The sequence below is a fragment of the Salvelinus fontinalis genome, chromosome 8, assembly GCF_029448725.1.
Source record: "Salvelinus fontinalis isolate EN_2023a chromosome 8, ASM2944872v1, whole genome shotgun sequence".
In the NCBI taxonomy this organism is placed as follows: Eukaryota; Metazoa; Chordata; class Actinopteri; order Salmoniformes; family Salmonidae; genus Salvelinus; species Salvelinus fontinalis.
The window spans coordinates 24,713,153-24,832,373 of NC_074672.1; the positions used below are offsets into that span (position 1 = coordinate 24,713,153).

General features: G+C 43.6%; 10 protein-coding genes across 32 annotated transcripts in view; 4 read left to right on the plus strand and 6 right to left on the minus strand.

The window, feature by feature from the left end:
• Positions 1-13, plus strand: part of LOC129860935 (probable G-protein coupled receptor 173) — a 22,466-nt gene extending 22,453 nt beyond the window's left edge. The window contains exon 2 of the mRNA XM_055931867.1: positions 1-13. This exon is cut by the window's left edge and continues 4,969 nt beyond it. The gene's annotated coding sequence lies outside the window, so the exon portion shown is untranslated.
• A 3,707-nt stretch (positions 14-3,720) lies between these two features.
• LOC129860934 (histone-lysine N-methyltransferase SUV39H1-like) lies at positions 3,721-8,739 on the minus strand. The gene is made up of 6 exons (XM_055931865.1): positions 8,664-8,739; positions 7,887-8,032; positions 6,762-7,424; positions 6,397-6,543; positions 5,930-6,059; positions 3,721-4,893 (listed from the first exon to the last, which is right to left on the minus strand). The coding sequence occupies exons 1-6, from the start codon at positions 8,680-8,682 to the stop codon at positions 4,760-4,762; spliced, it is 1,239 nt and encodes a 412-aa protein (XP_055787840.1). The 5' UTR covers positions 8,683-8,739; the 3' UTR covers positions 3,721-4,759.
• A 1,243-nt stretch (positions 8,740-9,982) lies between these two features.
• LOC129860319 (organic solute transporter subunit alpha-like) lies at positions 9,983-12,881 on the minus strand. Its single transcript, XM_055930642.1, has 7 exons — positions 12,563-12,881; positions 11,999-12,150; positions 11,823-11,896; positions 11,537-11,692; positions 11,194-11,305; positions 10,860-11,112; positions 9,983-10,704 (listed from the first exon to the last, which is right to left on the minus strand). Exons 1-7 carry the CDS (start codon positions 12,627-12,629, stop codon positions 10,280-10,282), a joined length of 1,239 nt encoding a protein of 412 aa, XP_055786617.1. The 5' UTR covers positions 12,630-12,881; the 3' UTR covers positions 9,983-10,279.
• A 2,120-nt stretch (positions 12,882-15,001) lies between these two features.
• LOC129860937 (protein-serine O-palmitoleoyltransferase porcupine-like) lies at positions 15,002-28,582 on the minus strand. 5 transcript variants are annotated; one of them, XM_055931879.1, is made up of 15 exons: positions 28,496-28,582; positions 22,746-23,343; positions 21,394-21,468; positions 19,320-19,481; positions 18,878-19,073; positions 18,735-18,778; positions 18,391-18,572; positions 17,983-18,113; positions 17,545-17,672; positions 17,230-17,328; positions 17,009-17,085; positions 16,729-16,792; positions 16,534-16,619; positions 16,219-16,329; positions 15,002-16,083 (listed from the first exon to the last, which is right to left on the minus strand). In XM_055931879.1, exons 4-15 carry the CDS (start codon positions 19,450-19,452, stop codon positions 15,982-15,984), a joined length of 1,353 nt encoding a protein of 450 aa, XP_055787854.1. In that variant the 5' UTR covers positions 19,453-19,481; positions 21,394-21,468; positions 22,746-23,343; positions 28,496-28,582; the 3' UTR covers positions 15,002-15,981. The 5 variants fall into 5 exon arrangements, with proteins under 5 accessions (XP_055787854.1, XP_055787853.1, XP_055787855.1 ...); XM_055931878.1 differs by having other exon boundaries at positions 21,394-21,471; XM_055931880.1 differs by lacking the exons at positions 22,746-23,343; positions 28,496-28,582 and adding an exon at positions 21,548-21,642 and having other exon boundaries at positions 18,878-19,070; positions 21,394-21,471.
• On the plus strand, positions 26,413-44,678 carry LOC129860936 (myelin transcription factor 1-like). Of its 7 annotated transcripts, none has more exons than XM_055931870.1 (23): positions 26,413-26,491; positions 32,418-32,512; positions 32,732-32,786; positions 32,946-32,976; positions 33,233-33,298; positions 33,818-34,056; positions 34,233-35,270; positions 35,382-35,501; positions 35,628-35,718; positions 35,824-35,949; positions 36,398-36,612; positions 38,836-39,044; positions 39,311-39,529; positions 40,415-40,569; positions 40,780-40,842; positions 41,150-41,218; positions 41,654-41,716; positions 41,830-41,913; positions 42,080-42,304; positions 42,603-42,694; positions 42,951-43,054; positions 43,215-43,358; positions 43,502-44,678. In XM_055931870.1, exons 1-23 carry the CDS (start codon positions 26,461-26,463, stop codon positions 43,640-43,642), a joined length of 3,675 nt encoding a protein of 1,224 aa, XP_055787845.1. In that variant the 5' UTR covers positions 26,413-26,460; the 3' UTR covers positions 43,643-44,678. The 7 variants fall into 7 exon arrangements, with proteins under 7 accessions (XP_055787845.1, XP_055787843.1, XP_055787847.1 ...); XM_055931868.1 differs by having other exon boundaries at positions 26,414-26,491; positions 43,499-44,678; XM_055931872.1 differs by having other exon boundaries at positions 26,414-26,491; positions 39,422-39,529; positions 43,499-44,678.
• Positions 44,679-57,214: 12,536 nt separating this feature from the next.
• On the plus strand, positions 57,215-66,216 carry LOC129860939 (protein-L-isoaspartate O-methyltransferase domain-containing protein 2-like). 7 transcript variants are annotated; one of them, XM_055931889.1, is made up of 7 exons: positions 57,231-57,305; positions 57,423-57,491; positions 58,239-58,554; positions 58,869-58,971; positions 59,373-59,544; positions 63,753-63,876; positions 64,438-66,216. In XM_055931889.1, the coding sequence occupies exons 3-7, from the start codon at positions 58,248-58,250 to the stop codon at positions 64,884-64,886; spliced, it is 1,155 nt and encodes a 384-aa protein (XP_055787864.1). In that variant the 5' UTR covers positions 57,231-57,305; positions 57,423-57,491; positions 58,239-58,247; the 3' UTR covers positions 64,887-66,216. The 7 variants fall into 7 exon arrangements, with proteins under 7 accessions (XP_055787860.1, XP_055787861.1, XP_055787862.1 ...); XM_055931890.1 differs by having other exon boundaries at positions 58,248-58,554; XM_055931885.1 differs by having other exon boundaries at positions 57,215-57,491.
• An 85-nt stretch (positions 66,217-66,301) lies between these two features.
• LOC129860938 (polycomb group protein ASXL1-like) lies at positions 66,302-83,450 on the minus strand. 3 transcript variants are annotated; one of them, XM_055931881.1, is made up of 12 exons: positions 82,782-83,450; positions 79,482-79,564; positions 76,606-76,723; positions 76,300-76,459; positions 75,496-75,626; positions 75,204-75,288; positions 74,164-74,286; positions 73,280-73,446; positions 71,391-71,487; positions 70,911-71,016; positions 69,782-70,751; positions 66,302-69,472 (listed from the first exon to the last, which is right to left on the minus strand). In XM_055931881.1, exons 1-12 carry the CDS (start codon positions 82,836-82,838, stop codon positions 66,770-66,772), a joined length of 4,800 nt encoding a protein of 1,599 aa, XP_055787856.1. In that variant the 5' UTR covers positions 82,839-83,450; the 3' UTR covers positions 66,302-66,769. The 3 variants fall into 3 exon arrangements, with proteins under 3 accessions (XP_055787856.1, XP_055787857.1, XP_055787858.1); XM_055931882.1 differs by having other exon boundaries at positions 76,870-79,564; positions 82,782-82,797; XM_055931883.1 differs by lacking the exon at positions 74,164-74,286 and having other exon boundaries at positions 82,782-83,449.
• Positions 83,451-87,917: 4,467 nt separating this feature from the next.
• On the plus strand, positions 87,918-92,855 carry LOC129860942 (zinc finger protein PLAGL2-like). The gene is made up of 2 exons (XM_055931893.1): positions 87,918-88,067; positions 89,045-92,855. Exon 2 carries the CDS (start codon positions 89,574-89,576, stop codon positions 90,852-90,854), a length of 1,281 nt encoding a protein of 426 aa, XP_055787868.1. The 5' UTR covers positions 87,918-88,067; positions 89,045-89,573; the 3' UTR covers positions 90,855-92,855.
• Positions 92,856-92,882: 27 nt separating this feature from the next.
• mylk2 (myosin light chain kinase 2) lies at positions 92,883-101,425 on the minus strand. The gene is made up of 17 exons (XM_055931892.1): positions 101,314-101,425; positions 100,853-101,163; positions 100,423-100,535; positions 100,184-100,262; positions 99,918-100,099; positions 99,664-99,742; positions 97,506-97,824; positions 97,134-97,321; positions 96,887-96,992; positions 96,670-96,763; positions 96,494-96,603; positions 95,986-96,127; positions 95,715-95,785; positions 95,473-95,601; positions 95,067-95,219; positions 94,836-94,968; positions 92,883-94,618 (listed from the first exon to the last, which is right to left on the minus strand). Exons 2-17 carry the CDS (start codon positions 101,109-101,111, stop codon positions 94,511-94,513), a joined length of 2,265 nt encoding a protein of 754 aa, XP_055787867.1. The 5' UTR covers positions 101,112-101,163; positions 101,314-101,425; the 3' UTR covers positions 92,883-94,510.
• A 6,944-nt stretch (positions 101,426-108,369) lies between these two features.
• LOC129860943 (targeting protein for Xklp2-B-like) lies at positions 108,370-118,022 on the minus strand. 5 transcript variants are annotated; one of them, XM_055931895.1, is made up of 17 exons: positions 117,924-118,022; positions 117,464-117,599; positions 116,620-116,757; positions 116,386-116,518; positions 115,952-116,035; positions 115,784-115,825; positions 113,798-113,908; positions 113,393-113,502; positions 113,170-113,315; positions 112,846-113,017; positions 112,552-112,690; positions 112,001-112,220; positions 111,485-111,751; positions 111,010-111,156; positions 110,695-110,806; positions 110,038-110,204; positions 108,370-109,423 (listed from the first exon to the last, which is right to left on the minus strand). In XM_055931895.1, the coding sequence occupies exons 2-17, from the start codon at positions 117,576-117,578 to the stop codon at positions 109,313-109,315; spliced, it is 2,214 nt and encodes a 737-aa protein (XP_055787870.1). In that variant the 5' UTR covers positions 117,579-117,599; positions 117,924-118,022; the 3' UTR covers positions 108,370-109,312. The 5 variants fall into 5 exon arrangements, with proteins under 5 accessions (XP_055787870.1, XP_055787869.1, XP_055787873.1 ...); XM_055931894.1 differs by having other exon boundaries at positions 110,038-110,225; XM_055931898.1 differs by lacking the exon at positions 116,620-116,757 and having other exon boundaries at positions 110,038-110,225.
• Between the last annotated feature and the right edge of the window lie 1,199 nt (positions 118,023-119,221).

Here is a 119,221-nt window from a genome sequence, read left to right on the forward strand (position 1 = left end):
TCCTTTGAAACTATTGACAGATTGCAAGATGTAAAAGTAAGGAGCAAGTACAACATTTTATTCTATGCCGTGAAGTCAAACACAAGACAATTTTAATATTGATTCAGATCATAAAACATTCTCAGCTAGAGTATGTTGCTCCTCACCTGGGATATTCATTTTAACATTTATTTTGTGTATTGCACTCATGTTTTTTAGCCCACGCAACAGAAAGAGGACATAACCCCGCCACAAAAGTATGAGTTCACAGGGTTACAAGAGACCATTGTAAAGGTAGTAAAGATACGGTTTTCCTTTTCCATGCCTTGTTATCCATATATAAGGTCACCAAGTTGTCAAGAGTTTACAAAACCCCAGATTATCATACATTTTGTCATTTAATCTGCCTTTTAGATGATCGGCACTTGTGGGTAGAAAGAAGCTCAAGATCAGTTCGCAGATCCGTAATATTATGATAAACTATGTTTCAACTTTTGATGTCATCTTTCCTTTATACCAACTTTTGGCATCAAACTTGGGAAGCTTCCCCTCAAATGAACTTACAACTGATGCTACCCCACATGCTTGAAATTAAATAGACATACCTGTACATAGTGGCACAGCGGTCTAAGGCACTGCATCTCAGCGCAAGAGGAGTCACTGCAGTCCCTGGTTTAAATCCAGGCTGCATCACATCTGGCTGCATCACATCAGGCTCTGATTGGGAGTCCCATAGGGCGGCACACAATTGGCCCAGCTTCGTCCAGGTTTGGCCGGGGGTAGGCCATCAATGTAAATAAGAATTTGTTCTTAAGTGACTTCCCTAGTTAAATAAAGGTTAAAATAATTTATATATTTTCTTCAATATGACCAAAGTATTAAACAAATCTAGATATTTCTAATGGTTCTTTAGAGAATTCATATTTGTCATATATCCTCATACAGGTTGCTCAACATCGTTGATGAGCAACCTGAAAACAACTCTCTAGTCAGTCCATTCATATAATCTAATCCCTGTTCTCACACATGCCTGTTCCAGACAGGGGCAATCTGGGTGCTTTGGTTTATTCTCCATTTCCATCTCTGATCCTCCATAAATCCAGCCAATTCAATAAGGGTCCCAGGAATTGCCCTCTCACCCAGCAGACACCTAACCTAACGCAGTCCCCCATGGGTGTCCTGCTGCCCCAGGCTCTGGTGATGCTGCAGACATCTGAATTCCTAAGTAAAGCTAATGCTAACCAGAGCCAACTGCCTGACCAGAAGATTCTGAAGACTGAGATATGATAGTCCATGATAGCTAACACGGAGCAGCCTCCTGACCCTTGACGTGTCAATAGAAATGGTGTGTATTGGTGCCATTGCATTGACGTTGAGAGGGGAAGGGAAAAGGCCCTGTGCTGTGCTCACTAATGCCAGTTACTGCCTATACAGCCTTGACTAAAAAGAGCTCCAATACATATCCTTGAGCCAAGAGCGGAGGGAGCTGCGGCCTGGTGATTTCATCTGATAGAGTGGGAGGTGAGAACAGGCAGTGGAGGGACAGAGAGGGAGGAGTGTGTTGTGTGTGAGACATAGAGGGACAAGCACTACTCTTTACTAAAAGACTGGGATGGAAGATACAGGTATTGCTGTCTAAATGTTGATAGAACAAAATAACTGTCCACCCAGAGACATGTCATATTTTTGCCATTTGAGCTAGTGCTAATACTTAATGTCAGGACAACTACACTGCTCAAAAGAATAAAGGGAACACTTAAACAACACAATCTAACTCCAAGTCAATCACACTTCTGTGAAATCAAACTGTCCACTTAGGAAGCAACACTGATTGACAATACATTTCACATGCTGTTGTGCAAATGGAATAGACAAAAGGTGGAAATTATAGGCAATTAGCAAGACACCCCCAAAAAAGGAATGATTCTGCAGGTGGTGACCACAGACCACTTCTCAGTTCCTATGCTTCCTGGCTGATGTTTTGGTCACTTTTGAATGCTGGCAGTGCTCTCACTCTAGTGGTAGCATGAGACGGAGTCTACAACCCACACAAGTGGCTCAGGTAGTGCAGTTCATCCAGGATGGCACATCAATGCGAACTGTGGCAAAAAGGTTTGCTGTGTCTGTCAGCGTAGTGTCCAGAGCATGGAGGCGCTACCAGGAGACAGGCCAGTACATCAGGAGACGTGGAGGAGGCCGTAGGAGGGCAACAACCCAGCAGCAGGACCGCTACCTCCGCCTTTGTGCAAGGAGGTGCACTGCGAGCGCCACGCAAAACGACCTCCAGCAGGCCACAAATGTGTCAAGAACTGTAACGCTGCTATGGTTCACACTCTACAGTTTCTCGTGTGTACCCCTATCCACATCGACGGGACAGTAGTGGAGAAGGTGGAAAGTTTTAAGTTCCTCGGTGTACACATCACGGACAAACTGAATTGGTCCACCCACACAGACAGCGTTGTGAAGAAGGCGCAGCAGCGCCTCTTCAACCTCAGGAGGCTGAAGAAATTCGGCTTGTCACCAAAAGCACTCACAAACTTCTACAGATGCACAATCGAGAGCATCCTGTCGGGCTGTATCACCGCCTGGTACGGCAACTGCTCCGCCCACAACCGTAAGGCTCTCCAAAGGGTAGTGAGGTCTGCACAACGCATCACCGGGGGCAAACTACCTTCCCTCCAGGACACCTACACCACCCGATGTCACAGGAAGGCCATAAAGATCATCAAGGACAACAACCACCCGAGCCACTGCCTGTTCACTCCAGAAGGCGAGGTCAATACAGGTGCATCAAAGCAGGGACCGAGACTGAAAAACAGCTTCTATCTCAAGGCCATCAGACTGTTAAACAGTCACCACTAACATTTAGTGGCCGCTGCCAACATACTGACTCAACTCCAGCCACTTTAATAATGGGAATTGATGGAAATTATGTAAAAATGTACCACTAGCCACTTTAAACAATGCCACTTAATATGTTTACATACCCTACATTACTCATCTCATATGTATATACTGTACTCTATATCATCTACTGCATCTTGCCATCTTTATGTAATACATGTATCACTAGCCACTTTAAACTATGCCACTTTATGTTTACATACCCTACATTACTCATTTCATATGAATATACTGTACTAAATACCATCTACTGCATCTTGCCTATGCCGTTCTGTACCATCACTCATTCATATATCTTTATGTACATATTCTTTATCCCTTTACACTTGTGTGTATAAGGTAGTAGTTGTGGAATTGTTAGGTTAGATTACTTGTTGGTTATTACTGCATTGTCGGAACTAGAAGCACAAGCATTTTGCTACACTCGCATTAACATCTGCTAACCATGTGTATGTGACAAATAAAATTTGAATGGTCCACCACCCAAAGGACATCCAGCCAACTTGACAACTGTGGGAAGCATTGTAGTGAACATGGGCCAGCATCCCTGTGGAACGCTTTCGACACCTTGTAGAGTCAATACCTTGACGAATTGAGGCTGTTCTGAGGACAAGAGGGGGACTCAATATTAGGAATGTTTCTTAAATGTTTTGTACACTCACTGTAGCAGCACCATATTATTGGGGGATTTGATGTGAAGTCATAGGAATGCAGCTGCACCATCTAGTGGTGTTGAGGTTGTACTCAAATGAATTGTAAACTTTACATTTTGATTCAGCTACATTTACATTACACTTTTAGTGCTGCACCACTCTAAATATTGTCCAGAAGAATAAATCAGATTAAAACTTTTATTTACAATGTTTTTGCTGGCTGTAAACCTTAAAAAAGATTTGCATTGATAAAAATGAACGTGAATAAAAGACAGTTAAATATAAATGACTAAGGAAAATATAAAATAAAAAGGAACAGCTTTGTTTGGCCATCACATTACTACATGAACAATAATATTGACTTCCACATAAAGGACATTTCTCATCTGATTCACAAATAGGTTAAACCATGGAGAGCTTTTTCATGGTGTGGATTGTGAAATTATACTGCAGCTCACAAACAACCAATTGTAGGACAACAAAACGGGAGTGTCAGAGGGGATTCATTCACATTTAAGAAAAAGTAGGCCAATTCAAAAACAAAAAAAGCACTGGGACAGTTTGGAGGTACACAAAATTCCTAAACATTATTTCAGGACAACATACAGCACTATCTACAACTGGGGAAGAATTGCAACTTAATAATTTTCTCAACAGTCATTGAAAGCATATCAGTATAAAAGTACACCTTTTAATGTTTCTTTCCACCAACGAGGCTTGAAGCTCAATAAACTTGAGACAGGAAAAACTGCTAGTGAAAATGACTGGGCACCATAGAATTTGCAATGACTATGTTCCACTGAATTTATAGGTCGAGATTTTAAATCCTCAAACACTGACAAAATGTACAGACTGACAAGTGCACTACCGATATGTAAGCGCTGAAGAAATTCTAAAATCCAGGTGTGTAAAATGTATGTTTAAGCTGGTTCATTTAGGTCATATTGGCCATTGTTTTACTAAAATGGTTTACCAACATACTAGATACATTTGGGGACATTTAAAATGAAGTTATGAAATAAAAAAAAATTACAAAAATTTATCATATCTCTTTTGATATCACCCAATGCACCAATGTGGCTTAAAAGTTAATGAAAGTAAAAAATAAAATAAAAAAGATTTTAAAAAATTGACAAATACAAATAAAGCCGTACAATTAACATAATTCCCCGAAATATTACACAGTGTCTGTTCAAGCTTTGATGTTCCGTTTACAATCCATATCAGAAGAGATACTTCCGACATGTGTCAGATCCACACCGGCACTCCACCCGAATCCGCTTTTTGGGAGAGCTTGGGAGTCCCGCTAAACTAAAATTTGAGTCCATCCTCGTGCTCTCTGCATCGACTGGATCAACTGCAATGACAATGTCAAGAGTCAAATTCAGCCAAGACAGCATATCTGAGATATATGCGTTATGGTTAGTTCACCTGCACCACATAATTGTCAAACTGCTTAACAAGCCAAATATGAAAATCAAAGCATCAAACACACTCAAGAGTGAAACGCTAAATAAAGTTTAATGTTGAAGTGTCCAGTGTTCATTGAAATTGTATAATTCAATGTAATTCATGTGTTACTGTAGTACAAAAAAAAGTTGGGTTTTCCCAATTGCACTCGCCTACCTAGCCCTGAAAGGACCGAGTTTAGGTAATATGACACATTTGGTGCCCACTCCCACCTTTATAGTTAGTGAAAGTAGATAGCAAGTTACCTGCAATGCCCACTAGCAGTGATAGGTGATGACAAAATGACAGAGCCTATTCATTTTCAATGAGAAAGGTGAAATGTGCAAAGCGAAGAGAGCGATGCAAAAAAAATTGAGAAAGCTGAACTCTATGCAAATCTCCAGCAATATTGCGGCACAATTACCAATAGAGGCTCATGATAGCTTCCAGCCGATGCTGTATTGGAAGTTGATAAATCCACTACCTATCGTGCTGTGGGCTTGCTGCTCGAAAGAATCACCCACATGGTGATCAACTGTTGGAAAATCAAGTGACTTGTTGCTTTCAGTTGATATTAGTAGCAGTAGCTGTATTATCTACCTTTAATGTGTAAACTGTCATGTTGGGGTCATGCTAGTAGAGCTGGGACGAAACCAGAATCGCGATACTTATTAGTACCGTGGCAAGTAAACAAAACACGAAGCAGATTTACCTTCTTTAGGAAAACAGCCTTAATGTTGGAAACAAACATCATTATGTTGTCATCCAGAGTCACATGTATTTATTTTCTAAGTTATAACACACTATATATTTAACATATAGCAGGTTTTTAAAGGACCAAAGCGATTGGTCTGCTTTGTGTTTTCATTTTTGAAATGTAAAGAATATCTTGATACTAGTATCGCCACAGCCCTACATGTCAGGCAGTGAAACTTCACACTTACTTTGCATCTTGTAGTCAAAAGTGAGCTCTTCTCCTGCCCTGATGGGGCGTGTTGAAAATAAAGCTATCCTCGGGAGCCTCTCATCCAGGTTGTCTATAAACACATTGTATACTTGCAAGTTGGGGTTGCACTGCAAAACAGAGAAGAGACAACTTAAAGGTCAATACTTTAAGGTCAAATCACATTACAGCAGTTAATGCTTTATTTCAGAATAGCCTACTGCTTATAATATAGATAAATTTGCTGCACTTCATGCTCTATTTGAGGAAGCATATTAGAGTGCAATACTATAACATCCATGAGTTGAACCACTTCCATTCTGCTGTGTCTATGATGCGACTGCTTTCACTTGCACCTAGAATACCAAAATATATTACTACCAAAAAGGTATGACATGGTGCTTTGGCTACTCTGCAGGTATGCCTCAGGTTTTGAAAGGTAAACATATATGATAATGTGCCACTCACACTGTGGTTGACAAAGTGGGAGATGTTGCCATGGTGAGCAGCGTCCACTGTATAAACATCCTCCACGTAGTCCAGGTCAAACAGGTAGGTGGCGCCCTGCCGGTCGTACAGGTGTCCTCTCTTCTCCGCCTCGTCCGATGTGATGATCTTGACAAACATACACACACACACCACTTCAGAAACTGTTCACAAACACCCGTAATAGTAAAACATAGCACGAGCACAACGTTTGTCTAATGTTCTTTGTCCATTACTCCAATCCAATTTATACATTTTCATGACAGAATAGCTCATTCTGGTAAATGCAGTTGACATAGGCCAATACATTTTACCTAAAGTATTGGCTAATACTTTATACTACTTACCTCTCCAACGTACTCCATGACAAAGGTGTTCTTTTTGATGTGCTGTAGTGCGCGCACGCCCCAGCCTCGGCCGTTCCCAGTCTTGAAGATGCACAGGTCGAATGGAATGCCCTTCTGGACCACTCGGTTGGGGCAGTCAGGCCCGCAGCTGCAGCGGGTGTTACACTCGTAGATGGGCTCCCCGGCCCGCACTCGCACCTGGCCCTTGTCAGTGTAGGCCAGGCGGTGGAGGGAGGCCCCGGGGCAGCAGCCTCCGACCGGATCACTGAAGCAGTCCTTACACTCACAGCCAACAGCCATCTCATTGAGCACGATGCCCTCGCCCACCTTATAGGTGTTGATGTAGGTGAAGTCCCTGGGTGGGCCGTCCAGGTCCACCTCGTTCAGGACAAAGATGCGGCCTGGGTGGTTGCGCGTCTTGTTCAGGTCGGCCTCCCAGTGCTGGAGCCTCTGGCGGAGTTTGGCTTTCTGCACCAGGATCCAGGCTACGTCCTTGTCCAGCCGCTTGGGACAGGTGGTCCGTCTCTTTTGCCGCCTCAGCTCACGCTCCATGTCCTCATGGAACTGAATCATCAGCTTCTTGCACTTGAGATTTTTGCGGGGCTCCCAAGTGTTGGCCGACTCAGGGAAACCCTTCCATTTGACCAGGTACAACTCCTGCTCCTGATAGATGACAAAAGGACACATGACTTGGATTGCGTATTAAGCCACAAAATAATTATATTGAACGTGGTACATTTTACAGTGAGGTCCAAAGGTATTGGGACAGTGACACATTTTTGTTGTTGTTTTGGCTCTGTACTCCAGCACTTTGGATTTTAAATGGTACAATGACTATGAGGTTAAAATGCAGACTGTCAGCTTTAATATAAATTAATGGTAAATAATGTAGTCATTTTGGAGCCACTTTTAACAAACTGCAAGTGCACAACATAAATGTGTCGAGTTACAAGCTTGATGTAGTCATTGCGTGCTGTAACTGTTGACTGCTGTCTCTTTATCTCAGTATCCATATGAAACCAAAAGTTAAAGGAACCACACCAACTGACAGTTGCAATGCTCGAGATAACTCTACGGAGGACTTGTCCCAGCCTTCATAGACCCATTGTGAATTAATTCACTCACCTTAGACTTCTTGTAGTCACAGAGGTACTCAACCTCATAGTCATCGATGTTATGCTTGTTCACCTGTAGTTCTTTACAGTGGAGCCTTTCCCGGCGGCAGACAGCCTGCAGATCGTCCAAAGACAGCTTGCAGGATACGTTGCAACCTGCAATGTTGTAATTGTAGCCACCATGTTTAGCTAGCTAAGTTACGTTAGCTAGTAGCTGCCAACTACGTTAGGTTTAGAAGGCAACAATTAAATATATTCAGCTTTATCATATTGTTATTTGTTCTAATTTGGAATTGTGCAGGATAACGGGTTATGTGAAACGCTTGCAAGACAGCTTGCAGACACTGCCAGACATTTCTAGCTAACTAGCTACTCAACGAGGTCTGTGTTTTGGCGGGTTATGAAGTTCTCCGTTGTTTGCAAGAAACTATGGCTGTCTGAAAACCGGGCCGATTTTCCTCGAATTTACGCTTTATCGTGCCATGCAGCTTGCGATCATTTCTTTGGCTAGTTTAGTTACTAGTTATTCGATATCCGTATGCATTCGTTTAGCTTTTAATTAAAACGTTATCCGCTACAATTTATTTTTTAAAAGACCACACAATCGAAGTGCGCAGATAGAGCTGTCTACTCAATGTCATTGTTATTGCTTTATCAATGCTAAATATTCCATGACAAGCGTGTATTAAAGGTCACATAATTAAGTGTTACATTTGATCAGTTCAAACAGCCACAATAACCTCAAAACACAACAAATATACATGTATTAACTTCCCAACATCCTTACCGTTCAAATCTTCCGCCATGTTTTCCGCACCGCCAAAATGGAACAATCCTTCGATTGGGGGAAAGACTTTCGAGGAAGCAGCTGTTTCATGCTGTTGATTGGATGGAGCATATTCTAGTGGTATTTCTATTGGAGCAGAAGAAAAACTGTTGCTGCAAGCGAAGCTTTGTAAGGATGTGATTATTTTGCAAGGTCAGCAAGGTATGGAAAGAGAATAATATGCATTTTCTCACTCTAATGTTCAGATAATATTTTGGGGGAAAAAATGTATATTCTTATTTATTATTTAAACCATTGGAAAAATGTGTATCACTAAGAGGTCACAGTAGACACATTGTTTCAAAACGTGGCTCTTACTACATGCCTGGGGGAGTTACAGTAGCCAGCGTAAACTACTTCATATTTGTTTGACATTATATTTGACAATATGAGACCGACCTACAGTACACTACATGGTACATACCAAAAATACTACATACCAAAAGCATGTGGACACCTGCACGTCGAACATCTCATTCCAAAATCATGGGCATTAATATGGAGTTGGTCCCCCCCTTTGCTGCTATAACAGCCTCCACTCTTCTGGGAAGGCTTTCCATTAAGAAGCTGGAACATTGCTGCGGGGACTTGCTTCCATTCAGCCACAAGAGCATTAGTGAGCTCGGGCACTGATGTTGGGCGATTAGACCTGGCTCGCAGTTGGCGTTCCAATTCATCCCAAAGGTGTTCGATGCTGTTGAGGTCAGGGCTCTGTGCAGGCCAGTGAAGTTCTTCCAAACCAATCTCGACAAACAATTTATGCATGGAACTCACTTTGTGCATGGGGGCATTGTCATGCTGAAACAGGAAAGGGCCTTCCCCAAACTGTTGCCACAAAGTTGGAAGCACAACATCAGCTAGAATGTCCAGTTCTGTGAGCTTGTGTGGCCTACCACTGCCATTCTACTGCCAATGTTTGTCTATGTTAATTGCATGGCTGTGTGCTCGATTTTATACACCAGCCGAAGCCACTAATTTGAAGGTGTGTCCACATACTTTTGTATATATAGTGTATCTTTGGTATCAAGGCACTTCAGAGGGAAGGCTAGGCCAGAGGCCTACTATGTATGTGGTGTGAGAAGCTCATAGGGAGCCAATATCATCTACCCCATGGGGCAGTTATGAGAACAGATTATATTAGTGCTTACTTTGAATTGAACATTACATTAACCCATGAAGGTAATCAAATTCATATCAAACTCCAAAGATTTTTTGTACGTTTTGAGAGACGGCATTAGAGACACAGAGACCGATTAATAAATATGCAATATTTGTGCAACTGGCGTTTTAAAAATGAGTTTATTGGCTTTTTGAGAACATTGCAAAACAAAATGTAGAGTATAAAAAGTAGGGAGAAAATCTGTGTGGGAAAAAAATGACAGCCTATCACACCAGTAGCTACCATCTTCATTCAGCTAAGGAATAGATAGAGCCAGAGTCTCAGTCAATATACGCAAAAAGGAACAAACTGGTTAAGGTAGTACCTCAAGCGGTGAGGTATGTTTCTTCCATTTTCTGGAGGTGACCCCTATGTTGTCTTCCCACCAGGAGATTCCAGGACAGTACATTCCATATTGTCATACAACAGTAACATTTCTAGACTCTACAACATTGATGTCAGCAGTGACAGTCAGTTTGGGCAACTCCAAAGTGCCACTTTCATCAGTTATGTTTTCTGGCCTCACTGTCTTTTGACGTCTCGGTTGAAATGGGAAAGGGAAACAATCCAAAGGGGCGTGTTCGACTTTACAGAGGCTGTCCTCACTGCTGTCACTACTACAGTCGGGATTGGAGACTCCGGCGCCGCCCCAGCAAGGCCAGGGGTTCTCCCTGAGTGGCACCACGTCTTCAGTCTGAACCGCCTTCTCCATCAATATGCCTCTGGGGGGCCTCTCCTCCAGCCCAAAGTCCTCCTCTAGACTAGGCTCCACTTTACGGAAAGTGTGGCGGGCAAAGAGGCATATGCAGAACATCTCCACAATCACAGAGTAGTGGTAAATTACTGAGAGAGGAAGATAATAAAACAGAAAAGGTTACCACCAATGTCACATTGATAATTTTAATAATAAACATGTATCTCCACTGTTACAATATTGACATGGAGATGATGTTGAGAGGGAGATGTATGGGGGAGGACTTCCATCACAGTGCACTTACGCTGGGAACGCATGAGGACAGAGAAGGGAGCGGTGCAGGGCACCACCTCCAGGGCCCCCATGGTCTCCAGGATTCCACTCTGAAGGCCACACAGCACCAACACTACAATGATACAGACAAATTTGGCCCTCAGCCCATAGCCAGGCAAGGCCTTTTTGGTGGCCTTGTAAAACAGCAGGTGGCCATAGAAGGACAAGAAGGTAGACACGCCTATGATGACATTCGTGTACATATTGGGATTGGCATAATCCACCTGTGAAAAATTGCATGGATATGGTTAAAAAAAAAATGGTTACAATGCAATTATGTCTTGCGATATATGCATTCCACTCACATCTCCATAGTCATACTGCTCATCTGTCCAGAGGACCAGAGTGACAAAGAACAGGATGGTTCTGACCACAGACAGTTGCAGCACAGCAGCCATCATCCATCCCAGGCTGGTCCTATGGAGGGAGAGGTAGTGGGCAGGGTGATTACGGCAATATATGTGCATTTATCATTATCGCAACATGGGAGATTATGGTGATATATTGTGCATTTATCAATATTGCGATATGGGGCCATTACAGCAATATTGTTTATCTATCATTATTGCGATGTGGCCATATCTTATGAATCTATCATTATCACGATATGGATGCGCACACTGAGGAGGACACCCAGTTATAAAGTACCTGTTGATGGCTATCATAGGGAGGCAGCAGCAGCAGCAGCATGGGAACGGATCCGGAGACACCTGCTCTCCAGCTAAGATCTCCAGCATGCGGGCCTTACCCCCAAAGAAGTCTGTGATGAGCCCCATAAACTTTAGCAAAGTAATGGAGTGGTACCTTCAGAGCAAGAATGACATAAGGAGAGATAGTTTTACTGATGGAAGTTTTAGCCCAGAATGATGTGAACAATTTAAATTAGTACACAAAACAAAGTGATGGTCAGAAAGAGGTTGTACTCAATACTTACAGAGAAGCTATGAAGCTACATAGTGAGGAGGAGCGAGGAACGTACAGCGCAATGATTGAGGTTAAGCCAAAGACCTGACCGAAAGAGAATGAGTGTAGTTAGGCAACAATGACAAAATGTACAAATACCTATCCCAAACAATTGAAATGTGTGGCAAAAATGAGAGGTCCCTTTACCGGGTACATGCCCAGTATCCACAGGTAGAGGCGCCGGCGTCTGGAGTAGGGGACGTGACGCAGGAAGAAGCCCACCTCTTCTAGGAACAGGGCCAGCATGATCACAGCGAACCCAGCAGGAATGAGAAACAGCCATAGCTCATCCTTGATCACTGGGTACAAACGCACAACACAATGACTTGTGGTGGGACAAATCATATACAACACATACAGTTCCCAGAAAACAAAAATAGAGCTAACATTATCATAAACACTGGTGACACACTGGTGTGAGGTAAGTCTCAGGCGGAAATGCCCCAACACATTAGCAGGGTTGGTGTAGCAAAGAATGGCTCAGTTAGCATCACTCAGAATCTAAGACAGCAAACACCAATATTGCACATAGACAAAGCATTGAAAAAGCATTGTGCTGTTTTTGGCATAGAAAGAACATCTTGGTGTCTTCAAGCACGGACGTTTATCACACAAAACTTGATATGTATCAGATCCAATGACTGCAAATTCTCTGGCCACTCAAAAACATAGCCCATACAGTTCATGTGAATGCATAAATGCTGGTCTTACCACTGAAGAACTCCCAGGACAGCGGGATCTCTGCTCCTAACCAGCTGCAGTTAACTCCTCTCCTCATCCTCTCAGAGAGCACAGTTCCCACTAACAAACACCACAAACCCTAAACATATTATGAATAGGACAGAATTTAGAGTAGGTCTCAAATTTAGGGAGGGACAATTACTTTTGAACTAACTGACCTCGTATAGAAAGACTGATGTAATAAAGGACAATACTTTGTTTTTCTATTCTCAGAGGACGGACACTTGGCGAGTGTCTTGTCAGTTCCGTGTTGAGATGGCGTCCTGTCGTCTGAACGATGCTTTCCTGATAGCAGTGATTAATGATTGACTAAACACAGGTAAGCCGACAGATGGGGAGCCAAGTCCACTCTAGAATGTGTCAACTTGTGTTGTCTCTGAACCGATTATGAGGGGGCTCTAAACAAGCTGGGTTGTGAAACTAACGTAATAAATTGTTTTAAAGTTGTCATACCATGTATCATTTAGCTATTTGATTTAGAATTTTAGGACCCCTCTAGGTATCAAAACAATTGTTTTAAATTATTTGATATAATATTGAATTTGGGCTTTACTACTATAGCCCATAGAAATTAATTTAATAACACATTCATAAATGGAAAAGTCATTATTTTTTTATCAAAAAACATTAAGGAATAAGTGTCTCCAGGAGATACAGTATAAGAACGCTCAGGAAATATTTTACTTTTTTGGACACATATTTAACCCCTTTTTTTGTTGGTACAAAACTAGCTCCATACTTCCATAATTGAAAATAATTGGTCCGGGGTTACCTTCAGTCGAGTCCTGTCGTTGGGGTTGTAGAGCAAAACAGAAGTACCATCGTGTTCGTAAGTCTCCCCTTTCCAATATGGGGTCATATCAGTAGAGGCTGCTGAGGGAAGAACGGCTCATTATAACCGTCGGAACGTAGCAAATGGAATGGCATCAAACACCTGGAAACCATTTGTTTGATGCATTTGATACCATTTCACTGATTCCGCTCCAGCCATGACCACAAGCCCGCTCTCCTCAATGAAGGTTCCACCAACCTCCTGTGGGTTATATTAGTTTGTAGCCCAAACGGTTCGGATGCTACAGACAGACGTTGGCACATCGGCAGTACTGATTTTAGACCAGTCCCATGGGGCTTGTGGGGGTCGTAGAGAAAAACGGAGTACACCATCGTGTTTGTGAGTCTCATCTTTCCATATAGTGGTCATATTAGTTAGTCGGCCAAACCGTTCGGACGCTACGTTTTCGTGAGAAGACCAATTTTCAATGTCTACTGGTCTGACAAACAGTGCTGTAGCTCTGCCACTTTCCACCGCAGATGCGGAAGGCCAACATCGGCGGATGCAGTGGTTTGAGATGCAGCCCATGCAAAAAAAGCCCATACAGATATCTCTACCTTAAAACTGACAGATTTATGGGAATTGTTGTATTATGTCAATTAGATTGACGCATAGACTCTTAAGGATTAAGACAATAAGTTATATAAAATTGTCTTTGTACACAACACTTGTAATAAGCATGATACTCTTCTTAGTGGTTAAGATTAACTCCACTGAACAAAAATATAAACGCAACATCTAAAATGTTGGTCCCATGTTTCATGAGCTGAAATAAAATATCCCAGAAATGTTCCATATGCACAAAAAGCTTATTTCTCTCAAATGTTGTACACAAATGTATTTACATCCCTGTTAGTGAGCATTTCTCCTTTGGCAAGATAATCCATCTAGTTGACAGGTGTGGCATATCAAGAAGCCGATTAAACAGCATGATCATTACACAGGTGCACCTTGTGCTGGGGACAATAAAAGGCCACTAAAATGTGTCACACAACACAATGCCATAGATGTTTCAAGTTGAGTGCAATTGGCAATCTTGACTGCAGGAATGTCCACCAGAGCTGTTGCCAGATAAATGTTAATTTCTCTACCATAAATCGCCTCCAACAACATTCCAAAGGCCACAATCAACAGCCTGATCAACTCTATGCACAGGAGATGTGTCGCACTGCATAAGGAAAATGGTGGTGACACCAGATACTAACTGGTTTTCTGATCCATGCCCCTACTTTTTATTTTAAGGTATCTGCGACCAACAGATGCATATCTGTATTCCCAGTCATGTCAAATCCATAGATTAGGGCTTTGTGAATTTATTTCAATTAACTGATTTCCACATATGAATTGTTACTCAGTAAACAAATGGAAATTGTTGCATGTTGCATTTATATTTTTGTTCAGTATACTTGATGTACTAACCATTGTTTTGATCTGGCATTTTAAATGATATAATTTGCTGCAAAATACAGTACAATCCTTCACCTTGTTGAATAAATAATGTAACTACAAGGGTGTGTTTTACCTCCCATTACCAAATAAACCGTTCATTGATTAGATTTTAAGTAGGGCCACGGAACTAGAAATAAAATGTCTTTAATAGAAAAACAGATACACAAGTAGAAATAAAGTACCTCCATCGAGAACATCATGTATTATAAACTGGGTGTATTATAAACTGGGTGGTTCAAGCCCTGAATGCTGATTGGCTGACAGCCGCTATCAGACCGTATACCACGGGTATGACAAAACATTTATTTTTACTGCTCTAATTACATTGGTAACCAGTTTATAATAGCAATAAGACACCTCAGGGTTTGTGGTATATGGCCAATATACCACGGCCAAGGGCTGAATCCAGGCACTCCACGTTGCGTCGTGCATAAGAACAGCCGTTAGCCGTGGTATACTGGCCATAAAACACACACACCCCGTGCCTAATTATATAACATCAATGGTCCAACATAATACATTCACTTAAGGCACACTGCACCTTAGCCCCAGGTTAACAAATGCTTGTATGAACACAGGAAAAGCTAGACCAGTCTTAGCCTGGGGCTAAGAACAATGCAGTGTGAGAAGGCTAATAGTGCTACTGATATACACAGAAGCCTAAATATTCATAATGATTGTGTGTGATCAAACTCCAAAAGACCTGAAGATGAACAGTAGTCTATACAGAAGCCACTGACAAATCTTCAGCCTACCTCTGGTTCTCAATCTCCACAGTGTGATGCATCATAGCAATGAACTTGTGTGTGACTGGTTTGTTAGTGTTCACCACAACAAACAAATACAGAAAGACCCTGGTAAACAATGCAGCATTCTTCCAGTCATGACGGTGTGGGACAATTGTCCTGGCTCTACACTTTGCTACTCCGTGTCCACTAAGTCTTTACCCACACCAGACCTTGCTAGGTAAGATGGCCCACCTGTGAACTAAGGGTTCTTTTTGGACCAGGCTTTTGTCTTCTGTTCTTTTTGGACCAGGCTTTTGTCTTCTGTTCTTTTTGGACCAGGCTTTTGTCTTCTGTTCAGTACAGACTTTCGCCCAATGAGATTACTGAATGAGGCGGTAGAAGAGCCAGCTGCCGAACACCAGCCAGTGGCTGGCCCAGTTCAACTCTGACCACTTCTGAATGGTGTGGTTGGCCACATAACCCTGAGAAGGAGGACAATGGTGACTAAATGTGTATAAGTAATACGTTCATGCAGTTCATATAGACCACTGTTTAATTCTTATGTTCTCCATTAACTTGGCCCCAGCCAGGAGTAGCAGGTCATTGGTCGGCCTTACCTCCTCTGCAGCTAAGTTGTCTACTTCAGCGTCAAACAGGGAGCCCAGGTATGTCAGGTGGAAGATGGCCATGGCACTGAAGGCCAGGTTGATGCCATACACCCACAGCTCCTACGAGAGAGGCACAGATCATTCACTACACTGGGGATGTGTTCTGAATCCCAAACCTCCCCGCAATGTGCACTAGCTAGCTCACTCACCCCACATGGACCCATTCAATGTGCAATTAACAATAGGTTCTCTTATGGAAAGCACCTTCAAAATATGATATACAAACTTGAGTGGAAAACATTCCTGGATGCAACAAGCATGTACCTTCTTCTGCTGATGATGGCAATTGTTGGGACACTGTTTGGACAGGATACAGGCACTAAAGATGGCTGCCAGCCTCTTCCTCAGAACTGACAGAGGATGACAAGACAATAAGGTGATGTACAACCTTTGAAACAAAACTCACATAAAACAAGCGAGCATGTGAATGTGAAAAGCAGATAGGCGCGGTAACTTCACCATGTTCCACGTAGGTGATGAAGCCCAGAGACAGCAGCACGGCCCCAAGATGGAAGCTGAGGCCCTGGAGAAAACAAAATGGCAGATTGGTTTTACAACATCGGAAGCTGATCAACCAACTATTCACTTTGGCCTCAGCCAGAGGGATAAGGCAGTGACATTTTCAAAATCAGATCAAATCTTACTAAAGCAAAAAAACAGTATCAAAGTGCAATGGTGAGTGACCTTTTCTGAATCATCACGTAAGATGACATCACTGAGTTGTTTGACTCATACTCACATGTAGCAGGGCACTGGCTGTGTAAGTCACAATGATGGAAGAAAATGTGCCAAGTTTCAAAGCACTTTTGAAAACATCTATAACAAAATGGGGGAAAGACACAGTAATCAGTTGACATTTTAATATGTAAAAAAGTAAATATGGTTGGTTAAACAGGGCCCATAGTTCTAACATTTATGTCTAATCTGTTTTTAGTAAATTGAAGGTGTAATGATTCTTACATATGTTGAGCCAGCGAGACATGGGGATGTTCCAGGAGGTCACCACCAGCACCATGGACCTGGGCAACTCCACATTCAGAGGCTTAACCACTTTCAGATCCCTAAAAACACATTTTGTGCATTCATGGATATGCACATGCATGCACGCACACATTATTTTCACATATCTTATCTAGACAGATATTACAATAGGTACATAGCATAGTAACATAGTGTCTATCACAATACTGCAATTATAAACTTAACCTACAGGCAAATTGATAATATATGAAATGTGTAACACTAATTGAACCATAGATCGTATGAATTGAACTCCCCATTTGATATTGTCTTTGTCTTCAGTGAAACCTGCTCCTGCCAGCACAGTAGTACTTTCGCTGAGGTGGCCCACAAAGTAGTTACTGAAGTGGAAGGATACAGCATTCTCATACGCATGGAGCCACCTGTACACAGGGAAAATAGACAAGATAGCTCTAAGATACTGTTTATAGCCTTTCTTCATTCAGCAATAATGCCAGGAATAGTATTATGCACTGACACCATCTTGAAGTGTTATCTATTGCTACTACCAGTGCTTGTCTGAAGAACTTTGTTTGATGTTCTTCATCACAATAACCCTTACCTTGCTTATGTGCCTCTTGGAAGCAGAGAAACAGAAATAAATGGAAATCACTAACATAAAGTTGGTGTACATTCACATATCAAAATAGCATTGGAATGACCAAGGAATTGCTCAGTGAAACATGCACTCACGTGCGCAGTCCTCTGCTCCCGTGGATTGGAATGAAGTAAGGAAAGAGGTATGGGGCGATGCAGTTGGATATCACCAAGCATACCTGGCATTTCACCCAGCTGACTGAAAACTTCTGGAGCCAGGACCAACTCTGGGGGACAGAGAAGCCAAGTTAAAAAAGGACAGATTTTAGCAGCCATTTTTACTTAAAGCAGCTACAGTATGTGGATCTAACTGCGGTGAAAAGAGGTGTAAACTTTGCCCCAGCGCAAACACTTAGTAAATCTGGACCAATATGTTATAGGCCTATATGTCAAATGTAAATTCAGATACTATCCAGGAATCAATTCAGCTTTCTTTTAACAAGTTGACTGAGAATACATAATTTATTTGCAAAACAGTAGCACATCTCTTCAGCTGTGGCTTACTAGTTTACGGCTCTCAATTGCCTCTTTGTAGCTTGAGTAGCTAATCCAGGGTCCAAAGATGACAGTGCCCACAAAGAGAATGTAGCCTGTGAACTCCAGAGGGTTGGGCACAGCGAGCACAGTGCCTCTGTCCAGGTCAAAGGCCAGAGAAATGGCCTTCATGGCCACCACCATCTGAGAACCTGAGGAAGTGGGGATGATAGGCAAAGCATGCACAGTTGTTCCTTCACTAAGGTCTCGAATACAATGTAACAGGAAGATGTCCGTGTCTGAATCTATAAAATCATGCATAGGTCTCATACTGCCTTGCCATCCAATCATTCACATCTGTGCAGGACATTTACCTCTCATTTTATGCCAGGTCACTGTGTCAATCATATGCAGCTCTCTGGAGAGAAAAAAACCAGAGGAGAAAACAGTTAAGTGGAGCAACATTGCCTATGATGCAGCATTAGCAATAGATGGAGTTATCCTTTTCATTCATTACCCCATGAGTAGATAGATGAGGATAGTGGCAGAGAGGAAGATTCCTCGGCTACTGGAGTGGCGGTTGAGGAACAGGACAGTGTAGCAGAGCATACTGAGCATTAACACCCACACCATGGACTGCTCAAAGAACAGGTAGAGGGCATATAGACCCGCTGACACTGAGCCCAAGTGTTTCACAGAGGACGAGAGACCTACTGGAGGACAGGAAACACTAAGTACCAGGCTGGCACCACCAAAGGCCTTTGTACAAATTGGGGTGCTTTTCTAGACATCTGTAAGATAATACTGAATGCTTTATCTGTCATCAGTACATGTGTCCCACACACTGTGGATGGTGTCATGGCAAAGTATACATTACATGATTCAGTCTTTGTCTATAAAGTTAGGCACATCCTCTGTTTAATGCTCATTAAATAATGTTATTGGTCAAGTGAACTCACCCAGCCTACAAAGGAGTCGACAGAGCAGGCAGAGGAGCAGTAGCTGCCAGACCTGTTCCACTCCCTGCTGTGCCGTAGGGAGCACACAGCTCTCCCCTAGCTCCTGGAAGAACTCTATCCTGCTGAACTCCATGGTGTAGCATCAACTCTGCCTGGCTCTCACTAGAGTGGAGAAACATTAAAATAATGCAGCTGTATGTGAGTGATCAATGTTAAAAAGGCATAATGTATAAAATGTCCTACTGTTCAATTGTCAGTGTAATTTAAATTAATGCCTTGGCTTTCTTAAGTATAACTTATTATATATTATGAGCTTGGTACAATGGCCCACAATAGGTTGTAATCAGGGTTGTGCGGTCTGCCCAACGCATTCCCGGGGGCTAACTACCCGCCCTCCAGGACGCCTACAGCACCCGATATCACAGGAAGGCCAAAAAGATAATCAAGGACATCAACCATCTGAGCCACTGCCTGTTCACCCCGCTATCATCTAGAAGGCAAGGTCAGTACAGGTGCATCAAAGCAGAGACCGAGAGACTGAAAAACAGCTTCTATATCAAGGCCATCAGACTGTTAAACAGCCATCACTAGCACATTAGAGGCTGCTGCCTATAGGCATAGACTAGAAATCCCTGGCCACTATAAGGAATGGAATACTAGTCACTTTAATAATGTTTACATATATGGCATTACCCAACTCATATGTATATACTGTATTCTATTCTATTCTACAGTATCTTAGCAGGTAGCCTAGTGGTTAGAGCATTGGGCCAGTAACCGAAAGGTTGCTGGATTGAATCCCCGAGCTGACAAGGTAAATCTGTTGTTCTGCCCCTGAACAAGGCAGTTAACCCACTGTTCCCCAGTAGGCCTTCATTGTAAATAAGAATTTGTTCTTAAGACTTGCCTAGTTAAATAAAGGTTAAATTAAAAACAAATAAATAATGTTTACATATCTGGCATTACTCATCTCATATGTATATACTGTTTTCTATACTTCTACGGTATATTAGTCACTTAATAATGTTTACATATCTTGCATTACTCATCTCAAATGTATATACTGTATTCTATACTATTCTACACGATCTTAGTCCGTTCCGCTCTGACATCGCTCGTCCATATATGTATATAGTCTTAATTCATTCCTACTTAGATTTGTGTGTATTGGGTATATGTTGTGTAATTTGTTAGATATTACTTGTTAGATATGACTGCACTGTCGGAGCTAAAAGCACAAGCATTTCGCTACACCAGCAATACGATCTGCTAATCACGTGTATGTGACCAATAACATTTGATTTCATTTGTATTACCGGTATTTTGTGTTGTCAATAATCCGTGTTGGGGAGTAGTGAACTACATGTAGTTCAACAAGTAATTTAATAAATATTCAGTAGCTTGGTGGTAGTTTAACAAATTCAAACCTTTGTGGTGTTTGCAGTAGTTTATTTTGCCATGTAGTGGCTATACTCTACTTGTTTTGCAAAAAGAAAAGATGGGTGAAGTAGGCAATAATGTTATTTCTTTTTCAGCATCAGACCTGCCTAATTCTGATTTTGTGTTTAAAAGGCTAACTTCTTCCAGTGTGAATTCATTGGTAGCAAGCTTGGTAAACTATATTTTCAGAATAGTTTCCCCAACACTGTAAATAGCGTAAAATGTTTGAGTAAATGTCCGAACTCCATTACAAAAGTAGCTGGTTCAAACTGTTGAAATACATTTTTAAAAATCCTCTAAAACATTGTAATTTTTAACGAGGTTTTGTCATGTTATGGCAGTGGCTACTAGTTTAAGGCGGGGTTGGTAAAAATAGTAAACTTGCCTGTTGCTCGAGACAATGGTACACGGCAGAGTCAGCAAGAGTGCAACACATTGAACGGATAGCTAGCTAGCTTGCAGAGTATTTGTGCCAACTCTCGATATCTGGACGAAAGTTTAAGAAACGCCAACCTTCGCTAGCTAACTTTAAACTTGAATGAGTTGTTCGCTAACATGCAGCCAACATTGCTGGCTAACTAATAAAGCAGACGAAGTGAAACGCTAGCTAACTCGCTAGCCAGCCAGAGCTCACCTGAAATAGTTTTCACTTGTCTGATTCGTGTCCTACTCGTCCTGTACTATGCCAATGTCCGCGTCCACTCGTCTCCTACTGAAAATGAAGTTATTTTAGAATCAATATATTCAAAAAAATGTTTTGGAATAGAAAATCTCGTGCAACGCATTACCCTGAAACACATTCGTATTTCGACTCTTCATAATCACTGGCTACACTGTCCACCAGGGGACACCATTCTCTGAGCTCTCTCTGTGTGTTTGCATACTGAATACAAGCGGAATCCACATGCTATATTCCAAATGATCAAGCTGTTTTTGTATACACCTTATGTACGTGTTGAGAGGGTTAAGATGCAAGTCACACTTTGAACAGGGATTGGACTGCAATTTTTGTGATTTTGCTCACTGAGAAAACGCATGGCCCCTGCTGTAACAGTGCAAATGTGAAAAACACAGTTGCTCTAATAACATAATTACACTGGCTTGAATAATATCCAAACATGCATCAGCACCCAAACCTTTGAATCTAATTTTGAGCAAAACAGCGCAATATCCTACATGACAAGGCTGCTCAACCCGTGAGATATGAACTGCCACTTTTGTCAGACTTATGTTACCTTTACCTGTATGTCCCATACCCACAGCACTGACAGTCATTCCAGAAACTATATATTTTAAATGTGGCGATTTTATTGTGTGATGCAATGGATAATTATTGTGTATTAATGAAAATGTTACATTTGTTTCAAGTAATTCAGCCTTAGCTGCTATTGATAGCTGCTATTGATACCATGGCATGTTGCCTTATTGAAATAAAACCACTCTCAACTCACACTTTTCTGTTCATGACAGATAATGAGATGTCTTTGCATGAAATAGCCTATTCTATTCAATTGTACACCATCAACCTAAGAAACAATGAAAACCAATATTGTTAGTATGTTAACAAAAGATGACTGTAAATTCACCATTTCAATACCAGTGTTCATAACTGTAAGCTTCAGACTTCTATTTTTTATCATAGAGAAATGAGATTGAAACTGATCTGGAAGAGGGAAGAAAGATGAGAGGAAAGAATAAATGTTTTCCCTTCGTCTCCCCTTTCCTTCTGAGGGTCCTGGGCAGTATACCCCCCTGTCCTTCTGTCTAAATGCCCTGGACCGAGTCTCTTCTCTCTACTTCCTCTTTCCCTCTCTCTTCTAGGAGCATATGTTAAGACTGGGCAGTTCTCTACTAATAAGATGCTCCTATTGTGTCAGGTTTCTTTTTTCAGTGCAATAGTAGTGGTTGTTATAATTTTGTTGGTGGGAATGGTGCAAGGCTTGCTGTGCTGGCAGAAGGTTATTATAGGACTCTTAATGAGTTTACCTCCAGGTGGTCGGCTCTGTAGACCCACTGCTTTGCACATGTTTGTTTGTTCTGCGTCGAGAACAGTCAGGCCCTGAAGAGGTCCACATTTCACCTTCTATCCCCTCTTTCCTGGTGAGAGAAGTTTGTCAGTGAGCGGTAACAGAGAGCATTGACATGAAACCTTGTCATGAATACTTTAAATTCAAACAGATGCACATGTATACATTCAATATATACTAAGATAATAATATGTTTTTAAGCCTGTTGTTCATGCAGTATATAATAAATGATAAGCAGGCCATATGTGATTATTAGGTTTGTTTAATTGAGTTGCAGTGTTGGCAGTGTCTATGTTGGCAGTGTCTTCCTCATCTCTAGGGAGAGAGGCACGTGTGGCACATTCAACTCCAGTAAATAATCAAACAGCCCTTTCATTCTCTTCAAGAGGTCAGTCCTTTTGCAACACCTGCTCCCACTGGAGGAGAAAGAGAAGCCTCTCCGGGGTGGCGACCTCTGTTACCATGCACCTCCGAGAGGTCAGGGGTCAAAGAGTGACCGGTGTGGCTGCCCATCGTGACACTTCTTCTCTGGGAGAGGTGTCCTGTTTCCCTGTGACCTTCAGGGAATAGAGTGAAAAGTTGGTCATCATCAGAAGAAATTTTAATACATTATTGTATAACAAATAAGTAAATCATTCATTAAAAAATGTCCTCAATTTGTGCAGATCTAGACATCAAAATGTTTCCAACCATTATAATACTACCTGAAAACATTGTCTGCAATATTGTTTTCTTTATTGCATTGTCTATTTTAGATGTGTGTGTGAAACAGATGCAGGAACATGCATGGGGAAACAGCTTAATAACAAAGGCACAGAAATGCCCGGTTTTGAAGTACTGTTTAAAAGATGTTCACAATGTGGTAATGTAAGCAGATTGACTTAATTAAGTATTTTTTTCATTTGTAACAATTTCATAATCAATATTTTACAAATGGCAATTGCAAGGGGCTTTGCCTCTCTGGATGACAGCCATAGAAAGCAGGCCGGCAGCTGCTTATAATGTCACACAATTTATATCTTAGTGCATAAGTATGGGGGAGTCCTACATCCCCGCACCCTCCATACATTATCTATATACCATGAAGGTTATTTGCATACAGATGCCAACTCAGCCTGGCTAGTTGGATGAGAAGGGGGGGGGGGGGGGTTCACTCAGTCCTTTGGCTCTGCGCCATGGCGACAGGAATGTGGAATTAAAATTACCATGGATACTTCGGAGTGCGGGCCGGTCCTAATTAATCTTTGAAGATGTCTAATCTAACAATCATATTGGCTGGGCTTCAGCAGTCTGCAGGTAGATTTTATATTTTTCTGGCTTTCTTTTTGAATGAGGGGCAATGGGGGCTGCTGTATTGCCAGAGGCAAGGTGACAAAACAAAAATAGTCTGGAGACCAGAAAGTGAGTGTGCTTAATTATGTGTGTGGGGGGGGGGGGGGGGGTGTGCTGGGTGGGAGGGAGGGTGTATAAGGGCAGGTGGCATGAACATCTAGAGTAGAAGGCAAATTGTCTTATTGGGAGGGGGGTGGTGGGGGGTCTATTGAGAAGTTGAGGGATGAATGAAAAAAGAGGACTATTGGCACGTTGTCATATTCACTCCACCAAAACAAGTGAACCTATACTTTTCGACATCTGCTGAGCTTATTTGGCAAGGCATGGCAGAATACTTGGTATTTTAAGTGTGATGCATTTTTACAAATAGAACATTTTTATTCAATGATTATCTGAAGTTCAGTTTGTGTTTACCACACCATACCTTTTTAAGCTACTCCTCTTTGTAACTTCAGTCTTACAACTTTGAGTCACTTCATAGATCCCTATGCACAAACAATTCCAGAACAATTTACTTGAAAATACTGAAATGTGTCTTTTTTTGTATTTGAGCTTCAAATAATTATTGAAATGATCCAGGGATATTGATGCAGTCGTTTTTTTCACACTAACTTTAGACAGACTAGAGTGATATTACACTGAAGAGTGACAGCTGTGGCAAAGAGCCTTTTTTTCACTATTCACACACAAACACACACACACGCAGACACACACACACACACACACACAGAGTCCTCATTAAGCAGCCAATGGCCTGGAAATCATCCCGCTGGCTCCGCCCCAAAGTGTGAGCAGCCTTTGTTATTGTAATCAGGCTCTTAGTGTGCAGGGGGCAGGGGGTGCGTGTGTATGCGTGTGTGCAGTGCAGCAGGACTTGGCCATCCGTCAGTATGCCTCCTCACAGCTCCCATCCATAGGCCCATACGGCATCAGATTTTAAAAAACAACTACCGATGCAAACACTACAAAATACAGTTTATTTTGATGAAAACCATTGATGAAAACCATGTGAAAAACACCAAATCGAAAAAAGTTAATTTCAAGGTAATCATAATCAGGTCTCAGCCATACGTCTCAACTCTCAAAAGTTTGAGCCTGCAGAATACCTTTACTACAACCAGAAGTGCTGTCAGAAAGGAGGTGAGGGGGGGCTGCAGCCGGGGGGGGGGGGGGGGCTGCAGCCTGTGGTCATCAATATCTGCAGGCCATCTGTTATAGGGGTCTATGGAGGCGCACAGTCTCCACTCACAGGACGAGAAGGACATATGGTAAACCATATAGTTACAGAGCACCATTCACAAGGAGAGGAGAAGGGCCAGACTAACAGAGACACAGGGACAGACAGACAGACATACAGACAGACAGACAGACAGACAGACAGACAGACAGACAGACAGACAGACAGACAGACAGACAGACGTGGAGAGTGGAGAGAGATGAAAACAATGAGAGAATGGGAAGCAAGTAAGAGAGAGAGATGACATTTGTAGATGACAGTCAGGCTCCAGTGTGTCAAATGGTAGGCATGTGTCTGAGAAACATCCTTCATTGATTTGTAAGTAACTGATTGATAGACCTGTCAAACCTTGACTTGAACTCAGTGATCTGGGTTTGGCATCCCTATCTGACAGAACACAACCTTACTGTAGCATGTTGCTGTACTATAGCACAACAAATGTGGTGTAATAGCCTGAAAGAAGAACGTAATTACACTAAAATTAAGGGTTTAGGCTATCTGAGTTTTCATTAGCCTATGAGTAGGCATACTAGGCCTATAACTTGTTTCCACACTATTGCCATGTTATAACCACTTTATTGCATGCTATTGTATGAAGTGCTACCAACATAATTGTATTGACTAAATTAATCTGATTGTGCATTTGTACACACTACTTCAGTGTTATATAATTCGTTTCATTACATATTATGGGAAATTGGTAGGGTATGCCTTCCTCTCACCTGCTGATAAGATTCTGAGGGAGGCATTCTAAGAAATGAAAGCTTCCTTTCAGAGACACTTTGAAAGCTCAAGCATCTTTGAGGAGTTGCAATGAGAGAGCCGGGAAGAAGTTGAATTTCACTTGTGACTTACTAGGGATACCGCGACCCTTTTGTGTTCCTTTTCAATGGGCATTGTTTTGGAACGCTAAGAGTGTGCGGCGCTCTCATTTGCTGTTTTTGGAAACAATAAAAGGACCGGTGGCCTCTGATTGGTTCAAATCGACAGCTGCCCAATAATACCCCCCTTCCCGACTCGTAAGTTTCTCTACCCAACTTTGCTTAGTGTGAAGTAAAGTTGCTGTGTTTGGAAGCGGTGTGCAAGGGGAAAAGTCACAGCAAAAATGAAGATGAAGCTGTGTAAAACTTTTTTAGGTGAGTCACCTATTTATCATCTGTTTCTCGCTCTCTCTTCAGCAAGCAATGTGTTGATGGCTAACTGAACTATGGTTAGGAGCAGATGTGACGGTCTACGCATCTGTCACTTTTAGACTGTTAGGATAGGCCTTACCTGCTCTTCTGTTGTAGCCTAAACTTGCATCTTCTCTATTCAAAGTAATTTAAAGCGACAGTAGCCTATTCATCGTAAAAAAAGTATCAGTATTTGCATTGGCTTTTGTGATGAGAAAGAAGCATCTTCCACCCACCACAAAACACTCACAGGTGGCGTCAACATGATTTAAACATACTCGAATTATGCTAATGTAACTTCTTCGTATTTCATTAGCAAAAACTCATCAACTATATTTACACAATGTCTAAATATAACCCAAAATGTACGGAAGCTATAAGCTTGTCGACAACGTATTAAAAAGGTTGATTTGTAGTCTGTGCCCAGTTGTTGAATTTTCTGGGCCTTTTAACCGTTCAGCTGTTTATGAAAAGTTTTTCAGTATATGCCCGAATTTATATTAACAGAAAAACAATGTTGAATCCTAACCACACAAGGCCCTTTGTGCTGACCAAATATTTCCTGAACTCACACTCTGTTCAGACACTTTGTTAGACAAAGGAAAGTTTTGTCCCCTCAGGGATAAGTGGCTCTTAACTCTGTATAGGAGACGTCAGGCTGCAGGCGTATTAAACATTTTTGTGCGGGGTGGGGGAGTCTGTCAGATTGGTCCATCTGTTTTTCGGGAGTCGAGAGAGCAGCCCACCCTCGTCGGTCACCCACCATGTAATATTTATACAGCCTGTCCCGGTCATAGCAGATCCGACGCTGATTGTATTCCAGAGCAGGGCTGTCCATCTGCACTGGGGCTTTAAAACGTGACTGAGATGGGGAAGAAAAAGGCCCCAGCTGGTAACCGAAGAGGAGTTGAGACTTGGAATATGCAAAACTCTTTTGAAGTTGCTCCAGCTTTAACAGTGCCAAAATGTTGATAATTTTTTCACCATATTTACAACCGGACGTTTGAGGGGTATAGACTAGGCCTACTAGGGTACTTTATATGCCCAATAAGTAAAAGCATTTATTTACACGCATTCAAAAGTGTATACTACTATAAAACTACTAATAGCATATTCGTTTTGTTTAATTATTGATTGGTTTTCCAAATGTGTATAGGTATAGGCTTCATGATGTGTGATTAGATCTAGATTATGGTCATAACCTATATATTCGTGGTTATATTAGCATTTATTAGCCTACTCTATTTAAACAATACATTGTTCTAAAGTAGCTTTTTTTTCTGTAACATTATATCATTTTCCTCAAAACAAAATCAATAGAGAGCAAATATAGGCAAAGATACTTATTGTGCTCCCGAGTGGCGCAGCGGTCTAAGGCACTGTATCTCAGAGTTAGAGGGGTCACTACAGACCCTAGTTCGATTCCAGGCTGTATCACAACCGGCAATGATTGGGAGTCCCATAGGGCGGCGGACAATTGGCCTAGCGTCTTTCGGAGTAGGGAAAGGTTAAATAAACACTGTAGGGTTACTACTACTTTGTCCAGAGGCGCTCAGGCTGTAGGCCTAATCATATTTTGCGGAGTATTGCCTATGTATTGTTGCACAATAAAATGAGTTCCCTCTGAGAGGGGTACGCTTTTTTTTGCCTTGACACCAGTGTTTCAGTTTTTGTGCTACGAAGATATGGTCTGTAACAGACACCATGCAATTGATCGTTTTTTTCTTCTTCAATAAAATATCGGTATTTAAGTTAACTTTGAAGGAATTTAAATCGGTGTGAATTGGAAAGTGGTTTATATTTAGCTCTGAGAGTAGTTACCACATCTATAAGGACCAACGTTACAGTATGTTTATGGGCCGCCGTTTTAGCAGAGCGCTCTAGCTACTGTCCATGGTGCTGAAACTAAGGCACGCACCACCCGGGCTACTGAAATCTTCAAAATATTTTTACGGTGCTTAGATTTACCTTGATACTGATGCTGATGGAGGGTGTAGACTACAACAAATTATGATTGATGCTGCAGCATGATAACTGATCTAAAAAAATTACCGGAGTACTCGAAGCCACCTCTTAGCCTATGTTGTGGGCTTTGCTATGGTGATGTCAGCGCATGGGGGGAGGGGTGAACAATGACCCATGAGCGAAAGGTAAGGCAATATTACGTAGGCCTGTTCTCGCTGACAAAGGCAAATGAAGCCATGTTTTTTGCTTATGAATTTTGGAGTAGGCTATTCTACATTTAAAGTTGGATTAATGCCGCTTTTGTAAACTGAAGACTGGTGGAAGAGCACTGAGCTCCGGATTATGTTTGATGTCTCTAACGGTCAATGAAAGAGTTGCGGGGATATTGTGGAGGTAGTATTCAACGCTGAGAAGAAGTTGTTGAAATAGGAATCAGGAGGCCCGCCTTACCTACTTGAAAACAACGAAGCAACCAGAGCCATTCAATAATGGTATTTATAATCATATTATGGTTTCAAATTCTGTAGTATAGTTAAATGCGTGTGTTCCTCAAATGTATTTCAAATCAGATTGTAAATATATTTATGATCTTTTCGCGAACATGCATTGCTGTTGGTTTCTATCGCCTAATGGATGTCCCGGTCTTAGTTCTTAAAGATGCAGTCTCTTTAGGATGCTAATTCATATAGAACATAATTGTATCTTATTTCACACAACCTTCAGTACTATAGACGTATGGCACGAACAAACAGAACACACAGTTCTGTTTTGGTAATCCAAAAGTAATCCAAACGGCCAAAGAATGTACTCTTTTGATAGTCCCCTTTAAAAAAACGTTGATCGTTTTGATATGAGTTTCAGATAAGCTATATTGTTCACAGTTTGTAAAAACATTCATGTGTGATTTGTTTCGGACTTCGTGTTGCTTATGGTTTCTGAAACTTTGAGAAAAGAGGCATATAGACCTAATGTTGATAAGTTTGAAAGCTGTAGGCCTATTGTGTGGCATTGTACATAGCCATGTAGTTGTATTTTATGGTGTATCCTTTCTTTCCATTACGAAGAGCCTATAGAAAAGTAGGCTACCGGGGTGATAATATAAAATAATATTTGAACCACTAGGCATATTTGTTTCGGTTTAGGGTTCTATTGTGAAAGTAATTTTGTGTTTTTGCAATCCGGAGAGGCATAGGCCTTTATACGCGCAATGTAGCTTACTTTTCTTGTTCTTATCTCGTGTATGTTTTTTGTCTTTATATTTCAGTTGTATGTGGATGTTCAATCGATGATCAAGGCCTAAACCGGCATGTTATTTGGTTACAAAGTGGCTTTGCAATGGGCCTACTGCTGCGTTGCTATATATTTGCCTGTGCTTTCCTACTCGGCTCGCTGGAGGTCGTGTTTGTAGTCGATGACTGTCAAATGTGTCAGTAGGAAACTGGCGGAGGTGGAGCTACATATCCGAGAGCCGATGATCATGTGCCCCTCAAATGTCACCATCTCCCGGGGCTATGTGCGCTAAGAGTGCTATTACAACGACCTTATTATTATAATAGCTCTAGAAAAACACACCCAAACTTGATATTTGAAGGCTCTCTCTCTCTCACTTAAGCAAGACGGATTAACTCGAAGGCGTTGTGTCATAGCGGAGTGTGTGAGGTCGTGTTAGCAGCACCATGGACAGCACCGTGGTGTTTTTGTCAAAGACCGATAAACAAAGCCACGAAGCCATTTTCTTTCTCTTTAAACACATATTCATAAATAATTAAAATGTATTCAAATGTGTCCTACTCTAGGCCTTTAGGTCTAATTCCATTATGTGCAAGAGAGAAGAAAAATAGGCTAACATGGTCGAGGAGGAGGCTTTGGGTAGGCTAGTTGCATTTCCGTTGTAAATGCAGTTTAATATTTTAGTATATACTGATTAACTGTCTGGTTCATTAAAGGCTATTCCTCAAATAATATAATCACCACCGGTTATAACGTCCAACTATATAGGCCAAGTAGGCCAAATCATAGGTATGCCTAAAATGCTATATGATACATTTTTTTTTTGCACATTGCTGGATGTTTAACGCAACATGATCTTGGAACAGTGTAATGTCATTGATGTAACAGCGCTAGTGATAGCACATGGGCAGGCCTTCTGTACTTGTCGGACTTCTGTATTGTTCTCTTATATTTATCTGGGAGAATCCCAACCACACAGCCCTATTGTGTATTGGAATCTTGTTGTGTTTGCAATAACAGTCATGGTTATTTATCACCCTCTTATCAACCATCGACCGTTTTTACCTGTAGCTCTGTCCAGATTGAACATGTGATGATTTTCTAGGGGTGCTCTTCAAGGATTGTTTTGTGTTTAATCTTTTTAGAACATTTTTTACACAAATAAGAATAACAACAAATAAGAAGAACACCAACAATTAACATTACATTATGTCATGGAATGAAATGGCCATACATGGAAAAAATAAAGCATGTCACACAGTCCTATATTTTGTATCCCTAATAGGTTAGGAAGTCACCAGTATAGGCCTGTCTAAGTATGTACACAATATATACAAAAGTATGTGGACACCCCTTCAAATTAGTGGATTCTTCTATTTCAGCCACACCGGTTGCTGACAGGTGTATAAAATCGAGCACACAGCCATGCAATCTCCACAGACAAACACTGGCAGTAGAATGGCCTTACTGAAGAGCTCAGTGACTTTCAATGTGGCACCGTCATAGGATGCCACCTTTCCAACAAGTCAGTTCATCAAATATCTGCCCTGCTAGAGCTGCCCCGGTCAACTGTAAGTGCTGTTTTTGTGAAGTGGAAACAGCTAGGAGCAAGAACGGCTCAGCCACGAAGTGGTAGGCCACACAAGCTCACTGAATGGGACCACCGAGTGCTGAAGTGCGTAGCGCGTAAAATCCTCTGTCCTCTGTTACAACACTCTCTACCGAGTTCCAAACTTCCTCTGGAAGCAACGTCAGCACAATAATTGTTTGTCAGGAGCTTCATGAAATGGGTTTCCATGGCCGAGCGGCCGCACACAAGCCTAAGATCACTATGCGCATTGCTAATCATCGGTTGGAGTGTGGTAAAGCTCGCCGCCATTGGACTCTGGAGCAGTGGAAACGCATTCTCTGGAGTGATAAATCAGGCTTCACCATCTGGCTGTCCAGTGGACGAATCTGGGTTTGATGGAGAGAACGCTACCTGCCCGAATGCATAGTGCCAACTGTAAAGTTTGGTGGAAGAGGAATAATGGCCTTTAGCTGTTTTTCATGGTTCGGGCTAGGCCACTTAGTTCCAAGAAAGATAAATCTTAACGCTACAGCATACAATGACATTCTAGACAATTCTATGCTTCCAACTTTGTGACAACAGTTTGGGGAAGGCCCTTTCCTGTTTCAGCATGACAATGTCCCCATGCACAAAGCGAGGTCCATAAGGAAATGGTTTGTCGAGATCGGTGTGGAAGAACTTGACTGACCTCAGCCCCATTGAACACCTTTGGGATGAATTGGAACACCGACTGCAAGCCAGGCCTAATCGCCCAACATCAGTGCCCGACCGCACTAATGCTTTTGTGGCTGAATGGAAACAAGTCCCCACAGCAATGTTCCAATATCTAGTCGAAATCCTTCCCAGAAGAGTGGAGGCTGTTGTTGCAGCAAAGGGGGGACCAACTCCATATTAATTCCCATGATTTTGGAATGAGATGTTCGATGAGCAATTGTCCACATACTTTTGGTCATGTAGTGTATGTCAGAGGTGGGCAAACTTTTGCGGGCCTCTGTGCGGCCCTCCATTGAATTTCGAAATCCCGATGTGGCTCTCGAGCCAAAAGGTTTGCCCAACCCTGATGTATGCTGTATGCTGTTGTTGTATAACCCTGACTGTGTGTCCTATGTCTCTCCTCTCCAATAGAAAATGAGTTCAGAGGGCAGCTGCTGAACCAGAGGTGGACGCGAGGAGACAGAATAAGCAGATTCTGTGAGACCAAGAGGAGCCTTCGAATCAAAGTGAGAAGCTGTGTGTGTGTGTGTGTGTGTGTGTGTGTGTGTGTGTGTGTGTGTGTGTGTGTGTGTGTGTGTGTGTGTGTGTGTGTGTGTGTGTGTGTGTGTGTGTGTGTGTGTGTGTGTGTGTGTGTGTGTGTGTGTGTGTGTGTGTGTGTGTGTGTGTGAAAAAGAGAAAGAGAGACAGATAGTAAGTGCAGTGTCATGACACTCTGTGTGTTTCAGATGAGTCAGGACACAGCAGAAACGAGAACCCGGACCCGCTCAAAAGGCATCAGAGGTGAGCTGGGGCCAAACACACATGCACGTACAGTAGGCACGCACGCAGCAAACGCATGCAGCCACACATTCACACACTATTTGAAAAGGCTTCATTTGTCGTGTATTTAGGATAAGTGTGTGTCTTATGATGTTCCCTCTCTGTCTTTTTATTCCCCAGTACCCGTTGAACTTGTGGGAGCAGAGTTAAGGTGAGAGAATACGTGTTTTTCTGCTACTGTATTGAATCCAGCCACACAGTTGTCCTATTACTGTATACATGTAGTCCACTCCTGATAAATGCAATATGGCTTTAGACTGGTCGGGTGCACTAAAACCAGAGCATGCAGATATTCAGAGCAAATAAACTAGGTTGGTGATGAACTGAAAAGCACATACAAAGTTTGAACGTAATTCATTGTGCAAAATTAATAAAACAAATGTTTGTTTTCTGTTTGTATCACTAAGTAGCTGCCCCACCCCCGGGTGCGATGGTTCAGGCCATGTCATTGGGAGATATTCACGACACAGAAGGTATGATATACTAACTAGACTAACCACCACCAACTCTTAGCGCTCAAGTTCATCTGCTAACACTGTTTTTTAAATACAAATACTATTAAATTGAGAAAAAGCTCCATTAAAAATACCACATACGTGGTATTAAGGATAATTCGTTTTCCATTTCTCCAGTGATTTTTTAACTTTACCTGTTGAAAAACAATATCCCATGTATAAATACAGTAAAGTACATACACTAAAGGATAAAAAAGATATGTTTTGAGCAAAATAGTGTTTTTTAGACAACTGCAAACTTCAAGGAGTATGGCATTGGTCTGATGGTGACTGTGCGATGTCATCGGCCACCCTCCTTGCTCAAGGAACAGTAGAGAACAAAAGAGGAAAGGCTCCTCCCCCACTTGTGCCATGTCATGAGGATACCTGGACCACCTATTAAGATGTACCTTTTGTTAAGTAAATCAGGTGTTAAATGAGAATGAAAGGAGACTGGAGTAAGAGTTTAACACCCATCTCCTCACCTTGCACCCATAGCATTCTTGGATGCCCAATAGTGAAGAAGAGGAAACTTGTGGAGGCGGAGGAAGAAGAGAATCAACCCGCCCCCAAGAAAAAGACCCTGCCCCTGAAGTTGGCCATGGACGAGGGCTTCAACACAGCAGACAGTGACGCCGCAAGTGAGGCAGAGCATAAGGAGGGAGAGGAGTCAGAGGAGGAGGAGCAGAAAGAGAAGGAAAATAGCAAAACACCAAACCCAGCCATGTCCATGAAAGGTGAGTCAAGAGAAGACCAGAATCCAAGGAATATATCACATTTATCATGGATTGCTATTGGCTATTGCAGTGGTACAGATTGATGATGATACTAAAGTAATAAGTATTGATGGAAAGACAAATACAGGGAGCGTTCATTATTTAGCAATAACCTATCAACTCTGCACTGTACACAGCCGATTGCTCACAGGTGGTACCCGAAGACACCGAAAAAGAGACATCTAATGAGTCCGACACCATAGCTGTACCTGAAGCAGGGACTTCGCAGAAGGACACAGTCACCACAACCCAACAGCAAGCTTCCACAGAGGCAGAAGCAGAGGCAGAGGCAGACAGACACAAAGAGGAGGTGCAAGTAGTGGCAGAGATACAGGCCGCTGAGGAGGAGGAGGAGGAGGAAGATGAGGATACAGTTGATGTACACAGAACAATAGAGCAGCCCAAAGGCGACAATGAAACAGGGAGAGCAGAGAGTGAGGAGAAGCAAAAGGAGGAGGTAGGAGAGGAGGAGGGAGGAGGGGAGGAAGAGAAAGAGGAGGAGAGGCAATTTGTGAGTCAGGAGATCTCAGATCACCAGTATTCCAGTGGCGACTATAGCAGGCATCCGGCAAAAGAGGAGGGAGATGAGGAAGAAGAGAAGAAGGGAGAGGAAAAGGAGGAGGAGGAGGAAGAGGAGGAGGTGGAAGAGGAGGTAGAGGAAGAAAAGGAGGAAGAGGAGGATGAGGTGGTCTACATGGAGCCTGCCATCCCTCTTGCCCCTAGTACTCCTGCTCAGGAATGTGAGGATACAGAAGTGGCAGCGGGGGAGGTAAAGATTGGTTCCCCGTTGACTGAAGAGGAGGAAGAGGAGGAGGAAGAAGAGGAGGAAACAGAAGCAGGGGAGGTGGAAGAAGAGGACCACGACTCTCACAAAGCCCCACCTACCACAGTGGCCATTGAGATACGATCTGAGGAAGAGGAAGAGGAGGAGGAAGAGGAGGAGGAAGATGACTGTCTCTCACAGGGTTCGGGTGTGACAGATGACTCAGAGACCTGGGATATGACCCGGGGGAACTTGGGACTGCTGGAGCAAGCCATCGCCCTGAAGGCCGAGCAGGTGAGAGGGCCGCACGTCGACCAACAGTCTCCAGAGCACCAGCACTACCACAGCCCCGACGACAGGGCCAGCAAAGCCATGGACCAAGCCATGCGACACAGAGGACACCACAGCAAAGGTAGGAAAGTTTATGCCTTATCAGGATATCTTTTAACCCGTCATAGAATCAGAATCATGTTCCAATTGTTAGGGATTTTGCTCACTCAACATCTCTCCCCTTCCCATCCAGAAAAGAAGGAGGTGAAATGCCCTACCCCTGGGTGTGATGGGACGGGCCATGTGACTGGGCTGTACCCCCACCACCGCAGCCTCTCTGGGTGCCCTCACAAAGACAGGATCCCACCTGAGAGTGAGTACTAGCAGAGCACTAACACGCTAATACCAAAGTTCTAACAGCGAAACATTACACATACTCGTTTGAACAATTTGCATATCTGACACACATTCTTATATCTCTCTGTCTATCTCTCCCTAGTACTGGCCATGCACGAGAACGTGCTGAAGTGTCCAACTCCAGGATGCATAGGCCAGGGTCACGTAAACAGCAATCGCAACACACACCGCAGGTATTATACCGTCCAACGATTACAACCTGACATTGACCTTCTATTTCTGGTGGGATTCTATGAGAAAATGTATACATTTTCACTATCTCTCTTTGTCCCTCTCAGTCTGTCCGGTTGTCCCATAGCAGCTGCAGAGAAACTCTCCAAGGGGGGCCATGTCACCCCCAGTCACCCTCAGCCTTCAGTCAGCGAGCCCGCAACTGGGAGCCCACATTCAGACAGAGTTCTCAGGTGAGCCCTCTCTGGTCCTCCCTTTCTCCATATCTCCACTTACTACAATAGCTGTCCATCTGATGCATTTTACTAATCTTTTACCCCTTCTCTTGTACAAAATGTTCTGACTGTTTCACCACCTCTGTCTCTTACCTTTCACCTCTCTCTCTCTCTCTCTCTCTCTCTCTCTCTCTCTCTCTCTCTCTCTCTCTCTCTCTCTCCTCTCTCTCTCTCTCTCTCTCTCTCTCTCTCTCTCTCTCTCTCTCTCTCTCTCTCTCTCTCTCTCTCTCTCTCTCTCTCTCTCTCTCTCTCTCTCTCTCTCTCTCTCTCTCTCTCTCTCTCTCTCTCTCTCTCTCTCTCTCTCTCTCTCTCTCTCTCTCTCTCTCTCTCTCTCTCTCTCTCTCTCTCTCTCTCTCTCTCTCTCTCTCTCTCTCTCTCTCTCTCTCTCTCTCTCTCTCTCCTACAGACCTATGTGTTTTGTGAAGCAGCTGGAGATCCCTCAGTACGGCTACAGACCCAACATGGTGCCTGCCACACCCCGCGCCAACCTGGCCAAAGAGCTGGAGAAATACTCCAAGGTCTCCTTCGACTATGCAAGCTTCGACGTCCAGGTGTTTGGGAAGCCTTTGCTGGTTCCAAAGATACCCGCCACCAGCCAAACCTCACCCAAAGCCTTCAAATGTAAGATGATCTTGGCATTTGTTGAATTTCTGTTGGAAACCAAAATGACATTTTTTTTTTTACCATGTAAGCATTCTATGGACAAGGTATCACAGCAATTCATGCTCTGGTTTGTTTCCCTGGCACTGTTTCCACATGCTAACTTTTTAGCATTTGTGGCACAAAACTTATTCAAGTCATGAGACCGATATTATCATTTTTCGCGCATCATGTCCAAATCATCCAAAAGCACTTGCATTTTTTAAATTTAATTTAAAAAAAATGTCAAGTCTTTATACAGCATGTGCAAATGAGGTAGGATAAGGGAGGTAAGGTAATAAATAGGCCATGGTGGCGAAGTGATTACAATATAGCAATTAAACACTGGAATGGTAGAATGTGCAGAAGATGAATGTGCAAGTAGAGATACTGGGGTGCAAAAGAGCAAGATAAATAAATAAATACAATCTGGGGATGAGGTAGTTGGATGGGCTATTTACAGATGGGCTATGTACAGGTGCAGTGATCTGTGAGCTGCTCTGACAGCTGGTTCTTAAAGCTAGTGAGGGAGATAAGAGTCTCCAGCTTCAGTGATTTTTTCAGTTTGTTCCAGTCATTGGCAGCAGAGAACTGGAAGGTGAGGCAGCCAAATGAAGAATTAGCTTTTGGGGTGACCAGTGAGATATACCTGCTGGAGCGCGTGCTACGGGTAGGTGCTGCTATGGTGACCAGTGAGCTGAGATAAGGCGGGGCTTTACCTAGCAGAGACTTGTAGATGACTTGGAGCCAGTGGGTTTGGCGGCGAGTATGAAGCAAGGGCCAGCCAACGAGAGCGTACAGGTTGCAGTGGTGGGTAGTATATGGGACTTTGGTGACAAAACGGATGGCACTGTGATAGACTGCATCCAATTTGTTGAGTAGAGTGTTGGAGGCTATTTTGTAAATGACATCGCCAAAGTCGAGAATCGGTAGGATGGTCATTTTTACGAGGGTATGTTTGGCAGAATGAGTGAAAGATGATTTGTTGCGAAATAGGAAGCCGATCCTAGATTTCATTTTGGATTGGAGATGTTTAATGTGAGTCTGGAAGGAGAGTTTACAGTCTAACCAGACACCTAGGTATTTGTAGTTGTCCACATATTCTAAATCAGAACCATCCAGAGTAGTGATGCTGGATGGGCGGGCAGGTGCAAGCAGTGATCGGTTGAAGAGCATGATTTAGTTTTACTTGCATTTAAGAGCAGTTGGAGGCCACGGAAGGAGAGTTGTGTGGCTTTGAAGCTCGTCTGGAGGTTGTTAACACAGTGTCCAAAGAAGGGCCAGAGGTATACAGAATGGTGTCGTCTGCGTAGAGGTGGATCAGAGAATCACCAGCAGCAAGAGCGACATCATTGATGTATACAGAGAAGAGAGTCGGACCAAGAATTGAACCCTGTGGCACACCCATAGAGACTGCAAAGGTCCGGACAACAGGCCCTCCGATTTGACACACTAAACTCTATCAGAGAAGTAGTTGGTGAACCAGGCGAGGCAATCATTTGAGAAACCAAGGCTGTTGAGTCTGCCAATAAGAATGTGGTGATTGACAGAGTCGAAAGCCTTGGCCAGGTCGATGAATACAGCTGCACAGTATTGTCTCTTATCGATGGCGGTTATGATATCGTTTTGGACCTTGAGCGTGGCTGAGGTGCACCCATGACCAGCTCGGAAACCAGATTGCATAGCGGAGAAGGTACGGTGGGATTCAAAATGGTCGGTAATCTGTTTGTTAACTTGGCTTTCGAAGACCTTAGAAAGGCAGGGTAGGATAGATATAGGTCTGTAATTGTTTGGGTCTAGAGTGTCTCCCCCAATTGATTTTGAAGCTCAACAAAGTCACTTATAGATGATTTGAACATGATGCATGAAAAATGCAAATATAAGTCCCATGACTTCCTTAAACGTTAGCATGTGAAAACAGTGCCAGGGAAACAAAACTAAGGCATGTAATTGCTGTCATACCTTGCCCATAGACTGCTTACAGGGTAAGGAAACGTATGTCATTTTGTAATTTGGGTGAACTGTCCCTTTAACTAACAAAACATAACTTTTTCATTTCACGTTAGTATTCATGAGAGAAATTAGTTGATAGTCTAGGATCATGACCCTGCTGCTTATAGGAGAACTGTAATGGCGGCTTGGGGCGTGTTATACTGTGAAGGTAAATTCTCATTGGCACACACCCACCCTCTCTCTCCTCTACAGCTAAACCATTCCCTAAGGCCACGTCCCCGGGCCATAGCTTCTCGGGAGGATATGCAAAGAGCAGCTCCTCCTCGTCCTCCAGTGGCTACGATTATACCCATGATGCCGAGGCTGCTCACATGGCTGCCACTGCCATTCTGAACCTGTCCACACGCTGCTGGGAGAGTCCAGAGAACCTTAGCACCAAACAGCAGGACCCAGCTGGCAAGGTAGGCCTCTCTGCTATCCAGCTCAGCCCAGCCTAGCCTGTTGGTGGTTGACTTTATAAAGAATATATTTTTCCCTCTTGAAATTATTTATTAGACACACTGCATTACTACGCACGCACGCACGCACGCACGCACGCACGCACGCACGCACGCACACACACACACACACACACACACACACACACACACACACACACACACACACACACACACACACACACACACACACACACACACACGTGTTAACATAGTCCTTGTACCTTCAGGACATAGATATTGAAGTGGATGAGAATGGGACACTGGACCTGAGCATGAAGAAGCCCATCAAGATGGAAGGGATGCAATCACCCGACCCCTGTTCTTCCTCCTCCTCGCAGCACCCGGGAGACGTTCCCTCGTCCCAGGGCCACCTACAGGAGGAGCTGGAGGGGCCTCTGGACTTCACTAAGCCAAACTGTCCCAAAGAGAAGGAGGAGCAGGAGGAGGTAACTGCTTTATGCCAAGTCTGCGACTAACACCAAACCATTGGAATTATGATCATCTTTATTTTTTATTTTACCTTTATTTATACAGGTTTTTTCTCATTGAGATAACATCTCTTTTCCAAGAGAGACCTGGTCCAATAGCAGCAGAGGGAACAACGATTCAGACAAAACAACTTACATACACCAAAACAACAGTAAACAAAACTATAAACATAAACATATAAAACAAAAACATTGTACATTAAAAACACAAACGTCTTGACTAAAAACAGCTGGCCTAAAAACAATTACACTCTTCTATGATATATACATCGATCAAGTGTTTAAACTACACCAATGATACTAGACCATCACATTTTTAAATGTTCAGGAGAGAATTCCAGGACCACGGAGCTAAGTAACAAAAACTATTTCTACCATGACCTGTTCTAATTTTTGGTACTGTTAGAAGCGAATCAGAATGGGACCGTAATCAATATTTATTTACTGACCTGACTAAAAAAGAACAGAGATAAAATGGCATTTTACTCAATATGGCCTTATAAATCAGTGTATACCAGTGTTTAAGCCTACGCAAGGTCAATGACGACCAGCCAATAGCGCTGTAGAGATCACAATGATGTGTTAGACGTTTCTGATTTGAAATGAACCTGAGGGCTGCACTGAATCAAGGTAATGTAATAGTCTTGAGAAAGGTGAGTGTGTGCTCTAGCCTCAGCTTCCAGTGATACACAACAATTGGAAATATGGCAAGGTGAGACTTGTGTGATTATGTTCTGATTATATGATTTTTTATACTGGAGCTGTCATCTTTTGAATAAAGGGTGGATTAAATGATGAACTATAATCTCCATCCTTACCTGTGTTTGTTTGACCTTCTGCCAGATGGACTATGTGGCCCACTCCTACACCTCCTCTGACGCAGAAGATGATGACATCACCCAGGAGAGCATGGAGGACAGGAAGTACCCAGGCGAGGTCACCACGTCCAGCTTCAAGGTCCAGTTCTCGCCCAAAGACTGCAAAAAAGAGGTTCTACTGTAAGAATACTCTAAAATAACTTCAATCCAGCATTCATAACAACACTATAAGTAAAAAATAACCTACATTTTAATTATCTATGTCTCTCTACCTAGTACTCTAATATCAAGGCTGACACATCACCATTATAAAGAATTCAGTTCAAAGTAGTACTGCCATCCATCCTCATGTTTTTGAATGAATTTCTAATCATTCCCAATTATCTCCAGGTGTCCCACCCCAGGTTGTGATGGCAGTGGGCACATCACTGGAAACTACGCTTCACATCGGAGGTATGACACAGCCCTACTCCCTTGCATTACAACCAATGCAGTCGCTAGCGCTGTTTCACATTGTACGTCTTACAGCTGCATTGATAGTGTTTTTCAGGCACTGACACTGAATGTCAACTAATCTACACATCTGTATAAAAAATCCTGAACTTTCAATAATTACTATACTCTATTGCTCTTATCATGTGCTACTATGAGTCCTGTAAACAGTATTCATTGTTATGATTGTGATCTTTCCTTTATTCTGCCCTTATTAAATGACTACACAATATACTCTGTCTATATATATATATTCCATATCTTCTAGTTTGTCAGGCTGTCCTCTTGCTGATAAGTCTCTTCGGACCCTCATGGCTGCCCACTCTGCTGAACTGAAGTATGTCTGTGCTTGTATTACCCCTTCCTTTCTTCTTTCTAACCCAGGCATGTGTGCAGGCATTGGTTCCAGTTCAGCTCCAACACACCTAAAAACCTAATTGTTGTCTGACTTCAAGGATTTTAATTAGGTGTGTTAGTGCTGGGCTGGAATAAAAACCTTCACACACTGCGGCCCTCCTTGACCAGAGTTTTCTATCCCTGTTCTAACCCTACTTTATACTGACATGACTGAACCCTTTGTATTGTCACTACAATGCGTGGGGATGTGTTTTCCCTCTGCTGCGATCTCCTGTGTCAAGCAAATTCTATCCCATAGAGAAAGTGTTAGCTACTTTTATGACAAAGCGCTTTCATATCATCTCTACATTTGCAACAAATATGAATATCTCATGCAGTGCTATGCTGACTTGACTTTTCTCTGGTTGACTCCCAGGTGTCCGACCCCTGAATGCGATGGATCAGGTCACATCACTGGAAACTACGCCTCCCATAGAAGGTATGCACAGATCATTTATTGCTTTTGTTTAAAAAAAATGTACTCCTAGAAAATCCAACTGGAGGATAATATAAAAAGGACTTTATTCAAATTTCTCTCTACGTCTCTGTCAGTTTGTCTGGATGCCCCCGTGCTAAGAAAGGTGCCGTCAAAACAACACCCACCAAGGATGACAAGGAAGACTCTGAGCTTTTAAGGTTGGTCCACGACAAACCATTCCTTTTCTTTACCATCCACACAACAGACCGCCCTTTTTTCGGCCCTCTAGTTTTCAAACTATTGCTGATTTCTTTCCTCTGTCTCTCTCTTTCTATCCTTTCCCCTCTCATTCCCTGTCATCCCTGACTTTCCCCCCTCCATTAGTAGATGCCCGGTGCCCGGCTGTGACAGCCTGGGCCACATCAGTGGGAAGTATGCCACCCACCGTAGTGCATACGGGTGCCCGCTGGCAGCGAGGCGTCAGAAGGAGGGGCTCCTCAACGGTTCTCCTTTCTCCTGGAAGGCCTTTAAGATGGAGGGCCCCACCTGTCCCACCCCCGGCTGTGATGGATCAGGACACGCCAACGGCAGCTTCCTCACACACCGCAGGTATTACACTCAATCAAATTCAATTGTTTTTTGGCGGGGTTCGTGCAAACACTTTACAAAAAGCTGGGCCTAATCCGGAAACAGTATTAACCTATTATAGGTTATTAATGAGTTTGTTTATTTTATGATTTCATTTGATAGATTTTTACATCTAGTCAGGTTTTTAAAGCACAGGAAAACATATTGTATAAAGACAAAAAAGTGATTGGCATATTAAAATGAACTAAACTAACTGGCCCTGTTCTAGCAGTAATCCATCCCTAGCCTCATCTCTCTGTTCCTCTTCTGTTGTTCCAAGTCTCTCTGGTTGTCCCAGAGCCTCCGCTAATAAGAAGAGAACTAGGTTCCCTGGAGACGAGTACATTACAGCAAAGTTCAAGGCCAGCGATGGTAAGTCTGGGGATATACAGTAACTTAAATGTTTAATCTGACAGTTTCTGCATAACAGGGAAAATCGTAATTTCCACTTAACTCTTAACTTAAATGTTCACTTAGTCATGCATTGATTTCAGTGGAAGTTAGGATTTGTCCCAACATTATGAGTGTGTCAAGTCAACAATACATCAGTAAAACTGGATGATCTTCAATTATGTTTGACTGTTTCTAGTTGTTTTATTGGTTGTTACTGGTTGCTTAATTTCCATAGTTCTGGATAATGATGAAGATATCAAGCAGCTGAACAAAGAGATCGGGGAACTGAGTGAGTCCAACTCAGAGATGGAGGATGATATGATGAACCTGCACACACAGGTGAGTCTGACACTTGTTAACAATACCCACTAAATACTGTCCCGACCGTACATTCCTAGTTCAATTCAAAATCAAAAACAGATTGTAAAAAGAGTGTTTCTGACTGGTTTGTGGCTGACTGAAGAACTGTGGTTGATTGATTGGTGGTTCTCTGCTCCAGATCTCATCCATGGAGAAGAACCTGAAGAGTATGGAGGAGGAAAACAAGCAGATCGAGGAGAGGAACGATGCCCTGTACATGGAGCTGTCTGGCCTGAGCCAAGCTCTGATCCGCAGCCTGTCCAACATCCGGCTGCCACACATGGTGAGTTACACATAGGGATGGATCACTCAGAGCATGTATGCACTCACGCACACCCACATACTCTCCACAAATGCAACGGCACTCGCTTACAAATTAACGCATACAACTTGTCTTTAAAGCGTTACTTGTGTTTACTTCAGCAGGAACCTATGTCGCACCAGAACTTCGATAATTACGTGGACACCTTGACCCATATGTTCTCCAATAAAGATTGCTACCAAAACCCGGAGAACCGCGCTCTGTTGGAGTCCATCAACCAAGCAGTAAAAGGCATCGAAGTGTAGTCTCTAAAAGTGTGGTGAGACATAATGGAACATACAGAAGAGAGGCAGAAGAGGAGAGAGAAGGCAAGGTGACATGGTGTCTGGGTATACAAAACCCAACAACCATAAATAATTATCCCTTGCTTTTGGAATATATACTTGGTTTTTCTCTTATTTGTTTTGGAGAAAATATGTTGTCCATTTCATGCTGCTCCCCTCCCTGTTTGCATGAAGGTTAACAGGATCAATGGACACACAAGTGTTTTTGTGCGCATTGGAGTAAACTGTGTTGGTGTGGGTGTTTGGGAACCTTTTGAGGGGTATAATAAAAAAAGACATCCACTTTAATTGTACAGAACAGACTAAGAATGCAGTATACTGGCTCCAATACCCCATCATAACATACGCTCCAAAATAGTGTACTTGTGTTCCAACCCTATTGAGTAATGTTGATAGTATTTATGGGCATAAATATTGCACTTCCAGGAATAGTTTGTGATTTCATTATTATTGTTGTGTATGAATTTTAGTCTGTTTAATATATTATTTATTCATGTTGTGTTCATTTTGCTTAATTATTCAGCATTTATTTATTGACCTATTTATTTATTTTTACAAAAAAAATGACACTGAAGACATTTTTAAACAGCGACCGAGAGGACTTGTTTATCCTCTGCATTGTTGAAAAAGAGGAAATATTTTAAAATATCAACTATAAATTGTTTTATATATCTTATTTATTTGAAATACTGGGATCTTTTTTAAGTGCAAATATTTTGTAACCGACAAGTTTTGATAATTTTTTAAAGAGTTAGATTTTTGTTTATATCATTTATTTTATTTCCATAAAGTATTTTGAGACACCTTTGCAATGAACTAGGAAAAATGTGATGAACGTATTTAATATTTATTTGATAATGAAGAACAAAGTGAATGGAGATGTTGATGTATATTTATTTTGTATTGTCTATGTCACGTGTTAGTGATGATGGCTGTGTATGGATTAGTCTTTGGCCATATGTTGATTTTGAAATAAAGGAAAACCTGTGCTAAGAAACTAAGCATCATGGAATATTTCATGATTAATTATAATTATGCATAATTATTGTGAAAGTGTATGAATATTGTTTATGGCTACAGATATTTTGTTGAAGATGGTGCTGGCTAAAGCTAAAACTGGCGAATGTAGAGAGTATAGAGATATTGTTATCCACGTCGGCACCAACGATGTTAGGATGAAACAGTCAGAGGTCACCAAGCGCAACATAGCTTCAGCGTGTAAATCAGCTAGAAAGATGTGTCGGCATCGAGAAATTGTCTCTGGCCCCCTCCCAGTTAGGGGGAGTGATGAGCTCTACAGCAGAGTCTCACAACTCAATCGCTGGTTTAAAACTGTTTTCTGCCCCTCCCAAAAGATAGAATTTGTAGATAATTGGCCCTCTTTCTGGGACTCACCCACAAACAGGACCAAGCCTGGCCTGCTGAGGAGTGAAGGACTCCATCCGAGCTGGAGGGGTGCTCTCATCTTATCTACCAACATAGACAGGGCTCTAACTCCTCTAGCTCCACAATGAAATAGGGTGCAGGCCAGGCAGCAGGCTGCTAGCCAGCCTGCCAGCTTAGTGGAGTCTTCCACTAGCATAGTCAGTGTAGTCAGCTCAGCTATCCCCATTGAGACTGTGTCTGTGCCTCGACCTAGGTTGGGCAAAACTAAACATGGCGGTGTTCACCTTAGCAATCTCACTAGGATAAAGACCTCCTCCATTCCTGCCATTATTGAAAGGGATTGTGATACCTCACATCTCAAAATAGGGCTACTTATTGTTAGATCCCTCACTTCAAAGGCAGTTATAATCAATGAACTGATCATAATCTTGGTGTGATTGGCCTGACTGAAACATGGCTTAAGCCTGATGAATTTACTGTGTTAAATGAGGCCTCACCTCCTGGTTACACTAGTGACCATATCCCCCGTGCATCCCGCAAAGGCGGAGGTGTTGCTAACATTTCCGATACCAAATTTCAATATACAAAAAAAAATATATACGTTTTCGTCTTTTGAGCTTCTAGTCATGAAATCTATGCAGCCTACTCAATCACTTTTTATAGCTACTGTTTACAGGCCTCCTGGGCCATATACAGCGTTCCTCACTGAGTTCCCTGAATTCCTATCGGACCTTGTAGTCATAGCAGAAAATATTCTAATTTTTGGTGATTTTAATATTCACATGGAAAAGTCCACAGACCCACTCCAAAAGGCTTTCGGAGCCATCATCGACTCAGTGGGTTTTGTTCAACATGTCTCTGGACCTACTCACTGCCACAAACATACTCTGGACCTAGTTTTGTCCCATGGAATAAATGTTGTAGATCTTAATGTTTTTCCTCATAATCCTGGACTATCGGACCACCATTTTATTACGTTTTGCAAACGCAACAAATAATCTGCTCAGACCCCAACCAAGGAGCATCAAAAGTCGTGCTATAAATTCTCAGACAACACAAAGATTCCTTGATGCCCTTCCAGACTCCTTCTGCCTACCCAAGGACGTCAGAGGACAAAAATCAGTTAACGACCTAACTGAGAAACTCAATTTAACCTTGCGCAATACCCTAGATGCAGTTGCACCCCTAAAAACTAAAAACGTTTGTCATAAGAAACTAGCTCCCTGGTATACAGAAAATACCCGCGCTCTGAAGCAAGCTTCCAGAAAATTGGAACGGAAATGGCGCCACACCAAACTGGAAGTCTTCCGACTAGCTTGGAAAGACAGTACTGTGCAGTATCGAAGAGCCCTCACTGCTGCTCGATCATCCTATTTTTCCAACTTAATTGAGGAAAATAAGAACAATCCAAAAAATGTTTTTGATACTGTCGCAAAGCTAACTAAAAAGCAGCATTCCCCAAGTGAGGATGGCTTTCACTTCAGCAGTAATAAATTCATGAATTTCTTTGAGGAAAAGATCATGATCATTAGAAAGCAAATTACGGACTCCTCTTTAAATCTGCGTATTCCTCCAAAGCTCAGCTGTCCTGAGTCTGCACAACTCTGCCAGCACCTAGGATCAAGAGAGACACTTAAGTGTTTTAGTACTATATCTCTTGACACAATGTTGAAAATAATCATGGCCTCTAAACCTTCAAGCTGCATACTGGACCCTATTCCAAATAAACTACTTAAAGAGCTGCTTCATGTGCTTGGCCCTCCTATGTTGAACATAATAAACGGCTCTCTATCCACAGGATGTGTACCAAACTCACTAAAAGTGGCAGTAATAAAGCCTCTCTTGAAAAAGCCAAATCTTGATCCAGAAAATATAAAAAACTATCGGCCTATATTGAATCTTCCATTCCTCTCAAAAATGTTAGAAAAAGCTGTTGCGCAGCAACTCACTGTCTTCCTGAAGACAAACAATGTATAGAAATGCTTCAGTCTGGTTTTAGACCCCATCATAGCACTGAGACTGCACTTGTGAAGGTGGTAAATGACCTTTTAATGGCGTCAGACCGAGGCTCTGCATCTTTCCTCGTGCTACTAGACCTTAGTGCTGCCTGTGATACCATCGATCACCACATTCTTTTGGAGAGATTGGAAACCCAAATTGGTCTACACGGACAAGTTCTGGCCTGGTTTAGATCTTATCTGTCGGAAAGTTATCAGTTTGTCTCTGTGAATGGTTTGTCCTCTGACAAATCAACTGTACATTTCGGTGTTCCTCAAGCTTCCGTTTTGGGACCACCATTGTTTTCACTATATATTTTACCTCTTGGGGATGTCATTCGAAAATATAATGTTAACTTTCACTGCTATGCGGATGACACACAGCTGTACATTTCAATGAAACATGGTGAAGCCACAAAATTGCCCTCACTAGAAGCCTGTGTTTCAGACATAAGGAAGTGGATGGCTGAAAACTTTCTACTTTTAAACTCGGACAAAACAGAGATGCTTGTTCTAGGTCCCAAGAAACAAAGAGATCTTCTGTTGAATCTGACAATCAATCTTGATGATTGTAAAGTCGTCTCAAATAAAACTGTGAAGGACCTCGGCGTTACTCTGGACCCTGATCTCTCTTTTGACGAACATATCAAGACTGTTTCAAGGACAGCTTTTTTCCATCTACGTAACATTGCAAAAATCAGAAATGTTCTGTCCAAAAATGATGCAGAGAAATTGGTCCATGCATTTTGTTACTTCTAGGTTGGACTACTGCAATGCTCTACTTTCCGGCTACCCGGATAAAGCACTAAATAAACTTCAGTTAGTGCTAAATACGTCTGCTGGAATCCTGACTAGAACCAAAATATTTGATCATATTACTCCAGTGCTAGCCTCCCTACACTGGCTTCCTGTTAAGGCAAGGGCTGATTTCAAGGTTTTACTGTTAACCTACAAAGCGTTACATGGGCTTGCTCCTACCTATCTTTCTGAGTTGGTCCTGCCGTACATACCTACACGTACGCTACGGTCACAAAACGCAGGCCTCCTAATTGTCCCTAGAATTTCTAAGCAAACAGCTGGAGGCAGGGCTTTCTCCTATAGATCTCCATTTTTATGGAATGGTCTGCCTACCCATGTGAGAGACGCAGACTCGGTCTCAATTTTTAAGTCTTTACTGAAGACTCATCTCTTCAGTGGGTCATATGATTGAGTGTAGTCTGGCCCAGGAGTGTGAAGGTGAACGGAAGGCTCTGGAGCAATGAACCGCCCTTGCTGTCTCTGCCTGGCCGGTTCCCCTCTCTCCACTGGGATTCTCTGCCTCTAACCCTATTACAGGGGCTGAGTCACTGGCTTACTGGTGCTCTTTCATGCCGTCCCTAGGAGGGGTGCGTCACTTGAGTGGGTTGAGTCACTGACGTGATCTTCCTGTCTGGGTTGGCGCCCCCCTTGGGTTGTGCCGTGGCGGAGATCTTAGTGGGCTATACTCAGCCTTGTCTCAGGTTGGTAAGTTGGTGATTGAAGTGATCCCTCTAGTGGTGTGGGGGCTGTGCTTTGGCAAAGTGGGTGTGGTTATAGCCTTCCTGTTTGGCCCTGTCCGGGGGTATCATTGGATGGGGCCACAGTGTCTCCTGACTCCTCCTGTCTCAGCCTCCAGTATTTATGCTGCAGTAGTTTATGTGTTGGGGGGCTAGGGTCAGTTTGTTATATCTGGAGTACTTCTCCTATCTTATCCGGTGTCCTGTGTGAATTTAAGTATGCTCTCTCTAATTCTCTCTTTCTCTCTTTCTTTCTCTCTCTCGGAGGACCTGCCCTAGGACCATGCCTCAGGACGACCTGCCCTGATGACTCCTTGCTGTCCCCAGTCCACCTGGCCGTGCTGCTGCTCCAGTTTCAACTGTTCTGCCTGCGGCTATGGAACCCTGACCTGTTCACCGGACGTGCTACCTGTCCCAGACCTGCTGTTTTCAACTCTCTAGAGACCGCAGGAGCGGTAGAGATACTCTGAATGATCGGCTATGAAAAGCCAACTGACATTTACTCCTGAGGTGCTGACTTGCTGCACCCTCGACAACTACTGTGATTATTATTATTTGACCATGCTGGTCATTTATGAACATTTGAACATCTTGGCTATGTTCTGTTATAATCTCCACCCGGCACAGCCAGAAGAGGACTGGCCACCCCTCATAGCCTGGTTCCTCTCTAGGTTTCTTCCTAGGTTTCGGCCTTTCTAGGGAGTTTTTCCTAGCCACCGTGCTTCTACACCTGCATTGCTTGCTGTTTGGGGTTTTAGGCTGGGTTTCTGTACAGCACTTTGAGATATCCGCTGATGTACGAAGGGCTATATAAATACATTTGATTTGATTTGATTTCGACGTCCCTTCAGAACCTAGAAATGGCAGTGGATGTCAGCAAACAACCTATCGGCACCAAGATGGAAAAGCTTGTCATAGTGTTTGATGAGGCGAGTGATTGCATTCTTCGAATACAGCACTGCTGGGTGCACCAGTTCTGGTTCGAGAGTCTCAGCTCTCCGGAGCTAGCTCCCAACTTGAATGAGACCTGTAGACTTGTCCAATTCAGGAGAGAGGTTTGGAGGCGGCTTTTCAAAGGGACTACTTTACCACTTTCCAGTGTATGGAGGTCTTCTGGGAAGGAATTTCTCTGGGAGTGCTGGAGGAGCAGGATCTCACATTGAGAACCACCAGTAGCTGGAGAACCAGGGTTTTGAGAGGGAGTTTGATTGATGGACTGGTAAGTGGCTTCAATCAGTTCATTCCAGGTATTGAAGTGAGTGGCGTCTGGCAGTGGAGTCACAGTGGTTTTCTCAACTCTGATAGTTACTCCTGTGGTGCTACAGAGCGAGTCTTTGGCCACTGATTAGGGGGTAGGTGAAGGAATGGAGGGCCATGATTCAACCTGTGTGGAGCCGACAACTCAGCCAGACTCTTTCCTCTGGGGATGTCATCTGCTGGGTTGATCTGTGTGTCAACATACCTCCAGTCCTGAGGTGATGTGTGGTCCAGGATTTTAGTTACATGGTTGGCAACAAAGACTTTGTATCGAAAATAGTGATTTCTGAGTTAAGTGTGGAGCAATTGAAGTAGAAAATTCCTGGTGTTTGTGATGCCCTCCATTTGGTGCGACGCAAACCCGGTGGGGAGCATGGTGAAATAGAAGAGTCAATGTCAGTCCTTTTGAGTCAGAGTCTCTACCAGACAAAGTCATGTTAGGATACATCAATTATCCTGTTAGAGCTTTTGTCCAGAATCCACTGAGCTGTTTCAGGTGCAACGTTTATGGTCATGTTGCAGCAGTGTGTATGAGGGAGATTCCAAGATGTGGGAATGTGGAGGCAACCATAGGACAGAGGATTGTGAAGGTTCGGAGGATAAAGTTGTGTGTGTTTCAATTGTAGGGGTGATCATGTTGCTGGTGATCGGAAGTGTCAGCTGCGAGAGAGGCAGATAGAAGTGGACAGAGTCAGAGTAGTGCAGAGGGTGTCCAATGCTGAGGCAGTGAAGAAAATGGAGGAGGATGGGTCAAAGGTGAAGGATCCTGAGAGGATTGCAGTGAGTCGTAGATTTGAGCCAGTGCAGAGGGATAGGGTAACGTGTGAGTTATTTTTCAGTAAGGTTGGCATCTTAGCGTTCATAGTAATGGATATCAACTGTACCGCAGAAATGGAAGTAAATCACAGAAAATAGATGTTGTGGTGGCAGCTGCAGAGAAGTATTTGGGTAGATGAGATTTAACTTCAGAAGCGTTACAGCAGGGGTGGGCAATTCCAGTCCTCGAGGGCTTGATTGGTGTCACAGTTTTGCCCCAGCTCCAGCTAACACACCTGACTCCAATAATCACCTAATCATGATCTTCAGTTTAGAATGCAATTTTGCTAGAGATTGAGAAAACGTGTGACACCAATCAGGCCCTCGAGGACTGGAGTTGCACACCTCTGCATTACAGGGTGAGTTGAGGCGTGGTGTATTTGTATTTTTATTCATTATGGATCCTCATTAGCTGCTTCCAAGGCAGTGCATGTGTCTGTGCCTACGTTTGTGTTGCTTCACAGTCCCCACTGTTCCATAAGGTGTATTTTTATGTTTTTAAATCTAATTTTACTGCTTGCATCAGTTACTTGATGTGGAATAGAGTTCCATGTAGTCATGGCTCTATGTAGTACTGTGCGCCTCCCATAGTCTGTTCTGTACTTGGGGACTGTGAAGAGACCTCTTGTGGCATGTCTTGTGGGGTATGCATGGGTGTCCGAGCTGTGCGCCAGTAGTTCAAACAGACAGCTCGGTGCATTCAACATATCAATACCTCTCATAAATACAAGTAGTGAGGAAGTCAATCTCTCCTCCACTTTGAGCCAGGAGAGATTGACATGCATATTATTAATATTTGCTCTCTGTGTACATCCAAGGGCCAGCTTTGCTGCCCTGTTCTCAGCCAATTGCAATTTTCCTAAGTTCCTTTTTGTGGCACCTAACCACGACTGAACAGTAGTCCAGGTGCAATAAAACTAGGGCCTGTAGGACCGGCCTTGTTGATAGTGCTGTTAAAAAGGCAGAGCAGCGCTTTATTATGGACAGACTTAGCTACTGTTGTATCAATATGTTTTGGCCATGACAGTTTACAATCCAGGGTTACTCCAAGAAGTTTAGTCACCTCAACTTGCTCTATTTACACATGATTTATTACAAGATTTTGTTGAGGTTTAGGGTTTAGTGAATGATTTTAGTTTTAGAAATATTTAGGACTAACATTCCTAGTCACCCATTCTGAAACGAAATGCAGCTCTTTGTTAAGTGTTGCAGTCGTTGAAGTAGCTGACATGTATAGTGTTGAGTCAACCGCATACATAGACACACTGGCTTTACTCAAAACCAGTGGCATGTCATTAGTAAAGATTGAAAAAAGTAAGGGGCTTATGCAGCTGCCCTGGGGAATTGTTGATTCTACCTGGATTATTTTGAAGAGGCTTCCATTAAAGAACATTCTCCGTGTTCTGTTAGACAGCTAACTCTTTGTCCACAATATAGCAGGGGGTGCAAAGCCATAACACATACGTTTTTCCAGCAGCAGACTATGATCGATAATATCAAAAGCCACACTGAAGTTTAACAAAACAGCCTATACAATGTTTTTATCATCAATTTCTCACAGCCAATCATTAGTTATTTGTGTCCCATCCTTCCAGGCTGTTGGCAGGGGCAGATATGATCAAAGTAGTGTAATGGGGTAGTAGGTTTTTATTGAGTGTAGATGGCAACTGCAGAGAAGTACCTGGTTCAATTACATTTTACTGGAGAAGAGATAATGGGGTGGTGATTTTATTTTTATGAAATAGTGGTGTATATAGGTGTAGGGTCAGTTGGTGTTGCACTTTTTATTTTATTTTTAGGAATAGGAATAATTAAGATAATTTAATGTAGGTACGCCGTGACTGGCCTCACTTTAGCATAGTATGTGGCAGTGTATGCACCTTTAAGTTGGATGTGATCCGCCAACCTAGTCCCAAAGAAGAAGAAGATTCAGTGTGGCAGACCTTACTATTTCAGTTTCAGTGTTTTGTTACAAGACAACTTTTCTCTTGTAATATTGTGTATTTTGGATGCGTTTATGACAAAGTAAGTTTGTTGTTATTTCCTGTTTGATAAAATTGTTTGCTTTATGCATGTATGTTTTTCTATCCTTGTTAACCATCACATCCTTAAATCTCTCATCTTCAATTCAACTGAAATAATAAACCGGGCAACAGCCCATTGAACCGCAAACCACCATCTATGTTTTAATGGACACACCACCACGATAGCACTCTGTAACTCAAACCAACAGTTACAGCAAGATAGTCCTTTTACCACAAAAAGTCTTCACAGGTTGTGAAATGCAACCATTGAAATGGTGAGAACAGACATATATATCTGTTGGGGGGAAAAGTCTGGTTATTACCACACAAATACCTGCTTGTTAACAAGGTCAAAGAGGTCTCTTTCAGAATGATCCATAAGTATTACCCTGCGAATCATGAAGGAACTCAAAATACATTAACATTAACCATACTTTTTGTGTTGAGAATCCAGAAAAAGTTTTGCATTGATTTTGGCATTGTCTACATGTAACGAAATGATGGAAAGATATTAATAGTTTAATAATTGTTAATATTCTTGATAATTTTTGTTTTTTATGGGAGGATGTGCTGCTCGGTTTCCTTAACTATAAAAAGGATAAAGAAAAACAATTTGACCTCAAATCTAATTGTGCTAATGGCAAAATGTCATATTCATAAATGTAAATTCACTAATAAAAAAACACTCTTCTGTGTTTTCTATAAGGAATTCGAGCAGTACATTAAGACCATTCTACATTACTCTAATAAGAAAGCTGTTAAAATAATCAATATGTGTGCATCTTTTAAGGTCTTTGTATAATCTGTAATTTGTTGTACCCCCTAGCATATGATATCATTGTCTGTTTGTATACTTGTATGTATACAATTTTTTCTGCAATACATTTTCTTTTGTATAAAATTTATATATATACATATAAATAACAACAACAAAAAACAAATATATATATTTTTTAAAGGAGAACAGACATATATTACATGGTGGTTTATAACCTATGGCTAAGCTCTGATGACATCTGTCGGCCAGCTCAGGAAATGCTAATATCATGAAGCATATTTGCAATTATTCAATGAAATTAAAACCACTTAGTTTTGTTTACCATCAAAGAGTGGGTCCCACCAGCCATAATGTAAACGGTGGATAAATATTCCAGTGACAATGTCAAATGCAAATAGCAATTGATTACCATGAGAGATCGATCGATCGATCTACACACACCATACTCCACACTTAAGGGGATTTGTGTGGATTTAAAAATACACTGCTCAAAAAAATAAAGGGAACACTTAAACAACACAATGTAACTCCAAGTCAATCACACTTCTGTGAAATCAAACTGTCCACTTAGGAAGCAACACTGATTGACAATAAATTTCACATGCTGTTGTGCAAATGGAATAGACAAAAGGTGGAAATTATAGGCAATTAGCAAGACACCCCCCAAAACAGCAGTGATTCTGCAGGTGGTGACCACAGACCACTTCTCAGTTCCTATGCTTCCTGGCTGATGTTTTGGTCACTTTTAAATGCTGGCGGTGCTCTCACTCTAGTGGTAGCATGAGACGGAGTCTACAACCCACACAAGTGGCTCAGGTAGTGCAGTTCATCCAGGATGGCACATCAATGCGAACTGTGGCAAAAAGGTTTGCTGTGTCTGTTAGCGTAGTGTCCAGAGCATGCAGGCGCTACCAGGAGACAGGCCAGTACATCAGGAGACGTGGAGGAGGCCGTAGGAGGGAAACAACCCAGCAGCAGGACCGCTACCTCCGCCTTTGTGCAAGGAGGTGCACTGCCAGCGCCCTGCAAAATGACCTCCAGCAGGCCACAAATGTGCATGTGTCTGCTCAAACGGTCAGAAACAGACTCCATGAGGGTGGTATGAGGGCCCGACGTCCACAGGTGGGGGTTGTGCTTACAGCCCAACACCGTGCAGGACGTTTGGCATTTGCCAGAGAACACCAAGATTGGCAAATTCGCCACTGGCGCCCTGTGCTCTTCACATATGAAAGCAGGTTCACACTGAGCACATGTGACAGACGTGACAGAGTCTGGAGACGCCGTGGAGAACGTTCTGCTGCCTGCAACATTCTCCAGCATGACCGGTTTGGCGATGGGTCAGTCATGGTGTGGGGTGGCATTTCTTTGTGGGGCCGCACAGCCCTCCATGTGCTCGCCAAAGGTAGCCTGACTGCCATTAGGTACCGAGATGAGATCCTCAGACTCCTTGTGAGACCATATGCTGACACATGCACATTTGTGGCCTGCTGGAGGTCATTTTGCAGGGCGCTGGCAGTGCACCTCCTTGCACAAAGGCGGAGGTAGCGGTCCTGCTGCTGGGTTGTTGCCCTCCTACGGCCTCCTCCACGTCTCCTGATGTACTGGCCTGTCTCCTGGTAGCGCCTGCATGCTCTGGACACTACGCTGACAGACACAGCAAACCTTTTTGCCACAGTTCGCAATGATGTGCCATCCTGGATGAACTGCACTACCTGAGCCACTTGTGTGGGTTGTAGACTCCGTCTCATGCTACCACTAGAGTGAGAGCACCGCCAGCATTCAAAAGTAACCAAAACATCAGCCAGGAAGCATAGGAACTGAGAAGTGGTCTGTGGTCACCACCTGCAGAATCACTGCTGTTTTGGGGGGTGTCTTGCTAATTGCCTATAATTTCCACCTTTTGTCTATTCCATTTGCACAACAGCATGTGAAATTTATTGTCAATCAGTGTTGCTTCCTAAGTGGACAGTTTGATTTCACAGAAGTGTGATTGACTTGAAGTTACATTGTGTTGTTTAAGTGTTCCCTTTATTTTTTTGAGCAGTGTATATATATTATGAATACAAAACTGATATCATAACTGCACATCTCCCGAGTTAATATTTTTGGCAGCAATTACAGCTGTGAGTGAGATAGGTCTACCAACTTCGCACACCTAGATTTGGCCAGTTCAGACCATTCTTCTTTACAAAACTGTTCAAGCTCTGTTAAGTTCCTTAGGGAGCATTGGACATTAATCTTGAAGTCATGCCACAAATGTTCAATTGGATATATGTTGAGTTTTCCTCAAGGACTTTTCTGTACATTGCTCCATTAATTCCCCCTTCTATCTAGATAAGACTTTGACGATGAGAAACATCCCCATAACATGATGCTGCCGCCACCATGCTTCACAGTAAGGATTGTATTCATTAGGTGATGTGCCGTGTTAGATTTGTGCCAAACCTAATGCTTTGCATTTAGGCCAAGAAGTTCAATTTTGTCAGACCACAACTTGTTTCACATGGATACAGAATTTGTATTTTTTTGCATACTTAAAAACAGGATTCAAGGTGGGCTTTCTTGAGTAATGGCTTCCTTCTTGCCACTGTACCATACATGCCAAATTTGTGGAGTGCTTTGGGATATTGTCACATGCACACTTTGACTAGTCTTAGCCATAAAATCTTGTAGCTCTTTCAAAGTTGCCATTGGCTTATTTGCAGACCGCTGTAATACCATAAAATAAGAAAGTTGCCATTGGACTCTTGGTCGCCCCTCTGATCAGTCTCCTACTTGCTCGTGTAACAGTATAACTTTACGTCGTCCCCTCGCCCCGACACGGGCGCGAACCTGGGACCTTCTGCACACATCAACAACGGTCACCCACGAAGCAGCGTTACCCATCGCTCCACAAAAGCCGCGGCCCTTGCAGAGCAAGGTGCAACCCTACTTATAGGTTTCAGAGCAAGTGACGTAACTGATTGAAATGCTACTAGCGCGTACCCGCTAACTAGCTAGCCATTTCACATCCGTTACACTCGGTCATCCAGTTTGGAGGGACGGCTTGGTCCTGCTAACCATGTGTATGTGACAAATAAAATTTGATTTGATTTTGGAGGCTGAGACAAGAGGGGCCGGGAGACACTGTGGTTGTGGGGTAGGATGTGTAGATAAATGTGAAAAACAACTATTTTAATGCATTTTCATTCCAGGCTATAAGGCAACAAAATATTAACATTTTGACAGGGGTGCAGACTGTCTATAGATAGGCACTGTATCCACATAGGCTTACAATTGTCTTATGCCGCGTTCATATTCTGGTCAGAACTAAGAAACTCGAAAATGTCCGAATTGCTGATTCGTTGAACGCGACACATTTATAATTACTATCAGCATGTTGGAAATGTCAGAGTTTCCTAGTTCCGAATAGAACATGAACGTGGCAATATTATTGGCATACATCCCATCCCACATACTGCTTTATGTTTAATGTCAAACAAGTTAAATAACTTGAAATGGATATTACGAAATCGCATTTAAAGCCTAATTTCTACTGGATAAAAATTGCCACTTTACATCTCGGCCGATGCAAGACGAATATTCCATCGAAGATAACTGACTTGGCTAGTTAAATAAAGGTTACATTAAAAAATATGTTTTTTTTTCACAATGGCGCGTTCCTCTGCCCAGGTGTTGCTGGCGCCTGCCAGATCTTACAATAGTACTCCACCGGGGGTGCTGAGCGCACATTTGGGTGTTACTGCGTGTGACGTTAGTGTCACCTGGTCAATGTTTACATCCATAATAGTGGTGAAATCTATTGAATGTGTATGGGGGGGAAACGAGAAGGTAACAACATATACGATTTCAACATAATTTTGAGAAGTACAGTTGACACTATAAAGCAGCGTCGATTAAACGTCACTTCCATAAGGTAAAGACAGCTGCTTCGTATTTCTTTGTTAGCTCCAACCAGACCATAATTTATCTTCTCTGCATCGCAGCTCTTCATAGACGACATCAACAGAGACAAAGGTGATACTTTTTTATGTAGCTCACATTGCGGCTGCAGTTTGTGCACGTCTTGGTTGGTTGTTGATAACAAAGCCTTATCAAACTATTTGAAATAAGGCATAACAAAACACTATGACGAATGCGTATGAAATCCTGACCTAAATGTTGGTTGCAATAGTTTTGGTGGCAATGAGAATATTTATGTAATACAGACTCTTTTGTTATTCAGTGGCGCAGCTGTATTTTGTGTGTTCGTTGATTGGTGGGAAATATGCCTCTCTACCACCGTCACTAGGATTCTCGTGTAATGTGGCAGTGCCACCGGCCGACTACTGGTGAAAACACAGGGAAAGGGCTTATTTGACTTGTTTATGATATACGAACTTTATGAAAGACTTGAAGAAAGTGGTTATAAATCAGGCCTGTATTTTACACACACCTTCAAGACCCTAAAAGACAAATTATTTTCTCTAGCTACCACTTGGCTCTGTTGAATGCAGATGGAAAATAACATTTTTTTAAATATTTTTTATAATGTCCCAAGTCAGTGGTTAATCCAAATATAGCAATAAAAAGTTATTATCTGGAGCCTGAGGTCAGCATTGCAGAAAATACAGAAGCTGGTATGGATCATTGGGGAGATGAGGGGGATAACTTATCAATACTTGACACCTTTTGTCTGACTCCAGATTCGTTAAACCAGCCTGATCTCTCAAACTTACATTCCATTTAATCTCTCTCTCTCTCTTCTCTCTCTCTCTGTGTGAGACTGCGAAGATGGGAGGAGCAGTGAGTGCGGGGGAGGACAATGACGAGTTGATTGATAACCTGAAGGAGGCCCAGTACATCCGTTCGGACCTAGTGGAGCAGGCCTTCAGGGCCATCGACCGGGCCGACTACTATCTGGAAGAGTTCCGGGACAGCGCCTACAAGGACCTGGCCTGGAGGCACGGCAACATCCACCTCTCAGCCCCCTGCATCTACTCAGAGGTGATGGAGGCCCTGGACCTCCAGCCTGGCCTTTCCTTCCTCAACCTGGGCAGTGGCACGGGCTACCTCAGCACCATGGTGGGACTCATACTGGGTGAGTCAGGACAACACAAACCTCACCTGGCCAGGTGAAATCTAGGCTGGGTGAAAAAGGATAGACTTGCTCCAGATTCACTAGATATTCTCAAAACTTTGGTGACTTAAATTAGATAAGTGCATTGCAATGGAGCAAGGGAGGCTGAGCACAATTCTTGCCATTGAGACTCTCAGCCACTTGTGGTCTCCACTGCTATACACAAGCCTGTGGATGTGCCCTGTTAAGGGAAAGAAAATGGAGAAGTGTAAATTATTGATGGACTCTCATTGTTGATGGACTGACTCTTTCCTTGTTTCTCATCCTTACTGTAGGTCCATTTGGAGTGAACCATGGTGTGGAGCTGCACCAAGATGTCATTGAGTATGCATACCAGAAACTGGAGTTCTTCATCAAGACCAGCGACAGCTTCGACAGGTAGGAGGGTTTCATGATGAGAGAGCTGGAGAGAAGGTGATAGAAAGAGAAAGGAGGTCAACAGAGCAGAAGCTCCTATAACTCTGGTATAATGCCATCAGGCGCAACCAGTTAAATGTAATTACTCTGTAACAAGCTAGTAAGATAAGTTATTGTGAGTAGGCTACTCACCACACAGAGTAAGTCTGTGTCTTCGGGGTACAGGGCACATTTATTCTGGGTTAGGTGTCGTTGATAAGATTGTCGAGAAAACTGTTTTGGGAATACTAAAGGTATCCAAGAAACATCAGACTGGAATGGGGGAAACGTGTGTTTCTGTGTGTGTGTGTGTGTGTGTGTGTGTGTGTGTGTGTGTGTGTGTGTGTGTGTGTGTGTGTGTGTGTGTGTGTGTGTGTGTGTAGGTTTGAGTTCTGCGAGCCCTGTTTCGTGATAGGGAACTGTCTGGAGATAGCCCCAGAGAGTGGTCAGTATGACCGGGTGTATTGTGGAGCTGGGGTGCAGCGGGAGCAGGAAGACTACATGAAGAACCTGCTCAAAGTAGGAGGAATCCTAGTGCTGCCATTGGAGGAAAAGGTCAGCATGTGTGCACACCCACAAACTATACAGTGCATTCGGAAAGTATTCAGACCCCTTGATTTTTTCCAGAGTTTGTTACGTTACAGCCTTATTCTAAAATGGATTAGATATTTTTTTCCCCTCTATCTACACACAATACCCCGTAATGACAATGCAAAAACAGGTTTTATGAATTTTTCCCCAATGTATATAAAAAACACGTACATAAGTATTCAGACATTTTTTGTGTGTGTGTGGGGGGGGGGGGGGGGGGCATAATATACTGTAAAGCCACCAGGAACTCAGCTCCAAGTGATTTTGATAAAATAAATCTGTTCCCAAGTATTCCCACAAATAATAGAGAGACACGTGATCATGAACAAATGTAAGCAAGGTTTGAAATGATTATGTCTTAGTCAAACATTATCTGTTTGGGCTTCTTGCGGTCAATTTGCAGTCTACAAATTATTTGTCATTATGTTCCCGGCCCCCCGACCATCTGCTCAAGAAAGAAATCGGCCCGTGGCTGAATCTAGTTGATGATCCCTGAACTAGAATAATCTCATCTCTTCACCCAGTGCTATTTTTAGAATTTGAATCTATTCTGGTGTCTTGTGGTTTCATCTCCCCTGTCCCTTGCATTCTCTGTTATAGAGTTTGTGTTGTCTCATCTTTCTTGGTCCTGCTCCTAACACATTTTGACACTTGTTTCATTTGTGTGTAGCTAATGCTCTGTGCTCCATTTGTGACTTGGGTTTAGAGAAAGGCTCCATATAAATGCACTTTTTTTCTCTTCCTATTACAGTGCATTCAGAAAGTATTCAGATCCCTTGACTTTTTCCACATTTTGTTACATTTTAGCCTTATTCTAAAATAGATGAAATAGTTCCCCCCCTTCTCAATCTACACACAACACCCCATAATGACAAAGCAAAAACAGGTTGTTAGAAATGTTTACAAATTTATAAAAAATGAACTGAAATATCAGATTTACGTAAGAATTCAGACCCTTTACTCAGTACTGTGTTGAAGGACCTTTGGCAGCGATTACAGCCTTGAATCTTCTTGGGTATGACGCTACAAGCTTGGCACACCTGTAATTGGGGAGTTTCTCCCAATCTTCTCTGCAGATCCTCACAAGCTCTGTCATGTTGGATGTGGAGTGTCAGAGCTATTTTCAGGTCTCTCCAGAGATGTTTGATCAGGTTCAAGTCCGGGCTCTGGCTGGGCCACTCAAGGACATTCAGAGGCTTGTCCCGAAGCCACTCCTGCGTTGTCTTGGCTGTGTGCTTAGTGTCGTTATCCTGTTGGAAGGTGAACCTTTGCCCCAGTCTGAGGTCCTGAGCGCTCTGGAGCACGTTTTCATCGAGGATCTCTCTGTACTTTGCTCTGTTCATCTTTCCCTCGATCCTGACTAGTCTCCCACTCCCTGCCACTGAAAAACATCCCCACAGCATGATGCTGCCACCACCATGCTTCACCGTGGGGATGGTGCCAGGGATCCTCCAGACATGACACTTGGCATTAGGGCCAAAGAGTTCAATCATGGTTTCATTAGACCAGGGAATGTTGATTCTCATGGTCTGAGAGTCCTTTAGGTGTCGTTTGGCAAACTCTAAGCGGGCCGTCATGTGCCTTTTTACTAGAGGTCGACCGATTAATCGGAATGGCCGATTAATCGGGGCCGATTTCAAGTTTTCATAACAATCGGAAATCGGTATTTTTGGGCGCCGATTTGCCTTTTTTTTCTCTTCTTTTTACACCGTTATTTAATCTTTATTTAACTAGGCAAGTCAGTTAAGAACACATTCTTATTTTCAATGACGGCCTACGAACCAGAACGACCTTGTCAGCTCGGGGGATCCAATCTTGCAACCTTACAGTTAAATAGTCCAATGCTCTAACACTGATTACATTGCACTGCACGAGGAGCCTGCCTGTGCCCCGAATGCAGTAAGCTAAGGTAAATTGCTAGCTAGCATTAAACTTATCTTATAAAAAACAATCAATCAATGACTGTCATTGCTCCAATGTGTACTTAACCATAAACATCAATGCCTTTCTTAAAATCAATACACAAGTATATATATTTAAACCTGCATATTTAGCTAAAAGAAATCCAGGTTAGCAGGCAATATTAACCAGGTGAAATTGTGTCATTTCTCTTGCGTGCATTGCACGCAGAGTCAGGGTATATGCAACAGTTTGGGCTGCCTGGCTCTTTGCGAACTCATTTGCCAGAATTTTACGTAATTATGACATAACATTGAAGGTTGTGCAATGTAACAGGAATATTTAGACTCATGGATACCACCCGTTAAATAAAATACGGAACGGAATAAATGTTTTGTTTCCGAGGTGATATTTTCCGGATTAGTCAAAGGTATATGGTTTAGAGAGAAATAGTCGACGCGTTATAATTCCTGTAATAACTTGCGGCTGAACTTGAAAGGGGTTCCTTCGTTATTTTACCGTTCATGTCTTCCATAGAGAATGTCTTGATCTACTTCAAATAAGGTCTGTTTTTCGTGCAGGCTTAAACCACCTCGACGTTTTGATACGCGTGTAAATCTCACTCGGATAAGGTAACGTTTGACAACATATTTTCATAAATCCACTACAAAAAAAATGATCTTCGCTTATATTTAGCCAATATTGATCAGAGTTACTATGTACTATGGATATCAACACAGTTATAAAATTGGCAAGGTGGTGTAAGCCTACACGAAACACAGACCTTATTTTAAGTGAATCTAAAAATATCCTATGGAATAAATGAAGGAACCGCTTTTCAGATTTTGCAAGAAGGTGTCATGGGAATTATGACTCGCACTTTGGTCGTCAATTCTTACCATGCCCATTATTAAAATAGGATTTCCTGCATATAGAAATGACAGTTTTTGTTTTCAACATTCATCACAGGTAACTTAAACTCTATTTTTATTCAAACAGTTGAGAGTATTTGGCTCCTAAGCAGACTCTTCAGTATCATTGTCACTTCAGAGCTGTGTGTGTATTTATGTATTATATTAAGTTAAAATAAAAGTGTTCATTGTTCATTCAGTATTGTTGCAATTGTCATTATTACAAAAGTGTGTGTGTGTGTATGATATATATATATAAAAAAAAAAAAATTAATATAAATTGGCCGATTAATCGGTATCGGCTTTTTTTGTCCTCCAATAATCGGTATCGGTGTTGAAAAATCATAATCGATCGACCTCTACTTTTTACTGAGGAGTGGCTTCCGTCTGGCCACTCTACTATAAAGGCCTGATTAGTGGAGTGCTGCAGAGATGGTTGTCATCTGTAAGGTTCTCCCATCTCCTCTACTAAGGAACTCTGGAGGCCTGCCTAAGTGACTATCGGGTTCTTGGTCACCTCCCTGACCAAGGCCCTTCTCCCCCGATTGCGCAGTTTGGCCGGGCGACCAGCTCTAGGAAGAGTCATAGTGGTTCTAAACTTCTTCCATTTAATAATGATTGAGGCCACTGTATTTTTAGGGACCTTCAATGCTGCAGAAATGTTTTGGTACCCTTCCCCAGATCTGTGCCTCGACACAATCCAGTCTCGGAGCTCTACGGACAATTCCTTCGAACTCATGGCTTGGTTTTACTCTGACATGCACTGTCAACTGTGGAACCTTTTATATAGACAGGTGTGTGCCTTTCCAAATCATTTTCAATTAATTAAATTTACCACAGGTGGACTCAAATCAAGTTGTAGAAACAAATCAAGTTGTAAAAACATCTCAAGGAAAATCAATGGAAACAGGAGTTCAATTTCGAGTCTCCTAGCAAAGGGTCTAAAAACATATTTATATGTATGTATGTAGGTATGTAGTTCTGTTCTTGTCTATTGATGTTCTGTATTGTCATTCTGTATTATGTTTTGTGTGGACCCCAGGAAGAGTAGCTGCTGCTTTTGCAAAAGCTAATGGGGATCCTAATAAAATACCAAATAAGGTGTTTGTTTATTTTTGAGAAATTAGCAAACATTTCTAAAAAACAGTTTTTGTTTTGTCATTATGGGCAATTGTGTGTAAGTTGAGACATTATTATTTATTTAATCAATTTTAGAATAAGGCTGTAACAAAATGTGGAAAAAGGGAAGGGTTCTGAATACTTTCCCGAATGCACTGTAGATATATTTATTAACCCTGCTTAATAAAAAAACAAAAACATTTCCAGTACACATTAACACATCATTGTCCTTCCTCTACTTAGTTGACCAAGATTACTCGAACAGGTTACAACAGCTGGGAGACCAAAAAGATCATTGCTGTGTCATTTGCCCCACTGGTGTTGCCCAAACACAGAGACAACAGTAAACCTAAAGCAGTGCCTTTACGTAAGTACTGTACTAGCATATCTGTCATATAATTGTCTTTGTAGCAGAGGTAGTTTTCCAAGTGAGCCTTTTGTGTGATGAGTAGCCATGTTGGAGTTCTAAACCCCTATTCGCAAAGCGTCTGAGTAGTGGTGTGCTGATCTAGGATAAAACATTTTATTTTAGATTATAAAGAATACAACAGGGGGACCTGATAGGGGAGGCAGAAGCAAGGCACTTAACCCTAATTGCTCCAGGGTCGCCGTTGATAATGAGTGAACCCTGGCCATGACCCCACTCTCCGAGGGTGTCTCGGGGGAGTTAGGATTTGCAAAAAATATAAGAAATATAGGCACCCTCGAAATTATTATTATAGCTCAGCACTCCTACTCTGAGAGGATTTGTGAATACAGGCCCTGGAGACTCAAGAGACTGGGGAAGGAGGCAGGAGGTGAAAGCAGCTGAACACTGTTGTCTCAAATGCATGTTGGAATAGTTAGAAAATGAGAATGCAGAACTTCCATCACTTACTATGTGGGGAGGGTGAAATGGTTTCATCTTGTGGTGTGTGTGCCTCCTCAGCGACCATGTTTAAGGTGCGGACTCTGCAGGACTTGGCTCGCATTTCTATCCGCCTGACGTTGAAGAAGACAGTGGCAGGGCCAGGGCCGTTGCCCAGGAGGAGGATGGCCCACAGCGGGGAGCGGTTTCGACGGAGGCAGGCCCAACACCATGGCTCCACCTTGCTCTCCAACCGCTACGTATTCATGAGCCGCCTCATCCCCGGGCCGATGGACAACAACAACCGCTCTGGAACCGACACTGAAGAAGAGCAGGAGGACGAGGTGGAAGAAGAGGGGGACTGCAGGGTTCTAGGAGATCCTGAGGAAGAGGAGCAGGAGGAACAGGAGAGGAGGGAGGGCGGTTCCCTTCTACATGAGGCTCCAGTGAACCTGCTAAGAGAGAGGATCCTGGGTCTGCCGCTCCCTGAGCCTCTGAAGATGTACCTGCTTCACTACAGAGAGAAGTAGGGAGGGACAGGAGACGTGAAGCTGTGCGCCCATTCTATAACTTGTTCCCATCCCTATGCCCTTGTTGACTCCCCTTTTTGGAATCAGAAGTAATGGATGTGTAAGAAATAGGCTGATAACTCCAGTGGAATGGCTGAAATGAGTTCCCACTATTTTCTATACAGCCTACCTAATAAGTTGCAAGTCAACAGGTGAATTTGAAATCAACCCCTAAAAACGTAATGTTGAAATGAATATCTAGAAAAATTGGATAAGTAGAAGCAATATAATAATGGCACCATCTCCCCCTCCTGATAGCCCAGGTACACGTATCCAGAGGTGTCTAGGCGGTAACGGTTGAGTTGGAAAAACAAGGATGGCGAGTTAGGGATTGGAAGCTTACTTCGTCAGCCCCAGAGACGTCACCACCACCAGCCTCCTAGGACTATCCCAACTCCTCTGAACACTGAATACTCATGTCACTCAATGCCCTACCTGTGAACTCCATCTACCCATCTTCTGTCTTGTGCCTGACCGTGGCACCCAGTTTCCAAGTCCTTCTTTATTCCCTTAGAATTTTGTAAATGTGATTGTTTGGAAAATTATGCTTTTGACTGTGACCGAACAATTCAGTGGAGCCTTTGAGATGGACTTACACGTACTGAAAGCCCCAAATGTTGTGGAAATATTTTCTCATTCTGTGTTCATATCTTACTGCATTGAATGTACTTGGTGAAAGCAGGGAATTCGTTGAGGCCATTTCTGTTCAGGCACATGTCGAGGGCTCCAGGCATTAAAGTATAGTAACACATTTTTGCACACAGGTATAGAAATGAAATGACCACATTGTCAAACAGCATTATCCAAATTCATTCATTTCGTGAATTCTTTAATCAAATCTTTTCAAATAATGGGAGACTGTAGAACACCCCTGGATTAGGGATAAAAAGTGAATGAGTGTGGGATAGCAATTTACCATTGGGTTCTTAATGCAGAACTGTAATCAAAGTAGTGAAGAATGTATGTGTATCCACCTGTGAAGGAATTTAAGTACTAATTGGTCTACATTGGAACTTCAGTGTAATGCTCTTTGATGGTGTTTATCGGTTGTTTATAAAATGTTTTGTCTTATGTTCTCAGTGCCAATTTTCTCCAGCGCTGACCGGCTCCAAATGTTTCTTGCGGTTCCGTTCTACAATGTGTCAAGTTGTTCAGCGGAAGTAAAAATGATGTATTTAGAATAAATATCTACGTGTGACAAAATGTTTGGAAAAGGACTGTAGTGTGACGATCATTAAAATAAGTTCAACTATACTGCAAGCAAATTAAAAAGTTGTATTGCTTAATACCAGACTGCTTGATTAGTTTTGAATATTGTGCTTAGCTGCAGAGTATAGTCTTGACTTGAAGGAAAGCAATTACAAAAAAACAGAACGTAATTTATGCTTGCTTTAATGATTTAAAAAAATATTTATTTGCAAGAAAGAGACTAGAACAAATTCCCCAGAGAGGAAAACAAAAACAATAACAAACGGCCACCATTTTCACACTGAACTGATGACAGGTGTCAAGATGAGGTAAATGTTTTTTTGAGAAAAGAAAAAAAGGCACAATTTACAAATCAACCGTGCCAAGTAAATTCACATTAATAATTATAATACAAAATAATAAAAGGCATTAGAAAAAATAAGCAACAAAATACAGACCGATTGTATAATACAAGGCATCACCCTGCCCGTGTTCCACCCTCTTACGGGTGGAACATGTCGAAGCCTAAGTCCCACACCCTTGTTTCTCTCACAAGTCCTGGGTGTGTTAGGTTAGTTAACAGTTTATACATGGAGCAGGTATGCTGAAGGTGGCACACCAAACCACCAACACTGTAGCAACATCAGAGAAAGCGCCTATCTGACCACCAAGCAGGATACACACAGTTTGGAGGGGCCGATGCAGTCGTCGTGGCAGAAGGCCCCGCAGCCCTGGCACATGATCATGGCCTTGAGGCGGCAGGAGCACTTGAGGGCCACCTCCTCAGCGGCGCTGTCTGCGAACGCCTGGATGCTGAGCGTGGCGCTCTGGCTGGCACTGTGGCGCTGACGCAGCTGTAGGACGCCATCGGCAATGCTCCTCGAGAAGCCGCTGCCATCTACCACAGACACGTTGGCCGTGTAGCTGAAGCCGGGCGCCGACACACTGCTGCCTCCGCCCTGCTTGGGCAGCTTACCATAGAGCTGGAAAGGGAGGGAGGAGATCGAAGAGGAGGATGAAGATGAAGAGGGGGAGGTGGAAGAGTATTGAGCTTTGCTTTGCGCCTCCTTCTTAGTCATGCGGGCTAAGGACATCTCCATGTTCAGCAGTCCCTCCATAGCTCCACCTCCAGTCAGGTAACCGTCCATAGAGTTCACTGCCTCCTTTTTGGTGACCACCACACCTGGCCCTCCACCTACCATGGGGCCAGAGGGGGAGGTTTTGGCAAGAGCTTGACAAGAGGGCCGGGAGGTGACCTCGCCTTTCACGCTGGGTGCGGGCGAGAGCTGCTGTTGGTGCGGGGGGTGGGGTTTGGAAGGGTGCCAGTTTATCTTGACAGTGGGGACCACCTCAGTGGTGCAGAGGTCCGGGGTGGCCCGGGGCTGAGCAAGATTGTTGTGGTGCCTCTCTGGAGACTCTCTGATGACAGCCGACTCTTGGGAGTTCCGTCTGGAGGAAGAGGACGAAGAAGAGAGGGATGTGATGACGGGCACGGCCCCAAGGGGCACAGCGCCACCTGGCTGCTGGAACAGGTACTGCTGCATGGCCGTGGCCCGAGAGGAGGCCTCCTCCAGCAGGCAGGCCATGCGGGAGGGCACTGTGCCCGGGGGAGAGGACCCGAAGCTCCGGCTTGCTCCAGGGGAGCCTCCTCGGCCAACAGGGGACTTCTGCTGGTTCTGAGAGGACAACTCAGGGACCAGGGACTCCCCCGTATGGGCCTCTGTGGGGCCCCTGAAGCGAAGGCCCGGATTCCTGGTCTGTTGCTGCCGGCTGAGCTGGGACTGGGGGGCTGGCTGGTGCCCCCCTGGCAGGCGGTTGATCTCTAGCTTGCTAGACGAGTGCGTCTGCGGCAGGACTTTCTCCATCGGGAGGCTGCCTTGAAGCAGCTGGGTGACCAGAGGATTGTTGGCCTCCACTGTGGACACAGGCCGGGCCGAACTAGGGAGCCTCTTGGAGCCAGCGGTGGGGTGGATGGGAGAAGGCTTCAGCCCCAGCCTACAGTCCTCCTCAGCCGAGCCCCGGCTGGACGCCTTGTAGTCATCCATTGGGTCCGTTTTGTGCCCCCTCTGGGTTTGGGAGTGTGGCGCAGCGAGAGTCTGTTGGTCTGGGTGGGGAGTGCATTCAGGCTGCGGCTGCTTTAGGCCTGGCTGTATGAGACTCTGGCTGGGCAGGCCGTTGGGGAAGCAGGGCTGGATGACTGTTTGGCTGTGGCCGTGGTGGTTGGACACGTGAGCATGGATGACCGGCTGCTGGATCTGCTGTAGAGGGGGGCTGCAGATCACAGGCTGGCCGTGGGCCTGCTGAGACAACCTTTGGAGGTGCTGGATGTTGCCGTTGCGCTGAGCAGGCAGGCGGTGGCTCCACATGCTCAGGTGGGGCTCCTCCTCCTGGCTCTCGTTCTCGCAGTCGGAGGCCGTCTCCGTGGAATCGCTGTGATGCCCTGCTTCGTCCTCTCTGACTGAAGGTGGGAGACGAGGGAGGGAGGCTGTATCTCTCCCCCTCTCCGGGGGCCGCGACTGCTTTTCGCTCTGGCTGTGGCCCTCTCTGGCCGGGGTGGGGGGGTTCTCTTGTGGCCCCACGTGGTGGGAACCATGTTGGATGACACCCCCTCCTCCCCCAGCCAGGGACCTGATCACATCCACTCCCTGGGCCCCGAACCTGGGCAGAGAATCTGGGATGGAGGTGGGAGCCAGGGGACCATGTTTGGCCGTTGTCCTGTCACAGTCGTCCCCCTCGCCCCGCCCTCTGAGGTGGCTGGACACAGACTCAGGCTCCAGCAGCACTGCCTTGTCCGAGAGTCCGTTGGAGGTGCCTTTGACTGGTGGTGGTGTCACATCTTCCCCACTCAGCTCCCCTGGTCGCTCCTCCGGGGTGGTTGGGGATGGAGTGGGGGTCTGCGGGGGCTCGGAGAAGGATAGGGAGGGGTTGGAGGAGGTGTACAGGGAGGGGGACGAGGCAGCTGTGTTGGGGGTGGGGGTAGATGAGGGCTCTAATTTGGACTGCTGTAGTTGTGTTCCAGGCGGATGAGAGCCCGCAGGCGATCCCTGCTCCTCCACGTCTCCTGTTCCTCCGGGCTCGACGGGTCCAGGGTGCTCTCGCGTTCGTCTTCCACTGCTGCGATCCTGTAGCCCAGCACCAGCCCTGCCCCCGCCCGGCCCTGGTCCATCCCCAGTGGCTGCAACAGCAGCAGCGGCCTCGCGCTGGGCCCGGGCCTGCTGGGCGCGGGCTTTGATGTCCGCCAGGGTGCGCGCCCCCGTCCCCGAGCGCCGCGAGCCCTCGCCGGGGGGCACGATGCGGGGACAGATCTGGTAGGTTGGCGGCCCTTTGACCCAGGGCGGTTTGATTCTGGAGAGTTGAATCTGGAGGGATACAGACAAGGAGAACATATCAAACATGGATTTTACAAAGGCCATATAACAGACATTCGCATCCATTGCTTGGCTAAGAATTCCACACCGAAACCCAGTCAATCATCACTAATGATTTACCATCTTCAGAGAAGGAAGTTGGTTTTTGGCAAGGTGGCTTGACATTTTTGTTGGAGACAAATCACAATAATCAAACTTACTTTACAGATTGTGGATTCCAGGTCGTAGGAAATTGAGTGCCTGCTACTGCATCACTACAGCCACAATAAAGGGTTACAATTAAAAATGGTGACCTCATACCCGGATAGGTGGGACCTTGGGCTCCTCTGCTGTCGGCTGCGGCTTTTCCGTGTGAACTCCGTCGATTGTGGTACGAAAGGACTGACGATCTTCCATTCGCGGCCTCTTTTCGGGGAAGCTGGAGAAGGCCTGGGGCTCGTCTGGCCTCCTCTTCTGCTCCTTGGTGGCCTGGGAGGAGGTGGCGATGATGGGGGTGGGGCTGGCTGCAGGGCTGCTCTCCCGGCTGCTGGTGGTTGTGCCCCCCGTGACCATGGAGGCCCCGTCGTCCAGTGGATCAGCGGTGGCAGCGGCCGTGGAGGAAGAAGAGGATGAGGAGGAAGAATCCAAGCCGGCGGTGAACCCCCCCTGTCTCTCTGAGTTGGAGGAGGGAGATGAGGAAGGGGAGGAGGACGAAGAGGAGGAGGAGGAAGACGAGGAGGAGGGAGAGGAGGTTGAGGCGACGGCAGGTGCAGGCTCTTCGGGGAGCAGGCGGGCGGTGACTTCAGGCTCATCGGAGGTGCTGATGGATACGTTGCTGGGACTGGGGGTCGGGGTGGGCACAGGCATGGTCACAGATGGGAGCGCAGGCACAGGGGAAGGGCAGGGCACGGGCTCTAGGGAGGCACACTGGGCCGGGTCCTCCAGTTCACAGTCGGCCTGCAACACCACATCTCCCTGCATCGTGGTGGCCTCTGGGATGGGCAAGGGGACAGAGGCAACAGAAGCTGCATCTAAAGTGAGCGTGCCTTCCAGCTGCTTGGAGGACTGCAGGGTAGGGGAGTTGGTCTTACAGAGGGTGCGTTGCGCCCTGCGTCTCAAGTCTGCCCGCGTTCGCCGTCTCATCCTGCCATCGCGCCTCCGCCTGCCCACATTGCGGCGCTTGGGCGTTCCCGCCGCCACCAAGGCCACCTTGCTGTCCAGAACGCTGGTGGCAGCATCGGCCGCTTCGCTCATCGTCAACTTCAGAGACTCTTCTCGGGTCAGGCCAGACCTGCAGCAATAGAACAACATTAGTATAAAGGGTATATACACTTTTTTAAAAGACACTGTTATACAGTTGAAATAATCAAGTACATTTGCAAATGGTCCATGGAATAACAGGGAGCTTAAAAAAATAACAGCCGATGTTGTGGAAGTTCAGAAGACTTACTTTTGACCATGGTACTCCTCAAAGAACTTCTCCTTCCATGCCTCCACTTTCTTCTCTTTCTCCATCTCCTGGCGGAATCGCACCTGCATCTCATGGGTGAACTCCCCTGAGCAGGTCAAACAATATTGGATTAACCTACAGATAACTGGCTATAGCGTTTTATATAATACCTTCATGTATTGACTGATTCTGTTTCCCCTGGTATTTGCATGGTATTTAGTAGGAAGCTGTGACAGCATCAATGGGTACTTTCTGGTACTGAATACCCAAGAGACAGTAATTCATGGGTTATTATTGTACACCATGTTATTTCTAGAAAAATACCTGGCAATTTCTGTAGAGTAAAATAAATTGCTAGCGAATTAACTCTTGAAAGGAAAGAGTTCCCCACCTGTGTAGCCAGTCACTAACCCCTAGTCACGTGATATCAGTGGGCCTTTATACCAACCATAGTATATAATTAAGTAAGTAGGTACTAACCCTCAGCAAGCCTTTCCTTCCAGCTCTGGGAGGCGTGAGTGAAGAACTCATTGTTGAGAGCTGAGTTACTGAGGCGAGCCAGACCATCAGGTCCAACCTGGAGAAGGAGGAAGACAGGACATACTGGGTTACATTCACAGACAGAGCTGTACGAGAAATCCAAAAAACAATATGGCACAGAAATTATGAGACATGATGGGCTGGACTAAAAAGGCACACTCCAATAGAGAATCTCCATTGAAAAATCTTTTTAGTCCGGGGAAAGGTTTAACCTGGGTCCGGGAAACTGTCCTTGAGTTATACAGTTGAAGTTGGAAGATTACATACACTTAGGTTGGAGTCATTAAAACTCATTTTTCAACCACTCCGCAAATTTCTTGTTAACAAACTATAGTTTTGGCAAGTCGGTTAGGACATTTACTTTGTGCATGACACAAGTAATGTTTACAGACAGATTATTTCACTGTATCACAATTCCAGTGGGTTAGAAGTTTACATACACTAAGTTGACTGTGCTTTTAAACAGCTTGGAAAATTCCAGAAAATTATGTCATGGCTTTAGAAGCTTCTGATATACTAATTGACATCATTTGAGTCAATTGGAGGTGTACCTGTTGATGAATTTCAAGGCCTACCTTCAAACTCAGTGCCTCTTTGCTTGACATCATGGGAAAAGCAAAAGAAAATCAGGCAAGTCCCCCCCCAAAAAAATTGTTGACCGCCACAAGTCTGGTTCGTCCTTGGGAGCAATTTCCCAACGCCTGAAGGTACCACGTTCATCTGTACAAACAATAGTACGCAAGTATAAACACCATGGGACCACGCAGCCGTCATACAGCTCAGGAAGGAGACGCGTTCTGTCTCCTCGAGATGAACGTACGTTGGTGCGAAAAGTGCAAATCAATCCCAGAACAACAAAGGACCTTGTGAAGATGCTGGAGGGAAAAAGTATCTATATCCACAGTAAAACGAGTCCTATATCGACAGAACCGGAAAGGCCACTCAGCAAGGAAGAAGCCACTGCTCCAAAACCGCCATAAAAAAGCCAGACTGCGGTTTGCAACTGCACATGGGGACAAAGATCGTACTTTTTAGAGAAATGTCCTCTGGTCTGATGAAACAAAAATAGAACTGTTTGGCCATAATGACCATTGCTATATTTGGAGGAAAAAGGTGGAGGCTTGCAAGCCGAAGAACACCATCCCAGCCGTGAAACACTTCACAAAATAGATGGCATCATGAGGACGGAAAATTGTGGATATATTGAAGCAACATCTCAAGACATCAGTCAGGAAGTTAGAGCTTGGTTGCAAATGGGTCTTCCAAATAGACAATGACCCCAAGCATACTTCCAAAGTTGTGGCAAAATGGCTTAAGGACAACAAAGTCAAGGTATTGTCAAGGTAGTGGCCCTGACCTCAATCCTATAGAAAATTTGTGGGCAGAACTAAAAAAGCGTGTGCGAGCAAGGAGGCCTACAAACCTGACTCAGTTACACCAGCTGTGTCAGGAGGAATGGGCCAAAATTCACCCAACTTATTGTGGGAAGCTTGTGGAAGGCTACCCAAAACATTTGACCCAAGTTAAACAATTTAATGGCAATGCTACCAAATATTAATTGAGTGTATGTAAACTTCTGACCCACTGGGAATGTGATGAAATAAATAAAAGCTGAAATAAATCATTCTCTCTACTATTATTCTGACATTTCACATTCATAAAATAAAGTGGTGATCCTAACTGACCTAAGACAGGGAATTTTTACTAGGATTAAATGTCAGGAATTGTGAAAAACTGATTTTAAATGTATTTGGCTAAGGTGTATGTAAACTTCCGACTTCAACTGTAAATGATGACTAGGATTATAAATTATGAGCAAGATCCCTCACCTGGCGGTCGACCTCAGGGAGGAGCTGCAGGAGTTGCTGTTGGGAGTGGGCTGGGAAGGCAGAGAAGGTGCGCATGTTGATGAGAGCCCTGATGTTGGTGTTGACCAGGATAGAGCCGGGCGTCTCAAAGTCCACCTCCACCCCGCCTCGGCTCCTCTTCATGGGCCCTGCAGACAAACACAACCACAGGCCCGCAAGTGGCTAATGCTATCCAATGGATATGGGTTTAAAACTCAAATCATTCAACTAACAGCAAGCACAGCATGGCCGTTCCATTGCAAGCCAACAACTCCAGTTAAGAGCCAGCAGCACAGCCATTCAGGCGTTTAGTTTAGCAGCCAACACAATCACAACAGCTATCAGTCAGTGAACGGTTAAGTATGTCCTGGCTGGGTAGCCAGTGTTGGGATAGCTAGCAGACCCTGGCATTCAGTTAGCAACCTGCAATGCACTGCTGTTCAGTTAGCATTAGTGACCAATGCAACCCTGACAATGTTAGCGTCCAGCGTACTATTGGTTAGCTACCAAATCACCCTGTCAGTCTGGGATTGACCCAAAGTCCAGGTTTGACGCTTATTCGTAGACAGCTGGCCTGTGTAGAAACTGAGACATACATCCAATAGTTCTACAGTTTGTGTACTATGTCCAGATTATGTTGTTTGACCTCTTCATTTGTGACAGCTAAATTCATAATATATACAGATTTGTCAAGTTTTTTACAGTTCAGGTTCCATCAGGCATATCTCTTTGCCAAAGGTGTCCTGAACAATGATGAAAGGAAAATAAACTGGCTTACAACTGGAAGAGGGAGGGGTTGGTGTTTTAGGGTTTACTGGAGGGAGGTTGGTTGGGTTGGATATTATACCCGGGTCTAACCCCTGTACCTGAGTGGTAGCCACGCAAGCTCTTGAAGTGCTGGGGGCGTTTCCAGCTAGCCAGCTCGGGGCGGGCACGGAGCGTGGGGCCTGGACCCCCCCTAGAGTCTTCCCTGCGCCTCCCCGCTGCTCCTGAGGGGGAGAGGTGGGGGGAGGGGGAGCCTGGTGAGACACTCCGGTCACGTGTGTGAGGGGGGACTTACGAGCAGGAAGGCGGGGGTGGGCAGGTCAGGCAGACAAGCCAAAAGGGGAGGCAGCAGAGCCCATAGCACGGGGTGGGGGGGATTGGGACAGGTGAGCAATACAGACAAAGCAAAGGGAGCAGTTACCCAGTCCCACATCAACACAGAGAGAGCAGGGTGGGGGGTAGGGTGGAGCAGAAATCTCAGAAAGAGCTCCCCCACCTCATAGATAGCAATTGGGTTTACTGGGCAGCTAAATGTAAGGCGGGAGGGAAGGACTGATATGAGACTGGAATTTCCAGGTGCACATAAAAGAAGCGGGGAGGACAGAAGTTGCACTCAGACAATGAGTGGCTAGGAGGGTTATTCTGCACGCAGAGACTGACAGACAATCAGCCACAAGAGGGGAGGGTTTCAGGGGATCCTCAGAATGAGAGAAAGACTCTGGGTGCACGAGGAGCACGGTCAAAACTGCACACAGGTCACATTTCAGTCAACACGAAACCTGCAGGAACACTAGCCATTCCTACACTTTCTTCCCATAGATAGCACTAAAACAGTTTAAAGGCCATTCACAGACGGTGTTTTTATTACCCAGAGCTTACTGAGAAACTTGAAGTTACAGTCTAAGAGTGCTGCTGCAAAAGTAAATAGGCAACACATAAATAAAAAGACTGGCAAAGCAGTAGAGGCCCATGCTGGGTGAGAAATGGTCCAAGCCCACTGTAGGAATATGACTCAGAGGTGTCTGTGTGTGTAATGCTACAAATTCTGCAAACATTTTTTTCCCAGGAAGAGGTTGTGTGTGTGTGGGTACAGCGAGATGGGGTTAGGGTAGCAAAGGGGCTAGCAGAGAGAAGTGCTCACCTGATGGGACGTGTTCACCATTGACCTTGAGTGGAGTGAGGACCACCCGCGGCATCATCACAGCCTTCTTCCTCTGTCTGCTCGACTGCAGAGAAGGAGAGAAACGGACATAGTGAGAGGTAATAGAATGCTGAGGTTATCACTAAGCCAGACATAAAGGGGATCTGCAATCATTTCCTATGCATGTAGTATAAAAAACTCTTTCGACTCAACCTACGCACAACCACTTATAATATCCCTATTGAGCAACAGTACACATACAGACAGCCCAGGTTGAGGGGGTAAAGCGTACCTGTCTGGATCGACTTAGTCGGGTCTGTGCCTGGGCCTCAGAGCGCACCTGTCCAGAGACTCCAGATCTACTCAGCCTGGTCTGGGGCTCTGTGGAGCAGGAGGCACTGGACGAGCTCTCATCTATGGATGCTGTGAGGGGTAGAGGGGGCTATGGTCAGATACCAAATTGTTCTCTCTTTACTGGGTTCCAAATGGTTTAGTCGATGATAAATGGTCCATGGACAACAAACACTGAAAATAAGGTTTTTCACACTGCACATGTATTGGTTTCCGTTATCACAATTGGTGGTGTTTATCATCTAGCACTTTTCAGCCATACACTCAGATAAACAGGAGCTCACCCAAATAAAATGTTTATCTTTAAAAAAAACTTTAAAAAACAGATCTAAGCCACAGTTGGCAGTTTCATGTGCACCCGTAACCACAGCAACAATCAGATCCTAAAAATAAGAAAAATTGTCTCTGGTTTGCAGTTGTTTAAAAACACTTCAATTTATTCTATCATAGGCATGCTCTTTTCGCCTTTATCACGACACGTGTTGTTTTCAAAGTGCCTTTGAACAGGGCAGTCAGAGATTTAATAGTGATGCGTTCGATATGTGTGCTTAATAAAGACCATTGATGTAGTAGTATAAACAAACGGTGGATAAACTGTAAAAGGGCAGTTGATAAGATGGGTGGTGATTAATGTAAACTTCAACAATGTTAATTTACAGTGGATGTAAACACCAAATAAAAAGGGCATTTACTCTCCACTAAATGATCACTGATGAAGGCATGTGGTGATCACAACCATACACACCATCGTTCTCTCCACTGGCTGCAACTATTTCCATGGAGTCACAGCTCTCTTGCTCCACACCTTCCGTTGGCCCTGCTGTTGCTGCGTTAGCAGTAGCCAGTGTACTGGCTTCGGCTGTCTCCGCCTCCGTGGAACTCTTGGTCCACTGCAGAGCGTTCTTCTGCAGAGGGACAGTCAGAAGAGAGATTGCTATCACAAACATGCATGTGTGTGTATTCCAGATATGGTTTGTATGAGGTTTATTAGGGGTAGGGATAAGAGGTGCGTGTTTGAGATATGAGTGTGTGGATTGGGCTGGTTCCATACCTTCAAGGTAAACAGACTCATCCTGCCAGGAAGCTTAAAGAAGATGCTGTTTTTTACTCTGTCCCCCCTCACCTGGGAGTGCAGCATGGTCACCAGACAGGCCAGAGGGGCTGTGCCACTGGTGGACAGAGAGAGAGAAACAGGGTGGGGTGATGGAGAAAGAGTGGGGAGAAGATGACTGAAGCAGAACAATACCTATGGTATGCAAAGAGACAGCTAAACATAAAATGGAAATATTGTCCCTTTGTTCTTGTGCCATCTTACCTTCTGTTTTTGTTGAGCATATTGTGGATCAGGCCAGGTAGAGATCATGGAAGAATTGTGAAAAATGTGAGTCAAAGTTGAAACATTCCTTTCTCATGGATATTCTCATAACATAGACTTATTTTACATAAAACATGAGTGCTTCCGCCTCCCGGGTGGCGCAGTGGTCTAGGGCAGTGCTAGCTGCGCCACCAGAGTCTCTGGGTTCGCGCCCAGGCTCTGTCGCAGCCGGCCGCGACCGGGAGGTCCGTGGGGCGACGCACAATTGGCCTAGCGTTGTCCGGGTTAGGGAATGTTTGACCGGTAGGGATATCCTCGTCTCATCGCGCTCCAGCGACTCCTGTGGCGGGCCGGGCACAGTGCGCGCTAACCAAGGAGGCCAGGTGCACGGTGTTTCCTCCGACACATTGGTGCGGCTGGCTTCCGGGTTGGAGTCGCGCTGTATTAAGCAGTGCAGCTTGGTTGGGTTGTGCTTCGGAGGACGCATGGCTTTCGACCTTCGTCTCTCCCGAGCCCGTACGGGAGTTGTAGCGATGAGACAAGATAGTAATTACTAGCGATTGGATACCACGAAAAATTGGGGAGAAAAGGGGATAAAATTTAAAATTAAAACATGAGCGCTTCCATTCTTGGTTTTGTTGCTGGTATACATTACCATAAAGATGGGCTTTAAAGGTATAATGCGAGATTCTGGCATTTAAGCCCTTGTTCTACAGTTGAAGTCGGAAGTTTACATACACTTCAGCCAAATACATTTAAACTTAGTTTTCACAATTCCTGACATTTATTACTTGTAAAAAATCCCTGTCTTAGGTCAGTTAGGTTCACTACTTTATTTTAAGAATGTGAAATGTCAAAATAGAGAGAATGATTAATTTCAGCTTTTATTTCTTTCATCACATTCCAAGTGGGTCAGAAGTTTACATACACTCAATTAGTATTTGGTAGCATTGCCTTTAAATTGTTTAACTTGGGTCAAACGTTTTGGGTAGCCTTCCACAAGTTTCCCACAATAAGTTGGGTGAATTTTGGCCCATTCCTCCTGACACAGCTGGTGTAACTGAGTCAGGTTTGTAGGCCTCCTTGCTCGCACACGCTTTTTCAGTTCTGCCCACAAATTGTCTATGGGATTGAGGTCAGGGCTTTATGATGGCCGCTCCAATACCTTGACTTTGATGTCCTTAGACCATTTTGCCACAACTTTGGAAGTATGCTTGGGGTTATTGTCTATTCGGAAGACCCAAGCTTTAACTTCCTGACTGATGCCTTGAAATGTTGCTTCAATATATCTACATAATTTTCCATCCTCATGATGCCATCTATTTTGTGAAGTGCACCAGTCCCTCCTGCAGCAAAGCACCCCCAAAACATGATGCTGCCACCACCGTGCTTCACGGTTGAGATGGTGTTCTTCAGCTTGCAAGCATTCCCCTTTTTCCTCCAAACATAACGACGGTCATTATGGCCAAACAGTTCTATTTTGTTTCATCAGACCAGAAAACATTTCTCCAAAAAGTACGATCTTTGTCCCCATGTGCAGTTGCAAACCGTAGTCTGGCTTTTTTATGGCGGTTTTGGAGCAGTGGCTTCTTCCTTGCTGGGCGGCCTTTCAGCTTATGTCGATATAGGACTCATTTTACCGTGGATATAGATACTTTTGTACCTGTTTCCTCCAGCATCTTCACAAGGTCCTTTGCTGTTGTTCTGGGATAGATTTGCACTTTTCGCACCAAAGTACGTTCATCTTGAGGAGAGAGAACGCGTCCCCTTCCTGAGCGGTATGCCGGCTGCGTGGTCCCATGGTGTTTATACTTGCGTACTATTGTTTGTACAGATGAATGTGGTACCTTCAGGCATTTGGAAATTGCTCCCAAGAATGAACCAGACTTGTGAAGGTCCACAATTTTTTTCTGAGATCTTGGCTGATTTCTTTGATTTTACAATGATGTCAAGCAAAGAGACACTGAGTTTGAAGGTTGGCCTTGAAATTCATCCACAGGTACACCTCCAATTGACTCAAATGATGTCAATTAGCCTATCAGAAGCTTCTAAAGCCATGAAATCCTTTTCTCGAATTTTCCAAGTTGTTTAAAGGCACAGTCAACTTAGTGTAAGTAAACTTCTGACCCACTGGAATTGTGACAGTGAATTATAAGTTAAATAATCTGTCTGTAAACAATTGTTAGAAAAATTACTTGTCATGCACAAAGTAGATGTCCTAACCTACTTGCCAAAACTATAGTTTGTTAACAAGAAATTTGTGGAGTGGTTGAAAAACGAGTTTTTATGACTCCAACCTAAGTGTATGTAAACTTCCAACTTCAACCGTACTTACCCAGAATCAGATGAAATTGTGGATACCATTTGTATGTCTCCGCGTGCAGTATGCTACTGTAGCATTGCTATTGTACCTGTAGACTTCCAGTCATTGCGCTAACACTAGTTAGCTGTAGTTTTGCAAGCCAATGCTAACTTAATTCATACTGTCTGCAGAATCATAAAATGGTATCCACAAGTTCATCTGACTCTGGGTAAGTGGTAGAACAAGGGCTTAAATGCCAGAATCTCGCATTATCCCTTTAATTAAATATGTGTGTGTGGTGGTTGTTTACCTCATTTCCTTGAGCCCCTTGGTCTGTATAACATGCAGGATCTGCTTGGGCGTCATGGGGGCATCAGAGAAGTTCTCTAGAACCTGGAAAAATTACAGTCAGTCATGAACATGTTATAGCCCATACAGATACAATTTAAGATATACCTCCAACTATACCATACATCCAATAAGTGAATACAGCAGCTTGAGAAATATCTGGTGAAAAAGGGCAACAAAATGTGAACTCCATACCTTATGAATGGAAGATTCACAAAAGGCAGTGTATAAAACTATCGTCCATTTATTAAAATGTTTCAAAACGCCTGAGTTAACCACTCAAGCTTTGTCAGCAGAAAGCATGTGGCTTTAATATCCACTAAGACAGTGAAATAGCACAACACACCCACAACTAGGCCTATCCCTCCAGGAGAACCAATTCATATAAACGTACTATAACAATTTAAATAAGTGATATTGTGATAAATAAGTGGGTAAATGCTGATTGCCAGCTATGGTGAAAAAAATAACGCTCACTATACTTTCAATGCATTTTTACACAAAAGGTGGGTAAACACTCACGCAAAATAAAAAGGTGTGTAAACAATGTTTATCCTCCACTACACCACTAATTCTAATAAAGTGACATCACTACATAGCCTAGCAGCATTTGTGGTTTTAAGTGCCACCTCCACTCCCTTAAAAATACTGTGAATTATTGATTAATTTCCATTAATAAGACCAGAGATAGGTGCTTGAGGTTGTGCGATTAATCCAGCGCCTCTCAGTGTGTCGTCATGACAGGATGCATGAGAAGGAACAACACAACACAGACTGGGTAGTATAGCGCTGCTTCAAATTAACCCAAGGACACACATGCAGGAAATTGGACGAAGAGGAAAGGGTATTTCAGTCAGGGAGACCAGCAGACAAATCCGACTCCAAGCACACAACACACACACTGACAACACAGGCACACACTAAAGATGCACATCACAATAGAGCAACAGTATGCACCATGATTCGGTGAGGCGTTGATTACAGAATACTAAGACATGTGGCATTCAATGTAACAATTATGTTGTCCATGCCCCTGTAGAAAAAGGAAACTGAAAACAGTCTCTGAGGAACTCAAGGGGCCAGATGGTGGATAAGTTAGACCTATCAGGGTTCTCTGCAATCTGTGGAGAAAAGAACCTGCCCAGTCATGCATGGAGAAAACCCATCACATACCACTACCAAACTCCTGATTAATGCCATGGCAGATAGATTATTTTGATTTACTGCAGATAGGCCTATATGAAAATTATAAACTAGCCTACAGACTGTGCTTATGGTTGTCTAGGCAACATGACATTGTTGGTAATAGTATGAAAAGTGTCTTGAAGGTTCTCCTTTTTTGTATGTGGTGTTATGCAACGCTAAATGGATTTGTTCCATATGGTGATGTGTGTCCTCTATCTAGTTGAAGATACAATTTCACACCGGCCCATCCCCATTTATCTGAATGTGTGAGCGTGCAAGCTAGGTATTTGTGTGTTTCACTAGCGGTTCTCAAACCATGCTTGAAAATCAATTTCTTTTGTTTACATCTCTTATCACTAAATCGGTCTGTTATTCCTGTATGCCCCAGAGAATAATGAGAAGCTAGCATGGCCTAGCACAAGTTTCAGAACACACTGGACTCACCTCAGCCTATGAATATTGTTTAGGCTCCCCAAAAGCTAGCCTAGCCAAAACATTCGCACCACAAGATTCTGCAGTGACATATGGGCTTCGGATATAAATACATGCATTCCCCACACAGTGAAAACCAAAAATGGCACTGAGCTATGTAGCGCTGCCGTGGCGTGCAAGGATGCTGATAGGCAGGGAACAGAAAAATAGGGTCTGGCAACAGAATAGAGCCCCACCCTAAAATTTAAGTAACTTCCACACCCATATTAGAAAGGAGAAATTAGCCAAAGTTGAGCTATAATGCATCTGCAATATGCATGCACAATATAAAACATGGTAGGCTTTATAGCTATGTGAACTGAATAAAACGTGTCATTAACTACATCAAGTTCAAAATCCTCAAGAAACACCAATGATACTGCTATGCAACACAGCCTCATCTGGCAGTTGAGTCGCAGAAGAGGGGTCTGCCTACCATTTAAATTTATGGACTGTTGCCGAATGCAGACCGTTTACAGCAGTAAATGGGCACTGTGTGTTAGGGCTCTGCATAACTACACAATGTAGGTGCCTGATTATCCTACTCAGCATCAAGACACAGCTCTGAGTGGCAACCTCATGACATTCCCAATCGTATATCCTTTTTACACACAATTTTAATCCAAGTACTCTCTGATACAATATAAATAATTTTATCTACCGCATATAGTAGACCTGTATATTTAGAACACTCTACAAAGCATAGAGAATAGGGTGTCTTGTTGCTGAAGAAAACATAATGGAAAACTGAATTACAATAAAATGTTGCAATGGTCATTGAAGAAAGCCAAAAGAGGACTTGCATTACACAAGAACACAGACATGATTTGTATACCATTGGGTAGTAACGTTAGCTGGAAGCCTACAAGCAACTTCTTAGCAGTCTTATTTATCAATATGGCTAAATAAGAACTTTACATACATACACCAGCTTAGCTATCCAATAACCATGATGATAGCTACATAAAGACAACTGTATCCATCTTTGAATGGTGGTAGATAACATTAGCTAAGGCTTGGGGTGGTATTCCCCTGACCCTTGCTCTGACCATAACCAGAGGGACCTGTCTAAATGTGTTAAAATAAGAGCAGACAGTGTAATCAACGTTAGCTTGGGTGGATAACTCTGAAATTGTTATTTGTTTACATTTTCAATTAATGGTGGTACCACTGGTAATCTGGCTAGTTTACCAATACAGGGGGTTATGCTAACTCGCTAGCTAGCAAACAAAGGGTCAAACTGGAAGGCAGACGGTACCCGTATGTTAGCTATGCTCCTGTCAACAATAAGCGTTAGCTTAGATACAACCAGAGCCATCTAAATACATGACTCTGGCTACAACCACACGTGGAATGACTAACGTTAATCATATGAATAATACAATTATTTCGTTATCGGGGGCTCAATGCATTTACTCATTTCACTGTTAACATGCTGGCGATTTAGCTAAATTAATTTGAGATTATCCGAGCACTCCCTGCTAGCTAAAGTGCAGTGCCAACCAGACAGCCCAGGCTCCGACTAATATTTGTTTGGTTGCTGAGTGTTCGTCTTCCCTGTCAGTACATTAGCTAGTTACTATATTACAACTAAAGATAGTATTACCATGCGAGCCGCCTCAGCCCACGTGCGTTCCTTCTTTCTCTTCTGTTTGTCCTTCATTTCCTCCCCTCTAGTAGCTAGCTAGTTATCGGTTGCACCTCCAGCAGCAGCTAGTTCCTAGCAAGCTAAATACGGTCGGTGGATCAAGAAACCCCGAACTAGCAAGCTAACGTTAGCTGAACTGTTTCTCTCCGTTTCGCTAGCCTTCCCACCACGTAGTTGCTCGTTCTCTCGCTCGTCTGGTGCTCGGTAGGCACGCCTCTTGTTGAGCTAATTCATTTAGCTATATAAACTATTATTGTTCTACGCTAGTGCACGGTAACGCGCCTAAAGGCTAGTAATAAGCTAGCTAGCTAATAAACACATACGGGGGGCGCAGTAACGAGCGAGCGCCTCTCGTCTTGAAGCTACTACCACAGAGTTTCTAAACCTAGAGGGCCCAACATCGCGATACTTCCCAAGACTCTACCTATAGCTCAGTGGACTCAACAGACCAGACTGGGGTTTGGGAAGTCAAAGAGAGAAGTGGACAATTCTTCCTTAAATTGTTAGTTTTCTCGATTTCTGAAGGCACAACTTTAGATTCGAGCCAATGTCTTAAGTAGCTGATTGTGTTATAACTCCAACCTCAAACTGACACGTTTTAATTTTCGTCAAAACTAGTTTATATCGATGGACCGTTAGACCTGATGACGTGTTTCTGCGCATGAGCTTAGCTAGCTAACGTCGCATACTAAACCATATTGTTGTATTAATAAGGGTTCACAGCGAAGCTAACCTATTGCTTATCTCTCCTGTATTATTTTTTATTTTTTCTTGACATGGTCAAATAACTCAAGCATAAATGTGTAACTTTTTTCTAAATTGGCACAAAGTAACTGGCACAGAGTAACTTGGTAAAAGATTATGTCACAGATTGGCCTATAGGTGGCGCTGTTATAAGCAGTCTTACTTAACACACTCCAGCACAGTAGGTGGCGGCATGCAGATGAAACATTTGTTTGCTGACCGACATATTGGATGAAGAAGTCTCACTGACACCGAAGATAGAACAATGAGCCAGATGTTTCACTGGATGTATAAATCTGAAGCATCCAGTTAGCGTTTCCGCTCACCACCAAATATGGTGATGAGAGGAAGCCCAGTGGCCTGCATTGGAGAAGATGGCGCGAGATGGATTTTGGCCGACATTCCGCAAATGTTCTCATCGATGAAACATTTGATCTCAATACAGTTTTCTATTCCCAAAACTAGAATATGCTACGAACAGATTGGACTATGTTTTGTAGACTTTACCCTTTGCCAAAGTAAAAAAAAAAAATGCATTGTCTAGAAGGAGTGCACGAGCGAATTGAGTTATTGCAGAGGAGCACTTCACAGACTAGGCTTCCCTAACGAAATATGCAAATACATGCTAAAACGCGCAAATAGGATCTCGCTTGCTCGTGCTTGGCTCTGCCTACCTCCTTGCCCACTATGATTCATTTGCTCGCATCGAAAAAAACAGCCTGTTGTCTATCTTGGGTTAGTTATACAGACCTTTCCTTAACCCAGATAGAACAAGGGTTAGTGCTGTACAGATTTCTGTTCACAAAACTAAAATCTGTTACGGAAAAAAAAGTCAAAGGGTCACATCTACAAAACTTAGTGGACTCTGTTCGTAACAGATTGTTAGTAATCAGTGTTGGTTTAAATGGGAGCAAATTAAGCATAGTTGTCAGAACAAGCAAGGAAGTGGGCAGAGCCAAGCACGAACTAGCGAAAAACGATTGGTGTGTTCTAGCATGTATTTGCATATTACCATTAGGGAAAGCATTCTCTGTGAAGTGCGCGTGTGCAATAACTCAAATCGCCCTTGCACTCATTGTAAACGATGAAACGGAAATATGCTAATACAATGCTTGTTCTGACAACTATGCTTCATTTGCTCCCATTTAAACCAACACAGATGACTAACTGTCTTGGGTTAGTTATAAATATCTTTGCTTAAACCCTCATATCCGTCACCCCATTTGACATAGGCTTCTTAAATCCATTATGGGGCTATCGTTACTCCTTATCATCCAAGTACCTTACAAGTTCTGTTAAGAGGCGAATTGGCTCTGTCAGCTAAAACAACCAAATACTCCATCTAAACTTGAATCAATTCTCAACTGCGGTAAGGTTCTAGAAACTTAAAGCACTCTACTTTCATAACACATCAAAAATAATTTCACAAATGCAAAATATACACTTTAGCCGGTTTTAATAGTTGCAACCGACAGTATTTTTCAGTGACATCACGTCTTCCGTTCACACTAATTAGCACAGGTAGTCGACTCTATCTCCCATCTGTTTTCCGTAAACAAGCGCTGTATCATGGAAATATGGTCATGTGGAAACCTTAACCTAAATTGGAGAAAAGCAAAGGGATTGGTTAAGAGATGGCGGAGTCATCAGAAAATCAGATTTTACGTGTCCATTTAAATCCTTTGTAAATCTACTCCACAATGACTTATCTACTTGAAACGTTTTAAGGTAATCAAAGCCATTATCATGATGAACCATGTTAAGTTTGGCATTGATATCTTAAAAAATAAGGAAACTATTAAAAATGCACTTTTTTGACTATGTAACGCTAATACTTAAAATAATCATACATAATATTCTTCTCATGGACTAAATGTCAGATTCACTCCAAATCTGGTTATGGACTCATTACAATAGTTCCTAAAGAGTTTGAGAAAACAACATTGACGCATTCAAAGATGGCCACACTATACCAGTTGATGCATATTAGCACATATGCTAAAATGTGCAAAATATACATATAAAAAATCTAATAACAACCACATTGGGAATTTACTAATGAAGGGATTGATCACAAGATGGCTGAGATATTGACAAATCAGATTTTACGTTTCCATTTAAAACACTAAATCCACTCCTCAGTGGTCTTTCAACTTGAAACTTGTCATCGCCCTCATGGACGTCCCTAAGATTGACCACACTGAATTTGGTATTGATATATATATAAAAAAACAAGGAAACTATTAACAACTTATTTTTTTGCATATGTAATGCTAATGCTCAAAATCATCTGCAATCCTCTTCTCCTTTAATGGTTTTGATTTTTTTTTTTAAATAGGTGCTGCATTCAAATATCTCTGCACTGTACCTATAGATGCATGTTAGCACATATGCTAATGCAAAAAATACTGGGCACAGACGTCAGTTCAACGTCTAGTTTTGATTTACATTCAGTTGAGCTTTCAACTAACATGAATTCAAGCAACGTGAAAGACCATTGGCTGTACTGTAGGTTCAAAGTTGAGTGAAAAAAAATAAGAAATGTCCCTACGTTGACTTTTTGCAAATCCAATCAGTTTCCCACTTTGATTCAACCTCATCACATATATTTTTTTTGAGGGGTGGGGGGGGGGGGTTGAAATTACGTGTTAACAATGTTGATTCAACCAATTTTTGCCCAGTGAGTCACTTTGGAATGCAAGGCGGACAGAACACAACAATGAGGTCATGGGTCAAAACACTGCAGGAATGAAATACAAAACAACTCTCCCTACCCCCTCTCTCTCTCTAGTCACTCTACAAACCAACACTAGTGGGAGAGAACTGACAGAGATCAAGCCATTGTGGCTCTGCTATCTGCAAAATTTGCCACAATCAGTGCTACACTTGGACTGAAATAGGTGCTGGTACTCATTTTGGGTGTCGGTACTGTTTATATTTAGGTGCAGGAGCTCCATAATACTTTTGAGCTAATATTGTCAAAGAGGAACAGGAGCTCAAGCAGTAGAACATTTGAGGTGCTGATACTCAGCTCCGGTGAGCTCCTGCCCAAGTCAAGCACTGGTCACAATGGCATCAACATGTAACCTGTCCATGGACGAACCTGGCAGAGATCAACCTGAAGGAAAACATGGAGAGGAAAAATCTGAGACCACCCCTGTGGGCACAGACGTCAATTCAATATCTATTCCAAGTTGGTTCAATGTTATTTTATTGAAATGACATGGAAACAACGTTGATTCAACCAGCGTGTGCCCAGTGGGACATTCTGTTTTGAGATTTTTAAAAATCCAAGAATAAATAAGATTCTTCTAGGCTACTATTTAATTACATAAAGACATAAGGGGACATAATTATATTTACTACAGCATTAAGATAAAATCCTAGGGCTAGCCATATTTTTCATTGATGTTCCAGTACTCTAGTTTGCTTAGGGTGTGCAGTGCTGTTCAAATGACAGTGGAAAAGGCCTGTGTCTGTGTCAGCCTTAACTGCCTATTTATTAGCACACACAAAAATTGGGGTAAGGGACAATTAAAATTATTTTGGTTATTATCAAACAAAAACGGATTATAGTCTGGAAAAAATAGAGTACTAGTCATTATGATTGCCCATACTCCCAAATCAAGTCACAGAGAGAACATCCACATTAATAAAAATAGGTACAATCTGTCATTTCAACAGCCTGATCCTGCCACATTGTTTGATGAACTGAGGGATGGGGCTGGGGAAATGTAACCACACATTTTGCAGCTGGAGCTATGAATGCAAACCTGGACAGACAGTCTGTGAGATTGACATTATATAGTTTGAAGCTATTGGTACAAGACAAATAAGAAAAGCAGTAGGCTATGCAATCTTACTACACAATCAATGCAACCTAAATCCATGTTGCAAACAGTTCCTCAATGAAGGAACTGTTTGAAACATGGATTAAGGTTACTTTAGGATTTTTGGTCATCCTGAGACCTGACCAGAACCAGAACCAGATTATGACCAGAAAATCTGATGGAAAAGACGATGAGGATCTTCTCCTCATACCCGTCTTAAGTGAGTTCTCTTCCTCCATCATCCTCTCTTCTTATATAGTGTCATGATGTGGGGCCCATATGGCCATCCTCTTGTTTTTTGGGTGTACAACACCTTCAATTCAACAGTTTTATTTTTCTACAGAAAAAATGAGTATATGCAATGATGTTATGGAATTATCTTTTCCAAGTTTTAAAATATTGTCCCGTGTCTTAAGGTTTAATATGAAGTATTGCATACTAGGTCGCACAGTGTTGGTAAACCTTATTTAGTTAGCAACCCCTACAAAAGTTTGTCAAAAAGTGGTGTGTCTGACGTCACACTCCCATAATGCAAGCGCTCTGCAACTCCAGCGCCGCCGAGGAAAAACCCAGGCCCCGAAAAGAATAAATCTTTAAAAAAATTGGAAAAATAGTTTTACAAAACATCTGAGAGAAAAGGACCAATAACCGAATCGCGAAAGTTTTAAAGGTACGTTTACGCCAATTTTCAACGGAAACGTCCCAAATATACGCCTGCCAGGCTGATAGTAAAAATCTACTCATACCGATCAAATTCGGTGACATGAACTTGCTGAATTTCTTTAGCACTTTTCAAATAGTAGTGCAATATGTATATTTATTTTCATTACTTTATGTAATTAAGAAAAACATAACTGTTTTGTTAGCGCTCATCACATTTTCAGAATACAAACGTTTAAAAAATATATTTTTGAATGTTATCATCACGTCATTATTTTCGTATTACGTTTCCCCATTCATTATTTTTCAATCATTGCTCATGAATTACACGAGTCCATTTATTGATTTAAGTTAATTTACTTTGTGTTTTTAAGTTACTACGCGAATACGTTTTTGTGTGTTTTTGACTTCATATAGATGCAGATCACCGCGAGTTGATGATGAACCATATGTTCGTTGTATATAGACTCTTGATTCGTTTCCAAGTGAAACTCGCATACCTTGCTTTACATTGCTCAGATCAGAGTGTCTTTTGTACAGTTGCCCCATCAAATGATGTAAAAAGGATAATTTTCTAATATAGAATACAATGCTCATATCATGCCACCCCAGGTTTCACTTGATGAATATTGATCTGCAGCACTTGCACAATTAGCCTAACCATAGTAAATCTTCAACTTAAAAAGCCAAGTAATCTATGTTTTTTTATATTACAGTATTGTTAAAGTTTTCCTTATTTCACATGTGTAATCACAAAAACAGCTCAACTCCATTACTTTACAAAGTAATGACTAAAGTTCTATGTAATAAAAGTGTTACTAGCAATGATGTATAGTTATGGTTATTACACAGGTATAGGGTAAAATAATGTAAAGTGCATCGCTTTGGATGGGTGCTATACATAGGGTGTGTCCGGCATCAGCTTGACCCTGGTAATTTCATCACACAACAACTGTAGGCTGATCTTAACCTTGTGCTTCTTTATAGGACTGTGGTCATGCAAAATTGCCACTCACGTTCAACCGGTCCTCTGGCTCGTGTGGCTGGATGAGACAGGGAGAAGAAGCACACAACTTTGGGCCTTACCCAAGAATTACCCTGTGGAGACACGCACACATACACACAAACACATACAACAAAATAAAACTCACACAAGTTCAGGGATGCTCACCCATATCTAGTCTGAGCCTTAGCAGCTGAGTGAGTGACTCTGCTCTCTTTGCCCAGGCCCTATTGGGTTGCTATGGCAGCTGCTGCTGCAGAACCCCCCCATCTAATAGAAGCTCGTACTGGAAAGGGAGACAGGCGGACAGACCCTCACCTGGAGAGAATACGAAACACTCCACTAGCAGCATTCAGCAGCATTCAACACCCTACTCTCCATTAACGGTGCAGCCAATGGTGTCAAGTTTGAAGGTGCTCTCTTAAAATACCCCATGAGTGTTTTGTCCGTCTGCTCATGCTTATGGCCCGTCGCCCTCTGCAGAAGACCCAGCGCCGTTGCCTCTGCTAGAGCATGTTCCAACAGAAGGAGCACCTGAAGAGCCACCTGCAGGCCCACGACGCCAACAGGCAGGTGTTCCACTGCCAGGAGTGTGGCAAACAGTACAGCACTCAGTTGGGCTACCGGCGCCACCTGCTGGCCGCCCACGCCCCTGCCTCCAGCGCCACCATCCCTGAAGAGCTCCATTGCCAAGAGGGGGCGCCTGCCCTGCTGGAGCAGCTAGGGAGCCACACCGACAGGCTTCCGCCCCTGGAGGTCACCGCCACCGTCAGGGAGAGGAAGTATTCGTGCGAGCGCTGCGACCGGCGCTTCTACACTCGCAAGGATGTGCGGCGTCACGCGGTGGTGCACACGGGCCGCCGTGACTTTCTGTGCCCGCGCTGCGCCCAGCGATTTGGTCGCAGGGACCATCTAACGCGCCACCTGAAGAAGAGCCACATCCAGGAGCCCACAACCACCACCCCCACACCAGCCCCCACCACACCTGGGCCCGTAAAGGAGGAGACAAGTCCGGTGCAATGCGGCAATGGACCCTCCTCCAAGGAGCATGTAGAGGCCTTCCCCATTGACATGTACAGCAGTTACCCCCTGCAGACCATGTCCAATCCAGGCATGGGCCACCAACACCACTCCCTCATGCAGGGCTCCCTGCCCACAGCCATGGGGGTGGGCCTCAACATGCCAGGCCCTTCTCCCCATCCCCACCACCACCTCCCCCAGCAGCAACAGCAGCCTTATGGCCACATGGCCAGGTATCAGCATGGATCTACCTCATATCCCCGCACTGACATGGAGAGCTTCCTAATGGACCTGCAGAGCGGGCTTCCCCCACACCTGACCACAGCCTCCTCCTCTACCTCCTCCTCCGCCTCCCCTCAGAGGGAAGTGCTTTCAGAAACCCAGGGTGGCCCAGTGGCCGGGGACCCCCACCTTCTGTCCAGGAGCCCCGCTCTCTCCTCAGCCGAGCTGTCGTGCGCTGCTAACATGGACCTGGGTCCTCTTCTGGGCTTCTTGCCGTTCAGCCTGCCTCCCTACAGTGCTCATATGAGTATGGGAGGTCTGGTGATGGGCTACCCGTCTACCTCCACCTCCACTGTGCCGCCCTCCTCCTCCAGCCCCCTACCCTATCAGGCCCCAGGAGGTCTCACCTTCCTGCAGCCCCCACAACTTCACGCATCCCAGGGCCCCGGAGCCCACAACCACAACAACAACCAGCTACCTCAGGGGTTCAGCAATCCTGGAATGAGCACTTCCACCTCCCTACCTCGCTACTACCAGACCTTTCAACAGTGAGCAGCCTGATACCATGTGACCCACGTGATCCCAGCACCAGGCCAAGGGACACTCCAAATATTCTTGAATAAAGCCTCCCATAAAGGACGAGTGTCTAGAAAGTCTTGAATATACGAGTGATACATATAGGCATCCAATGTGCTTGCATTTATTTTTTTTAATGGAAAAAAAATGGGAATTGTATTTTTTTAATGATGCTAATTAAGCTTTCAGTAGCAATAGTTTTTGTTATGATGATGTTGAACACAAAGAACCACTTCATCAGTATTACCTCATCCGATAATAAGAAACATGAGCAGAAGGAGAATAGAAAGTGTGTTTTAGCAACCAAAATGTTGTTTTATTGAAACCTGTTAGAAATAGGCCAAATGGTTGCACTTTGTTCAGAAAAGACCGCATAAGGTCTATACAATGTGGATATAAGTGCTACATGACACCTGCCACTCATCTTGTTTTCCAATAATGTTAGTCACTTGTATGACAATGGTCATGTTAGATATTTAACAGCAGTTTACGTAAAAGTGTACTTGTGTTATCATGTTCTGCTTATTTATACAAAAACTAGAGATGTTTAATTTTTATGTTCCTTTAAAGCAGTTTCCCAAACCTCTATCCAGGACCCCCATTCCAATTATTTGGTCTGTTCCAGACAGTATTAGCACACCTGATTCAAGTAATCAAGAGCTTGATTATTAGTTGACCAGTTCAATCAACTGTGCTTGTTCTGGAATATACCAAATAAGTGGAATGGCAGGGGGTACTCGAGGAGAGGTTTGTCAAACACTGCTTTAGAGGGTGTTACTGAAATGGGTTTCATATTACTGCATATCATTGACTGTCTCCTTTATTCAGTGAAATGTTGCACCGATGTCTTTAAAAAATGCTACTGTTGTGCCTCTTGGGTGTCTACTCTATTGACTGGGTTTAAGCACTTAAGACATTATGAAAGGATAGAATTGATGTCTTATGAAATGTTTTGTTCCTTTTACCTCAACAACATGCTCTCCTAGATGAACAGATTAATACAGAACTCTGTCCTTTGGGGTTAGGGAATATCATTTTCATTTCTTTCCTAGTTACTTTGGCTCTAACTTGTGCCATTAGATCTAAAGTGAAAATGTAGATTTTATTAATCAAATTGCTTGTTTTGTTTAGATACAACAGACAGTGACATTGATTGACCCATAAACTCTCTACCTCTATCTTATCCTATTACAGTACCCGTTTCTTTCTTGGCGTGGAGGTAACTGTTATGTAAAAATTAACAATCAGTAAGGAATAACATCTCTCCTCCTTGAACATTGTTGTCTCTTTTACCAGTACTTATGTATTGTATCCTTTCCTGATATGTAAAGATCAGTTCCTTCACGCCCATGATGATTGTATACTTGTTGGCAGCGTTTTAGACAGACTACATTGCAGACGCCTGCCAAATCTCACAACACCTGGATAGGTGTTATAACATATCACCTAACCACATCATATGATATAGCAATCTGAGGCCCGACTGCACAGTCAATTAAGTAGCACGCAACCATTGGTTGATGCAATGCAACTGTCTGAAATGTAGTCAGCCTGGAACGCGTCCTTTGACTACCTCAGAAAAGAGCAACTTGTAATTGCAGAGAAAACATTTGTGTAGAGTTTATTTTTGTCAGTTCAACGAATGCACACTTTATAGTAATAGATTTGAATTGAGGTTAGCTTAGCATATTGACGAAAGGATGTTATGCCCAATAGTTAAGTTCCCATCATATTGTATTGAATGAGGATTCCATTTAATTCAATTGCATTGTTGCCTGTAGTAAAATTAGCTGGAAGCGTTACTAGTATGCAGGCATCACATCCTCGTTAGCTCTTAGGACAAGGCTCTAGCTGTTTGTTCCATCACCCTATAGAAGAAGATACAAAACAAGAATTGCTGAACTGCTCTTATCATATTATCTTTGAAGCATTTTCTTATTGTATGAATGTAAACAATAAAGTACATATTAGATTGGATTGGTTTCTCGTTATTTTGTTATTAGGGCTCTTGAGTGGCGCAGCTGTCTAAGGCACTGCATCTCAGTGTTTGAGGCGTCACTGGTTCGGATCCAGGCTGTATCACATCCGACTGTGAATGGGAGTCCCATAGGGACACAATTGGCCCAGCATCGTCCGAGTTTGGCTGTCGTAGGCCGTCATTGTAAATAAGAATTTGTTCTTAACTGACTTGCCTAGTTAAATAAAGGTTACGTATAAAAAAATCACTTGAACTACACTGCTCAAAAAAATAAAGGGAACACTTAAACAACACAATGTAACTCCAAGTCAATCACACTTCTGTGAAATCAAACTGTCCACTTAGGAAGCAACATTGATTGACAATAAATTTCACATGTTGTTGTGCAAATGGAATAGACAAAAGGTGGAAATTAGGCAATTAGCAAGACACCCCCAATAAAGGAATGGTTCTGCAGGTGGTGACCACAGACCACTTCTCAGTTCCTATGCTTCCTGGCTGATGTTTTGGTCACTTTTGAATGCTGGCGGTGCTTTCACTCTAGTGGTAGCATGAGGCGGAGTCTACAACCCACACAAGTGGCTCAGGTAGTGCAGTTCATCCAGGATGACACATCAATGCGAGCTGTGGCAAAAAGGTTTGCTGTGTCTGTCAGCGTAGTGTCCAGAGCATGGAAGCGCTACCAGGAGACAGGCCAGTACATCAGGAGACGTGGAGGAGGCCGTAGGAGGGCAACAACCCAGCAGCAGGACCGCTACCTCCGCCTTTGTGCAAGGAGGTGCACTGCCAGAGCCCTGCAAAATGACCTCCAGCAGGCCACAAATGTGCATGTGTCTGCTCAAACGGTCAGAAACAGACTCCATGAGGGTGGTATGAGGGCCCGACATCCACAGGTGGGTGTTGTGCTTACAGCCCAACACCGTGCAGGACGTTTGGCATTTGCCAGAGAACACCAAGATTGGCAAATTTGCCACTGGCGCCCTGTGCTCTTCACAGATGAAAGCATGTTCACACTGAGCACATGAGCACATGTGACAGACGTGACAGAGTCTGGAGACGCCGTGGCGAACGTTCTGCTGTCTGCAACATCCTCCAGCATGACCGGTTTGGCGGTGGGTCAGTCATGGTGTGGGGTGGCATTTCTTTGTGGGGCCGCACAGCCCTCCATGTGCTCGCCAGAGGTAGCCTGACTGCCATTAGGTACCGAGATGAGATCCTCAGACCCCTTGTGAGACCATATGCTGACACATGCACATTTATGGCCTGCTGGAGGTCATTTTGCAGGGCTCTGGCAGTGCACCTCCTTGCACCTTCCCTTTATTTTTTTTGAGCAGTGTATTTCCTTTATAGATGTAGTGTCATATCTGTTGGCATGAATCCGCTTCCATAAATTTCCACACAAGAAAATAAAAATATCAAAGTACAAAATTGCTGCTCATTTTATGAGTGAAATTATGTTGTGTAGCCACTATTTATTCACACACTGTGTCCTGTTTTGTTTACACAGACAGACCATGACACGAGTACCTTCTCTGACTGATTATGTGGGAGGTCTTTACAAGTATGCAGTTTGTCCAGCGTAGGTCAGTACAGATTTCACAGGGGGTGACATTGTAAGGCGGCAGTGTAGGTACTGTACTAATGGGTGACATTGTTACGTTGCTATAGGTACTGTATCCGTCTCCGTATCCAGAGAGGTCAGTTCCCCACCGCTGCTGATCTTCTTGAATCTGTTGGCTGCCGCTATCGCAATGTAGTTTTTCTGTCAACAAGCACAGAAGCACGTTTACAACATAGTGAGCAGGGCAGTAAGGTTGGATGCGTCTCATCAACAATGGTTGGCCGGAAACAATTGACATGAAACAGCTGATTGCAGTGCAAAGAGGATAAAACTACCATAATGTGAACAATGTGTCTTCCAACTACAAAACCAACTAAATGAACCACACTGTGTGGTGGAGGAAATCTGTTGGACTGACCTTCCATAGTTTCTTGGCCAGGTATTTCTTCAGCAGGACCTGGGACTTCAGTACTATATTGCTGCCCTTGGCCTTCTCTGCAATGTTGTTGAGCCACGGATGTCTTAGACACTGTAAAGCACTCATTCGCCCTCTGGCCAAACAGGGAACAGGGTAGAAGTATAACTAATAAACTGTAATAATCATCACAATCATGAGTGTTATGATTATTATTTAAGCTTTGGCCCTCACCCCCTCTCCTTGACCAGAAGGTGGGAGATAAAGTCCTTAGCCTCAGCTGAGATGTGCTCAAAGGCCTCGTCCTCAAAAGAACAGTTGGCAGAGAGGACGTTGTTGAGGGTCTGGCTCTCATCATCACCCAGGAAGGGTGAAAGGCCACTTAGACTGCGGAGGATGAGAGGAAGGAAGTGCCGCATGCACATACATAGGGAAACAGGTCACAATGAAAGAGCATGCATGGTAGGGACATGGGGGGGTGAATCCTAACTTCCACTTAAGTCACATTTTTACTTAGTCATGCAGTGATGTCAATGGGACACGAAGTAAAAATGTTATTTACGTGGAAGTAAATTTGCCCCATACAACTTACGGTTTAACTTAGATGTTAGGGAATATGAGGCTGATATTTTAGACTCACAGCATATAAGTGACGACCCCTAAGGTCCACATGTCTGTGGGAAAGGACACAAAATCAAAGTTGACCACCTCTGGGGCCAGAAATTCAGGGGTTCCAAAATTGACTCTGAGCTTCTCCCGAGGCCTGTATCTGATTCCGAGGAAGAAAGAAAATGTATTTTCAAGGTTCTTTTTGAGAGAGCTGCTACCAGTGCTCACAATAAATCCCCCAAAGTCACACCCACAGCTGAAGAGAGGCATTACCTTCTTGCCAGCCCAAAGTCGATAATCTTCACCTGATGGCCAGTTCGATTCACACAAAGGATATTCTCCGGCTGTGAACATTGGAGTGTGCAAATTCATTTGGATAAATTAACCATTGATTACTTTTCTTACAACAACACACATATGGATGCCTCTGAGTTATGGTGAGACTGACCACGCTGTGCTTCAAGTGGCAATTAAAATGTGCTTGGCATTTGTGACGGTGGTGAGCCTTGAAATCTGGAATGCACATCCAGTCCACCATACTCACTTTCAGGTCGAGGTGGAGGACGTACATCTGATGCATGTAGCTGACCCCTTCACAGATCTGCTTGACAAACACCATGGCGTCCACCTCGGTCAGCGGTGCGCTCTCATCCACAATCCTGTCAAACAGCTCCCCGCCTTCAACACTGCCACACACAGACATCAGGTTGACCAACTCCACTGCACCTTTCTCCCCTTTCCATTGTGTACTTTTGATTGAGGTATACTGTATGTAATGCACTTTGTCTTTGTTTTAACAATGTATCCATATTTGTGGTGATTCAGTGTTCCATATCTGTCTCTGAGTGTCTGTACTTTGTACTTTAGTGTCTGCTGCCAGCAAACCAAATTCCCCCTCAGGAGATCATTAAAGTATATTAATTAATTGTTAATTTATTGATCCCTGTTAAATGATTTGTAGAATGTTTGGAAGCACTACAGTGTAATGGAGATCTTGCTAACCAATGACACTGAATAGCAGTGTGGAATATGAAGGAATAGTAGCCACTTACTATTCCAGAATTAACACCAGCTGGTGCTTGGCCTCAAAGGCATCGTAGAGCTGGAGGATGTTGGGATGACTCAGCTGGTTCATTGCCTGCACCTCGTTATTTGCCCTTTCCTGAGAGAACAACACAGGCAAATGTGTATGTGAACATAAAAATATGTACCTCACTCACTCACTCACCTTTTCTTTAGCAGTTCGTGTGTTGATTATCTTAGCTGCGAGCTTTAGTCCAGAGGATTTTTCAGTGCATTTGTGCACCTTGCCAAAGCGTCCGCTGAGGGAAAAATATGTTTTTCTTAACTCATTAACACACAAACCCAATAGCTATTAGATAACATCTGGGAGATTACTAGTTCTACCACTATTCCAGACCAGTAGGCTACAGATGTCAGTTTACCTCCCCAGCACCTCTCTGGTGTGGATGACGAAGGTGTCAGATGGGGGGTTGGATCGCAACGACACACAGCGGTGAAGGAAAGGAGCTGGCTGGGGGGGAACGTCATCTGAGAGATAGATAGAGAGAGAGAGATTGGGAGGGCAACACTCATTAGCGCAATGTCAGTACACGTTTCTGTATAATAGCATACTAATCCCAAAATTCTCAAACACACTAAGGCTTTTTGTGCACGGAAGTCAACATTCACCTATGACCTTATGGCAAGTTTTGGTATGGGACTTGGGCCGGGTCCTTTCTGCTGTAGTAGGGACTACTATGATCTGTATTCCACTGGCTGCAACTGGACTAGCCCCTCCCAACACACTGCAGGTCTTCCCAACAGCCGGTCCAGGGGCAGGGCAGACATACTGGGGCTTGGGCCTTGAGCTCTGGAGCCTGAACCAGAAAGAAGGCCAGCACAATCAGAGCAGAGCAGAGTAGCATTTAGAATTTGTATGGTGGAAAGCAATGTGATTCAAATTGGTGGTGGATGTGTTGAGTTTTTCAAATGTAGATATGATATCCAATCATTTATCATTTTTATTAGTATGTATGTTAGATGATGAGTAAGCGCCTTTACCTCTGCAAGGACTCTGGACAGCTGTGCACTTGTCTAAGGGAGGAGCTCTCCACGGTTGGCATAAGGACAGCCAACCCAGACGGCTTTTTTGGTGCGGGGGCGGGACTTGATGGAGCAGCTGCTTGATTCTCCGTCACTGTGGTCCTCGTCTCAGTCTTTGGAGTGTCCGCCATTAATGGGACAACCGCTACAGCTGGAACCTCTCTCATCTCACCCCTTTCAGTTTCACTCTGTCTGTGGGAATCTGCTGCCATTGGTTGACCTCTGAACCCCTGCTGGTTCCCTCCAATCCACTGCTCTCCAACACATTCTCTTTGCTCTGCTCCCATACCAGCAGACACCTCTTAATTAATATACAGTTATAGTCTGAAGTTTACATACACTTAGGTTGGAGTCATTAAAACTCATTTTTCAACCACTCCACATTTTCTTGTTAACAAACTATAGTTTTGGCAAGTCGGTTAGGACATCTACTTTGTGCATGACACAAATATTTTTTCCAACAATTGTTTACAGACAGATTATTTCACTTATAATTCACTCTATCACAATTCCAGTGGGTCAAAAGTTTACATACACTAAGTTGACTGTGCCTTTAAACAGCATGGAAAATTCCAGAAAATTATGTCATGGCTTTAGAAGCTTCTGATAGACAAATTTACATAATTTGAGTCAATTGGTGGTGTACCTGGGGATGAATTTCAAGGCCTACATTCAAACTCAGTGCCTCCTTGCTTGACATCATGGGAAAATCAAAAGAAGTCAGCCAAGAACTCAGAAAACAAATTGTAGACCTCCACAAGTCTGGTTCGTCCTTGGGAGCAATTTCCAAACGCCTGAAGGTACCACGTTCATCTGTACAAACAAAATTACGCAAGTATAAACACCATGGGACCACGCAGCCATCATACCACTCAGGAAGGAGACTCGTTCTGTCTCCTAGAGATGAACGTACTTTGGTGCGAAAAGTGCAAATCAATCCCAGAACAACAGCAAAAGACCTTGTGAAGATGCTGAAGGAAACGGTTACAAAGTATCTATATCCACAGTAAAATGAGTCCTATATCGACATAACCTGAAAGGCTGCTCAGCAAGGAAGAAGCCACTGCTCCAAAACCACCATAAAAAAGCCAGACTACGGTTTGCAACTGCACATGGGGACAAAGATCGTACTTTTTGGAGAAATGTTTTCTGGTCTGATGAAACAAAAATAGAACAATTTGGCCATAATGACCATCGTTATGGTTGGAGGAAAAAGCGGGATGCTTGCAAGCTGAAGAACACCCTCCCAACCGTGAAGCACAGGGGTGGCAGCATCATGTTGTGGGGGTGCTTTTCTGCAGGAGGGACTGGGGCACTTCAAAAAATAAATGGCATCATGAGGGAGGAAAATTATGTGGCAACATCTCAAGAAATCAGTCAGGAAGTTAAAGCTTGGTCGCAAATGGGTCTTCCAAATAGACAATGACCCCAAGCATACTTCCAAAGTTGTTGCAAAATGCCTTAAGGACAACAAAGTCAAGGTATTGGAGTGGCCATCACAAAGCCCTGACCTCAATCCCATAGAAAATTTGTGGGCAGAACTGAAAAAGCGTGTGGGAGCAAGGAGGCCTACAAACCTGACTCAGTTACACCAGCTCTGTCAGGAGGAATGGGCCAAAATTCACCCAACTTATTGTGGGAAGCTTGTGGAAGGCTACGCGAAATGTTTGACCCAAGTTAAACAATTTAATGGCAATGTTACCAAATATTAATTGAGTGTATGTAAACTTCGGACCCACTGGGAATGTGATGAAAGAAATAAAAGCTGAAATAAATCATTCTCTCTACTATTATTCTGACATTTCACATTCTTAAAATAAAGTGGTGATCCTAACTGACCTAAAACAGGGAATTTTTACTAGGATTAAATGTCAGGAATTGTGAAAACTGAGTTTAAATGTATTTGGCTAAGGTGGCTTAAGGTAAACTTCCGACTTCAACTGTATGTCTATCCATTCATCTGGCAATGCTTTCTCTGTGTTCCTATCTATCACATAACTCATAAACACCCATCAAATCCATGAATGTTGGTCAGCTCAATCTAGCCAAATGTAGGTCTTGAGCTCACAGAGTATGACATGACTATAGTCATACCACTAAAATGGAAGTGAGTTACCTTTCTTTGCAGGAGCGATAGGAGTCTGTTGCTTTGTTTCCTGGTGTCTGTTCGTCTCAAACTGATTCTGGGTCTCAGCCTGAGCATGAGAGAAGCAGAGGCAGCTTGAGCATCTCACAAGGTGTGCCACTGACCAATCATCAACTAAAAGGCTTGTTTTACGTTTTGCCAATTAGAGATATGGAGTAGACACATATCCATGCAATGTATACACAAAACCATTCACACAATGAAGAAACATATTATAAGAGTACCTTTTCAGTGCTTAATGAATCACTGACTGGCAGAGATGCTGTCCTAAGTGACGCCTCGATGGATGTCACCGCTTGGTTCTTCGTCACTGTGGTCCTTGTCTGAGTCAAAATCTTTTGAGTGTGCGCCATTGATGGGAAAACTGCTACTGCCAGCCGTGTCAACGTTTTCTTTGCATCTGTCTCTATCAAATAACACACCAATTGAATCCACCCTGGATTATGGTCACCTACATTTGGTCTAGAGCTCATTGAGTATGAATAGTTACCTTTCTTTGCTGGGGTGGTAGGAGTGTGTTGTGTCTTATCCTGCTGTCTGTTTGTCTCCAACTGATCCGGGATCTCATCCTGACCATGAGAGAACATAGCACCAGACAGACTAAAACGGTTGCTTTATGTTTTGTCATTTAGATATACATGTTTACCATGTTGACATGTATCAACATGGAAAAAGACCATGCAGTGGATACACAACCATTCACACAATGAGGAAACAGACTCAAAGTACCTTAGAAGTGACTAGTGAGGTCCTGGCTGGCAGATATACTGTCCTAGGTGATGGCTCAATGGGTGGGGCTGGGGAAGCTTCCTGGCAGGTGTGGGGGTTCCTTTGCTCCAGACCTCATTTACAAGACAAAACAGAATTATCCTCAAAGGAAATTGGACACAATTCCTACAAGCCTTTGTCATCTTCACAGTAGCATGGACGTTGTTGTAACATCAACATTGTGTGAGCAAAATCATTGTAACTCATGTCCACTTCACAGTTATTCATCTCCTTTGAAATGCAGTTTGAAACTTTAATGCAGATACACGGTATTGGTTGAGACATTGAAACACTAAACCATGGGTCAATCCTGTAGTGAGCTCAGTCAAACTTAGCTTGTCAAAAACAATACAATCCTTCCGTGTGTCATTTCAGACCGATTGAACGTTACCTTTGGCCAGGGCATCTAAGGTCCTCTGCATCTCACCGATCTTCCTCTCAAAGTTCTCTAGCAGCCTGGACTGGGCCACAAGCTGCCTTTCTGTTGCCTCTGGCTGGCCGCTGTGCAGACTGCAGGTGGAGCAGACGGAGCAGGAACCTATTTGTCTGGAGAGGAGCTCATCCAACTTGTGAGTCAAGTTATCTACTTTGGCCTCTAGGACAAGTAGGTTTGTGGGGAGTGGGACAGCTGTACACCGCACAGAACCCATGATGAATAGTGGTCCTCAATAGATAGGCCTCCGCAAAACACAAGCCTCTAGACTAGAAGACATAGGCAGAGTTATCCTCAAGAAATGAAAAGGCTGGTTACAGATTATAAAAAAGTCAGGACAGTTGGTTACAGATCCCTCCAAAAATATAAAGGTTGGCACTCTTCAGGCCTCCTCTCAGAGCTCTTAAAATTGTACCTACCTCTTAGATCAATGAAAGCGGTAGAAGGCAGAGTAGGAAGAATCTCAGATCAAGAAAGACCAGTGTTGGTGAGAGTCAGACAGTAGGGGTTGGTCCTGTCCAGAGAGCAGAATGCCGCAGTGAGCTGGTTTGCTTCGTTATCTCTTCCAGCGACAGCCTCATTGTCCAGAAATAGGCAAGCGAGGGGCAAGGGCGCTGAGGGTTGGGAAACAGTAGCAGATAATGAAGGTATGCATGTCAGGCCAGACAGACGTCAAGAGGACATACGCAGTTCCTCTGATGAAGGAGAGCATGTGCACACAATATTTTTTTTTATTTGGGCATAGAAGGCAGTGATTCAAATGTCTGGGTCTTGGCTAATCAAGTTACAACCAATCCTTTCCAGGCTTGGACCAGACTCCTAATTTGCATATTTATTGGTGTGTTAATAGTCTCACTAAACTATCAGATACAGTTCCCCCATAATACTATTCTCAATGAGCTGACTACTGAAATGACACAGTTTGGCCTCCATCCAACCAGTGTCTCAACCTCTGGTCGCCAAGATGGTTAGTCTACACCAGTGGTTCCCAAACTTTTTATAGTCCTGTACCCCTTCAAACATTCAACCTCCAGCTGCGTACCCCCTCTAGCACCATTGTAAGCCTGCTACACACACACTATACAATACATTTATTAAACATAAGAATGAGTGTGAGTTTTTGTCACAACCCGGCTCGTGGGAAGTGAGAGAGCTCTTATCGGACCAGGGCACAAATAATAATATAATAATAATCAATAATTTTGCTCTTTATTTAGGCATCTTACATATAAAACCTTATTTGTTCATCAAAAATTGTGGGTGTGCTTGAAAGGATGCACATAAATCATTTTCCACACACAGTCTGTGCCTGTATTTAGTTTTCATGCTAGTGAGGGCCGAGAATCCACTCTCACATAGGTACATGGTTGCAAAGGGCATCAGTGTCTTAACAGCGCGATTTTCCAAGGCAAGAAACTCTGAGCTCAGCCCTATCCAGAAATGATTCAATTCAATTTTCACAGAACCGCTTGTTGCAATTTCGATGAGGCTCTCTTGTTCAGATATCAGTAAGTGGACTGGAGGCAGGGCATGAAAGGGATAACGAATCCAGTTGTTTGTGTTGTCCGATTTGGGAAAGTACCTGCGTAATTGAGCACCCAGCTTACTCAGGTGCTTCGCTATATCACATTGACTTTGTCTGTAAGCTTAAGTTAATTTGCACACAAAAAATCATATCATGATGGAAAGACCTGTGTGTTGTCCTTGTTAATACAGACAGAAAAAAGCTCCAACTTCTTAATCACAGCATCAATTTTGGCACGTACATTGAATATAGTTGCGGAGAGTCCCTGTAATCCAAGATTCAGATCATTCAGGCAAGTAAAAACATCACCCAGATAGGCCAGTCGTGTGAGAAACTCGTCATCATGCAAGCGGTCAGACAAGTGAAAATTATGGTCAGTAAAGAAAACTCTAAGCTCGTCTCTCAATTTTAAAAAAACGTGTCAATACTTTGCCCCTTGATAACCAGTGCACTTCTGTATGTTGTAAAAGTGTTACATGGTCGCTGCCCATATCATTGCATAATGCAGAAAATACACGAGAGTTCAGGGGTCTTGCTATAACAAAGTTAACCATTTTCACTGGTGTCCAACACGTCTTTCAAGCTGTCAGGCATTCCCTTGGCAGCAAGAGCCTCTCGGTGGATGCTGCAGTGTACCCAAGTGGCGTCGGATGCAACTGCTTTCACACACGTTACCACTCCACTATGTCTCCCTGTACTGGTGGCTTTTGTGCCATCAGTACAGATACCAACAGATCTTGACCACCAAAGCCCATTTGATGTCACAAAGCTGTCCTGTACTTAAAATATGTCCTCTCAGGTTGTCCTGATTTCCAGAAGAGGAAGTCTTCATTAACCCTTGTGTTGTCTTAAGGGTAAAAAATGATCCGCCACTATGTTTAACAGCAGAAAGAAAACACGAAATTATATTTTTTCAATTTGAAATTTGATTACTTTTCCTAGAGTGACCCCAACATTAGAAAAAGTGAAACATCGCCTTTGTACATATTTCCATGAAAGCTGTGCACCACCAGGGTACAAAGATTGTTTTAGGGTCATTTTTGACCCGGCAGTTATAAAATAATTTACACGCCACAAAAACCACAAAGACACACAAGCACAATGAGAAATTTAGATTATGAGTGCTACTGATTGAACTCAGACAAAACTAAAACTTTATTGTGCATGTGCAGCATCTCCCCTCCATGACACCACACATGACTCAAGTTCACAGACAAAATAAACAACATTTCAGTCAAAATGAACAACATTTCTGACAAAATAAATATTTATTGAAAGCATCGTTTACTAATGGGGAATGCAGAGGCTATAAATGTGCTGCAGATGACAGTCCCCCAGTTCTCTCTTTGCTGAAGCCATGAGTGCACGTTTCAGTGCCCAACGGGTTGTAGATCTGATTTTTTTGTCCAGGAGGAACAAGAGAACAATGATTTAGAAGAGGAGGAGGTATCTGAAGAAGAAGATGGGGAAGAATACAACCCAGGGCACGATGCATCATCTTCAGATGAAGAAATCCCCCAAGCTGAGAGACATTTTTGTCAAAGAACAGCAAAATAAAATGTTCCTTGTCATCACATGACAACCAGGGCAGGATGGCAGCACAACATGTCTTAAGGATGACCCCAGGGCCCACAAGACATGCAGTTGCCCATGCCCAGGACATCGCCTCAACATTCTACATTTTTATCACACCAGCCATCAAAAAAATCATCCTGGAGATGACAGATTTGGAGGGTTTCTGTAAATATGGAGACAAAAGGAAAAGGATGGATGAGATTGACCTGCGTGCCTACATAGGGCTGCTAATCTTAGTGGATGTGTATAGGTCCCGAGGCAAAGCTACATGTAGTCTCTGGGATGCAGAGAGTGGAAGGGCGATTTTCTGTGCCACGATTCCACTGAAAGTCTTTCACACTTTCTCAAGAATGCTACGATTTGATAACTGTGAGACAAGACCTGCAAGACGTGTGAGAGATAAACTGGCGGCCATAAGAGAGGTCTGGGAGAAGTGGGTGGAGCGTCTACCATACCTCTACAACCCTGGGCCTGAAGTAACAGTGGATGAGCAACTGGTTCCATTCAGAGGTACATTTTTATATCTGTAGTGTAAGTGATTTTCACTGTTAATTGTATTATGTATTGCTGTAATATTATTGATTTATGTGATTGTTTTCGGTGACACTGATACTAATTACTGATAGTAATCTCTTTTGTCAAAAGGTCGCTGTCCTTTCCAGCAGTATATGCCCAGCAAGCCAGCAAAGTATGGCATCAAGATATGGGTGGCCTGTGACGCGCAATCCAGGTACACTTGGAAGATGCAAGTCTACACAGGGAAGCCGACCAGTGGAGGCCCAGAGAAGGACCAGGGGATGCAGGTTGTGCTTGATGTGACAGATGGACTGAGGGGGCACAATGTCACGTGTGACAATTTCTTCACCTCTTATGAACTCAGCCAGCAGCTCCTGAAGATACAACTCTCCTTCCCTGGCCTCCAACTCCAACTTGCTCTCAAATACAAGTAAAACTAAATGCATGCTCTTCAACCGATCACTGCCTGCACCTGCCCGCCCGGACGGTTCTGACTTAGAATATGTGGACAACTACAAATACCTAGGTGTCTGGTTAGACTGTAAACTCTCCTTCCAGACTCACATCAAACATCTCCAATCCAAAGTTAAATCTAGAATTGGCTTTCTATTTCGCAACAAAGCATCCTTCACTCATGCTGCCAAACATACCCTCGTAAAAATGACCATCCTACCGATCCTCGACTTCGGCAATGTTATTTACAAAATAGCCTCCAATACCCTACTCAATAAATTGGATGCAATCTATCACAGTGCCATCCGTTTTGTCACCAAAGCCCCATATACTACCCACCACTGCGACCTGTACGCTCTCGTTAGATGGCCCTCGCTTCATACTCATCGCCAAACCCACTGGCTCCAGGTCATCTACAAGACCCTGCTAGGTAAAGTCCCTCCTTATCTCAGCTCGCTGGTCACTATAGCAGCACCCACCTGTAGCATGCGCTCCAGCAGGTATATCTCTCTGGTCACCCCCAAAGCCAATTCCTCCTTTGGCCGCCCCTCCTTCCAGTTCTCTGCTGCCAATGACTGGAACGAACTACAAAAATCTCTGAAACTGGAAACACTTATCTCCCTCACTAGCTTTAAGCACCAGCTGTCAGAGCAGCTCACAGATTACTGCACCTGTACATAGCCCAAACTACCACTTCCCCTACTGTATTTATTTAGCTCCTTTGCACCCCATTATTTACATTTCTACTTTGCACATTCTTCCACTGCAAATCTACCATTCCAGTGTTTTACTTGCTACATTGTATTTACCTCGCCACCATGGCCTTTTTTTTGCCTTTACCTCCCTTATCTCACCTCATTTACTCACATTGTATATAGATTTATTTTTCTACTGTATTATTGACTATATGTTTGTTTTATTCCATGTGTAACTCTGTGTTGTTGTGTGTCGAACTGCTTTGCTTTATCTTGGCCAGGTCGCAATTGTAAATGAGAACTTGTTCTCAACTTGCCTACCTGGTTAAATAAAGGTGAAATTAAAAAAAGAGAAAGATCACCATGGTTGTCACAGTTAGAAAGAACAAGCCTGACCTCCCCCCTTCACTCCTCGCAACAATGCTTCGTGAGAGATCTTTTCATCAAAGTTAGCCTTCACCCCCAACACTCTAGTTTCTTACCTCCCAAAGAGGAACAAGAATGTGGCCTTCCTTAGCACACTGCACAAAACGGCTGAAATCAGTGATCGTGAGGACAGGAAGCCAGCCATCATCCTGGACTACAACAAAGGAGGCATGGGCAACCTGGATGTGATTGGAACTTACAGCTGCAGGAGGATGACTGCCCGCTGGCCCCTGGTCATCTTCCATAACATCATTGATGTGTCCTCATACAATGCCTTCGTGATATGGAACAAGACCAACACTACCTGGATGCCTGATAAGCGGAACAAGAGGGTGTCCCTGGAGCAGCTGTGCACGGTCCTGGTAACCCCACACATTCAAAAAAGGGAGCGTCTCCCTCGCACAGCAGCCTCTGCAGCGTTTGTGAAAGCTGTTCAGGGGGCTAAATCTTGTCCTGGTCCACCTGAGGCTGCAGCCAATTCTGCCCCCCAAAGGACTGTGAAACAAATACTATGTGCCGCAGAAATACATCTGCAAAGTCCATGCACATGTAACGGATGTGAAATGGCTAGCTAGTTAGCGGTGGTGTGTGCTAACAGCCTTTCAATCGGTGACGTCACTTGCTCTGAGACCTTGAAGTAGTGGTTCCCCTTGCCCTGCAAGGCCTTTGTAGAGCGATGGGTAACGATGCTTTGTGGGTGACTGTTGTTGATGTGTGCAGAGGGTCTCTGGATCGCGCCCGGGTCAGGGCGGACTAAAGTTAAACTGTTACGTTGATGCTGTTGACCCAGATCACTGGTTGCTGTGGAAAAGGAGGTCGAAAGGGGGGTGAGTGTAATGGATGTGAAATCGCTAGCTAGTTAGCGGTGGTGCGCGCTAATACCCTTTCAATTGGTGACGTCACTTGCTCTGAGACCTTGAAGTGGTGGTTCCCCTTGCTCTGCAAGGGCCGCGGTTTTGTAGAGCGATGGGTAACGATGCTTCGTGGGTGACTGTGGTTGATGTGTGCAGAGGGTCCCTGGTTCGCGCCCGAGGGGACGGACTAGTTATACTGTCCCACATGTGCTAATTAGAGATGATTGATTTATGTTCTTCACGTTTTTGTTTTGTATCTATTATCTTATTGTTTATACTGCTGTGGGTGGGGCAATGGTAAAAAAAATGGAAGACTAGTATTTTGTAGTTGAATTCCTCATTGTACAGTATATAAGAATATATCACTGTTGGCAAAAAAGTTCACTTGTTTCCCTTCAATAAAATGTTTTCAAAACGACTTTGTCACACATCTGCTACTTTCTTAGGCTATACAAGTGCTATCTCTTGCAAAAAATTTTTTTTTACACCTATGCAGTACCTTTAGGAATAATAATAATCCTCTACTTTAGTAAAGAAAACAATGACAGGTGTGTTGTAATAAAAACGAGTGGTGTCCACTGATTAAACCCAGATAAATCACAAAGTTTGATGAATGACAAGTTGTTTCTTCAAGCAAATTAGATTTGTGGTTTAAAATTCAATTAAGCTGCTATATTTTAGGGGTTTAGTGAAGGCAGGTCATTTTTGACCCATAGGACAAGGGAAGTATACAGAATGTTTAGACTATACAAGGGTTAATTGACCCCCCCATAAACATAACGGAGATATACCAGCTGTGCCAGGTCGGCCACGTCCGTTGACTCATCCAGCTGTAACGCTTATAATTCACTGGCTTGTATGCGAAGCAGTAATTATTTCAAAACTTCTCCTGCCATGTCACTGAAGCGTCATGAAAGTGTTTGATGAAAGCAGTCTGTATAGTTTTTTGGGGCCTATCCCCCACCAGTCATATCCGCAGCAGCAGGAAGAATTAAGTCCGCCACAATAGTATGGGGCTTGCCTGTCCTAGCCACTCGGTAACTCAACCTGTAAGACACTTCTAGCCACTTCATATTAATGGTATCTGTTGTTTATGACATGTCTGCAGTTTTGCCACAACACAATTCCACAGACATCTCATTTTGTAAGAACGCAACTGGCATACTGACTGCAGGAAAGCCACCAGATCCACTGCCAATTGAATTTCTCTACCATAAGTCGCTGTCATTTTAGAGAAGTTGGCTATACGTCCAACCGGCCTCAACCGCAGATCACGTCTATGGCGTCATGTGGGCGAGTGGTTTGCTGATGTCATCCTTGGGGACAGTGCCCCATGGTGGAGGTGGGGTTTTGGTATGGGCAAGCATAATCTACAGACACAATTGCATTAGTGATGGCAAAGTCAACACACAAAAATACCGTGACAAGATCCCGAGGCCCACTTCTTTTAATGCACTGTATATCTGTGACCAGATGCATATCTGTATCCCAGTCATGTGAAATCTATAGATTAGGGCCTAGTGAATACATTTCATTTGACTGATTTGCTCATGAACTGTAACTCAGTAAAAAAAAGAGTCAGTTTTTGTTTGTTGCTTTTTATGATCTGGTTCAGTATGCAGATATCACTTCAAAAGATAGTAAGGCTGTCAATTCTGGTGTATGAACTAAATCTTTACTATATTAAAAGTAAAAACTTTATTATACATAATTGAAATCGGACAGTAAATCAGTATAAACAAAAAGTACAGGCCATGTACAATTAAGATGGGAATGAGAAGTTAATGTTTTATAGGATTAGAAGTAGTTACTTAGCTATACATTAACACACAGGTTTGTGAATTGTCCCATAATAGCATTACACTTTGGCTAGTAGAAAGGGGTCAGAAGCTAATTTTCCAACTAACCTGTTCTTGACGATACATTACTTCCAAATTGAGCAGAAAAGTATCTTATGTTCAGTTGCAGGTGGTTCTCCAAAAGCAAGCGAATATTCAGAAAGAATACAGCGCATGTATTTTACATCGTTCTACACGAGACATTTCTCGCGCAGAACGACGTGACCACGTCGCATAGAAATGTGTAGTTCCAGAGGTTGGGAAATGCGTGTCTGGCAGCTAAAATGGCAAAGACACTCCCCACTAAGGGCAAAACGTAGGATTTCACCAGCTCTTAACAATATTATTTTTTCTTAAGAACCACCTGCAAACGTGTCAAATGTACTTTTCTGAATCAAGGACGATGAAAGTATAGACCCTTTCTACCAGTCAAGGTATAACACTACAGTGGACGAATGCACAACCGCAGTTAATGTACAGCTACAAACTAATAAAAAAGGCAGACATACATACACACGAAACCTTTCCCTCAGCCATCACATGCGAAAACGGTCAGAAAAGTTGGGGGACTGGGGCACAGTTAGTGTGACGTCGCTCTTCTTCAGCTCCAGCAGTTTGTAGCGTCTGATGGGCTGGGCTTTGTGGACCTGAGGGACAGAGGGGACATTAAGACGCAGTTGAAACACCCACACACCAAGGTTCAAGCAGGGCTTCTGTTCCAACAATTCAAACATGAACACCTAATTCAACTATATCAAAAGGCCAAAAAAATCAGTTGTATCAGGTATGTTGGTACTGGAGCATACACATCTTAAGTAGGGTAAACATTTAGTAACAGACAAATGTTTCACGAAGAAATTCAGGTAGTCCCTCCTAGATTATACCCAAGGAATAATACCCAGGAGTGTGTGTGCTGGAACAAAAGCCAGCACCCCATGTAGAGAAAAGGGTTCATTTCAATAGCTCTGGTTTATAATGGTCTATGGACACCAAGTGCTACCATACTGCAACAATTTTTTCTTTCTGTTTTGATTCACATTAGCCATTTTACTGTAAGTTTGACTAGTAACGGGAAGATTGCAAGATCTTGCACCTGAACAAGGCAGTTAACCCACTCTTCCTAGGCCGTCAATGAAAATAAGAATTTGTTCTTCGCTGACTTGCCTAGTTAAATAAATGTAAAATAAAAGTTATTATAAGTGCGTAACCAAAATTTCTTTTTTTTGGGGTGGGGGGGCTGGTCTAAGGTTTGCATAGTTACCTGCTCTTGGCGTAGCCTGGCCATTTTCTCCTTCTCGCACTCCTCCAGCTCCATCCGCTGCGCCTCCTCCACGCGAGCCCTCAGCGCCTCCTTTTCGCTCACCGCCCGCTCAAACTCCAGCCGCTCTTTGGCGCGGCGCTCTGTGGATAGCTGGAAGACCTCTGGAACTACGGAATTATTAATGTCTTCTAAAAGAGTGCCAAGGAAAAGGGGTTGGAAGAGAAAGAGGGTGGGGGTGAAAAGGGTTTTGGTGGGGAGGTGTTCTCAAAGGTGGGAGGAAAATTGGAAAGTAAAAGGTGGGAAGCAAAAAGAATAAAGGGTTAGTGGTGCAGAAGCCAAGCTCAGTGTTTCCCAAACAAAGCCCATGTAAAGGAGTAGGCAACCCTGATCCAGCAATTAGAGACTTAAGAAAAACAAGACAGTCATTCGTAGTGGGGGAAGAAATATGCTCCAGTTCGAATGATACATCCTTCCCCTGGAGATGGGTAATGATCCAACAGAACTGCTCAGGGTGACATGTTGGAAATCCTTAAATAAAAATGGTGGAAACATTTCAGGGGTTGAATAAAGAAGTCTAACAGGTTCAGGACCAGGGTTGTCCATGGCCACCATAGTGCAGAAAGCAGAGGTGAGCGAGGCAGTTGTGGTCATACGTACCCAGGACTGAGCGGTTCTCTTTCTTGGGCATGAACGGCTCTTTGTGAATTGCCGTGTTTGGGCGAGCTTTGAAGTTGGCTGCCTCCGCCTGGTGCTTCTGTTCCTCCTTCATCTGAGAACAAAACGGAGGAAATACTGTATGGGTGGCAGGGAATAGGATTTTGTACCATTTGTTGTAAACATGCATGAAGACTGACACTCTGGCACCAGAATCAAACAATGAGTTATTCCTTGTACTGTATATGGTCAACGTATGAAAGCAACAGCATGACGTTTCAGACAGAAGGGCATGAATTCATCAAAGGTTTGTCTTACCATCTGCTCCCAGCGGTCATTCTTGGCGGCTCCCCGCTCGTCGAGGAGCAGCTTGAAGGGCTCAGGCTTGGTGGGCTCAGCCACCTTCTTCTCTGGCAGGACCACCGCATGGAAGTCTGGCAGTGGCTGGGCCTTGAACGTTGGCGCCTGAGGGGTTAAGAACATTAAATAAGTAACAGACAACCATTTAGGCTATATTGTCTGACCAACACCTAGTTAGGACAACATTTCCTAGCTCTACAACTTGCAGCAAAAGGCTATCATTCTTAATCCCAAACAAATATTGATTCTTAAGTCTTACAAAGCGTCCAAAAATAAAAACCTTTCTCTCCGCCATCTAATGACAGGCAACTGCAATGCCATTAGTGGCATCATTCATGTCTACCCACATTAGGTCTACCCATATTGATAGAATGTAAGGCAAATGATACACGAGGAGAAATCTGAACAATTTTAAGGCAGTTAGTGGGGCTACCTCTTCGTGCCTCAGCTCCTCCAGCCTCTTCTCTTTCAGCACCCGCCTCTCACGCTCCCGCTCTTCAAAGGAGAAGGGGCACACCTCCACCTGGGTCTTGTCCTGGAGCTTAGGCAGAAAGGGCAGGCCAAAGTGGGGCACAGCATGGGCCTTGAGCGGGGCTGGGGGTTTCACCTCCTCCACTTTTCTGTCCATGCACATCCTCTTCAGGGCCCATGCAGGGGACTCTGGAACAGTGGGACACTGCACCTTCTTTTCCGGGACACCCTGTGAAACAAAAGGTGTGAGTAGACCATTAATAACGGAGCATTCACATCTTATATACAGTCAGTGTTATACCAGTGCTAGAAAAGATAGTATGGAGGTAAAAAAACTGAAAGCCTCATACTACTAGCCTGGGTGCCCGTCTTCAGTTCTCCTTTGCTTAAGGAGCAGACATGAAACAAACTGTACAACCAATTCAGTGTAAAAATTGATGACAATCCAGTAAAAACATGTTGGTCCTGTAGCACTCACCACCACCTCCTCCAGGATCCTGACCGGCAGCGGGCGGGAGCGGAAGGTGTGCTGCACCTCAGGCTCATCTGGCTTCTTGCTGGCTTGCCGCTCCACAAGTCTCCTGTCCATATGCATATGGAATACCTCTGGGTGTGTGGACTCCTTCACAGTGGGCTTTTTGGGGTTCAGTGCCCCCTCCAGGATCTTTCTGTTCAGCTCCAGGGCCTTGAACTTAAACCTGGAATATACAGGACAGAGGTGGATTAATTTATTAAATGACAAAGTATTCTGAACATTGCAAATAGCAATAGAATAAGTAGACACAATTCCCTAGTCGAACAATCATATTGGTTCTACACAATGTATTACTATCTGCAAGTTCTGTCCTTCTGAACAGGCCTCCGGCTGAAGGTTGTTGGACTATGGATGAGCTGGAGCAACAGTAAACGTTTTGGCTTTGTTCAAGTCTCATTGGGAGTACACACGGGTAAAAGTAACCCAACAGTCTAATAACTACTATGCAGAGGGTAGAAGGATAGAGTGTGAAGAAGCCATAAGTGTGGATTCACTGTTGGAGTTTCTGGAGCTCCTCGACCTCCAGCTCAGCGCTGCTCTTGACCGCCGTGGGACGGCTCCTCTGTCGGGTCATGAGCTGAGGGGTGTGAGGGTGGGTGATCTTAAGCTGCTCACTCTTCACAGGCGATGGGCCTGAAAGATATGATATCATATTGTAATTTGCTGCCACCCCCCTCGTCACACATCTCATGAATCCCAGCCATGCATACAGTGAGCACATCCCAGGGTATGCTATGTGACTGCCACTCAGCTGTAATGTACAACAATGACAAAGCTAACATACGCACCCCTCTCCTGGCTCTGTCGACTACGAAGGTGGTAGCGGGTCGGAGTCCGTTTCTGGAACAGCTCGATCTGTTGGGCCATGGGCATGAAGGGGACAGGGTCCGCCACCTTCCTCTTGCTGCCAGTGGACAGGTTGAAGGGCTTGGGAACAGTGGCACCCTTCGGCGCCTTGGTCTGAGATGGAAATAATTCAGAAGATGAATTAAAAGAAACAAATCAAAAATATGTCTGGTGAATTGGCAACCAAGGTAAGTGAAAAATCATATTTGTTTGTGTGAACCATCCTTTTAACAGCGATGTGGCCAAACAGAAAGCTAGCTACTTACGGGGGAGGACGGGTGCTTGCGGAGCTGAGCAGTGAAGTCCACCTCCATGTGGGTTGATGCAGTGCCTGCCTTGACACGTCCATCTGTGCTGAAGTTGAACTCTTTGGGTACAGTGGTGGCCAGAGCCAGCTTCTTAGGGAGCTGACCTGTGTGACAAGATGAAATCCCCCTTAAGTCAGGAAGACTTGCAACTCTTCACTCGTAGAAAGGAAGGGGTACTTACTGCCTGCCAAGGCAGCCTTGTAGCTGGCCTCGTTCCTCTTCCGCTTGTCAGCCACCTCCTTCTGAAGAGTCTTGATGTGCACCATCTCCTGCTGCTCAGAGCTCTTATTCCTGGGTGAACACACAATCTAGGGATATTAACCTTCAAAGGCAGTCTTCTACAATCCTGGTCCTAGAGAAGCACTGGTTGTGGAGGCTTTTGTCCTAGCCATGTGCAAACACTTGGTTAGTTGCATAAGGTATTACTGCTATGGCTATAAGACTGTTGGATGTGCCCGGGGAAATGTAAACTCAAATTCCTTAACGTAGCCATGGACGAAAGGACTGACAGGCTTGTCGGCACCAATATCAGGTCATGGTGCCTCCTTGACTAATTGCTTAATTCATTAGTGATAGAATGCCTTACTGTGTGGTGCTCGTGGCTGCTGCAGCGGGCCGGGCCTGGTTGGCTGCTCTGGGGTTGAGTCGCACGCTAGTACGGACACTACCACTGCGCCTAGGGGGTAGTGATAAGCTCCTGGGAAACAGACAAACCAAGACTGTCTGGTTACTTTTCTCCACAAGACAATTGGTCAAGGTTAATTATTAAACATCAGTCCTTACACTAAAAGCGTATGCCATGCAAAGGTGACAAAACTATATCTGCATGTGAAAAAGTAACAGTGGGGGGGCAAAAAGTATTTAGTCAGGCACCAATTGTGCAAGTTCTCCCACTTAAAAAGGCGAGAGAGGCCTGTATTTTCATCATAGGTACACTTCAACTATGACAGACAAAATTAGAAAAACAAAATCCAGAAAATCACATTGTAGGATTTTTTATGAATTTATTTGCAAATTATGGTGGAAAATAAGTATTTGGTCAATAACAAAAAAGTTTCTCAATACTTTGTTATATACCCTTTGTTGGCAATGACAGAGGTCAAACGTTTTCTGTAAGTCTTCACAAGGTTCACACTGTTGCTGGTATTTTGGCCCATTCCTCCATGCAGACCTCCTCTAGAGCAGTGATGTTTTGGGGCTGTTGCTGGGCAACACGGACTTTCAACTCCCTCCAAAGATTTTCTATGGGGTTGAGATCTGGAGACTGGCTAGGCCACTCCAGGACCTTGAAATGCTTCTTACGAAGCCACTCCTTCGTTGCCCGGGCGGTGTGTTTGGGATCATTGTCATGCTGAAAGACCCAGCCACGTTTCATCTTCAATGCCCTTGCTGATGGAAGGAGGTTTTCACTCAAAATCTCACGATACATGGCCCCATTCATTCTTTCCTTTACACGGATCAGTCGTCCTGGTCCCTCTGCAGAAAAACAGCCCCAAAGCATGATGTTTCCACCCCCATGCTTCACAGTAGGTATGGTGTTCTTTGGATGCAACTCAGCATTCTTTGTCCTCCAAACACAACGAGTTGAGTTTACCAAAAAGTTCTATTTTGGTTTCATCTGACCATATGACATTCTCCCAATCTTCTTCTGGATCATCCAAATGCTCTCTAGCAAACTTCAGACGGGCCTGGACATGTACTGGCTTAAGCAGGGGGACACGTCTGGCACTGCAAGATTTGAGTCCCTGGCGGCGTAGTGTGTTACTGATGGTAGGCTTTGTTACTTTAGTCCCAGCTCTCTGCAGGTCATTCACTAGGTCCCCCCGTGTGGTTCTGGGATTTTTGCTCACCGTTCTTGTGATCATTTTGACCCCACGGGGTGAGATCTTGCGTGGAGCCCCAGATCGAGGGAGATTATCAGTGGTCTTGTATGTCTTCCATTTCCTAATAATTGCTCCCACAGTTGATTTCTTCAAACCAAGCTGCTTACCTATTGCAGATTCAGTCTTCCCAGCCTGGTGCAGGTCTACAATTTTGTTTCTGGTGTCCTTTGACAGCTCTTTGGTCTTGGCCATAGTGGAGTTTGGAGTGTGACTGTTTGAGGTTGTGGACAGGTGTCTTTTATACTGATAACAAGTTCAAACAGGTGCCATTAATACAGGTAACGAGTGGAGGACAGAGGAGCCTCTTAAAGAAGAAGTTACAGGTCTGTGAGAGCCAGAAATCTTGCTTGTTTGTAGGTGACCAAATACTTATTTTCCACCATAATTTGCAAATAAATTCATTAAAAATCCTACAATATGATTTTCTTCCTCATTTTGTCTGTCATAGTTTAAGTGTACCTATGATGAAAATTACAGGCCTCTCATCTTTTTAAGTGTGAGAACTTGCAATTGGTGGCTGACTAAATACTTTTTTGCCCCATTGTACATTGGCACAGCCACTAATGACCAACAGCCAATGTTTGTTTATAATTCCAATCCCAAAAATGAAGAGTTTTGACCATGCCAAAATAGCCCCCTCTAAACATTTTCACCATGGTGGGAAGGGGGAAGACCCTCCAGTTGTTTACCTTCTACGTGGGCGAAAGGTTCTTACAGCAGTTGGGTTTGAGCTGTAAACAGTTAGACTGATGACTACAATGCTTACATCCAGGGCTGGATTTAATCATCCTAGGCACAAAGCTGCTCATAACAATAGACAGGTGGCAGAGGGCAGGATAGTGGAAATGTTTACAGACCTCCTCAGCTTCTTAACAGGTGGTGCAGCTTCAGGGGCTGTGTGCTGTCCTTCATTGCTGGCTGCATCTTTGCGTTTTGACACCCTTCAGTGAAGAAACAGGATTGCTACTTGGAAGCATACAGTTGGTTGGTCTAATGCTGACTAGTTAGGTCAAAGACAACTGGAACTTCATTTACTCCTGGACTGGTCTACAGCTAAACAGGCAGAAGCTTGTTTTGGAACAGAGACAATACTTTAGAGTAAAAGTTTTTATCCTTGTGATCTTTCCTTTTAACTTTTGCAATAAAAAAAATATTCTGAACACCCATGAATGTAGCAGGACGAAAGCTGCACTAAATGATCTATCGGTTTGTGAAAACTCAATTTGACCAATGTAGAGCCTCACAGAACTCTCAAACAAGATGTTAGCGAAGTGTTCTAGAAACAAAATACCTGCGTGGTCGGGCAGGCGGTCCCTTTGGTGGGGCAGCTACCGGCGCTGGCCTATTTCCCCAGGATGTGACAATGTTGGAGGACGTGCTCGGGGCATCTGCTGTGGTGGGTACTGAGGATGTGCTTGGGGCTTCTATTGTGGAAACATTAATAATTAGCACATTACACAATGGTCAGTCAAACTTGTGAATGTATCTGGCCTAGCTAAATCACACAACTGTCTAAAGTACCAACCCGAGTCGGAGTTCTCTTTCACCCTGGGAGATACTATCGCCCTGGGCAAGTGTGCTTTGGGGGTCGCACCAAATGGTATGTTTCTGTTTGGAGTGGCAAGATGGCCAAACAGTCTCTCATCCTGGCCAGCACATTGGTCTGCAGAGCATCAAATGATTCAGGAATACATTGTGGGAATTCAAGAACTTGGCAAGTTTGCCACTTCAAAAGCATGTAATCAGGCCCCCATTGGAGCATGCTGACAAACATTGAAATGCATGCATTCATCCTGGGAAGCACCATTCTTACTAGCCTGGAGACCTGAAGTTGAATTGCATTCAGTCAGCTAAAGTTACCTCTCAAGACCTCTACAAGCCAGTATATTGGATAAAATGGTTTCCTTGCAGTTGGTCCTTCTGCAGGTAGGATTGTGAGACCATATTTCCACCGGAAAGTGTAATTACATAAACTTTAGGGCATTAAGACTTCTATCACCTGAAGCATGCACAGGAGCTCTACACCCATGAATGAGTCTCCTACATGCATTTTAATATTGTGCACATGCTTCAAGTGCGTTCAGATTTCTGGCACTTTGAAAAGTTGATGTAATTATATTTTCCTGTGGATGGATATTGTCTCATTCCTACCTGCAAAAGGACCAAACACACAAAAAAACGGTAAAGTTAAAATATAATTTTATTCAACATTGACTTGAAGTCGTTAGAATAAACTTTCCTGATCCAAACGATCATTTATGCCCTCACATTTGTTATTTCATTGAATTCTACTTGAGGCTCACGTAGAATTAAATGACATTCAAAATATTGTTCACAAGTACGCAAACATAGGTTGCTAACTATCTTACCAAACCAAATATCTGCGTTGTCCTCCGTTTCCAATGCTTGGAAATCAATGACATGTGACGGTGCATCGAATTCGTAGTGACTAGCCGATTCACTCTGCCCCATCTCAGCATCCATCACCGCACCTATTGTCTCTGCCTAAACAAGCAGATTATGCATGATGTGAGTTGTTCAAATGGGTCTAGCAGAGTTAGTTAGCTAAGGTTATTCATTCACAAACACATTTAACTGCTTAGCGACAAAATATACGTTATTACAGCAAACACCCGAGAGCTAACGTTATATAAAATCCAAATGAATACAAGAAATTGTGTACTGAAGTTAACTATGCAAAATAATGTTAGCTAGCATCAGTCGACCAGGTAACGTTAGCTAGCAAGTAAGTTTACTGTAGATCAAAATTATCTGGGTAAATTAGATACAAAAGAGATGTCCATTAAAATACAAAATATTATAACGTACCTCTTAAACACAACCAACACGTAATAGAAATCGAGTGAGCCGTCAGGTGAACGGCAGTGTTGCGAGCGCAAAATAACAAATGAGTTTTGGCGTAACCGTTTAAAGTTTCTCGCCATTTGAACCAGCCAATCAACAGCCTCGTCCAGATCAATCGGTTTTCCATTGGCTCCCGATTGTCTACGTCACGGTATACTCAGGTTATATTTCCGGTCACGTGAGGAGCTTCTGTAACTTTTTTATTTTAGCTTTGTTTAACTAGGCAAGTCAGTTAAGAACAAATTCTTATTTTCAATGACGGCCCAGATGGAACAGTGGGTTAACTGCCTTGTTCAGGGGTAGAAGGACAGATTTTTACCTTGTCAGCTCGGGGATTCGATGTTGCAAACTTTCGGTTACTAGTCCAACGCTCTAACCACTAGGCTACCTGCCGCCCCAAACTTCAAAACAATCAATCTCTTGCCGCATTGTTTAGTTTTTTTCTCTGCCCACATTCTATTCTTTTAGTTATATTTTGCTCATAGTAGACGCTCTTATCCAGAGAGTGACCAGGGTTGGGGAATAACCTCTACATCTGATAAAAAAAATACTGTAATCTGTAATGTTAGCACAAATATTGTAATCAAATGACAGATACTTTTGAAAAAGTAGATGATTACTTATTGAATTACTTTAAAAAGAAGAAAGGATGTTTGTAAAAAGAAGAAAATCATTATGACACCTTTCTGTTTTGTCAATGACATTCAATTCAGAATTTAAAATAGGCTCAAGTAAATATGTTCCCCCTGAGCATGTCTGACCACAAGTCAGAGACCACTATGATGACACACCAAAGGCATTTGATGGATCCTTTTTGTCTTTTTCTAATTCCTCGTGGGGAATGTAATCCAAAAGTAACTGAATATAATAGGATTATGTTACTGAGTTTGGATAAACCAAAAATTACATTACTGTTACATTACATTACTGTACTGTTTTGAACAGGTAACTATAAGGGATTACACTTAGAAAGTAACCTACCCAAACCTGAGAGCGATTTACAGTCAACTAATGTAGGCATGACAACCACATATCACAGTCATTGCCCTAAAAAAAGCAGCTATCAGCAAAAATGTACAGTAACTATAGAAAGTTTTCACATTTTGTGTTACAGCCTGAATTTAAAATGGATTAAATTTCCATTTTTTTTTGTCACTTGCCTACACACAATAACCCATAACATCAAAGTGGAATTAGGTTTTTAGATTTTTTAAAACAAATTAATTAAAGATTCACTATGTAGAAATCTCTGCCATTTCCTG

What these genes read in the sequence shown, in the direction of transcription:
- LOC129860934 (XM_055931865.1), bottom strand. An exon ending in GTGACTACAAGAAGTCTAAG is followed by an intron (nt 7,425 to 7,886) that starts GTGAGTGAATTA and finishes GTCATCTATCAG; the next exon opens with GAGCAGGAGTTGTACCTGGT. An exon ending in TCATGGAGTACGTTGGAGAG is followed by an intron (nt 6,544 to 6,761) that starts GTAAGTAGTATA and finishes ATGTTTGTCAAG; the next exon opens with ATCATCACATCGGACGAGGC.
- LOC129860319 (XM_055930642.1), bottom strand. Translation starts at nt 12,629, where the DNA reads ATGAGGAGAGGAGTTAACTGCAGCTGGTTAGGAGCAGAGATCCCGCTG. An exon ending in GGATACTGGGCATGTACCCG is followed by an intron (nt 11,897 to 11,998) that starts GTAAAGGGACCT and finishes TCTTTCGGTCAG; the next exon opens with GTCTTTGGCTTAACCTCAAT. An exon ending in TGTCCTCATGCGTTCCCAGC is followed by an intron (nt 10,705 to 10,859) that starts GTAAGTGCACTG and finishes TTCCTCTCTCAG; the next exon opens with TAATTTACCACTACTCTGTG.
- LOC129860937 (XM_055931879.1), bottom strand. Translation starts at nt 19,452, where the DNA reads ATGGAGTTCAGCAGGATAGAGTTCTTCCAGGAGCTAGGGGAGAGCTGT. An exon ending in GACCTGGCATAAAATGAGAG is followed by an intron (nt 18,573 to 18,734) that starts GTAAATGTCCTG and finishes CCACTTCCTCAG; the next exon opens with GTTCTCAGATGGTGGTGGCC. An exon ending in CAAAGACAATATCAAATGGG is followed by an intron (nt 17,329 to 17,544) that starts GAGTTCAATTCA and finishes GTGTTTTTAGGG; the next exon opens with ATCTGAAAGTGGTTAAGCCT.
- LOC129860936 (XM_055931868.1), top strand. Translation starts at nt 26,461, where the DNA reads ATGAAGATGAAGCTGTGTAAAACTTTTTTAG. An exon ending in CCCAGCCATGTCCATGAAAG is followed by an intron (nt 34,057 to 34,232) that starts GTGAGTCAAGAG and finishes CACTGTACACAG; the next exon opens with CCGATTGCTCACAGGTGGTA. An exon ending in TGCAAAAAAGAGGTTCTACT is followed by an intron (nt 40,570 to 40,779) that starts GTAAGAATACTC and finishes AATTATCTCCAG; the next exon opens with GTGTCCCACCCCAGGTTGTG.
- LOC129860939 (XM_055931884.1), top strand. Translation starts at nt 57,246, where the DNA reads ATGTTTACATCCATAATAGTGGTGAAATCTATTGAATGTGTATGGGGG. An exon ending in TATGGGGGGGAAACGAGAAG is followed by an intron (nt 57,306 to 58,247) that starts GTAACAACATAT and finishes GAGACTGCGAAG; the next exon opens with ATGGGAGGAGCAGTGAGTGC. An exon ending in ACCAGCGACAGCTTCGACAG is followed by an intron (nt 58,972 to 59,372) that starts GTAGGAGGGTTT and finishes GTGTGTGTGTAG; the next exon opens with GTTTGAGTTCTGCGAGCCCT.
- LOC129860938 (XM_055931881.1), bottom strand. Translation starts at nt 82,838, where the DNA reads ATGAAGGACAAACAGAAGAGAAAGAAGGAACGCACGTGGGCTGAGGCG. An exon ending in TCCCTGAGGTCGACCGCCAG is followed by an intron (nt 71,488 to 73,279) that starts GTGAGGGATCTT and finishes CTCCTTCTCCAG; the next exon opens with GTTGGACCTGATGGTCTGGC. An exon ending in GAGGAGTACCATGGTCAAAA is followed by an intron (nt 70,752 to 70,910) that starts GTAAGTCTTCTG and finishes CTATTGCTGCAG; the next exon opens with GTCTGGCCTGACCCGAGAAG.
- LOC129860942 (XM_055931893.1), top strand. Translation starts at nt 89,574, where the DNA reads ATGTTCCAACAGAAGGAGCACCTGAAGAGCCACCTGCAGGCCCACGAC.
- mylk2 (XM_055931892.1), bottom strand. Translation starts at nt 101,111, where the DNA reads ATGGGTTCTGTGCGGTGTACAGCTGTCCCACTCCCCACAAACCTACTT. An exon ending in CTTAGATGCCCTGGCCAAAG is followed by an intron (nt 100,536 to 100,852) that starts GTAACGTTCAAT and finishes CTTGTAAATGAG; the next exon opens with GTCTGGAGCAAAGGAACCCC. An exon ending in AACTTGCCATAAGGTCATAG is followed by an intron (nt 96,993 to 97,133) that starts GTGAATGTTGAC and finishes TCTATCTCTCAG; the next exon opens with ATGACGTTCCCCCCCAGCCA.
- LOC129860943 (XM_055931894.1), bottom strand. Translation starts at nt 117,578, where the DNA reads ATGGATGCTGAGATGGGGCAGAGTGAATCGGCTAGTCACTACGAATTC. An exon ending in GAAAGAGAACTCCGACTCGG is followed by an intron (nt 116,519 to 116,619) that starts GTTGGTACTTTA and finishes TTTCCACAATAG; the next exon opens with AAGCCCCAAGCACATCCTCA. An exon ending in GCAAGCACCCGTCCTCCCCC is followed by an intron (nt 113,018 to 113,169) that starts GTAAGTAGCTAG and finishes TTTCCATCTCAG; the next exon opens with ACCAAGGCGCCGAAGGGTGC.